General features: G+C 53.8%; 4 protein-coding genes across 4 annotated transcripts; 1 reads left to right on the top strand and 3 right to left on the bottom strand.

Moving 5' to 3' along the window:
- Positions 1–1,768: 1,768 nt before the first annotated feature.
- SMIM35 (small integral membrane protein 35) lies at positions 1,769–5,306 on the bottom strand (the record flags this gene model as incomplete). Its single annotated transcript, XM_081153652.1, has 4 exons — positions 1,769–1,868; positions 2,556–2,589; positions 3,582–3,698; positions 5,252–5,306. 4 exons carry the CDS (start codon positions 5,304–5,306, stop codon positions 1,769–1,771), a joined length of 306 nt encoding a protein of 101 aa, XP_081009778.1.
- Positions 5,307–49,040: 43,734 nt separating this feature from the next.
- On the top strand, positions 49,041–83,912 carry TMPRSS4 (transmembrane serine protease 4). Its single transcript, XM_081153214.1, has 13 exons — positions 49,041–49,259; positions 63,881–63,914; positions 67,179–67,292; positions 70,058–70,210; positions 71,983–72,112; positions 74,513–74,614; positions 75,480–75,520; positions 77,680–77,839; positions 78,906–79,072; positions 79,798–79,896; positions 80,081–80,223; positions 81,547–81,696; positions 82,102–83,912. The coding sequence occupies exons 1-13, from the start codon at positions 49,257–49,259 to the stop codon at positions 82,111–82,113; spliced, it is 1,308 nt and encodes a 435-aa protein (XP_081009340.1). The 5' UTR covers positions 49,041–49,256; the 3' UTR covers positions 82,114–83,912.
- An 8,568-nt stretch (positions 83,913–92,480) lies between these two features.
- On the bottom strand, positions 92,481–108,870 carry SCN4B (sodium voltage-gated channel beta subunit 4). Its single transcript, XM_081153831.1, has 5 exons — positions 108,450–108,870; positions 101,419–101,591; positions 100,280–100,508; positions 99,354–99,483; positions 92,481–95,763 (listed from the first exon to the last, which is right to left on the bottom strand). Exons 1-5 carry the CDS (start codon positions 108,508–108,510, stop codon positions 95,670–95,672), a joined length of 687 nt encoding a protein of 228 aa, XP_081009957.1. The 5' UTR covers positions 108,511–108,870; the 3' UTR covers positions 92,481–95,669.
- An 8,116-nt stretch (positions 108,871–116,986) lies between these two features.
- SCN2B (sodium voltage-gated channel beta subunit 2) lies at positions 116,987–130,396 on the bottom strand. The gene is made up of 4 exons (XM_081154234.1): positions 130,186–130,396; positions 122,895–123,061; positions 122,415–122,625; positions 116,987–120,589 (listed from the first exon to the last, which is right to left on the bottom strand). Exons 1-4 carry the CDS (start codon positions 130,232–130,234, stop codon positions 120,390–120,392), a joined length of 627 nt encoding a protein of 208 aa, XP_081010360.1. The 5' UTR covers positions 130,235–130,396; the 3' UTR covers positions 116,987–120,389.
- Between the last annotated feature and the right edge of the window lie 9,881 nt (positions 130,397–140,277).

Here is a 140,277-nt window from a genome sequence, read left to right as displayed (position 1 = left end):
CCAGTGGACTGACAAGGCCCACAAGAAGTTGACTCACAGGGCAAGTGCTCTGTTGCCCACCAAGCTGCACTTGGTCCTTGATTTCCCTTGTGCATCATCTGGATTTTATGTCTAGCCTGGGTTCCTCTCCCCGCTTCCACCATTTCTGGTCTAACTTCCCCATCTCAGGGCAGGCCGTGCACAGGAAATGCAGACACAGGAGACAGAGCTCTCCCCACCCCCATGCCCACCCTTGCAGGAGTCTAAAAACAGGAACATGTTTGGGATTGTTCTCAGCATGACCCTCAAGATTTGGGGGGAGGCACTGAGGCTGGTCAACAGCAGGGACAACAGAGCCAGGTGGTGGACAATGTCTGGAATCACCTCCACTCCCATATGACTTTGCCTATTGAAAGTAGGACTGGTTTTCCAGCCCCTGGTGTCAGCCCTGCAAAGGGAAGTGATCAGGGACACCCAGGTAGAGCTCCCCTCTGGAGTCTCCAGGCCCTGCCCACACTGGGCTGAGCTCAGAGGGCTTTGCTTTCCAGGACACTTAGAGCTCTTCCCACAGGCTCCCAGGCCTCCCGGGAACCAGTCCTTCCTCCGTAGGGAGTGGCTGCCTCTTTTACTTCTGTAAGAAAGCCTCTGCTACTCTGTCAGACTGTCCCCAGACTCTGCTGGATCTCTCATCCCACAGGTGGGTGGTGTGCCCAGAGACGACGTCGTTGTCCACAATAAGGGGCCAGGCCAGGCCTTGAAGACCAAGGGAGATGAAGGCAGTCCAGGGGAGCCCGGGAGGGGCAGGTGCTGAGCCAGGAGCCTCCCTCTGCAGAGAAGAAAAGGGAATGACAAAGAGAAGCTTGGCAAGGATTCCTCTGTCTGTACCATCATATTTGGCTCAGTTTCTCCTGAGCAAGAGACAGTGACAGAGGGAGGGGCACCTGCAGAAGGTGAGTGTGGTGTTCTTTGGGGAGAAGATGAGAGCGAAACTGAGGGTTCTTGAGGGACTGCTGGAGAGAGAGAAGGTGTTTGGACTGGGAAGGAGCAACTGGGATGTGGAGAAGGGATGGGCTTGAAGGCACGGCGAGGGAAGGTGCCACCAAAGGATCAGCTGGCCGTAAAGCTGGCCCGTGGCCCCTGAGCTTAGAAAGTTCAGAAATGAAGTTCTAGAATGATGCTCCTTGGAGCGGGTCGCCATCTGGAACCCTAATCTTAGAACAAAAGGTTGAGACTTAAAGCTCTATTCTAGAAGCTTCCATCTGATTAGAAACAGTCTGGCTCAGTTGGCTGAGCATCGTCCCAGGCACCAGGAGGTCACTGGCTTGATTCCCCGTCAGGGCACACGCCCAGGTTGGGGCTCGATCCCCAGCAGGGGACGCGTGCAGGAGGCAGCCGGTCAATGTTTCTCTCTCATTTATATTTCTATCTCTTTCTCCCTCTCCCTTCCTCTCTCTGGAATCAATAAAAACATACTAAAAAAAAAGTAGAACCTCCCCAGGAAAGAAAGGCAGGACATGAATTAGGTGGATGAGTGCAAAAGAAACAGCCAGTGCTGGCAGGAGGTGGGGGCGGCATGACCCCGAGCCGTGTCTGAGATCATCTCCTGCAGCACCCACGCCCCAGAAGGCGAGCATGAATGAAACGATCTCTTTGGGTTCTAAGCAGTCCTCGGTGCTAGGCTTGGGTGCCTGGGCTGTCTGGGAGCCTTACTGGGATATCAGACTCACCCAGGAGCTCACCAACCTTCCACTCACCTCCCGTGGGCTCCAGAAGGCTGATGCTTCCCCCATCAGACTAGCCTATTGGAGAACTTCATGTAGCCACCATGTGGACAGCTGATGTGGCCACTGATGGTAAAGGGCGGACCCATCTCCAGCTCCCTCAAGTTCCTGAGAAAGAAGACCCAATTATGCTATCGGGGTTGAGAACCCAGCTTGTCTCTGGACCAGAACATGGGAAGAACTTCCTGGCAGTGACTCACGGACTCACTTCCAGAATAGGAGCTACCCCATCTCTCAGAATAAGAGGAGGAGCAGCGGCCCTGTGGCAGAGATGTCCAGGTGACCTACCCCAGGAGGATTTCCTGACTCCTGCTCCCTGAATCCCGATTGTCTTCATTCGCTCCTCTCTTTCAACACCATATTATGCCTGAGATTATATTATTTGCAATCAGGCCTAGACAGTGAAATGCCTGAAGATAGAGACTGTGCTTAATTATCTTAGTACCCATAGAAACTAATACCACACTACCTGCCACAATAGATCCTTCCTGAATAAGTGATGAGTAGATGAATGAGTGAGTGAATGAGTGAATGAATGGCCCCTGCCTGGGGGTGAATGTTAAGAGGATCACTGTCATCAGGGTCTTACTCGATCTTGTGATCTTGTCCATGCTCAAGCTTTTATTCACGGACCTTTCTCAATGGGCCCTGGCGCCTTCCTGTTCTCTTGTTTGTCTGGGGGTAGGGAGGAGACAGGGAAAGGAAGCAGCAAGTTTTGGCTCCACATTTGATTCTTTCTCAAGCATACTAACCTCCCACTCCCACCTCACCCAGATCTGCCCTGAATCTACTCACCGGATTTGGTACAAGTTGAAGACAAAATTAGGCCCTAGGAAGACAATCCAAAAAGAGAGTGTTAGTATGCCCAGGGAAAGCTGCCCTTCAGCCCTCTAGGAGCATCTGGTGCTCCCTCACCCCTGTCTGGGAGGAGCGGAGTGGCTGGTCTGGGCCTTGGGATGCTGCCGGAGGATCCCAAGTTCCTGCAGTTTCTGCTTCCTGCCCCCTCCCCCATCTTCCAGACTAAATCACCAACTTTTGGGGGGCAGACCCTGCCACTGGGAATCCCTCTACTAAGGGTACTGATTACCCTGGGAAGGAAGCAGCCCTAGCTTGGAGCCTAAAGAAACAGACCTTTGCTGAGTCCAGACCCCACCACTTTCCAACGCTGACTTTAGCCTCAAATGGAGACTAAGAATTTCACCCTTGCATGGAATTTTAAAGAAGATCATATTAGGAAAATGTGCATTGGCACATAGTAGGTGTTCAACAAACATTCATGGAAGCTGTTGAAGTTAACTGCCAATCTGGGAAGTGTTCACTGCCGCTCGGCATCCAGCATGCCCTCCAGCCCTCCTGGTCCCTGGGAAGTGCAGGTGTGTGTCCGAGCTGGGAGACCACACCAAATTCTCTGAGACTCCCAGGGAAGCTGAAGCTGAAGCAAGCCTAGGAGGCCCACGAGCAGGGGAAGAGGTGTGCAAGGAGCCACATGGGGGCACCTGGAACTTGGCCTGTCTAGCCTGTTGCCTATGGCCTCAGGCCCACGCAGGCCTCGGGGATGGACTGCTGTGGGCTCTGAGAGACAGGGGAAACTGGCTGCTTGCTGGGGTGAGAGGAGCCCCCACTCCCTTGATAAAGGCCCCAGCACCCCACCCCCACCACCTCAAGTGAGCAGCCACCCACTCAAGTCTTCAACCACGGCAACCACCACAGGAAACAGGTTTGCATGACTCCATGCTGAAAAGTCTGCAGCCCCACCCAGTCCCAGCTGCTGCAGGAGAGGAGGGTGGTAGAGGGGAGCTGCCCAGTCCAGTGCTCACTCACCCTCCCAGCAGTACCCATGCTGGTACCACTTGGCTAGGCTGTAGCCCAGGATGGACACAAGCAGCAGCGAGAGCCCCACACCGAGGATCAGGCCCAGGGTGCCGATGGAGTCCTCCCCTGCAAAGAGACACGGCACCCTTCACCCGGCTGCCCGAGCAGTCTCACGGCCCTGCACCAACTGGCCCATGCCATTTCCACTGTCAGATCCTCTCTCCATACTGCCAGCAAATGACTCTCTCCTACGAATCGTGACCTGAGCTCGCTAATTTGGCTAAGCCATTCTAAGATGTGAATGCCAGGTACCTGATTTTTTAGAGTTAGCTTGTTTATCCAAAGCTCTCGTCCTCAGACAGTAGAAATAGCTGGGAGCTGAGGGGCCTTCCCAAAGCCGCAGGCCTTCCACTCGCTGGAAAAGGCGCTGCTGGGGGAGGGTCCAGGAGGTCTCCCCTCAGCACCCAGCCCGCTGGTCAGGAAGGGCAGCCTGGAGGCCCGAGGGCAGCAACCTGGGCATCCTGGGTGCCCTCCCCACAGAGCCACAGAGCCCAGCGGCTCTGCTTGCTGCTCACACTCACCTTCTTCCCTTTTTGTGGTAAGAGCTTCTAGCTAAATTTGTATTTTATTTGTAAAGCCAAACCAAAGAGACAGAGAGGAGGACGGGCGGGAGGGTGTTCGGCGAAATGCAGTGGGCTTGAAGCAGCAGCAGGGCGGGAAGCCAGTTTTAAAGGAAAGGCTGGCATGGGTGTGCCATGGAGACCAAGCACCCCCTCAGGCAGGGGAGGGCGAGAGTGCCAGCCCGCTCCAGCAGGCCATGGTCCTGGGGGGCTCCCGGGCTTGCCGAGAGCCCAGGAGGCGCAGAAGGCTTGCATCCGAACTCAGGTCCACCATTTGCAAAATGTGGGACCCGAGCAAGTCCCTTTCCCTCGCCAGACTTCAATGAGCTCTCACGGAAAATAAGCACAGCAATAAATAAACAGAGTCGGCATGGCGGGCGGTGGAGACGCCATACACGGAGCTCCTAGGAGGGGACTGGCACCACTGAACGCTTGATAGGCGTTAATGACATCGCTGCTGTTAATATATTATCAGATGGTGCAGCTGCAGTTTTAAAATATTTTACAACCCCCTGCAAAGCCTTTCTCTCTCCCTCGCCCCTCCCCCGCTTCCCATTAACGAGCCAGATTAGTCTACACAGCAAAGAAAAGGTGACATCAAAATGCAGCGGGAAGAGGTCTCTCCTTGGTTTAGATTTCAAAAGCCCGACCCTGGAGAAAGGGGGAAGGTTCTCGGCACAGACAAGTAAGCAAAGCAAGCCCCCCTCCTGGCCGCCCTGGGAAACAGCCCCAGCCTGGGGAGGGGAGGGAGAAAGATCGAGGAAGAAACAGCTCTTGGAGAACATGGAAAAGATGCCAATGGGTCGCAGAGAGAAAGCCCTCATCCCCCAATCCAAAGCCGATCCCCGGGAAGCAGCAGGATTCCCAGAGAGAGCTGTGGGGTCCGAGAGCTGGCCTGAGCCCAGAAAGACAAGAGCCGGCAGGAAAAGCTGCGTGGAGCCCCGTGGAGACAGCCTCAGACAGCTCTGAAGAGTGGCTGTGCCCCGTCACGCACGAGAGCAACCGAATGGTTTTTGTGTCCCCAAAGAAGCAGGGAAGTAACAGAGAGGCCCTCCAGACCTGGAGGGGTCACACAGCTGGGGTCCAGGCACACGGCCGCCCAGGTGATGGCCATCGCCGGGGCTGCACCATGGGCACCAGTGTGAGAAGATGGCATCAGGGATCAGGCACCACTCCCCCACTCCTTAAGTCCCCAAGAAGAGTGGGGGAGCAGGGATCCCCAAAGTCACTAATGGTATCTTCTCTGTGCTCAACATGGTTCTAGACACTTGTATTACGGCAACAAATAAACTACAAAAACCCCTTCCCCGTGGAGATATATTCCAGTGGAGGGAGACAGACAAAAGCAAAATAAATTAAATAGTATATTGGAAGGTGACACATGCTAGGGAGAAAGAAATAAAGCAGAGAGAGAGAGACAGGAAGCCTGGTGGGGATGAGGGTACAGTTTTAAATAAAGCAGTCAGGGGAGGCCTCGTGAAGAGTGTGACCGAGGAGGGAAAGGCCCTGAAGGAGGGGAGAGAAAGAGCACACCACGGGGACAGCTACAGCAAGATGTTCCAGGCGGGGAGCAGCAGGTACAGCTGAGGCAGGAGCGTGCCAAAGGTTCCGAAAGCACCCAGAGCCCTGAGTGCTGAGAAGGGCAGGGTGAGGCCAGCAGCCAGCGAGGGGGCAGGTGCCAGCGAGGGGGCAGGTGCCAGCGAGGGGGGCAGGTGCCAGCGAGGGGGCAGGTGCCAGCGAGGGGGGCAGGTGCCAGCAAATGTGGTGCTTGAAGGCAATGAGGGGAGTTTCGTTTTTCCTCTGAGCAAGGCGCAGAGTCAGGAGAGGAACTTGAACAGAGGAGTAACATGAGCCGATGTCTTAAGAGAATGCTCTGCCTGGCCACTGGGGTGAGAACGGACTCGGCAGGAGACGAGGATGAAGCAGGGAGACCGCTCAGGAGGCTACTGCAAAAATCCAAGCAAGAGATGATCATTGGAGGAAAGTAGTACAAAAAACTTAGAGGCCAGAGTCAGAGGGAGGTGATGCGAGTGGGTAAGACAGAGTGTGAGGGTGAGCCAAGGCTCATGTCCTCCAGAGCTTGGGGCAGTGGCCCAGCAGTGGGGGGCAGGTGACCCAGCCTTGCCGTTGGTGGAAGCTGGGCTTTCGAAGGGTTTCGTCAAAAAAAAGTCTCTTTGGGAGGGAGTAGGAAGCACAGCAAGGAAGCACCAGCTGGGAATCGGGCCTCGGGTGGGTGGCGAGGGGAGGCGCCATCCAGGGAGGCACGCATCCACACCACCCAAATGCAGCTTCAGATCACTAAGACACCGTGTGAAATGAGGCTCTTCAGAACGGAAGTTGTTTTGTGCCGCTCGTAGCTGTTACTTGACCTGGGAGGAGTCATTTATCTCAGCCTCGACTGTGGCCTTTTATTAGTCCTGATCCCATGAGGAACCGTGGGGCTCTGGGGGAGAGACGCAGAAAGGCCGCCTTTCCCTCCTTGCTTTCCTACCTCCCCTGAGTCATGCGGATCGGCCCAGCTTTGCTAACAGGCAGAGTCAGTGTGTGTTAAGAGGCCATAGCCGTGGTCCTCTGGTCTGCTTCCAACTTGCAGGTGTCTAGAGCAGGAAGGACCCCGTCCAGCCATCGTCCCCTCCTCACCCATGCTCACGCACTCTCATTAGGGCAGTTCCCCGCCCTTGCAGGCCAGAGTGTGATGCGATTCAGGATGTAGACTTGGGCTAAGAGGAGAAAAAAAATGCCGAGAGTCTTCAACCCTGGTCACTGCAGTAGCCAACATTACAAGACAGGTCCGAGGGGACTTGAGACACAGACCTATGAAATAATGTTACTTATCTTTCGGTAGCATTTGTCTGTTGTGGCTTTATGTATAAATTCCCCGGGGATGTTGTGTAGTCTAAGGGAAGATTTCAGTGTTCTTGAGTCTGGCCAAAGTACCATCTTCATTCCATTAAACATTCCATTTCACAAATAAGCTTACTTGTCCTCATAAAAAAAATTAACCTAAGAGACCCATATTTTTAGTTTGTAAAGTAGAAAATTGGCATAAATTTTACATAGAATGGTACAGAAGAAAGAGGAGAAGGTGACACAGGAAAGAAGAGTCTGAGAACAAAGTGGGGTCAAGAGGTGAGTCAGGAGAGTGGGGACCGAGAAGGAAAAGAGAGAACTGAGAGAAGGAGAAAAAATTTGTAGAGAGGTAGTTCAGGTGAAAATAGTAGTTTCCCTTTTTGAAAATAAAGTCAAGATGCAAGAGAATAGAGTCAAACAGTCAATGTGTCAGAAAAACAGAGTGTCTGGGCTTAGCTGCCCCAATGAGTGGCGCAGCAACCACACAGAGCACAGCGTAAGTGAGTAAACAGAACCAATGGAAAACAGGGACAAGAGCCTGGCGGCGTGGCTCGGTTGGCTGGGCATTGTCCCGTGCTCTAAAAGGCTGCCACTTCCAGGGGTTTGGGCTCGGTCTCTGTGGGGGGCGTGCAGGAGGCAGACAAGTGATGTTCCTCTCTCATCAATGTGTCTGTCTCTCCCTCTCCCTTCCTCTCTCTCTCAAATCAATGAAAAAATATTTTTTTTAAGAAAGGGACAAAGATCCCAGCCTAAAACAAAACACTACTTAAGAAATAGAAGGAGGGAGATTCCAGTCAATGTGGCAGTGTAGGTAAGCGCAGTGCTTGCCTCCTCCCACAACCACATCAGAATTACAGCTAAACCTGAGAACAACCATGGATGAGAACTGCCTGAAACTTAGGTGAACAGAAGTCCTACAACTAAGGATATGAAGAAGAAGGCACATCAAGGCTGGTAGGAGGGGTGGAGACACAAAATGGCGGGTCTGTTGGGAGCTGGTGAAGTGTCTGGACATGGTCCATGCTACCTGAGGGTCTGGAGTCAGGGACTCGACCCTCCCCACAATGACCCTTGATATTGAGAGCCCGCTACGTGTCTGGACATGGTCCACGTAGCCTGAGGCTCTGGAGCCAAGGACTCAACCCTCCCCAAAAGTTCCTATTAGAAGCCGAGATAAAGATAGTTACCAAGGTCTGAGCTCATGCAGGTGGCAGAGTGTTTACTCTGAAAGAGCATTCAAACGGCCTTGTAGGAATGTGGGGAGGGGTGCTATTCAGCAAAATCAACAGTGCCTGTATATATTGAGCTGGAAAAATAAACTCGGGGCTGGCAGCTGGCAGCAGTCACGAGCTGCAGCCCTCCCGATCCCATCTTTTTTGTGTCTGTCTTTTCTTCATCCTCACCCCTTCCTCAGGACCATTCGACTCTGCCAGCGGGCTCTGGCACAGGTCCCACACCCAAGAGTGGCAGATAAAAATCGGGAGGAATATCCCAGCTGTGGAGGTCCCCCTGAGGAGCAAGGGGCCCCAGCCCCAAACCAGGCCCCCCATCTCAGGGTTCCAGTGCTGGGAAGAGAAGTCCTCATAACTTCTGGCTGTAAAAACCAGCAGGGACTGAGGCTGAAGGAGACAGAGGCTGCTGGATTCCCAGGCGTTCCTCTTACAGGGCCTGAACACAGACTTGTCAGATTCACTCTCTCTGAGCTCCAGCACTGGGACAGCAGCTCAAAAGGCACCAGGGACATAGGGGGAGGAACAGAAGTGTCTGGCATCAGGGCAGGAGCTGGAGGGGCAGCTTTCTCGCAGACAGAGTGCTGGCAGAGGCCATATCTGAGTCTCCATGAATCTGGCTCACACTGTTTGCCCCACCCTGGTGATTCCCTGAGACCCTCCCCCACCAACTTGCAGGCTGATCCAGGCCATTTCTAGCGGCTCTTCCATACAAGCTATCTTGGCTCATGCTTCGTACTTTCCTAAAATCTCTCAAACAAGCAGCATCTGGCCTTGGTGTGTCCCATACCTCTCACTATATGGACCCAGGCCTAGTAATAGCTGAAGCCAGCCTTGGTTCACAGCTTGGCCTCTCTTCTGAGCCCAACACAAGTAGTACCCATCTGCATATCACTTTACAGCTCATGCCCAGTGGCCCAGAGCATGGCACATGTGGTAGCCGACCTTGGCCAGCACCTCCCTAGGAATCCCAGGGTCAGTGAATCCAGTGGACAGATTCAGACCACATTGAAGCACTACCCAACCACCTCCACAAGCAACACACTCAAGGGGTGGACTCAGTGGGCACCAGAGCCCTGCTGAAGTAAGTCCTGCTCTGTGGGGTCAGCTCCTGCACAGCTGATCCTTCAAAATGGTCACAGTCAGTCCTCAAAGTATCAGCCTAGGAGTATATCTCTCCCATTAATGTGCCAACAGCAATCAAAGCTCAACTACAACAGGAGGGTGTACACAGTCCACATGGGGGGGCACTTGGAGTGCCCAGCTTGGGTGACAGGAGAGACTGTGCCACTGGACCTTATAAAACACCTACCACGTTAGGCCACTCTACCAAGCCCAGGAGACATAGCAGCTCTACCTAACACATAGAAACAAACACAGGGAGGCAGCCAAAATGAGGAGACAAAGAAACATGTCCCAAATGGAAAAACAGAACAAAACTCCAGAAAAAGAGCTAAACAAAATGGAAACAGCTGTTGGCCAGATGCAGAGTTCAAAGCACTGCTTTTAAAAATGCTCAGTGAACTTAGGGAAAGAGTAGGTGAACTTGGTGAGAATTTCAGCAAAGAGGAAACATAAAAACAGAGATAAAAAACATAAAGACCCAGTAAGAAATGAAGAATACATTAACTGAAATGAAAACTACATTACAGGGAATCAACCGTGCAGTGGAAGAAGCAGAGGATCAGATCAGCTTTGGAAGATAAGGAATCAGAAAACACCCAACCAGAAGAGCAAAAAGAAAAAGAATCCAGAAAACATGAGGATAATGTAAGGAGCCTCTGGGACAGCTTCAAACAGACAAACATTCACATCGTGGGGGTGCCAGAGGAGAAAAGAGAGAGCAAGTAATTGAAACCCTGTGTAAAAAAATAATAATAATAATGACAGAAAATGTCCCTAACCTGGTGAAGGAAATAGACATACAAATCCAGAAAGCACAGGGTCCCAAACAAGAGGAACCCAAAGAAGCCCACACCAAGACACAACATAATTAAAATGCCAAAAGTTAAAGACAAAGAGAGAATCTTAAGAGCAGGAGAGTTTTCATAAGACTGTCTGCTGATTACTCAACAGAAACTTTGCAGGATAGAAGGAATTGGCAAGAAATATTCAAAGTGATGAAAAGCAAAGACCTACAGCCAAGATTACTCTACTCAGAAGAGCTATCACTTAGAATCAAAGGACATGTAAAGAGTTTCCCAGACAAGTAAAAGCTAACTGAGTTCACCACCACCAAACCAGTATCACGAGAAATGTTAAAGGGTCTTCTTTAAGAAGAAAAAAAGATAAAAAATATGAACAACAAAATGGCAATAAATATATATCTATCACAATTACTTTAAATGCAAATGGATTAAATGCTCTAATCAAAAGACATATGGCGGCTGAATGGATTAGAAAACAAGACCCTTACCTATGCTGCCTACAAGAGACTCACTTCGGATGGAAAGACACACACACTGAAAGTTAAAGGATGAAAAAAGATATTTCATGAAAATGGAAACAAACAAACAAAAGAGCTGGGGTAGCAATACTTACACCAGACAAAACAGACTTTAAAACAAAGGATGCCCGGCCAGGTGTGGCTCAGCGGTTGAGCGTCGACCTAGGATCCAGGCGATTGGGGTTCGATTCCTGGTCAGGGCACATGCCCAGGTTGCGGGCTCAATCAATGACTCTCTCATCATTGATGTTTCTATCTCTCTCTTCCCCTCTCCCTTCCTCTCTCTGAAAACAATAAAGATACATTTAAAAATAATAATAAAATGAATTCACTTTAAAAAAAATAAAAAATAAAACAAAGGCTATAGAACAAGAGACAAAGAAGGACTCACTTCTTTGTATATTCACTTCTGGTTATTTATCCAAAGAAATAAAAAGCACAAAATTGAAAAAAACATACATCCATATGTTTATCGCAGCATTATTTCCAATAGACAAGATATGAAAGTGCCCATCAATAGATGAGTGGATAAAGAAGTAGTATATATATGCAACGGGATATGACTCACCCATAAAAAAGGAAAGAAATCTTGCCATCTGCAACAACATGGGTGCACTTAGAGGGAAGTGTGCTGAGTGAAATAAGTCAAAGAGAGGAAGACAAATGCGGTATGATTTCACTTATATGAAGAATCTAAAAAACAAAATAAGCAGACTGTCAGAACAGAAACAGACTCATGGATACAGAGAACATTTTGAGGGTCACAAGATGGGAGGAGGGTTGAAGGGATCGGTGGAAACGGTGGAGGGAATAAGAAGCAGAAAGTGGCAGTTACAGAATAGTCACAGGGATGTAGAGTAGAGCACAGGGAACATAGCCAATAATATTGTAATAACTGTGTGATGTCATATGGGTACTAAACTTATGAGGGTAATTACTTAGTAAGTTATATAATGTGTAATCACTGGGCTGCACACCTGAAACTAATATAATATTGTATGTCAACTGTAATTTAAAACTAAAAAAATTATTTTTAAATATATCCGTAAATAAATAACACGACACATCACATAAACAAAATGAAGGATAAAAATCATATGATTATATCAATAAATGTAGAAAAAGCATTTTATAAAACCCAGCACCCATTTATGATAAAAACTCCCAGCAAAGTGAAGCTAGAGATAATATATCTCAACATAATAAAGGCCATATATGACAAATCCAGAGCTAACGTCATACTCAATGGGGAAAAATCTAAAAGTGTTTCTTTTAAGATCAGGAACAATACAGAGGTGTCCACTTTCACCACTTTTATTCAACATAGTACTGGAAGTCTTACCAATAGCAATCAGACAAGAAGAAGAAATGAAAGGCATCCAAATTGGAAAGAAAGAAGTAAAACTGTCATTATTTGCAGATGACATGATACTGTATATAGAGAACCCTAAAGATTCCGCCAAAAAACTACTAGAACTAATAAATGAATTCAGAAAAGTAGCAGGAAACAAAATAAATGTCCAGAAATAGTTTACATTTTTATACACCAATAATGAATTATCAGAAAGGAAAACTAAGAAAATAATCCCATTTACAATTGCATCAAAGATAATAAAATACCTAGGAATAAAAGACATGTATTTGGAAAATTATAAGACACTGAATAAAAAAATGGAAGATATAAATAAGTAGAACCATATACTGTGTTCATGGACCGGAAGAATTAACATCATTAAAATGTCCATAAGACCCAAAGCAATTGATAGATTCAATGCAATTCCTATCAAGTTACCAATGCGTATTTCACAGAACTAGAACAAATATTTTAAAAATTTATACGGAACCAAAACTGACCCCCAAATAGCCACAGCAATCTTGAGAAAGAAGAATAAAGTGGGAGAAATCATGCTATCTGATATTAAAATGTACTGCAAGGCCATAGTAATCGAAACAGCATGGTACTGGCATAAAAATAGACATAGATCAATGAGACAGAATAGAGAATCCAGAAATAAAACCATGCCTATATGGTCAATTAAGATTTGACAAAGGAAGCAAGAATATGGGGTGAAGACAGTCTATTCAATAAATAGTGTTGGGAAAATTAAACAGATACACACAAAAATATGGAACTAGACCACCTCCTTACATCACACACAAGAATAAACTCAAAATGGATTAAAGACTTAAATGTTAGACTCAAAACCATAAAACTCTTAGAAGAAAATAGGTAGTAAAATCTCGAACATTTCCCGTAGCAATATTTTTTGTGATATATCTCCTCAGGCAAGGGAAACAAAAAAAATAAAAAGGGACTACATCAAACTAAAAAGATTTTGCACAGCAAAGAAAACCATCAACAAAATGAAAAGACAACCAACCAAATGGGAGAACATATTCGCCAATGATACATCTGGTAAAGAGTTAATATCCAACATTTATAAAGAACTCATAGAACTCAACAGCCAAACACAAACTATCCAATTAAAAAGCTGGGCAAAGGACCTAAATAGACACTTCTCCAAAGAGGACATACAGATGGCCAATAGACATCATGAAAAAATGCTCAGCATCACTAAAGATTAGACAAATGCAAATCGAAACCACAGTAAGCTACCACCTCCCTCCTGTCAGAATGGCTTCTTACCATCAATAAGTCAAAAAACGACACGAGTTGGTGAGGCTGTGGAGAAAAGGGAGCACTTGTGCATTGTTGGTGGGAAGGCAGATTGGTGCAGCCACTATAGAAAATATGGAGGCTCCTAAAACATTTAAGTGGAACTTCCTTTTATGACCCAGCTATTCCAGTGCTGGGTATATATCCAAAGGAACCAAAAACACTAATTCAAAAGAGTATATGCACCCCTATGTTCATTGCACCATATTTATAATAGCAAGATATGGAAGCAACCCAAGTGCCCATCAATAGGTGAGTGGATTAGAAAGTTTGGGTACAGCCCCAGCCAGTTTGCTCAGTGGTTAGGGCATCCACTGGCAGACTGAAGGGTCCCGGGTTTGATTCTGGCCAAGGGTAAGCACCTCGGTTGCAAGCTCAATCCCCAGCCTGTGACCCAAGAGAGAGGCAACCAAGCGATGTCTCTCTCTCACATGGATGTTTCTCTCTCTCTCTCTCTCCCCCTTCCACTCTCTCTGAAAAGCGATGGAAAAAATATCCTCGGGTGAGGCTTAAAAAACGTCGTGGTACATATGGAACACTATTTACATACTGGGACACTGCTGGGCCATAAAAAGAATTAATCTTACCCTTCGTGACAGCATGGATGGACCTGGACAGCATCATACTAAGTGAAAATCGAGAAAAACAAGTGCCATATGATTTTTACTTATATATGGAAACTAAAGAACAATATAAATGAACAAACAAAACAGAAACAGATTCATAGATACAGAGAGCAGACCAATGGCTGCCCCTCAGGGGGCTGGATGAAAAGGTGAGGGGTTGAGAAGTGCTGATTGTCAGTTACAGAATAGTCACGGGGATGTAAAGTACAGCACAGGGAACATAGTCAATAATATTGTAGTAACTATGTGTGGTGCCAGGTGGGTGCTGGAAATACCAGAGGGAATACTTTAAAGTATATGATTGTCTAACCACTATGCTGTACACCTGAAACTAATACAAAATAACATGGAATGTACACTGTAATTGAAAAACTTTTTTAAATATTAAAAAAGGAAAATCTCTGAAAATTTGGTAAGAAAAGCAAAAATCTGTTGGTTTTGAACCAAGACCACTGCTTCTCTCTCAGCTCAGCAAGGGGGAGACTCAACTCCAGACTCCTACACCCAAGAACACAGGGCTCCCTCTCCCCACAGCAGCCAGTTGGGGATATTCTTCCCAGGAGAGACAGAGCTCTAGCGTCTCTCCCTCTGTTTCCAGCTACTTTCGCTGAAGCTGATTTCCACAGGAGGGAAGTCAAGAAGTGAAGACTTTCTCTTCTGCCCAGGTCCCTTCCATGGAACGGAGTCTCTACCTTGGGCATGGTGTGCTGAGAATATGGGGCCCAATTGCCCTTTACTTGCCTCATGAGGCAGTGGTCCTACACCAGAAGCAGCAAGCCAAGAGCAACTCAGGCTGCTCCCCTTGACACACACACACACACACACACACACACACCCCTACTGGTTACTCAGTGTCACTCTGAGAGAAATTTTCCATTGTCCCCATCCTTAGCACCAGAGCTCTTGCCCAGAGATTTTTTTTCCTGGGGGGAAAGCAGGATATAAAACAAATAGTTCATAATGTCTTCCCAAAGGAACTGACTTCCTTTGCAACAGAGCGTGGAAAAATTCAAACCTAATGCTTCCTGTCAGGACAGTGGAGGTTGTAGAGAAAAGCAAGTGGAGGGAGATTCATGGACTTAAGGGAGACACAGCCTAGACTGTAGGCTGCTAGAGAACCAGGGGATAACACAGCTGAGAGAAATCCACATGCGGTCAGAACAAAGAGTAAGCACAGACCATAGAAAATAGTCCTTCAACTGAGACAAAATTTGAATGACTTCATTTGTAGAGCAATGTATGCCCCAGAGCATTGTTGAAAATGATAGAGCAATCAGCCAGAAATTAGTGAAATTTAACAGCTGGGTGTGGTCAAGGAAAGCAAGAAGGAGAGTCTTAAGAATGCCACTGTCATCTTAAGGTCGCTGTGGGATACTCAAAGCTGCATCTCTCTGAGGAGCATCAGAGGCTGAACACTGGTGGGGAGGAAGAGACTTCACTAAAGCAACCCAGCCAATCACTAAAAAAAATAACAATAACAAGCCTGGAAGGGAAGAAACCAGGACCCAAAATTGCTAAATTGTCCGACAAAAATAAATATATGAGGCATGCAAAAAAATAGAAACATATAAACCATATACCAGCGGGGGGGGGGGGGGGGGGAAAGCAGGCAACATAAACTGTCTGTGAGAGCAACTAGATGTTATGTTTAACAGAACAGGACTTCAAAATTGCCATCGTGTGCTCAGAGAACTAAAGGAAAGCATGTTAAATAAGTAAAGAAAAAATATAATAACAAAGTTGCATTAAATAGAAACTATCAATAAAGCAATAGAAATTATTTTAAGGAAAGAATCAAATTGAAATCCTGGAGTTGAAAACTATAACTGAAATTAAAAGTTCTTTAGAAGGTCTCAACAATAGATTTGAACTTGCAGAAGAAAGAATTAAAGTACTTGAATCACTAGATCAATGGGGATTATGCAAACAAAACATATAGAGTAAAAAACATAATGAAGAAAAGTGAATTAAGCCCAGAGAATTGTGAGACATCATAACATGCACCAAAACAGGTGCCATTAGAGCACCAAAATTAAAGGAGAGAGAGAAAGGAGCAGAGAAAAAAATTTAATGGCAGAAATCTTCCCAAATTTATAGAAAAATAACCTACAAACCCAGGAAGCTTAATGAACTCCAGATTTTATAAACACAAAGAGATCAAAAAACAGACAAATCATAGTAAAAAATGCCAAAAATCAAATACAAGGAGGTAAGAGATCAAAGGTGGCAGTGGACTGAGTGGAAGCTACACTGACACTCTCCTGGGACCAAACTGGAATTACAACTAAAATATAGAAAAACCATCCTGTATAATCAACTGCAACTGAAGACGAGCTGGAGAGCACCCTCATGACCAAGGAGGAAAAGCAGAGACCACAGAGACGAGTAGGAAGAGCGGAGGCGAGAGGGCTGGCTGGGCTCCCACAGGCAGCAGCTGAAGGTCTGGAGGGAGATCTCAGCTGTGGGGGTTCCCACTGAGGACTCTGAGGCCTAAACCCCAGCTGGGCTTCCCAGCCCAGAGACCAGAACTGAGAAAGGTGCCCACATAACATCTGGCTGTCTGTCTCCCAGGGAGAAATAGCTGGAAATGCAGGCACCCTCTTAAAGAGCCAAAGCACAAAGTTTCATGTGCAGCCACTCACCTTGGGCTCTGGTAGAAGGAGGGAAGACTGGACTGGAGCTGTGTGAGGAGAATCTAGGGTTGTGGGCTCTGGAGAGAGAGCTCAGAGGGCACCCCTCTGGATTCCAGTGCTGAGTCATTCCCCCAGACTGCAGAGGCAGACATTTACTTTCCAAACAGCTTCTGCCTGAGGGAGAAGCAATTGCCCCACCCTGCTGGAAAACCTCTCACCCTACCCCATGGAGTTTCTACAGCCTGAGGCTCATTAAGAGAATCAGATTAATCAGCCTGCAGGCAGAGGCAGACCTCAGAGTGCCTACCGTCTTTGCCTGACCTGCTTCTGGACCCAGGCCTTGGAAAAGCAGACTTTGGTGTACATCTTGGTCCTCTTCAAATGCACCCAGACCCAACAGAAGGGACCTCAAGCTGTAGGTTGTTGATAGCTCCAAACAAGGTACTCAAGGCCGGTCACAAACAGCATCTGGCATTGCCTGCACCAGAGACCTTCCAAAAAGACTGAGAGTCCTAGCACATCTACCTAATACACAGAAACAAACCCAAATAGGCAGCAAAAATGGGGAGACAAAAAAACAAGCCCCAAATGAAAGAACAAGAGAGGTCTCAAAAAAAAAGAGCTAAATGAAATGGCAATAAGCAATCTATCAGATACAGAGTTAAGAATACTGATTGTAAGGATGCTCAACGGCAAGAAAAAACTATATGGGAATTAAGACGGAAATTAAGAATGACATAGCAGAATAAAGAATACATTGGAAGGAATAAACAACAGAGTAGAGGAAGCTGAGGATCAGATCAGCGAATTAGAAGACAGGGTAGAAAAAAATCACTCAATACATAGAAACTAACACAAAGAGGCAGCAAAAATGGGGAGACAAAAACAGGCTCCAAATGAAAGAAGAGGAAGAATCTCCAGAAAATAGAGCTAAATGAAATGGGGGCAAGCAATCTATCAGACACACAGTTCAAAGTAATGGTTATGAGGATGCTCGAGAAACTTCGTGAGAACAACAGCATGAAAAAAGTAACAGAAACCATGAAAAAGAACCAGTTGGGAATGAAGAACACCAAATGTGACATCAAGGATAAACTGGAAGGAATAAAAAGTAGGTAGGATAAAGCAGAGCATCAATCAGAGATTTGGAAGACAAGGCAGGAAAAACAATCCAATCAGAGCAGCAAAAAGAAAAAATAATTAAAAAGAGATGAGTGGGTAAAACAGCAGTGGTACACTTACACAGTGGAATACTACATGACCATGAAAATGAACAAAATCTTACCTTTTGCAACAGCATGGCTGACCTGGAAATTATTATGCTAAGTGAAATAAGCCAGTCAGAGAAAGACAAAAACCATATGATCTCACTTATATGTGGAATCTAATAAACAAAATAAACTGATGAACAAAATAAAGAGGTATGGAACAGACTGACAGCTATCAGAGGGGAGGGGAGAGGGGGGACTGGATGAAAGAGGGTGAAGGGATTGGCCAAAGGTCCTACATGCATGACCCATGGACACAAACAACAGTGTGGTAAAGGCCAGGGGAGGGGGCAGGGGCTGGGGGGAGGGGGCAAGAGGGTAGGTGCAGGGGAATGGGGACATCTGTAATAGTACCAATGATAAAAATAAAGAAAAAATTACAGACAAATATCTCTTATGGATATGGACACAAATATCCTCTGCAAAATACTGGCAAATATAAACCAGCAGCATATATAAGCAGTTATATACCAGGTCCAAGTAAGATTTATTTCAGGAATGCAAAACTGTTTCAGCATCCAAAAATCAATTAAGATAATATACCATATCAACAGAATAAAAAATAAAAATCACACCTTTATCTCAATAGATGCAGAAAAAGCATTTGACAAAATTTAACACCTCATGATTAAAAAAATTAAAAAACCTCAACAAACTAGGAATAGAAGAGAACTTTTTCAAATTTGGTAAAGGAGCGCTGAGAGAAACCCACCACTAACACCAGACTTAATGGTAAAAAGACTGATTTCCTTCCTCCTAAGATCAGAAACAAAACAAAGGTGTCCATTCTTACCAGTTCTATGCAACACTGTACAGAGGTTTTAGCCAAGGCAATTGGGCAACAAAAAATAAATAAAAGGTATCCACATTAGAAAAAAAGAAATGAAACTATCTTTATTCATAGATGACATCGTCTTATACAGGGTGTCCCTAAAAAATGTATGTACACTTTAACAGCTAATATCTCAATTTTGAAAATTTAATGTATTTTAATAAAGACTGCCTTTATAATTATTCAAAGTGTGTATATACATTTTGAGGGACAACCTATAAATTAAAAAATCCTAAGAAATCTACTAAAAAACTATTAGAACTGATAAACAAGCTCAGCAAGTTTGCAGAATGCAAGCTTTATAACAAAACTGTTGTATTTTTATACACTTGCAATGAACAATCCAAAAATGAAATTAAGAAAACATTCTAAGTTAAATTAAGTCAGAGAAAGACAAATACCATATGATTTCACTTATGTAGAATCAAAAGAAAAAAAAAAAATAGAAAGAGGCTCATAGATACACAGAACAGATGGTTGCCAGAGGCGAGGGAAGTTGGGGAGCTGTGTAAAAAGGTGAAGAGATTAAGAAGTTCAAATTGGTAGTTACAGAATAGTTACAGGAATGTAAATTACAGCAGAGGGAATATAGTCAATTATATTGTAATAATTATGTATGAGGCCAGGCAACTACTTGAGATATCGGGGGGACCACTTTCTAAAGTATATAATTGTCTAACCACTATGCTGTACACCTGAAACTAATATAGAATAATATTGAATGCAAACTGTTACTGAAAAAATTTTTAAAAACAAAATATTCATTCACAGTAGCATTAAAAAGAATAAAATACTGCCGTGCCAGCGTGGCTCAGATGGGCATCCTCCCATGCACCAGGACGTTGCCGGTTCGATTCCGGGTCAAGGGCACGTGCCTGGGTGGTGGGCTTGATCCCCTGTAGGGGGCAGCCACTTGATATTGCACTCTCACATGGATGTTTCTCTCTCTCTCCCTCTCCCTTCCTCTCTCTCTAAAAATCAATATGCTATTTAAAAAAAAAAAAAGAATAAAATACTTAGGAATAAATTTAACAAAGTAAGTATAAAACTTATACTCTAAATATTACAAGTCATTGTTGAGAAAAATAAAGAAGATGTAAATAGATGGGGAAACATTCCATGTTTATGGATCAGAAAACTTAACTGTTAAGATGGCAATACTCCCCAAAACTGATCTACAGATTTCAAAATCCCAGATGACCTCCTTGTAGAAACTGACAAGCTGATTCTAAAATTCACATGAAACTGTAAGTGTCCAAAATAGTTAAAACAGTCCTGAAAAAGAAAAAGAAAAGTAGGAGAACCCACACTTCCCAATTTCAAAACTTACTACAACACAACTGTAATTAAGACAGTGTGGTCCTGCATATGTTACCTATAAACATATAGGTGACTGAAATAGAATTGAGACTCCAAAAGTAAACCCATACACCTATAGTCAACTTTTACAAGATGTCAAGACTATTTGATGGGGAAAGAATGGTCTTTTAAATAAATGATACTAACCCAGCCGGGCGTGGCTCAGCGGTTGAGCGTCCACCTAGGATCTGGGCGATCGGGGCTCGATTCCTGGTCAGGGCACATGCCCGGGTTGCAGGCTCGATCTCTAGTCTACGGGCGTGCAGGAGGCAGCCGATCAATGATTCTCTCATCACTGATGTTTCTATCTCTCTCTCTCCCTCTCCCTTCCTCTCTCTGAAATCGATAAAGATATATTTTAAAAAATAAATGATACTGAAACAACTGGATAGCCACATGCAAAAGAATTCAGTTGAACACTTACCTCACACTATATACAAAAATTAACTCAAAATGAGGCAAAGACCTAAATGTAAGAGGTACAAGTCTAAAAGTCTTCGAACAAAATATAGGAGTAAATCTTCATGACCTTGGATTTGGCAAAGAATTCTTAAGTGAGATGCCCAAAGGATGAGCGATGAAAGAATAGACAAACTGAAATTCATCAAAATTCAAAACTTTCGTGCTTCAAAAGATACCATCAATAAAGTGAGATTTTTCCACAGAATGGGAGAAAATAATTGCAAATCATGTATCTGATAAGGGACTTGTATCCAAAACATATAAAGAATTCTTACAACTCAATAATAAAAAGACAAATAAACCAACGTTTAAATGAGCAAAGGATCTGAATAGATATTTCTATCAGGAAGTTATACATATGGCCAATAAGCACATGAAAAGATATTCTCAACATCCTTAGTCATCAGCAAGATGCAAGTCAAAACTCCAGTGAGCCACCGCTGACAGCCCCTGGGACTGGGGGCTAAGGCAGACGGGGCGCGTGGCGAGGCCCCCGCGCTGCTGCTGAGAACGAAAGGGACGCAGCTGCTTTGGAAGAGAATCTGGCAGGTCCTCGGACATAGTTATCATATAGCTCAGCAGTTCCACTCCTAAGTACACAAGCAAAAGGAACAAAAACGCTTGCCCACACAAAGCCTGGTACACAAATGTTTATAGCAGGTTTGTGCATAGAAGCCGAAAGGTAGGGACAGACCAAACACCCATCAACAGACAGGTGGGTAGAAAAATGCGGGGCAGCCGACGGTGGAATGTTATTTGGCCGTAAAAAGGAGCGGAGTGCTGATCCACGCTGCAGCTTGGACGAACCTGGGAAACGTGCTGCGGGAAAGAGGTCGATCACCAAGGCCACGCGTTATGCGGGCCCATTCATAAGAAAATCTTGAGCAGGAGAATATCCAGAAATAGAAAGTAGATTATTGGCCCGGCCGGGCGTGGCTCAGCGGTTGAGCGTCGACCTAGGATCCAGGCGATCAGGGTTCGATTCCCGGTCAGGGCACATGCCCGGGTTGCGGGCTCGATCAATGACTCTCTCATCATTGATGTTTCTATCTCTGTCTCTCCCTCTCCCTTCCTCTCTCTGAAATCAATAAAGATATATTTAAAAAAAAAAAGAAAGAAAGTAGATTATTGGTTGCTTAGCGGTGGGAAGTGGGAGGGAGGGAGGGGGTGTTAGAGCAAAGGCCATGGGCTGGTGTTGGTGTTCCTGTTGCTGTCTGAGGTGGTGAAAATGTTCTAAAATTGACTGTGTCCCAAGTTGTGTGAGAGTGAAGCAGGCACAGAAATAAAGATTTTTTGGTTTTGTCTTAGTATTAGATTGAATCATATAAAATTGCCATTTCTGTAAGTCAACAACAGATATCAGAATTTCATACCATTCTAATTTTTTGCAACAGAAATAGTTGTGTAATAAAAAATATCACTGAAGAAAACTTCCCCATCGTGTACTAGCAATAAAAGAACCGGGATCTCCTTCCTCAAAAGCAGACCCAGGGCTTGGGAGGGAGGGACTAGGAGGAGCCCGGGTTTTAGGGTACTGAAAACACTCTGTACGGTGTGATATTGGGTACATGTCTTTACACATTTGAATGTGCAACTCCGGAGTGAACCCCAAGGTAAACTGGACTTTGGGTGACGATGCTGAGTCACCGTAGGCTGGTCACCTGTATGCACCGCTCTGGGGGGACGCTGACAGTGAGGGAGGCACCCGTGTGCGGGCCAGGGGGATACGCGACATCTCTTCCCCTCAACTGTGCTGTGAAAGTAAAACTGCTCTAAAGAAATAAGTTCTCAATTTAAAAAGTTAGAAACGTTGGCTTGCCAACCGCCTCCCCAGGTTTTATCTTGCCTTCAACTATCTTCCAATTCAGTGCCGAGGCGGCGGGTTGCTGGCCGCCCTCCCCGAGTCCCAGCCGCCCGGAGACTCCTGCCAGCGGTGCGCAGCCAGGGAACGGGGCTCGGAGTCAGGCCACCCGGAGGCGACACTGTCACTTCAGGCAAGATCAGGTTTCAATCCTCACCTTCGTCAAATGGAGAGAAAAATATTAACTTCGTATGGTTATTGCGAAGCCCAAGTGAGGCGCCGGCGCGGGGGGGGGGGGTTCTGACAACAGCAGTGCTCAGTAAGGTACTTGCTGTCACTGGAGGTGGAATTTTCTGGACGATATGAGAGCGTGGGCAGCTTTGCACCGATCCATCGGCAGCCTCCGACCCCCAGGGCAGAATCAGCGAGGCGCGGAGCCGGGAGCCACCCGGAGCTCCACCTGCCCGTGCTGTCCAAAAGCCAGCCTTTGCCCGTAATGCCAGCGCGAGAGCGGGCAGGAGCCCCGGAAGGTCACGGTCTCCCCCTGGAGCGAGGCCGAGTGTGCCTGGCCCCTTCTCTTGATCTGGTGCGCACCTAGATCAGACGGGCTGTGATGTGGTCCCCTTCCAAGCACACAGGAGACAAGCGTCACCCTTTACGCTGGGGGGTTCGTGCAGAACCAGGGGGAAGCCTCGAGAAACCTGTGTCCCGGCACTTGTTTATGCAGAAACGCTATCTTAACATCGGGTCGCTCTCTGCCACTCGGCCTTGGGCCCCGAACACGCGAGTGCTTCACAGACCCCAGCTTGAGTCTGAACCAAGTTCTCCCCACAATTTAGACCAGTTGGGCAACTGTGCAGCAGTTTTCCCCAAATACTTCACAGTGCCCTAAGCATCTTTCCAAAAAAGGGAGCTACCTGGGACCCACTCCAGGCCTATCCACTCCAACCCTGCCAAGGAGGAGCTCGGGAATCTGTAGCTTACCGTGAGCCCCCCAGGGGGGCTCCACGCCAGGGTCCCACACGGGGGCCTGAAGGAAAGAGCATGGTCTGCTGAAGTCTGTCGTGAGAGAGCACAGGGAGTTTCCCGCAGAAGAGGGTTCCGGTTATCTCACAGTGAGGAGGGAGAAGGTGAGAGTCATACCGAACACACGTAGGGTTAGACTCAAAGGTGTTTGGGTCTGGTAACATATTGCTTTGAGTAAGAGTTTAAGATAAATAAACATTTCAGATTTCTTGGTAGAGGCCAGGCCCAAGAATACTTGGCTTTAGTACTTCTCTGAGCAAGATAAAGTTAATGAGAAAATTAGGAGTGAGCCTCACTGCTACTAAGTGAGCCTCAGGAGTAAATTAACTGCAGGGAGTTACCCCTACTTCTACTGTGGTGGCTAACAAGGGAGGCAGGGCAGAGGCAGAAAGAACCTACAGAGACAGAGCCCTGGCCCCAGCTCAGGCTGCTGTGGTTGGCATCCTGGGCCTTCGTGACAAAGGACACCCCAAAGCTCAGCGCTCGTGCCGACTCTTCCTGAACAGCCTCTTGGCGCCCAGTGGAGCCAAGATATCCAGGGGGAATGGGGAGGTGCGCATAGTACATGTGCCGCCAGCCCCAGCCTGGACCTTAGGCTCCTGCCCGGAAACCACGGGTGGACAGACAGAGATGGAGAAGATGCTGGCAGAGCCGGGCCCCACGAGCAGGAGAAGCAAATGCACTGTCTCAGCCGCCACCAGTGGGGAGCAGAAGCTGTGGTTACTCACCTCGGGACAGTGGAGAAGCTCCTTTACATCAGCTTGAGGGCATGACTTGTGGGCTGGGGGTCACTGCCCCCCCCCCGGCCTGGGTATCAGTTTTGACTAAGGTTTGCTGGAGAGACTGTGTCTTAGGAAGTATGGGGTGAGGGGTCCCCCTGCCTTACAGCCTCCTTTTCACCCAGGCTTCCCCCAGCGCCCACCTTGTGCTTCCTGGCCACAGGCACAGGCTGACCCGTGCGTGTTGCAGAAAATAGGATAAGCCAGGTTTAAAGTTCAGAGGCTTTGGGCTTTTCTGGACCTGGACCTGAAGCCTGAGAAACACCCGAGAACCCGAACTTCCCCATCTCTCTCCCTCTTGTCCCCGCAGTCACTCTGATGCATATTGAGTCCCAGACCAGGGGCTCCCTGACCTTTGCAGGAGCCGGCCTCACTGGCCTCCCCCACCTCATTCCTGCCCTGTACTTCCTCTAACAACTTCTCTGGAAGTGGGGCATTGACTCAACCACTTGGCCACCTCTGACTCTTATCTGGGGAAGCAGGAGAGGAAGGCTCTTCTGCACACCTTTGTGGGGTGCATGGGGAAGGCAGAAGCTGGCTCATCTCTGCCTGTGCCAGAGCCAAGAAAGAATCAGGGGAGATCAGAGGCGTTGCCTTTCACTCCAGCTGGTGGCGCAAGAAGCAGAGAAAGTGTCCTTCCCGATTTTGTACAGACTGTTAGGACTTTCACTGCTCTCTGCTGACATCCTGAAATAGATGAGCTTCGCAAGCACAGGCACAGGGTTGCCCATCCATCCCCAGGACCCCTGCCCCATGGGAGGCCATGCGGAGATGGTGGGGCGAGCGTGAGGACAGGGCCATGCTGGCTCAGCTCTTTCCTTATGTGGTTAACACAGAGTCTAACACGGCGGCTGCCCAGTACTGCTTATTTGATTAAAGCTGCTGGAACTAGGGACCACCTCTCTCCTCCCTCTGCCCTGGCTGAGGCCTCCAAATTAAACACCAGTCGACCTTGCAGATCAGAGCTGTCTCAGAGGTCCACTGCACCGGTGACGGCCTGCGACGGAGATTTTACCCAGGTGTGAGAGCTCCCTACAGCCAGGAAGGGGGCAGAGGTGAGAGCTCTCTCACCACAACAGTCATAAAGGCTGTCGGCTCCAAGCTACCTGTGGCGCCCTTACCGTTGAAACACTCTGCAGGACTGGAGGACACCGAAGCCAGCCCCGTCATCGCTGGTTTCACTTTGGAGGTGAATGACATCCCTGGGCAGGTGCCCACGTAGGACAATGTCAGCCGTGAGAGCTGAGAGCGAGCAGAGGCAACAGGGTACCGCAGGGAGAGGTAGGGCTGAGTCCCACCTGCGAGGCTCATCGTGCCAGGTACCCATGGGCCAGCCAGCAGCCTTGCGCACAGCGAGCGGTGCACCTGCCACTAGCACGTGGTGAGAATGGCAGCAGGGTAGGAAAGCACCTGGCAAACGGGGAATCCTCCCCCCGGCCTTACTTAGCAAGAGTGACTGGGCGGACTCCAGGGCACCCCTGGAACAACTGTAGGGCCCTGTTTGCATGGACTCAATTGCAAAGTTATCTACCCACCGCCTCCCCTCCCCCAGAAGAGCCCCACAGCTGGTGCCTGGAATCCAGGCTCACAGCCTCACAGCCTCACAGCCTCACAGCCTCGTCACACCCAGAGGGGAGAGAAAGGAGGCGGGGAGAGCGGGAGCCTTGCAGGGGGCGCTGCTGAGGCAGGAGACCCGAGAAGGCCAGGGAAGCGGGGGAAGGTGTCTCACACAGAGGGCTTGTCCCTGCAGCACCCTCTCTGCACACATCCTTCCCAGCCTCTCTACTTAATTTCGTATTTATGATTTTGTGTTCTTTTTCTAAGAAAGCCTTGAAAACCATATAAACTTCCGGCCTCACAGTACCTGGGTCTGCCCGGCTCTCAAGCAGTACTCCTTCCTCTCTCCTCAGAAATGAGCGGCCATCTCTACCTCAACCCAGTAGCCAACACCCCCACAGCCACCTCCTCCCACTGGACCTTCGCCTATCTGGCCAGCTCAGGAGGCCAGCGGGTTCCTGCCTCCAGGCCTGGGCTCGTGACACATCCCTACCTCTGGGACTGCATCTCCTCTAACTCTTCAGCCTGTTGCACTCCTACTCGCTCTTCAAAACCCAGAGCAAATACTGCCAACAGTAGGAAGGCTTCCCCAAGTCCCAGGCAGAATCAACCCTTCCTCCTGGGCCCCCACCGCACACACAGGGCAAATGCTCCCCTGGAAAGTCCTGTGTTGAAGGTCTGCCTCCCTTCTGAGGCTGCGTGCTCCCCCAGGTTCCAGGTGGGCTTATCTGATGCTGCATCCCCAGAGCCTGCCAGCCCAGAGCCGGCCTCGCCCAGGTGCTGAGCAAATGCTTCTTGAACAAATGAATTAATGGATGGCCCCAGTGCTGGGGACAATGGCAGAGTGGTTTTGAGAGGTCAGAGTTCACTCTTGGTGGCTCTGCCCATGCTCTGGCCACCCATCCTGGATGCCTCATTCTGTGCCCCCTGGAAGCCGGACCCTGAGGAGCTGTTCCTGGAGCCTGGGCGCCCCCTGGTGGCTGAAGTGGCCCCAACACCTTCCCCTGTGAACGGGAGGCAGGGCTCCACCCTTAGAGATCCTGCTGGTCCCCCCAGCGATGTGTTTGCAGGGTGTTTTCCACATGGAGGCTCAAGTCCTACAATTTCTGTAATTCCCTGGCCTGGAAGGAGCTATGAGGACTCAACTTACCCACGATCACAAAGGCCCACCTCAGGCCCGTTCCCTGGCAGGGCAGTGGTCTCCGTACCTGTCCAGGATGTCTCACGGGGGAAGGGAAGGCCCCTGCTTCCTGGGTCCCTGGTCTGACGTTCTTCCTGTGGAGTCGAAGGCTGGCCTGGCAGCCTCTGCGTGAGCATCTCAAATCCTAGGGTCTCCAAGACCCCTGCGATTGGGACCATAGCCAGGACAGGCTGTGGGGAGCCCGGCTCAGGGAGCCAGCACAGCGGCCACTTTCTTAAGGAGCCTGCCAACCACTCTATTCCAAGGACTTCCTCGCCGCACCGCACCCTAGGCCCTGCCACCTGGAATCGGGGAGAATGATCCCGTGTGCTCTGTTTGGCCTGAGCAGTGTTGTCATCATAGTTGAAATGCGATGGCTTTCGGTGCGGTGTGACTTCTGCTCACATCCCCTGGGCCACACTAAACAAATCTAGTCACTTTCTCTTTCCCCTGGCTCCTGAAGGAACCTGAGCCAGAGACTCCCCCTCCACCCAGTTCGCTCATATTCTCCTTTCCACACCGTTCATGTCTGCCTACAAAATGCCACTTAATGACTGCCTCTTCTAGGAAGTCCTCCTTGATTATTTATTCAGTAATCATATTCCATAGTTTTGAATAACCAGCTAGGCATAAGGAAATAAGAAGTACAGCCCCTGACATCTAGTGAGGGAGACAGAGGAGCTGAGATATTACTACAGTGATTATTATAGGGCAATAGGTGGGACTCTGAGAGCACTGGAGCCAGCACAGAACCAGATTTGAGGGTGGTGTCAAGGAAGCATTCCTGATTGAGGTGACCGTTTCATTGGGGTGTAAAGGGTGACTCAGTAGTCAGTTGCCAGGGGGTGGTGAGGGAAGGAGCTCCGAGCTGCAGGAAGAAGCAGGAGAGACCATTGGGCACTGAGGTTCGGTGTGGCTAATGGGAGGCTTTGAGTGTCAAGTGGTGGTGAGGGCAGGTCATCAGGCCTTGCTGCTCTGTCAAGTAGAGGTGTGACTATATTGGCTCCTTAGAAGGGTCCCTCCAGCCCCAGTGTGGGGTCATACTGGTGAGGAGCAAGACTGGGCAAGGGAGACCTTTTAGACAGCCTTAAGGGTCATCCTGGAGAGAGGTAATGGGAGCCCGGTCTAGGGCAGGGACCCTTGGGAGAGGTGGATGTGACATTGAGGAGAGGGAATTTTGTGATCTACTACGCTTTGCATTAGGGGAATCTGTTGACCCCTAAAATGTTGGTGTAGGCAACAGGGTGGTTGGCAGTGCCACTGATCAGCAAGGACATAGGAGCAAACAGTTCGTTTTGCCCTGTTGGAGTTGAGGTACCTTGGACCCTCAAGAGATGCCCACTGGGCAATGGAGATACAGATTTATTGCTTAGGAGAGCTCTCTGCACTAGAAAACTTAGTTTGGGAACTATCAGCACCCAGACGATAGGTGCAACCTTGGGAGTGGATGCAGTCCCGGGGGAAAGAACATGTGCCAGAAAAATAGGCCACCGAGGGAGCCCTGAGGAGCGCTGAGGCACAGGTGGAGGAGACAGAGAGGGTCCAGCCAGAGGAAGGGAGCGGCGCAGTGGGCAGGGTCCCAGGAAGACAGGCCAACTCTGCAGAACATCACATACCCTTGGCAGGTCACACGCACAGGTCACGGGACCCCAGCAAACGCAGTCCCCGCGGCAGACAGGGCAGGGTGGCAGAGCGAATGCAGATGAAGAGGCCGCGGAGAAAGGAGCAGAGCAGAAGGTCCACACAGTCCCATGAGCAGTTGGGGGCAGGGCTGACCACTGAGCAGTGAGGGGAAGGAGCCACTGGCAGGGGCTGGAGCAGTCAGGGTAGACTCAGGGGAGCCGTGTTTGAGAGAAGGTGCGCGAAGACCGGAAGGAGCTGCTAACTGACGCTCACTTTCCTAAGGAGGAGGGTAGAATGGGGTTCGGAAGGATGCGAGCTGATAAAGAACAAATCTCCCATTAACACCAAAGGCGCCCAGGGAGGGTTTGGATAAAGGCGCGTCTATGGTTGTGGGAGGGGTAAGGAGGGTCTCTACTTTTCCTGTGCTCTACAAGGAGGGGCACTGTGACAGGGACCTTGAGGGGGCCCTGAAAATCTGAGAACCACAGTGGGGAGAGCTCAGTGGGGAGCGGGAGAGGATGGAGATGCTGTGGCTGCATCTGTGGCTGGGATTTTTGCAGCACCCCCGGGGCAGGATGGGGCAGGCAGATGGCTGGCTCGTCCCAGGGCAGAGCGTCGCTGGCCAGGGGAGGCGGAAGACCGAAGATGAGGGTATCGGCCGGTGAGTGTGTGTGGAGGGGGTAGCCTTGGGTGGGCAGGAGCAGGCCGACGGCAAAGCCCAGAGGGGCTGGTGGGCTGAGAGAAGCTGAGTGTTCGGGAGGTGGGAGGCTGTGTGAGGCTGAAGGGTGGATGCTATGGAAGTCGGGGAGTAGACGGGTGGAAGGTGGGGAGCACAACTAGAGGATGGACAGCTGGAAATTGAGCTCTTTCATGCCAAGAAAACGCAGAGCACAGGAAGCCAGGGAGGGGCTGGAGTGGGGCCTAGAATAAGGCTTGATGCTGGTCAGAGAACTGAGGTTAAGGTGTTGGTCAAGGGCTGGCCCATTCGAGTCACCGAGGGAGGGGAGCTGCATCCGGAGAGGAGGGGAAGGCCAGGGCCGGCGTCGGGCTGCTCACTGAAGGGGGCGTGGTCCGGTCGGTGGCCGGGAGCTCTGTGCGTGGGCCAGTGGTCCCGTAGAAGGGACCACCCTCCTCAACAGGAGTCTAAGCTAATGGAGCCCAGTCACTCCTACTATCTTTTCCCAGTAATCCTCCCACAAGGACTGCATCACTGAACATTTTTTGTGTGGAATTAAACATGAACAGCCCAGATGCAAATCGTTACATTCATCTTCAGTTGATATGAGCCTACAATTTGATGCCTTGCCACAAGAACAGGTTAACCGCAGCCAGGGGTTAAACTCTATTGCCCCTATAACCCAGCTGGGAGTTGGTCCTCTCTAATTAGGACAAGTCTCATAATTGTTTTAAAAATATCTCAGGCACTCATGCCTGGGCCGGCCCGTTACGGAGCCTACACTAGAGGCCAGGTGGACAGGGGCCTTGGAGCAGGGGGGTACACTCTGGGGCTCACTAAGTTCCTCTTGGCCACCCCTGCAGTCTTCCCAGGTGGTCCACTGCCCCCCTTTCCTGGGGCTGCCCCTCCTTCAATGGAGGTTTCTCTTCTCCAAGCCCAACCTCAGGTCCAGTGTTCACCCCATAGTCAAGCTTGTGGAGAAGGGAGCAGAGCTGAAAATGAACCTGAGGAGGGGACAGTGCGAGCGCAGCTGGGCAGCTGTGGGCAAGGGCTCGCAGGCAGCATGGCACGGGCACAGGAGAAATGATGGGCCTGGGGACGGTGTGCAGACAGCTGGGTGAGAGGCAAGGGCCAGGGGTCAGGGGGCCCGAGTGCAGAGTCATGGGCAAGGGCTGGAGGAAAGACCAAACCAGAACCTGAGGACTTGAGCACACTCAGGGGTGGGTGCAAGTGGGAAAGCTGAGAGCTGGCAGAGCCCCTGGCTGCCTCTGCCCCCGCCTCCGGGGCCGGGGTACTATGGACATCCTGTAGGCCAGGCCGCTCTGAATTTGACCAGGAGTTCAGCTTTGGGGGCCTGGGGAAGAAATGGGGGGGAAAAGTCCTTCTGCAGAAGAGGCGGCAGGTTCCAAGCAAGTCACCCCTCCTGTTCCTAAGCAGAGCACTGTGCTTCTGAGATCTGGCTGGTAGCTGAGGGAGCAGGAGACTCAAACAGGGCAGCGGGCAAGTGGCAGGTGCAGCAGCGCCCCTGCTCAGCCGGGCGAGGCCGGCGCTCCCGGCTCCCACACGGTGCCCGCCCAGGCCGGCAGCCTCAGTCCAGTTCACCAGGCACCTATGAGCACCAGCTGGGTGCAGGGCTGGGACCTGCAGGAGCAGCGCAGGGCACTCAGAGCTGTGGGGAGCCCCCAGCAGGCCTGTGAGCTGCTCTGCCCGAGGGCCTGGGGCTTCCTCGCCTGAGTGCCCTCCCATGAGGAGCGAGGGGTGCGGTCAGAAGGCAAACAGCCCTGTCACCTGGGAAGCTAGGTTGTGTGTGCAGTGGCCTGGGTCTGGGAGGGGAGTGGTTTCCTGACAAGCGTCTAACAGGAAGAGGAAAGTGCCCGAGTGGGGCCCTCAGAGCTGTTTGTGCCCTGGCTCTGGCATTACTGATGGTTCCCCCCTCATTTGGAAGGATGAGCAGCCTCGTAAGGCCCACCTCACAGACCGGGTCATGGGAGCTTCATTGCCAAGGTAAGCAAATAGTGGGCCTTTGGGTGTCCTGGGCCTATCAGAATCCCTCAGTCTCGCCAGCCCTCTGGAAGAGGCTCTCCCCGCATCTCTTTGCTGCATCGCCTGGAAAAGCAGGCGGATTCCTGTAGCCCTGCCTCACTCTGGGCCCACAAGAAACCCTGGAGCACTCAGGGTTAGGAGCTCCCAGATCTGGGGCACAGGGGAGGGCCCCAAGCCCTGCTGGATAAACTCAGCAGGGCCCTGTGGGGCCCAGCGACCTCCGTCCTCTGCGGTAGGGAATGGTAGGGAAAGTGGGGGAAGAGGGCTTGCTGAGCCACAGCCAGCTAGGAGCCCACAGGCCTGAAGGCCTGGAAGAATCTCATTAGCACCGTATCTCCCGCCCCGGGCTTGGGAGCCGGCTGGAAGGGTGGAGGTTGCACTGCCTGGCAGACAAACCTGCACACCCACCCGTGGGGGACAAGGAGGGGCTGGCTGGGGCGCCCGCACTCAGGGCCTCTCTCAAACCACACCCACTCCCCTGCCTCGCCCCCAGGTGGGGGTGGGGGCTGCGTGGAGACCCACCCAGAGCCCAGACAAGTTCTCCTTCCCAGCCACCCTGGAGAGCAAGGAGGAGGAGGGAGGCTGAGGTCTTCCTCCACCCACGGAGTACCAGCCCCTTCCTTCCTGCAATCGTGAACCCCTCCCCGTCCCCCAGCCCCCATGCAATTAACTCTGTGCTGATGACAGAGCTGGGATGCACTAAAATAAGATCTGCTGGCTTTGGGAGGCATGAGCCAGGGTTTTGCTGCAGCTGCATTTTGCTGTGGCCAATGCCATCACCAACTGGCTTTCCTGCACTGGCCGTGGAGGGGGCACAGGGGCAGGCCACTCTAGGAAGCAGCTGGCTGAACCGAGAAGTGGCTCCCTGGCTTCCAGAGAGACTGCCCTGAGCCTCCTTTCCCTCCCAGGTTTAGCATCCTGTGAGCCTCTTGGTCCCAAGTGGGGATAAAGCCACTGCCATTAGTGGCTGGAGTCTTCCTCCACGGGGCTGGGCTCTAGAGGGGTCCCTCTCCTTCCCTCTCTCCTTCTAGCTCCCTGCCAGCTCCAGGTCCCTGGGATGCTGGCTCCAATCTGGCGTCCACATCTCTCTTCAGCCAACCCTGAGCACAGGCACGAGCCCTCACATCACCCCCTCTCCTGCTCAGTTGCCCTCTCCTTTGGATTTCTGGGCAGGCACCCACATTGCCCAGACTTTCCTTGATCAACCCAAGAGTAAGGGGCAGAGGAAGCACCTCGGTGCTGCTCCTCCAGCCTGCGTCCCATCACAGTGGCCCTGGGTTCGGGTTGGGGATTCCAATGGGGAGGCCCCGGCCAGCTGCTGCTGGTCACTGGCTCTGGCACCTGGTCCCAGCCCTGCTTGTCCAGAGATGGGAGTCTTTGCATCACCACCTCAGGGACAGACTCCTGCCCACCTTTAGTGGGGGTGACCGGGGGCTGTAGGTGGGCCTGGGCTCTGGTCCTTGCTGAGCCCCATCCCTGCCCTTCCAGGAGGGGAGGGGCTAAGAGACCAGAATTAAGCCTCAGGGAGCTGGCTGCAAAACCCAGCCTGGGCCTGCTTGTCCATCTGGGGGTGCAGGGAATGACGCCCCCGCCGGAGACTGCGGGCAGCACTGCCCACACGCACATTCACGCACAGCACTCAGTGGAGCCTGACACGTGCCCACTTACTCAGTGGCATTCTTGCCGCCATTATGCCAATGTACTGCTTTTTATAACAGTCAATTATTCCAGGGACTAGTACAGCGAGTCCCCGCCTTAGGTCATCCCAGGGAAGCTGCTATATCAGTGACTAGGTACCAGTCAACATAGTCAGGCAAGGGATGTGGGGGGCGGGAGTTTTACCTGCGCCCCACACATAGCACGGTTTCCACAGAGCTGCCTCCCACGCCCAGCCCTGGCTTCCAGCGGAGCCCATTTCCTCCCCACCTGGGATCCCCCTTTTGATGACACTCTGTTTATCTAGATGTGTGAGTGTCGCTGACTAAGCCAGAGTCAGAGCTCTGTGCCCTGGGCCTCCGAGGCGTCTCTCTTCCCATCATGAGTTGACTTCACAAACCAACCCTCACGACTCAGGGGCTTCCCACTTTGTCAGCCTGGCTGTTGGTGTGCAAGTAACAATGCCACCTATCGTGCACACGCAACGGGACAGGGCGCTGCCCTCCAGGCCCTGCACCCCACGCACTACCGCGGTCCCAGCTGGTTGCCACTCAGCTTCCCCTCGAACTAGAAGGTCCTCGACCACCTGCCACACAGGCTGACCATCTGGTCCACCCCAAAGAGCAGCAGGTCAAGACAAGCACCCAGAGCTCCTACATCAAGTCCAGCCCCTTCAGTTCACAGGGACCAGGACCAGCAGAGGCAACGGTGACAACTGCCTCTGACCCCTCCCGGCAGCCCAGAGGCTGCTGGAAATGGAGGCGGGGACTTCACCGGGGCTCCAGCTCCTTCCAGTCTGTGACTGGGAACCAGGCAAATGGGTGGGGAAGGAAGATGGAGGGCAGGGAGCAGGCCTCTCTCCAGCCCTCCCTCCACCTGCCTGGCCCTTCTCTCTGTCTCCTCCACATCTCCGAGTTCCTGCCTCTTCCTTGGCCTCCACCTGCTTTCCTGCCCATCTCCCCACTTTCTGTCTTCTCTCTGGCCTCATCCTCTTCCTCCTGGTCACCGGGCCAACCGTCTATGGGCCTGTCTGCTCTCTTTCTGACTTCTGGCCCTCCTTCTGGGTCCTCTCATTGCCATTTTTCTGTCTTTATTTCTAAATCTACTTTACTCTCTTAATTACTCAATCCTTTTGCCTATCCATACCTCTCCTCTTTCCCTTCCAAAGACAAATACTAAAATGGGAGATAAGATAGCCACCAACCTTCCATTAGGTCCACACACCCCACCCCACCCCCATACACCAGACCCCAAGAGGCTGCCAGATGTTCAAGCTGGTGGTTCCAAGTGTCATCCTCAGAGTCAACACTGATAAAACTGCTGGCCTTCCCCAGGGGAACTCAGTCAAGTACACCCTTGGGAGCCCAAATAAATATCCCAACTCAGAAATGACAGGATCAGGAAAGAAGGAAACATTTCTGTTCTAAAGCATGACCCCCAGTGGAGCCCTTCCAAGTGGCCCAACACCTGTCCCTGCCTTGGCAACTGCAGGCACCCAAACCCCATCCTGCTCCACCAGCTCCTTTCTTGCACTTCACTTTGCTTAGCTTAGCACGAGAGGTGACAGCAGGGACACACCCAGCCTAGCTGGGCTTTTCCAATAGCTTTAGCCTAAAGGACCACGGGCAAGTAGCCTGGTCACACCCAAGGAGGCTCACAGGAGGAAGAAAGTAAGGGGTCCTGTACTTTGGGTGGTTCCCAGAAGTGCATATGGGAAGTGGTCTGGGTCCTACATCCAGAACATGATGCCCAGTGGCCTGGCTAGAATCTGGAAGCCTGGACAGAAGACACCACTACTGCCCAGTGGATTCCTTCCTTTCCTTCTGTACCCACCATCGCCGTCACTCAGCAGAGCCCTGGGGGGGGGCTGCAGCCCGAAGGCCTGCAGAAGCCTGACTGACGGGGACAGCTCCGCTCCACCATCTCACTGGCATCTCTGACTCAGCCTGCTCAACCTCCCAAACCCTCCCTTCACCTCTGTTTGCCACCTTAGGAATGGTACCACTATTTTCCCAGTCACTCGGAAAACCGGGACGCCCCCGGACCCTCCTCCTGCCTCATTTTCCAAATCGAATTAGTCACCAAGTCCAATTCACGTGTACAATGTCCCTGTGCCCTCCTGGTGCCCCTGTCCTGGGTCCAAGACCTCATCTTCTCCTACTTGGACTTCTGCAAGAGTCCCAGGCTATTCTCTCTACCCCAGACTCACGCCACCCTGCTGCCAGTGGCTGCAGCAAAATAATTATTAACAAAATAAAAAACAGGCAAGTCATCCTCCTGCTTGGACAATCTCTCCTGGCTCCTTATGGCCTAGAGCTGTGGTCTCCAAACCTCCTTGATCCCTTGACAACAAAACATCCAGCCCCGACCTCCAACATAGGTATATGTATTTATGTGTAAATTATGTTTGCTTGTACAACTATCATCGGCCAACATCTGAAGGACAATAAACCTTTAGAGGAAATTACTAACATGAGGAGATTTGAATCTATGTTTCAAATTATCTTGACAATTTTGAATTTTTCTGGCCAGCTTCCATCAATTATGATAGTCCATCAATGCATGAGTATTTAACGTGGGGTGGAAAGACAATGAACTGCTCATCTTTAGTTTAAAAATACACATAAACAGAAGTTGCAGTATTTTTTTCTGCCTTGCCTAATCCTTGGGTTCTGGAACCCGTTTGGAAGCTCCTAGCTTATACATAAGGCCTGCATGCAAATCCCTCGTTTTGTAGGAGGTGGTTTCTCATAGCTGGGGCCATGTGGTCTCTGCCTTCCCAGCCCCAGCCCCAGCCCCAGCCCCAGGCTGGTGCACAGAAGGTGCTCCGTAAACATCTGTGGGATGGGTAGCCGGTCCCCAAACAGCGCAGCCTCTGCGAATGCCCTCCCCACCGGCCCCACTTCGCCTCATGAGCTCAGTTCCAACGCGGCTCTTCCGGGGAAGCTGCCAGACCTCCGGCTCTTTGGCTTTCACCACAGTGTCGCCAGCATGTCGGTGCCACATCTGGGCCGGGTAACACTCCAGCTTATTAAAGAGCGTCAGAGGCAAGGAAGGCGCCTTCTCCATCTGTGCATCCCAGCGCCCTGCACACTGTGGGTGCTCAGTCAGTGTCTGGTGAGTGACTCTCACGGTGGGGGGGGGGGGGGTCAAAGGACAGTCTGGCCCAGAGGCTCTCAAGTTCAAGAACTTTGGTTCTGGGTGGTGGGCAGGGAGTGGACAAGGGACAAGGGATATCACATGAGCGCCGTCCAGGACCACATCTGCTTGCTGACCCTCAGCTTTCAGGCTGGAGGAAAAGTGACACCGGCTGAGGGTGGGAGCCTTTACCACGCGGCGGCACTGTGGTGCCATCCCACAACTCCATGGAGGGAGGCTTAGCAGCCTCCAGGAGCCAAATGCAATCAGTCCAGCCAGAGGCACCAGCACTATCAATAAATGATGGTCTGTGGGATTTGGCAAAGCCTGGCCAGACGATCTAAAAGCATCCCTCTTCCAGGAGGGTCGACCCAAAGAACTCATTTGTTAATGGCCCACCATCAACTCCGTCACCCACATGGAAACCTGAGTCATCCCCAGGCCCTCCCAGGCCAGGCTCTTGGATTCTGCGTCAGCAGTGTTCCTAAACCAGCGGCCCAGCGTCTGCACCAAGCACGCACCGTGGGTCGGCCTGCCAAGCACAGGTTGTGTCGGGTCGGGCCAGTTACCTCAGTTCCCTCATCTGTAAAATGGAAACATTAAGACTTCATTTGCAAGCTTTTGGGAAGAAAATTAGGTATTACATATAGCACATAGGACGGCACTATACAGCATGTCTTTCCTTTTCTGCATTGTCTTCCCCCTACAGACCAGGCCTTCACCCAGGCCTCGTCCATCTTTCACCTGAACTACTGCTCTGCCTCCTACTGGCCTCCTACCTCCCCTTACTCTGCTGGCAGAATTGTCTTTCTGTGGCAGGGGCTGTGTTTTCCACTAAATTTACTTAAGCCACATTTAAGCACCTTCTGTGAGCCAGGCATTGCACTGGGGCTGCAGATATAGATAAATGAGGTCTTGTCCTGGGAGCCCAGCCTGGGATCTATAAGTACCTCAGACTGTTTTATTGAGGCTATGGTGACGTTTTATTGAGTTATACACTTGAACTCTAGATGGTTTTGCAAACAAATGTCATCCCAATAAATGCAATTAAAAAAAGAAATCTTACACACACTCACACAAAAAAAGACTGTTTCAGCTAGAAGGTCACTGAGGCAGGATTCAAACTGAGCTGGTGCCCTTTCCAGTTTCCCACCTCATCTCCATCCCCCCATCTGCCTTCTTCTACACCCCCCAGACTACCTGCAGCGCAAGGACAGGTGACAGGAAGTCCCAGGATGGTGACAAAAACAGTAAACAAGCAAAGCTTATGACGCAAACATCCACAGGCACCTGGCTCAGTGGCTCTGGGGGAGGAAGTACCTTCCTTGTGTGCAAGAAATGCAAAGGGGTCACCTTCCTCTTTGAAATTACCCTTTACGTGGCAGCCTGAGCAGGAAGATCCTCCCTCAGGAAGATTCCTCTCACGGAAGCAGAAACCCAACACCTCTGCCTCATGAGAAGCGGGCCCAGGGCCCCTGGCCTACATCCAGCTTCCTCGGGCAGCATTGGTCCTGCCTGCACTTAAAGGTCAAGGCTGGACATCAAACTGTACTACAAAGCCACTGTAATCAAAACGGCCTGGTATTGGTACAACAACAGGCTTATAGATCAATGGAACAGAACAGAGAGCCCAGAAATAGCCCCACGCCATTATGGTCAGTTAATATTTGACAAAGGAGGCAAGAGCATCCAATGGAGTAAGGACAGTCTTTTCAATAAGTGGTGCTGGGAAAATTGGGCAGATACATGCAAAAGAATGAAAGTAGACCACCAACTTTCACCATACAAAAAATAAACTCAAAATGGATAGAAGACTTAAATGTAAGTAGTGAAACCATAAAAATCCTGGAAGAAAACAGAGGCAGTAAAGTCACAGACATCCCACGTAGTGGACTTTTCACTGATACATCTCCTGGGTCAAGAGAAACAAAGGAAAAAATAAACATATGGGACTACATCAAACTAAAAAGCTTCTGCACAGCCAAAGAAATCATCTTCAAACTACGAAGAAACCCCACGGTCTGGGAAAACATATTTGCCAAGGATGCATCTGATAAGGGGCTAATTTCCAAAGTGTACAAAGAATTCATAGCACTCAGCAAGAGGAAGACAAACAACCCAATTAAGAAATGGGCAAAGGACCTGAATAGACACTTCTCCAAAGAGGACATACAGATGGCCCAGAGACACATGAGAAAATGCTCAGCGTCGCTAATCATCAGAGATGCAAATTAAAACCACAATGAGGTGTCACCTCACACCTGTCAGAATGGCTGCGCCAACAAGTCAACAAACGACATGTGTGTCGAGGGTGTGGAGAAGGGAAACCTAGTGCACTGCTGGTGGGAATGCAGACTGGGGCAGCCACTATGGAAAACAGTGTGGAGGTTCCTCAAAAAATTAGAAATGGAGCTATCTTTTGACTCAGTGATTCTTCTAGGAATATAATCCAAGAATCCTGAAACACTAATCAGAACGAATATATGCACCCCGATGTTCATAGCAACACAATTTACAATAGCCAAGATCTGGAAACAGCCCAAGTGCCCATCAGTAGATGAGTGGATAAAAGCTATGGGACATTTACACCATGGAATACTATGCAGCCGTAAAGAAGAAGAATCTCATACCCTTTGGGACAATATGGAAGGACCTGGAGAATATTATGCTAAACGAAATAAGCCAGGCAGAGAAAGACAAACATGACATGATCTCGCTTATACGTGGAATCTAAAGAACTTAATAAACTGATGAACAGAATAGATTCAATGACAGGGAAGCATAGATGAGACTGATGAATGTCAGAGGGATGGAGGGGGGCGGGGGGGTGGAGGGGGAGAGAGTAACAAAGGATTTATATGCATATATGCACAACCCAAGGACACGGACAATGGTGGGGAGAGGGACTGGGGGGGATGGGACCAGGTGGAATGGGTCATTGGGGAGAAAAAGGGACATCTGTAAAATTTTAAACAAAAATAAACAAATAAATAAATAATAATAAAATGAAGGTCAAAGCCAAGACCCAGCATGACCCATCGGCCCCAAACAGAGACCACCAGCCCCAGGCAGATGGATGCAAGGGATTCTCTCAGGGGCTGCAAGACAAAAGCCTATTCTTAGGGGGGCTGCATCACCTCCCCCTCCCCTCCAGACACACTCACACCACAGCACAGAGCAAACTCCTGGTATAGCTGAAGTGGTAGGAGCTACACTGAATAAAAGCCAGAGCCAAAGAGGGTTAGACAGGTGATTTCTGCGTAAATAGAATCTAGGTGAGGGACCGAAACCCTCGGCAGCCGAGGGCACAGCGACCAGGCTTTAGCTGCTCTGTGTGTAGCTGAGGAGGGGGAAGGACATGGGGGGGGGGGGCTCTAGAGGAAACACAAAGAAGAGGGAGACACAGCTCCGCCACCAGAACGCCATCGTTTCCCGGGCTACAGTCGCAAAGTGCCATGAGCTGGTGGTGGACACAAGTGTGAGCTCAAGGTGCTGGCAGGGCCCTGCCCCTGGGGCTCGGGCAGGATTCCCCGGCCTCCCCGGCCTCCCCGGCCTCTGCTAGCACAGCGCCTCCTTGGCTTGTGGCGGCACCACCACAACCTCTGCCTCCGCCTTCACACGGTCCTCCCTCCGCGTCTCCACACCCTCTCTGCGCAAGTTTGTCTCTGTGTCTCTTCTCACATTGGATTAAGAGCCCATGGGCCCCAGCATGACCTAATCTTAACGAATTACATCTCAAGGACCCTATTTCCAAATTAGCCCACACGCTGAGGATTCAGGTGGCCATGAATTCTTGGGGGACCTATTCAGCCCAATACAGGCATCTACGATCCAGCAGAAGGGGGTACTGCCAAGCTGTCGAGAGGAGGCAGATCGAAGGAGCAGGTGAACGGGCTGGGACTGCTCAACTCCAGGTGGACATCTCAGTAGCCTGCACAAGTCGCTCAGCTGCTCTGGCCTCAGTGTTCTGGCTGATGGCACAGGGTTCTTCTGAAGGAAATGAGAAAATGTGCATTGTTACTGTAAAGCTCTGTACAGAGACTCCTGTGATGTTCCTTCACCAGCCAGTGCCCTTTCTCCCACGACAATGGCAGGTAAGACACTGGCACTTCTGCCATTTTCAGGATGCGCTGTTTCTGCTAGAATGGCCCTCTGTACCTGTGAGAACTGTTTCATGCTAGTGACGCTTGGTTTCCTGGACAATCTGGGGCTGCCCTGATCTCAGCAGAAAGCCTTTGCCAAGGTTCCTCTGCAAAAAGTCAAAGCTGGGTCATTTCATGCTCCGGACTTCCAGGCGGCGTCCTGAAGTAGCCGGGCCAGGGGGAATCGGGTGTATGCTGCTAAGCCCCTGCCTGGCTTGCCCTCTCCTCTGGTTCAGGCCCTGCTTGTACCTGGTACCTTGCTTTCACCTCTTCAGGGATCAGTGTGCAATTCATCCCTGGAAAGGTGCAAAGGCAGAGTGCCGGGGAGCATGGCAGCGAGCCCCTGCCCGGGCCAGGAGGCACGGAATGAGCCGAGCTCAGGGCAGACGGAGCGCAGGGCAGCTCTGAGAACCCAGAGGGGCTGCGGTTGCAGGATGGGCCAGCCCTCGCCGGCGCAGGCGGAAGACCTACAGCAGGCCCTGCTAAATTCCCACAAGCCCAGATCTGTAAGAAACTCGCCCCACGCTGCCGGTGCTCTGCACAACCGGCAAAGTCCTCACCCAGCACTCCCTCCTCCCATCCTCAAGACCGCATGGGGCAGGCTGTGCCACCATTTAAACCCACGTGGAACTGAGGCCAGAGGGTAAGGGTAAGGGTCCTGCCTTCACCCACACAGCTGGCATTAGATGGGACTGGAACCTGAATTAAAAAAACACAAAAACACTGAAGAGATTTCCAGTCAAGACCTCAAAGGAGGTAGATGCTGTGCTCAGCTCCTCCCATGACCACATCAAAACTACAACTAAGTTACAGAGCAACCACCATTGAGAACCAGCTGAAGACTAGCTGACCAGAATATAGGATATATAAGAATATATAGAAGAAGCCCTGTTGAGACTGGTAGGAGGGGCAAAGACCCAAAATGGGCTGGTCCCACAGGGGGGACATCTCAGCTGCAGAGGTCCCTCCTAAGGAGCAAGGGGTCCCGGCCCCACACCAGGCTCCCAGCCTAGGGCGCCAGTAACTTCTGGCTGTGAAAACCAGGAGGACTGTGGCTGAGTAAGACAGAGGCTTCTGGAGTCCCAGGCATTCCTCTTAAAGGGCCCATGCAAGGGCCTCTTGCTCACAGACTTCCTCACTGGGAGCTCCAGCCCTGGGGCAGCAGTTTGGAAGTGCCAGGGACATGCAGGGAGAAACTGGCTTCAAGGCTAAGGGGCAGCTTTCTCTCAGACAGAAGTGTTGGCAGAAGCCGTTTTCCCTTCCTTGAGCCTTCCCCACACCCAGCTGGCACTCACAGGCGAGCTCCATATCTGAGTCTCCATCAACCTGGCTCACAGTGATCACCCCACCCTGGTGATTCCCTGAGACCCTGCCCCACCCAACCAACTAAAAGGCCTGGCCCAGATCCCTTCCAGCAGCCCTTCCACACAGACGGCCTGTCTCAGCTCATGCTGTGGACATTCCTAAAATCTCTCAAAAGTCACAAGCCCCAACCAAGCGGCATCCAAACTCAGCATGCCCTGTACCTCTTTCTAAGTGGCCCAAAGCCCGGCTCTGTTATCAGTGGCCCCCATTCACAACTTAGCCTGTCCCAGGTGCCTCCAAGCCCAGCACAAGTGGCAACCATCTGCAGATCACTTTGCAGCTCTTACCAGGTGGCTCTGGGCAGGGCACAGGCAGTGGCTGACCTTGACCTGCACCAGGGCCCCTCCCAAGAGACTCCAGAACCAACACACGGGTGGCTGACTTGAGCCCACACTGGAGCACCACCCAATTAGCACCACAGTGACACATCCAAAGGGTGGACTCAGGGTGCATCAGAGTCTTGCTAAAGCAAACCCCACTCCCTGGAGTCAGTGCTGGCACAACAGATTGTCCATTATAGACATGGCCAGTCTTCACTGCCAGTCAGCCTGAAGGTCAGCCCCTACCACTGACATGCCAACAGCAATCAAGGCTCAACTACAACAGGGGAGGGCACACACAACCCACACAAGGGGCACCCTGGAGTGCCCAGTTCAGGTGAACAGGGAGACAGTGTCACTGGACCCCACAGGACACCTACTACACAGGGCCACCCTGCCAAGACTAGGAGTCAAAGCAGCTCTACCTAATATATAGAAACAAACACAGGGAGGCAGCCAAAGTGAGGAGACAAAGAAACATGTCCCAAATGAAAGAACAGAACAAAACTCCAGAAAAAGAAAAAACATAATGGAGACAAGCAACCTACCAGGTGCAGGGTTCAAAATACTGGTTATAAGGATGTTCAATGAACTGCGAGGAACAATAGATTACCTCAGTGAGAACTTCAACAAAGAAATTGAAAACAGCCTTGGCCAGTGTGACTCAGTTGATTGGGCATCATCCTGTGCACCGAAGGGTTGCCAGTTTGATTCCTGGTCAGGGGACATGCCCGGTTGCAGGATCGATCCCCAGGAGGAGATGTGCAGGAGGCAGCCAATAGATGTTTCACTCTCACATTGATGTTTTTCTGTCTCTCTCCCTCTCCCTTCTTCTGTCTCTAAAAGTCAATAAAAAACCTTTTTTAAAAAAAGAAATAGAAAACATAAAAATGGAGATTTTAAAAGAAAGAAAACATAAAGAACCAGTCAGAAATGAAGAATACAATAACTGAAATGAAGACTACATTAGAGGGAATCAACAGCCTATTAGATGAGGCAGAGAATCAAATCAGTAATTTGGAAGAGAAGGAAGCAGAGAACACCCGGTCAGAAGAGCAAAAAGAAAAAAGAATCCGGAAAAATGAGGACAGGGTAAGGGACCTCTGGGAGATCATCAAGCATCACAACATCTGGATCATAGGGAACCGGAGAGAAGAGAGAGAGCAAGGGGTTAAAAATGTATTTGAAAAAATGACTGAAAACTTCCTAACCTGGCAAAGAAAATAGACATACAGGCTCAGGAGAGTCCCAAACAAGATGAACCCAAAGAGGACCCCACCAAGACACATCATAATTAAAATTCCAAATGTTAAGAAAGACAAAGAGAGGATTTAATTTTTAATTTTTTCAATTACAGTTTGCATTCAATATTATTTTGTGTTAGTTTCAGATGTACAACAAAATGATTAGACAATCATATGCTTTGCAGAATGTTTCCCCTGATATTTTCAGTACCCACCTGGCACCATGCCTAGTTATTATAGTTGACTATATTCCCTGTGCTTACTTTACATCCTGTGACTATTTTGTAACTGCCCATCGGTACTTCTCAATCCCTTCACCTTTTTCAGACTCCCTCCACACCCCTCCCTCTGGTAACCTTCAGTCTGTCCTCTGTACTTATGAGTCTGTTTCTGTTTTGTTTGTTCATTTATATTATTCTTTAGATTCCACATATAAGTGGAATCACATAGCATTTGTCTTTCTCTGAGTGACTTTTTTCATTTAGTACAATACCCTTTAGGTCCATGCATGCTGTTGCAAATGGTAAGATTTCATTCTTTTTTATGGCCAAGTAATATTCTATTGTATAAATGTACCACAGCTTTTTAATCCACTCACCTATTGATGGGCACTTGGGTTGCTTCCATATCTTAGCTATTGTAAATAATGCTGCAATGAGCATAGGGGTGGAATATTCTTTTGAATTAGTGTTTTGGGTTTCTTTGGATATATACCCAGAAGTGGAATTGCTGGATCATTAGGCAGTTCCATTTTTAATTTTTTGAGGAACCTCCATACTGTTTCCCATAGTAGCTGCACCAATCTGCATTCTCACCAATGGTGCTCAAGGTTTCCCTTTTCTCCACACCCTCAACAACTCTTGTTTGTTGATTTGTTGATGGCAGCCATTCTGACAGCTGTGAGGTGATATCTCGTTGTGGTTTTAATTCACATTTCTCTTATGATTACTGACATTGAACATCTTTTCATATGTCTCTTGGCCATCTGTATGTCCTCTTTGGAGAAATGCCTATTCAGATTCTTTGCCCACTTTTTAATTGGATTTTTTTTTGGGGGGGGGGGAGTTCTTTTTAAATTTTGGGTATTAACCCCTTACCAGATGTATCATGGGTGAATATTTTCTCCCATTTCAGTGGGTTACTTTTAGTTTTGTTGATGGTTTCCTTAGCTGTGCTAAAACTTTTTAGTTTGATGCAGTTCTATTTGTTTATTTTTCTTTTGTTTCCCTTGCTCAAGGAGATATATTATATAAAATGCTGCTAAGAGAAATGTCCATGATTTTACTGCTTATGTTTTCTTCTAGGAGTTTTATGGTTTTGAGTCTTACCTTTCATTTATTTTGAGTTTATTCATATATATAATGTAAAAGGTGGTCTAGTTTCATATTTTTGCATGTTTCTGTCCAATTTTCCCAACACTATTTATTGAATAGACTGTCTTTACCCCATTGTATGTTCCTGCCTCCTCTGTCAAATATTAATTGACCATTCAGGTGTGGGTTTATTTCTGGGCTCTCTATTCTCTTCCACTGATCTATGTCTGTTTTAATGCCAATGCCATGCTGTTTTGTTTACTATGGCCTTGTAGTATAGTTTGATATCAGGTAGTGTGATACCTCCAACTTTATTCTTCTTTCTCAAGTCTCTTTGGCTATTTGGGGTCTTTTGTAGTTCCATGTAAATTTTTGGATTATTAATTCTAATTCTGTGAAATATGCTATTGGTGTTTTGATAGGAATTGCATTGAATCTGTAGATTGCTCTGGGTGGTATGAACATTTTAATGATGTTAATTCTTCCTGTCCATGAACACGGCATATGCTTCCACTTACTTGTATTTTCTTCAGTTTCTTTCTTCAACACCATAATGTTCTGAGAACAGGACTTTTACCTTCTTAGTTAAATTTATTCATAGGTGTGTGCTTTTTTGATACAATTATAAATGGGATAGTTTTCTTAGTTTCCCTTTCTGATAGTTCATTATTGGTATATAAAAATGCCATCTATTTCTGGATATTTTATTTTTGTTTCCTGCTACTTTACTGAATTCATTTATCTGGAACAGTAATTCTCAAGCTTGAAGGTGCATACACATCACCCAGGGATCTTACAGTGCAGATTCTGACTCAGTAGGTATGGGGGGGCACCTGAGATTCTGCATTTCTAACAAGCTCCCAGGTGATGCCAGTGCTGCTGGTTCCACAGACAGGCCTTGAGCAGAAAGGATGTAGAGGGCTGGCTGCCCCCAGAAGCTCCTGCTTTAATGGGGAACTGCAGTCCGTGGCAGACTAGCTCTCCAAGGCAAGGGTTATTTTCTCTAACCACAGTGTCTAACCACAAGGCCTGATGACACCATAGAAACTATGTGTTGGATGGATGGATGGATGGATGGATGGATGGATGGATGGATGGATGGACGGATGGACAGGTGGATGGACAGGTGGGTGGATCGATGGGCGGGCACATGTGGATGGCTGCTGATATTAAGATCAAATGTTTAGCCTGGCTGGCATGGTTCAGTGGTTGAGCATGGACCTATGATCCAGAAGATCAAGGTTTGATTCTCGGTCAAGAAGGGCACATGCCCGGGTTGTGGGCTGGATCCCCAGTAGGGGGCGTGCAGGAGGGAGCCGATCAATGACTCTCATGATTGATGTTTCTATCTCTCTCTCCCTCTCCCTTCCTCTCTCTGAAATCAATAAAGACATATTTAAAAATAAAATAAAATAAAATAAAATAATAAAATAAAATAAAATATAAAATAAAATAAAATAAAAATAAAAAAAGATCAAATGTTTAATCAGAAACAACTGACAGTTAATGTACTGCCCTATAAATTATATATTTCCGTAAAAATGTTCTCCAGGAAAATGAAGGAAAGGAGAAGGAAGGAAGAAGAGAAAGAGGGGGAAAGAGGGCATCGGAAGGTGAAAAAGGGCCTCTGAACTCCCTGAGAGTGTTCTTTTTGCCTCTCCCAGACATCTCTCTAATTTAGCCCAATTTGTGGCCATGTCACGTCCCTCCAGCAGACTGTGTGTGCAAGGCCTGTGTCTTTTGTTTTTAAGCCTCACCTGGGGATATTTTTTCCATTGCTTTTCAGAGAGAGTGGAAGGGAGGGAGAGAGAGACAAAAAAACAAAAACATCGACGTGAGAAAGACACATCGATTGGTTGCCTCCTGCACACGCCCGGACCAGGGCCAGGGATCCAGCCTGCAACCAAGGTCCGTGCCCTTGGCCGGAATTGAGCCCGGGACCCTTCAGTCTGCAGGCCGACGCTCTAACCACTGAGCCAAACCAGCCAGGGCAAGGCCTGTGTCCTTTATTTCCTAATCCCCAGTGCCTGGCGCAACAGCCAGCTCTAGCAGGAGCTCCACAAGCACACGTTCCGCGAAATGAACAGGTAACAGCTCCATTCACAGAGGCCCTTCTAGGCGCCAGGCGCTTCACAGAGATTACGGAACTTAATCCTCACAGCCGTGTGAGGTCAGTGCTGCTGTGGCCCCCATTTTACAGCTGAGGAAGGTGCGGCTCAGGAGGATTACATAAAATGCCCACAGTCACACAAACATCGGGGGGTGGGATTAGGACACTGGACTCCAGGCTTCCACACCCCGCGCTCCTGGCCAAGAGACAGCCAGGTTTTTGAGGCCCGAAGCTTTACATTTTGAGGAGCCCTTTTTAAGAAGAAAGCATACCCCGAAAATATGCTACAAGATTTGCAAAAATATACGTGAACATTTTGAGGGGCCTTCCCGGCCTTGGAGGGCCATGCAAGGGAGGGGCTCTGCTTTGGGTTTTGTTCATTACGTGGCAAAGCTGTCTCTGATCTCGACCCCCAAGCTGGAAACGAGCACAAGGAAGAGATAAAATGCGAGCAGATGGAAAGAGTCAGGAGAATAAAACTGGAAGGGAATCTAAAGAGACGGGAGGAAAAGAGGAAGAGCGCTCAGGGCAGGACAGGAGGTGGCCGAGGGGGAGCTGAGGCATGGGGGTCCAGCCCCACCTGGCCCAGGGAAGAGGGAGGCTTCTGCCCTTGCCAGGCCTCTTGCCTCTGCCTATAGACCTTGCAGCTCCTTCTCCACCACAGTGGCCCCGTCCGCGTCCTACCCAGGCCTCTTATCAGGCTCCCAGACCCCCGGGCGCTGGGCCTGGCCTGGAGCCAGGCAGCTGAGTAATCTTCCTTCAACCAGCCACGCCCAGCAGCCTTCTTGCCCAGGCAGCTACCTCTTTCCTGGTTCATCACCTGAGTGCCAAGCAAGTGGATGCAAACTCGGGGCCAGACGTTTAGCCTGGCACATAAGGAACCAAGGCTAGGGAAGGCCTGTTCCAGGGTGGCCCCCTAGCCCCTCACTGTCCCACCGCTGGGTTCTCCTTAAAAGGGAGGTGCTTGCCTGGGTCTTTGAAGCCTGTCCCTTGAAGTCACCTGTTCTGAGGTCATAGGCACTTGACTCTGCCTGGGACTCTCAATTCTAAAGGCTGCCGCCCAGAGTGGGGATGTTGGGGCCATGGTGGCTTAAGAGAGCCTCCAGACCAACCTCAGTCTCTGTGCTAAGTGGCAAGTCCAAGGCCGCCCCACACTGAGCAGCTGGGATCTGGCTGACAGTCACATAAATCGACCTGATATTTCTTCTGCTCAGATGTCACCAGGGTCTTCCATGGGCAATGTCTCCCAGACCATGCGGGCCTTTCAGACACTTGTGCTATGCTCAGCCTCTTCACATGGCTGGTAGTTGTCAGAGAGCCAGGTACAAACCTCAAGTCTGCCAAAAATCAGTGTGCTATGGGGGCAGTCACTTCATGAGCCCCAAGCTATGATCTCCTCAGCTGTCAAGTGGGAACAAAATATTCCTCATAGGGGTATAAAAATTAAAGAGATGGCACATAGAAGCGCATTTTTAAAAAATATATATCTTTATTGATTTCAGAGAGAGGAAAGGAGAGGGATAGAGAGATAGAAACACCAATGATGAGCCACTGATCGGCCGCCCCTTGCACGCCCCCGACTGGGGATCGAGCCCGCAACCCAGGCGTGTGCCCTGACCAGGAATCGAACCCGGATCGCCTGGATCCTAGGTCGATGCTCAACCACTGAGCCACGCCCGGCCCGGCAAGAAGTGCATTTTTAATGGAAGAGCCAACACTCAAGTCTAACCTGGCTGACCTCCAGGGAGGGTCAAGGTCGAGAAATGGGGAAAATCTGGATTTGTTCCGAATCTGACACTAATTTTCTGTGTGATCTTGGAGACTTGGCTTTGCTCTCTAGAATTTGGTGTCCTCACCACAAAAGGAACAGGTGCCTCCAGCTGCACAGTTCTGCGGCTCACGGTCTTGCCTGTGCATTCCCTGACAGGGCCGCTCAGGGCCCAGGAGGCAGCGGGATGCGGATCAGAAGGGACCCTGCGCGGAGGGAGACCTGGGTGCGAGCCTGGCAGCGGCGGAGATACTGACGATGTTAAGTAGCTGGTGAGGCGGGGAGACGTCTCGGTGGGACCCTGGGGCGCACCCTGTGAAGCCCTGAGCAGGACAGCTTCGCACCCGGGGCCAGGTTTTCCTCATTTTAGGAGATGGGAACAACCCAGTTCCACTGAGCAGTAAGTTTTGTCATCCTACCCCCCAAACTCCTCCAACTTATGACAACCCCAAACAAGAGCACCCACCCGCGTGAGAACCCACGCAACCAGCAGAGAGAGCGCCTCTAGCACGCGGCAGCCAGCACCCGGCTGGGTGGAAGTCGCTCAGGCGGGAAGGCTTTTGCGCCATCTAGGTGTGTCACCTGTTCTGAGGCAAAGGGCCCTGAATGACTCCAGGTGTTGTTCCAGCCCCTAAGACAGGTGTCAGGTTACAAGGCACACAATCTTTCCAGTTTGGCAACTTCACCCCAAGGACTGTTTTCGTCGACCTGCCCCACAGTCCCCAAATCACTCCCGCAGAACAGCGGTGAGAGGCGGCAGCGCCCTGCAGAGAAAGGGATGCTGGGCCCCAGGGCCCCGGGCCCGCTCCGCACCTAGGCCTCCTCCAGCCAAGGCCGCTGGGGGCCTCTGACCTGCGGGCCGGCCGGGCCCAGCCGGGAGGCCCTCCGCCTATTCGGGATTCAGCCCCAGGCCATAAAGCAATCAAGATCTCAGAGCCAGCATGGTGAGTGTGGGGGCCCCAGCTCGGAAGACTGGCAGTAGGGGTGGGGGGTGTCTCTATAAAGAGTCTTTCAGGCAGCCGGGAGGTCATCAGCTGAGAATTTTGTAACACCCTTCAGGTTAAAGAGCGGTCACACCTGCATTGTTCCCACACTCCAGCTGTCTCCTGCCCACCTACCCTGCTCTCTCCCTCCCTGTCCACACCCTTGCACCAGCACCTCGACTGAGGCTACCTTTCTGACTGTCTCCTCCTAAACCCTGTCCCCTCTCTTGCCCGGTGCCTCCTGGTCTGTTGGCTGGAGGCTGGCACTTTTCCAAGAGCGAGGGGCTGTTTTGGCACCACAGGGGCCTTTGCCACCTCCCTGGAGAAACTGACTCCTTTCCTGATTAAAGAAAACAGTGGAGAGCTGCCTCAAATCTAGGGTGTCTGTGGAGATCTCCTCTTTGGTCTGCTTTGGCCCTGCCCTCTCTCCTCCTCCGAATACTTGAGCAGCTTCGCTGCCTTGAAGCAAAGAGAAAGAGTCCCAGACAGCTGAGGACACGAAGGGGAGAGGCTAAATGGTGGGTCTCAGGGGGACCCAGGGATCTGCCTTCTCCAATCGCTGGCCAAGATGGGCCAGTTGCCCAAGAACCAACATGAAAATGGGCGGGGGGGGGGGGGGGCAGAGGGACAGGAAGGGAAGCATTCTGTCCAAGGGGAAAGAGGTGACTTACTGGGGCCCCTCAAATGACTCTTGGCCCCAGCCCTGCCCACAGGGCTACCCTGGAAAGTCTGGCGATGCTCTAGTCCCAGTGCTGGGTGGCAGAGGGTCAGAGAGGGGAGGCCTTGCCTGCTCCACCCTGCGGTCCACCAAGGAGCACCAGCTGCCCATGCCCTCATCCAAGGAAGCTCCCAGAAGCCCAGCCATGCCCCCACTGGGGCTCCCAGGAGAGAAGAGGAAGCAGCCCAGCCCACCGGCTGTGAGCTGTGCTGAGGAAAGCTGGGGTGCCTCTTAGGGGGGCAATATAGGAGGGGTCGTTCCTGGGGCAAATAACTAGAGCACTAACTATAGAATCAAAAGGTCAAATGGCCGGCTCCCTTGTAAGCTTACTGGTCTTGAGACTTGACTCTTTCTGAGACTCATTTTCTCCCTGTAAAAATAGAAATATTACCCACCCCATGTGCACACGGGTTAACGGAAGGACCGAGTGGGCTAACAGTGCGTGTGACTAGGCTCTGTGAACCACGGAGGCCTGTGCAAGGGTATGGACTGTGGTTGAAGAGAAACTCTTCAGGAAATGGATGAGGGGCGGGTGGCATGGCTAACCCTGGCCTTCGCCATCCAGGGAAGCAGCGGCTCAGCTCTATGAGGGAGGGCAGCAGGCGGCACACTGTGGCAGAGGGGTCAGGCCTGGGCCCAAAGGCAAGGCGGCCCCTAGGCCTGAAACCACCTGTGCCTAATTACCTGTCATTTTGCTCTAATGAGGCCCGGACGAGCATAGCTCCCAGCACTGGGAAAAGATGGGACAGCTCATGCCCAGGCCCAGACATTATACCCCCTCCTCCCTGCCTCCCACACCCACGGGCCCCTCCCAGGACAGAGTCAGTCCTGCAAGGTTGCTGTTTCTTAACAACAGCTCTCCCTTGAGTCTACTCTGGGTGTGCCCAGTGAGAGCAGGAACTGCAAAGGCCCTGCGCAGAGGCCTGAGCACAGTCTCTGTCCCCAAGGGAAATGAGACCTAGGCTTCAGCTGAGCCCAGGCAGGAAAGCAAGACCCTATGACTAGCCATCCTGGTGTGTGTGTGTGTGTGTGTGTGTGTGTGTGTGTGTGTGTGTGTGTGATGCTGAGCCATCCTGGTCTGGACTCAGCATTGCCGGGAGGCCTCGGCTCAAGCCACCAGAGTAGAGAGCTGGATGCCTGAGGCCACGTCCAACCCTTCGGCTGCACTGCAGGGAGCAGGGACCCCCCTCTCCTCCCTGCCTCGCCAGCTGGTACAGGCCAAGGGGCCTGCTGGGCTGAGCTGGGACTTAGGGACATGGCGGGTAAGTAGGCTAGCCCGCTGCAGCGGGGGGCCTGGGAGCGTGGGCAGTGCCCACCTCAGAAGAAGGCAGGGTCCTGGAGCCCACTCCGGCCTAGTGGTGCCATCTGGGCTCTTAGGCAGCAGACCAAGGGCTGGGCAGTAAAAAGGCCCAAGAGGGCAACATAAGCAAAGGAAGGGTAGGCCCCACCTGTCCCCCAGGACCTCTCACCCCCTGGGTGGGGATGGGGCAGGGTGGGGGCTTGATGCCGCTATGACCCCCAAAGTAACTTCATCCTTCCAATCCCGTTAATCACTCCCTGCTAGTGACTACCTCCAGAGGGCTGGGGACGGGGGAGGGCGGAAGAATAGGTTTTGCCCTGGAGGTGCTCGGAATCCAGAGGCAGGACAACTCCTTACCAAAGGATGCTAGGAGAGTGTGGCAGGTCTAGACCCACAGGTGGCACAAGGAAGGTACCTGGACAGGGAAGTCAGTAAGTTCCCTCTAGGGTGGTCAGGGAGCCATCCCAGAAGAGAAATTACTTTCTCTGGACCTTGGAAAGTGCACAGGCTCTCTCCAGGAGAGAGGGTGCGACAGGCACTCCAGGAGAGGGAACTGCATGTGGACAGCAAGGAAGGGTGGCGGTGGGAACAAGCAGGCGGTGCTCTGTCTAGAGCACCTGGCCCGGGAGTAGGGAGGGCCCTGCCGAGGTCCGGGCCATGCAGGCCCCACATCGAGCTCAGGTTCGGGGTCTTGGCCAGGCCCTGGGTTCGGCAGGGCCGGGCCAAGGAAAGGCCCCAGCAGTTGCCAGGGCCTGGTGTTTGGGTCTCCTCCAGAACTTGGCGCAGGCCACCCTTCCCGCCGGGCAGGGCAGCAGGTGTCCAGCTCTGCTCATTCATTCCACCAAACAGCACTGTCCCTTGGTGCTGCGCACCTTGCTGGTGAGAGAAGCAGACATGGTCCTGCTCCCGCAGCGCTCCCTGAGTCTAGAGGGGTGGGAGTGTTCCCCACTCCCAGCTAGCTGCTATCAAACAATCACATAAACTCATGTTTCACTAACAACAGACAAGCTCGGGGCACTGGGAGAATTGCCGGAGGGCAGAGGAGGCCAGGGCTGCCTAGGCGCTGGGAGGGTGGGAGAAGGGCCATTTCAGGTGGCAGCACTACCCCCAGGCCTCTTCCATCTCTAACGGCTCCCCTCTCCTGCCTTTGGGGTCAGCTCTGTGTCTGGCTACTGCCATGGAGAAGTGGTTTAGCAGCCAGGCTCCCCACGCCCAGGCCTCTCTCCCCCTTGTGCCTTCCCCTGTGCCGCTGAGAAAGCCAGAGGTCACCTGCGCCAGATGGCTCTCACTCCCTAGCCTGTCCCATGACAAAGCCTAAGGGAATCTGGGCATCTGAGTGTGGGAAATGAAGAGAAACTAGTCCAGGGCAGAGGGGCAAAATAGGAAAAAGAGGCCAAAAACAAGGCTCAGGAGCTCTGGACAAACTTCCCAAAGCCCAGAGCCAGCCCAGGACAGCAGGAGGCAGACACAGGCCCCTCAGGTTTGCCAGACGGCTGTGCCCCTTCAGCCTTCCCCCTTCTCGCATGAAACCCTCTGCTTCCGTAAAACACCTCAAATTCCCAAGCAATGACTGTCCAAAACAGCAGATTCCCCAAAACCTAAAATGTCTTCCACTGCCACCAGACTATGACTTTCTTGGGGACAGGGTCTATGTCTTTTCTATCTTTTAGCCCCAAATCTAGCACAGAATAGGCAACTGATAAATTTTTGTGAGTGAATGACAAACAAGTGACTAAGACACTATAATCAGTGTCTGATTTATCTGACACTGAAAAGATTAGCCAAGTCTGACAGGAAAGAGTGCCAGGTTCTACCAGAAGTATTACCTAGGTGTTTTCATCCCAAAGAGGACTGGGGTGAGGAAGGGACAGGCCTGAGCCCGCCCAGAAACCCCAGTGACAGGGAAGAGAGAGAATGTGAGCAGAGCCCAAGTGGCAATGCCCCTGAGCCTGCCCAATGCACCTCAGAGCCTGCAACTCCAACTACCATGATTGCAGCGAAGTGTGTAAACAAGACTCAATCCCCAACCGTTCTCCCCAGCCGGTCCCCCAGAGCAGCTTCTCACTTCCTGGCATAACCCACACGCAACCAGAGACAGCGACGTCCTAGGGTGGGCACTGACTGCGTGGCAGCAAAGTCTTTTGTCAGGAAATGTCCTGCACGTAGGTAGGGCTGGGTTCTGCTGCTGGGGTGGCCGAGCCCACATGCTTTAGGCATTTCCCCTGATTCAGTTTCTTCCATTATAATGTGCATTCATTCATTCACTCATTCATTCAGCGCGTGTTCCCTGAGCATATACTATGTGCTACATGCTGACAAGACACTAGGAGATTCAGAGAACACACAAAATCGAAGCCATCAGTTCCATATAATCCACAGACGGACAGAGGCAGGTGCCCGCCCCAGGCACAGCAGGGACTAGTTCACCCAGACCCCAGAAGGGAGCGGCAATGTAGCTGAGGTCACCCCACGCCACCTGCACGCCATTCCCACCCTGACACTGGGGACTGAGATGAATGATCTCATCTCCCATCCCCAGAGATGGGTAAGTAGAAGTCGCTGTGTCCTAAAGAGCCGATGAGGACAGCCGCAGCAGCTCAGCCCCGCCCCGAGCAGCAAGGGCAACATTTTGGGCTTGGGAAGTACGTTCACATCTGGAATCACCCAGAATCACACCAACTCTGAGACCTTGTGGTCCTCGGTGCTCAGATGAGGAAAGGGGGCTCGCAGAGCTTACGTGACTTGGAAAGGGTCACTCAGCCAAGAGCCGGGGCTGGACTGCGAGCTCGGGGACCTGCTTCTTCGTTAGCCACCCTTCTCCGAGGTGTGCAGCTGAGGCCTGAGCTTGAGGCTAGAACCGGAACTTGAGATAGAGACAGAAACTACAACAGCAGGGGCCCCACTTCCTCCCCAGAGGCTGCTGGATTGGTGCTGAAGCACGCCTTGAGTCAAGACTGCGTCAGCGGACGGGCCGTGGAGGGAAGACAATGTTGCTCTGCAAGGAGACTGCGTCCCTTCCTGACCTGCCAAAGGCCACTAAGCAGGAAGAAACTCATGGACAAAGAAGCCATAGTTGACTTAGAGTGTCAAGAAGAGAGATTAAAAAAAGTTTCACACCCATGCTTCTTAGGAAAATAAATCATCAAGGTACCGAGAGCTCGTTAAGGGTAGAAAACTGATTTCCAGAGAGAAACTCGTAAGTAAACCAGGCCTAAACCTAGTATCTCTCTGGGCAGGTGCCGCAGAGGTTCCAGCGAGGCCCTCCGAGTCACAGGCCCCAAGGAGGGACCTTCGAGGCCTTCTGGACAAGCGGTTTCCCCAAACCTGTTTCAGCCTCAGAGCCCTTTGCCCACAGGCCTTGATTGCAGAGCCAATATATGGAAAATGGAAAAAAACAGAGCTACAGCATTTCAAAGGACTGTGATCCCCACCTACGACCGCCCGCCTCCCTCCCACTGCAGTGGGAGGCCCCACCCCACCCCGGGGTGCTGTGGAGCCCGTATCTGGCCTTGCTTTTGTCTGTGGACATCCCCTTCGCCATCCTCCTACTCACACACCTTCTGTTGCTTAAAATAATCTCCCCATGCCACGGGAAAGCAGCCCTCGATACTCCCCCTAACCCCAGCATCGTCTTGGCCTCCTTGAGATGGCCCTTCTCACTCTAAGGGACCACACTTGTGCCGATGCAGGTCTTCACTCCTCTGGCTGCATCATCCACCCTTTGTCCACAAAGAGGTCACACGTGACATTATTTCAGGTCGCTCTCCCCAGAGCACCCCAGTCCCTCGCTCCCCTGCCTGAAATCTTGCCCCGTGGCCCAGCGCAACCATGAAAATAGCTACCACTCCTTCAGCCCCATTATGTACAATGAGGCGCCCATTAGGCTCTTTGCCATTCATAATTCATGAGTTTTTGAGTATCTACTATGTCAAGCACTTGCTAGATTCTGTACTAATGTTGCTATTAATTATTAATAAAAATAATAGGATATATGCTCCAAGGGCACAAAGCTTTTGCCGCCTTTGTTCACTGCTTTATACTCAGCCCCAGAGCAGTGCCTGGTGGAATAAAGTATTTTATTATTATTATTATTTTAATCCTCACCCGAGGATATTGTTTTAATTGACTTTTTGAGAGGGAGAGAGAGAGAGAGAGGGAGGGAGAGAAAGAAACATCGATGTGAAAGAAAAACACGGATCGGTTGCCTCCAACCAATATGCCTGACCGGGAATTGAACTCACAACCTTTTGGTGCACAGAACAAAGCTCCAACCAACTGAGCCACCAGCCAGGGCAAGTGTCACTACTTTTCATTTCATTATGATCACTGACAGTTACCAGACTCTTACTGTGCACCCGGGAATGTGCTGCGATCTCAGTGAGCACACTGGTGTCACCACGAGGAAGACGTCTTGAATCTGTCTCTCTCATGAAATTGGAGCTTCCAGTGGTTAAATCATTTGCCTGAGGCCCGTGCTCCCTCCTCTGTGAAACAGCCTCCCCTGGCAAACAGCAGCCCCGCGAGGAAACCTTCACAAAGCGCTCCTGGAGCATGCGAGTGGAAAGAGAGCTGAAGGAGCTTTAATGCAACTGCCAAGAGGCCAGGGCAGCCACCGGAGCCAGGCAGCGCTGCCGGAGGATGTGGGCTCGGCGCACAGATGGGCCCGGCAGGCCTTCGCCAGGAGAGGGCAGCTCTGCTGCAGCCGCCACCCCCACCCCAGGCTGGCACTCTGGGCATAGGGGGCTCAGTCCTGCCCTGCACACCACCCAGCACACCCTCCGGCGCGGTGTGGAGTTCTGCTCCCCAAGCCTCCAGGGAAATTGCAGCTGAGGGGACTGCTTTTCACGTACTAACCCTCCACATGTCAAGCACCGAGCCAGGCGCACCACGTGCATCATCTCAGCTAACCTTCGCCAACCACCCTCTGAAGCAGGTCATTTTACAGATGAGGAAACACATGGCTTGCAAGGGACACAGCTGATTCAGGCCAGTGCTCCTGACTCAGAGCTCGGGCACAGCCAAGACCCCTCAAACCCCAAAGGCCAACGGAGAGGGAACAGGAGCCCATCTGTAAAAACAGGAAAAGACCAAACAAGTTCCTGTGGGCTTGCAAAGGCCTCTGGTAATCAGCAGGTGCAGCACCCAGGGGACCTCCCCCCTCTCCAGCAAGGTCAGGCAGTTCTACCGTACCCACTTACGAAGGCAGAAACGGGCCCAGGAGGGGTTAGGGACTTGCCCAAGGTGGCTCAGCAGGTAAAGAGTAGTCAGTCTTCATAACACCCAAGTCCCTCTTCCCTCCCACCAATCCCCTCCTCCTCAGAGTTCAGAGGACAATTACGGACAAGTAAAAGGGAGTGGGGTTTTTCAAGGGCTGTGTAAATGTGTGGGATTCTTCCACAAATATCAAACTATGTCAGGGATGGCAGCTCGGGTCAGCTGCAGTGCAGAGAACCTCCAGGCTTTAGGACCCATCCACCCTTCCTAAACGCAGCCCCTAGGAGTCCCTTCATCTCAGTGCCTCACTCCTGCCCTCCCTGCTGTCTTGGCATGTGACTTGGTAACAGCATAATGGCCCCATGCCTCAGTTTCTCCGTTTGTGTATCAGCGTAGTTACCCCTTCACCCTCTCTCTTGGCCCTCCCCGGAGTCGAGCGCTGGGCTGGCACACAAAGGCCGGTTCTAGAACGAAGGCAGCTGGCAGCAGGCTGGCAGCAGGGTAATAGCAGGATGCCTAGCACCCCGTCTGCCCCAGGCCCTGCCCCAGAGCCATTATGTGCTGGGATGGGGGCCAAGGTACTCAGCTCAAATTGCCCACAGGTCAGCACCAGTGTGGTTAGAGCCAGGCAAAATGGTTTCTAATGTAGCGGCCGAGGCTGAGGTTAGTCCCTCAGGAAAGTGTGCACTGGGACACCTGAGCACCAGGCAGAGCAGCGAGACGTTGCCCGAATCCTTCGAGAGGGCTCGGATGCCCACCTGCGCACGGCAGAGGCGGACAGGGGAGCTGTCTAGAGACAGGGAAACCGTTCGGAAGATCCTTGCAATCCGGGTGCCGCTGCATCAGAGCCGGGCTCCTCTCCGGAAACCCTCCTCTCCCAACTCATGATCACCCAGCGCCCACGTCCCCTCTCCTCACCTTACCTGTCATGGCCGAGGCACTCAAGAGAGAGGTTCTTGCTCCAGCCTGCCAAAGGTATCGAACGGCCCTATCCAAGCTGCAGGTGGAGAGGACACAGCACCTGCGGTCAGGCTGGGGGTAGGGTGCAGGTACAGGGGTCAGAGAGCAGTGTGAGGCCCCCTCAGGACAGCCCCCTGAACACCTGAGCCAGAGGTGGCCAGCGGAGGTCTACTCTGTGAGCCGACTGTGAGCAGCCTCTGGGTCTCCTGGCTTACCCAGCACTCTCCCCTGGGTTTCCCCCCGGCTGTGTCACTGGCCTCAGCAACCTAGATGCCACCTGCCAGGGCCACAGAGGACCTGTTTATTTCATCACCTAGCAACATCAGCATCCCTGGCTCTAGGTTTTCCCTGGGAGACAAGGGAGCCTGGATCCGCCACAGACGAACCAGGGCCAGAGAGCCCCTTATATGTGCCCCTGCTTCTCTGCCTTCTCAGCTCTACCCCTACCACCTTCATTCCAGAACAAGGAACGCAGAGTCAGCATTACAGAGAGGAACAGAGAACCCTGGCCCCAGGGACCGGCTGCTGGCAAGAGCAGCAGAGGAAGGAGCTGGCCTGGCTTACTGTTCCTTCGGCCCCATGAGCCGCCTCTTCTCCATCTTGTCATTAACCCAGCGGTGCACACTCACTTCATTGTGTGGTTTTAAACCCTTTTACCTGCCCCACCAACTCTGAAAGGAGTTCCCAATTACCCTAAGGGAACTTGAAGTTCAGAGAGGTTGAGGGCCGTGCCCAAGGCCACATAGCAAGTCAGAAGACAGGCAAGATGAGAAATCACACTCCCCAGGCTGGGTCTTTGTGGCTTCTCTGCAGCACACTTAATCCTCACGCCCCTTTTTAAAATCAGAACCCCACCCCCATTTCTGTGCCTGGATTCATCATCTCTGAACTGGAAGATAGGAGCCGAGCTAAGCCCAGCAGGAGTTTCTTTGGAAACTAAAACACCAGAGGCTGAGGGTAATTGGTAAGAAAAGGCAGAAGAAGCGGGTGAGAAAGCTGCGAACCTAACGGAAGAGGGAAAGGAGGGGCTGGCATCAGTGAAGACCCTCCCTGGTGCCAAGCACTGCAGTAGGCCCTTTCCCAATATGCTCTGCTCGGGGAGAGCCGTCCTCTGGCCCGGTCCTCAAATGACTCAGCAGAGCAGAAACCAGGCAGAGGTGGGCTTGCCCTCAGGCTGAGGAAGGGCCGGGGAGAACCTGGTGTAATCACTGCGTGTTGGTGGCATGCCAATTATATGCAACTAGACTTCATTGCAGGGGAGTAAAGGATCAAAAGACCCAGCACTGGCTAGTGACACTTACCCAAGAGGGTCCTGAGACTGTGGGGAGGTAAAAACAACAGTCCACTGGGTCCAAAGCCTGGCCAGGAGCTGGCTCCATTACCTGCTCTGAGGCCATAGGAGCCACTTAATCTACATGAGCCTTGGTTTTCTGGTCTGCGAATTGGGGATAATTTCTCAGGTTGTCCTGAGAATTACCTGTGATAGCATTTGCGAATGATACTGCAAACTATCTAATAATACCCAGCTGCAGTAACTGACTGTTCCGCCTCCACATTCGGGTCTTGGATTTATGTCCTTCTGCCACCAGTAAACCAGCTGAGAAGTAGGGAAAGCTGATCCTCTGAGCTGATCAGGCAATCGGCAGGTGTTCTCCAGGCATCCTAACCCCTGTGGGCCCTCCTGGGCTCTGGGGGCCGGGGCATTCCAGACCGAAAGAGCTTCCTTCCCAGATGAGCCCTATGTCAAACACTGTTTGCACTGGATCCGTGAGTCAGGGCTTCACGGCAGGCTGAGTTGACAGAGCAAACAGGCCTGACCCAGCCAGCAGCCCAGCACAAAACAAAAGGCTGGTGCCTTCCTGTGGTCCGGGCTGGGCCTGGCCATGGCAGGTGTGGCCAGGGGCTGAGTCAAGTTGGGGATAAACAGATGCCTGCAGCAAAGCAGAAGGCAACACAGTTGGTCTCTGGTGGTCTCTCAGCCCCCGTCTCTCTATCACCTCCAGGGCAAGGCATTTCCTGGGATGGTGCCCAGAGACCCTTTCAGCTTTGCATCCTGTGACTTGGGCAGGGACTCACCACAGAGCTGGGGTCCGGCCAGGTCCCTAGGTCTTGCCCCCTTTTCTCCTCCCCCCAGCTCAGGGTTGATTCTGGGCCGAGAGGCCATGCAGGTGCTCTGCGTCTCCATCTGTGTCCTGCTCAGGAAAGTCACAAACACTGATGTTCCCCGGCTGTGCTCAGAGGCCTAAAGTGTACCCACATTTCCCTGCCCACATCCCCGACACCCATGACCCTTCGGCAGCTCCTCTTCCCAGAAACAGACCAACCCATCCTCTCTGACCTCGGGTCAGAAATGTTTGCCAGAAGCTTCAGGAAAAGCCAAAGAGCGGCCACAAAACAGAGGCCCTGGGCGGGCAGAGGGAGGCAGGAGGGTGGCTCCTCCGACCCTCAGCATGCTGGCCGGGCTGCTCTGTCTTCTCTTTGACCCTCAGGTGCGCAGCCCTGAGTAAGTCACAATCCTTGGTTTTTCCACTATTGGTTCATGCAGGGCCCTCCTGAGCTCACCAGCTAGTTAGATGGTTTTAACCATGTAATAAGCCTCCATAAACCCACCGCCCAAAACAAAAGCTTTGACTTAATAACTACATCTAATCATCAGATCCTTCTGCTGAGGTAGGTGGGCAAGTCCCTTTTGTCTAATAATTCGACAGGCTTTGATTGCTTGTCTTTGGTAGGCCAGGGGCTGTGCTAGAAAGTCCTGCCAAACTCGGCATCATTTCCTGCTTCTTTACGAAAAAGAGACTGTGTTTTATGGGATCTTTTGGAACTCACCTTCTCCTCTGATGTTGCATTACTAGCGCAGTCTGTATTACTTGGTGGCTTCATACTCTATTTGTTTTGACTACAGCGAAATATTCCGTTGGTTGAATATACCACAGTCAGTGTCTTCAAGGCTGGCCTGGGACTGAGTCCTGAAACTGAGATGTTTTCCTTAATTCTTTCATTCAACAAACATTTGTTAAGTACCCACTATGTGCCGGGCACCGTGGCAGACCCCCAGACGCAGTCACTACCACGATAGCCACGGTCCCTTTAATTCTAGCCTGCAGGTTTTATTTAGCTTATTATTTCCTCTCTCTCTCTCTTGTTCTCAAAAAGGTGTGACATTTTTCTACATAACCACTATTCAGTGGAGAGCAACTGAAATGTAAGTCACGGGAGAGTGAGGTCCTTCAGTTCAAAGATCAGGAACATGCGGAGTGTAAGCATCACTTGTTCTCTCTGCATCTGAGCTCCTAGCGCTTTCCGGGTCCATCAGAGGCATAAAGTCAGTGTTCGTTGAATTAATAATAAGCGAGAGGGACTTGCCCTGCCTGCTTCAGCGAATGCAGGCGCACATTCGCAGGGAGAGCGAAAGAACCAATTGACAGGGGAAGGGCCACTAAATGGTGCCCCTCCAGCCTGCCCCTCCTGTCCTTCAGCATCTCTTTCCTGCTCACGAAGGCCCACGAGCGTCCGATCCACTGGCGAGGCCTGTTGCCCTTATCTGTCCACATGCTGGATCTTTCCACCACCGCCCCTTTCTCCCTCCTCTTATCCTCACCTCACTCCAGCCCGCAGGTCTCAGTTCTGCCAGCCTGGCTACGCCGTGTCATTCAGGCCCAGCCAGGGGCCCCCAGCCACCCCGGTCCCGCCCCAGACCTCCCCCTCTAGCTCTCTGTGCAGCCCTGTCTCCCGAGGCCTGCTTGGCTCCTGGGGTTGGGCGCCCGGGGCCTCTGATTTTCCTGCTTGTCTGCTCGTGGCCTGGCCTCCCCTGCTTCCCCCCGCCACCCCCAGTCCCTGCCTCGCCTGAGGGGGAGCGGGGCCTCACCGGTCTTGTTTGGGCACCTCTCCCATCCTGCTGCAATTATTTCTCATTTGTCTTTGAATCCACAGCTCCTAGCACAGTGCCCGATACAACACAGACACTCAACAAATATTTGCTTAACTTAATAATTAATTAGTGCTACACAAACCGGTTATGAGACAATTGGTGTCAATCCTCTTCGCCCTTAACTTGGACTCAGACGAAGGACTTTGTAGACTGTTATGAGCCACTCGTGTGTAGATTACCGCTGGCATTATCACCACCTGGCTCTGTGGCCATAGCAAGGCAGAGTGGCCCGATTCCTTCTCGTCTTCATTGTGGAAGCACCCCCGCCCAGGACCTGGTGACGGTTGGGGGAAATGGCCAGGGTTCAGTTCCACCCAGCAGTCATTCATCGGGCCTTTACTCAGGACAAGCCAGTGCAAAACACTGAGGGCACAGGCAATAAGAAACAGGGAGCCCTGGGGGAGGGATGTCATGGGGTCCTGCAGGGATGCCGTGGGAGCACAGGCTAATGGGCGCAGAGCGAGGCCTGGTGCTGAGCCAGGCACTGTCCCCGGTGTCCCATTTCATCCTCACAGCAGCACTCGGAAGTAGGTGTATTTTCCCCACTTTACGGAGGGTAAACCTAGGGCTCAGAGAGGTTAAATATCTTCCCTGAAGGCTCACAGTTAATAGGAGGCAGAGCCTGTGTTACAGCTCAGCCCCTGCAGACTCGAGAGCCTGGCTGTCTCTGCTGCATACCCAGCCGCCCATGGCCTGGTATCTCCAGAGGGCAAAGCCAGGCATGTCCCTCCAGCAGGCTGCAGAGTTTTGAAAGAAAGAGCTCCTTCTTCCAATGACTGTGTCTGCCATGCTCAGCCAAGGGAGCAGGCACCATCCAGGGACCCTCCTATCTAATCCAGGGCAACCACCCAGGGCTGGAAGACACACTCTCCTTCCCAAATGGGACTGGAGAAATTCCCAGCCAGAAATGTCTAGAGTCCTGCAGTTTCTCCACCCACCACTAGAGCAGTCAGAGCCTCAGCACAACAGCAGACAGGTCCCTGGGTAGAGACTGAGAGCTTGGGCAGACCTGCTGTCCCCAGCCTGGGAGTCCAGGTCCTGGGCCAGATCGGGAAGGGAAGGAAGAGAAGAGGGATTTCTGGAAGGCACAAGAGCAAGGAAGGGCTTCAGAGAGCATGAGCATTGGCACACCCTCTGCCCTCACTTTTGCCTTGCAGAAAGGGGGTGCATGTACTCTGCGCGGCTCCTTCCTGTGTGCAACCCTGTGTGACTACGTAGAAGCACAGAGCCTTGCATGTGTTTGTGTGTGCGTGTGCCGAGGGTAACCTAGGACCACCCTCACAGACACGCACTGTGCTTTGGGGGTTCTATGCTCCTGTTTGTCTGCTTGTTTTATGAGTAACATACATCCAGTAAAGGATTCAGATCTGAAGCCTACCACTCAGTGGAATTTACATATATAACCCTATGCAGCCAACACTGAGATCAAGATCTGGAGGGTTTCCGACTTTATAGAAGGCTCCATCACGCTCCTTCCAGTAACCTTCCTACCTCCCCAGTGGTGACCACTATTCTGAATTCGATCACCTTATATTAACTTTGCCTTTTAAACTGTATAAAAGTGAAATCACACAGGGAATGCTCTTTCGTGTCTAGTTTCTTTCCTTCATTATTAAGTCTGAGACTCATCCAGGTGTCATTGCATTTAGCATTAGTTTGGTCTTGTCCATTGCTCAGTTATTTCGTTATGTGAATATACCACAATTACTTATCTGCTCCGCCAGGGACTGATGTTTGAGTTTTTCCAACTTTTAGCTGTTTTGAATGAAGCTACCACAAGCATTCATGTACAGATCTTTTGCTAGATATATGCACTTGTTTCTCTTGGCGCTAAGTCCTGAGTCATGGAATCATAGAATAGTCACATGTTTAGCTTTAGTAGTTTCAGCCAAACTATTTTCCAAAGTATTTGTACCAATTTACACTCCCACCAACAATGCATGAGAATTCCAGCTGCTCCACACCCTCACCAACACTTGGTGTTGTCAGCCTTTTTACTTTTAGCCATCCTGGCGTCTACGTAGGGATATTTTATTGCGGTTTGAATTTGCATTTGTTTGATGAGTAATGATGTTGAGCACCTTTTGGCACTTACTGGCCACGGGAGTGCCCTTTGTGGAGTACTGTTCAAGTGTTTGTAGAACTATCTCTGTGAAAATGGACAGATGACTGACAAAGCAGACAGCAGAGCAGAATCATCTCGAGAAACTCAGCAACACACACAACAAGCCAGCGACCAGTCCTTTCTACGACGGCCAACTATTCGATACAATGAGTAAACTAGTTGTACCAGGTCACATACATGTACAGCTGAATTTTATATTTTGAACCAATTATTTGGATATCACAGAGACCCTCCACCTTAGGTTCAGCAGGGAGAAGGGAACACAGACAAGAACCAAGAGCCTCCCCTGGCTGGTGAGCCTTCAACTCACTGAGTGTTTTTCCTTCAATTACAGGATCCCGACAGTGATCAACCCCTGAACCGCCTTGGTAAGCTCAGGTCCAGCTGTCCTTTGTCTACCTCAGAGTCTGAGTTTCGATCGGTTACCGGGTAGATCGTAGTCCTCACTACCACCACCAAGTGCTCAATGCTGTGGGAGAATCCACCCACCCACCCACCCATCATTCAACAAACCAGGATCCATTCTAGAAGTAGGAGGCATGGTCTCTGGGGGGAAAGGACCAACAAACCTAAAAGTCCAAGAGCAGTGATCCTTCAGTTCATTCATTCAGTTACTCACCCTCTCATTCGTTCAGCAACCGCGTGAGAGCCCGTGGGCATAAATAAGACAGCCCAAGTCCCTGTCCTTGTGGAGTTTACATTCTGACCACGCTGCCAAGGGACACGCTGGACAAGTGTTTTCACTGGTGGAATAGAAAATGGTAGTGTTTGCCTGACTTACAGGAGAAAAATAGGTTAATGGGCAAAGTGGTCCCAAATTTAAGGCTTTTTTCCCTCCCATTCCATTTTCTTAAACCAATAATAGCCACTCCTGATAGCCTGCTGGATCAGCAAACAAGCAAGCGGAACAAACTCATATGATCCGTAAGGAAATGACCAATCTTGCTTCTTTCAACAGCTTATTTATTTAAGGGTTGCAAATTAATAATGTCATAGATAATGTAATCCTCAGCAAGTTGTATACTTTGGAATTCCATATATCCATAGACCGTGGTGTCCCTAAAGCACATCAGCCGTCCATGTGCTCCCTCACCCGAGTGAGCCTGAGAGCCGCTGACCAGAAAACAAGTTCACTTTGCCACCAGTGCCCGAGGTGGAGGGTGCTCGGGAGGGGACATCAGTGCTGAGCCATCGAGGACATGTCATGGGTCAGGCCGACTTTGACAGAAGCCCTACAGGAGTAAACTGTCAGAAAACAGAAGGAAGCGATGAATGTCTCGGTGGAAGGAGGAGCAGGAGCAGACTGAGAGCCATACAAGAACCAGGGGTGAGACTGTCTGTGTAGAGCTGGGGCTTGCCCAGGACTAGCAGTGGGAAGCCCACTTAGCTAGTTACACTGGCTCTGAAAGCCTGAGGAGAGTTGGTCCAGACTTGGAAGTCATGGGGAGCCCGTGAAGGTTCTTGAGCAGGGGAATGACCAGATGAAAGCTCTGTCCAGCAGCAGTGGGCAGGCGTGGCTGGAGGAAGGATCCGTGGCAGGCAGGGACGCTGTTCATAGCTCAGTGGGTTCATTCACTTAAACCAATAAGAGACAATAAACTAAGGAAACCCCTCCCTTCACAGTGCTGTTCTCCCTGAGAGCACCAGAGGGAGGGGACATCGCAGGCCCTGGACACGGGAGGCTCAGCGAGGGGCTCCCAATAAGCCCTTCACCTCTGAGAAAACAAGCCAGCCTCTTGTCCCCAGAGGCAGGTGCTCAATAAATAATCATGCATGAGTGAATGCAGGCATGTCACCATGTCCACGGCGACAGGAAAAAGGACAGTTCTGAATGCTGATGGCTGGAACTTAAAAGCACTATCTGCTAACATGTTGAAAACCTACTTTATGCCAGGTCCTGACAGCAGCCACGCCAGCCCGGGTCGTAGGGCCTGAGCTCTGTGTCCGAGGTTTAAATCTTGCCTCTGGAGGAACACAGGTCCCTGTGCCTCCCTATCAGCGATCCTGTGATACCAGCACTGCTGGGCAGCAGGTGCCAGGCAGGTGCCAGACTGTCCGGGCAGGTGCCAGACTCTGGTTTTGAAGAGCTGAGGAAAGAGATGGAGTCGGACATAACCAGCCGTCAGGATTCGAGCAGTGAAATGCGACCTGTAAGAAAGGCGGGCGGGCTCAGGAGAGCAAGCGAAGGGCAGCTCACCTATCCAGCCAGCAAATATTCGCTGGGGGCCTGCTGCAGACCAGGCGCTGTTCTGGGCACCAGGGTCTCAGCAGCGAGCAAAGCAGACAAAAATCCCGTCTTCACAAGTCTTCCTGTCAGGCAGGGATGGGAGGGTACAGAAAAGACACAAAGGAGGTGAAATACAGGGTACGTTAGAGGTGGTAAGGGCTTTGGGGGGGAAACAGGACAGGGGATAGGAAATGTCGGAAGATTGCCTCTTAAATAGGGAGGGAGGCCAAGGAAGGCCTCACAAAGAAGGTGACATTTGAAGAACAACCTGAAAGAAGTGAGGAGCGAGCCATGCGGAGGTGAAGAGGAGGAGACCCACCTACTGCGCGCTAGGGAGGCTCACGGTTCCACACTCCGGCCCTAGTCTCCCTGGAAGAGTCCCCACTGCCTCTCCAGCTCACTCTCCACCGGGGGGGGGGGGGGGGGGCTGGCACAGAAGAGCCTGTTTCTGGTCCTTCCTGGGAATTTAACTTTGCAAAACCTTACCCATGTGTCATCTCCTTGGATAACGACCTCTCCTTTAAGCACCGATAGGCTCCTGCCTGGTCTCCCGAGCCCCAGACTCAAAATTTTGTTTCCGTTCATCTCCTCACTGCTGAAGGATGCATCTTGCTCAATACTAACCTGATCATGAATCTCTGAGGCTCAATGCTCTCCATGGCTCCTCACCACCTTCAGGATAAAATCCAAACCCCTAGCATTGCCTTCAAGACACTCCACCGACTGCCAGTCCTGCCTCCACAACACGCTTTCACCCCCCCACATCCCGGCCCACCAGGAGCTCAGCGTCCCCACCCCAGGCCTCCGTCAGCTGGCCCAGTGCCTGCCTGTCCCATCTCCACCTACAGAGGCCCATTTAAGTGCTTTGATGGTGTCCAGGGCGGCACTGGCAATGGTCTTTCTGTTTGCCTCTCCCCCAAATTGTAATCTCCTTAAAGACCAGGACCATTCTAGAGAAGTGCTGCTTGTTTAATCAGAGAGCCATTTGTTCTCGGGTATTTATTAAGCCTCAATGGGGCACAAACCGCAACGGAGGCCCCTTCCCTCCTCGAACTTCTAGTTAAACTGAAAGATAAGTGAGGAACAGAGTGGATGATAGTGAAATGCATGCGCCGTGCCCCCAGTTGAGCCAGGTCACACTGGACAGGGCGAAACATCCTAGAACATCCTAAGGTGAGCGGAGGGCCACGGTCTGTGAAAGGATAAGTCTGGGAAGCGAAAAGAGGCAGGATGACCAGGTGCTGAGGAAGCTGAGCTTATTCTGAAGGAGTAACCCCCCTCCCCATGCTAACAAAATTCTCCCCAAAGCACTTCTGCAGCTCAGCACCACGGCCAGGGTGGGAGACCGTGGGCCTTGGCAGGTGGTCTTCATGTCTGACCGCAGGCCCTACCTTCCACTTCACAGATGCCACCCCCCCGCGCAAACCCCGAACTCCCAGGGACACCTTCAAAAAAGTGGGGATCCCCATCATCGCAGCATTGCTGAGCCTGGCAACCATTGTCATCGTGGCTGTCCTCAGTAAGTGGCAGCCCCCACCCCAGCCCTCACCCTCATGACTGCCCCACCTACACCTGCACCCCCACAGTAAGTGGCAGCCTCCACCCTCATCCTCACCCTCATAACTGCCCCACCTCCACCCTCACCTCCTCAGTAAGTGGCAGCTCCCACTCACCCCTCCCCCGCCCTCACCTCCTGGCAACACCCTCACCTTCCACCCTTCCACCCCATCAGGGTCATGGGCAGGTGTCCTGCTAATGCTTTGTAGCACATGTGCCCACCCCTGCTTTGAAGGGAGCCCTCTAAGCGAGAAAGGAGATGAGCTCAGCGCCATCTAACCCAGACGGCCTCTCTGCCACGTGATTTCTTCTGCTGGGAGAGCACATTACAAAGCCACGCAGGCCACCGGCCTGGGCAGGCATGCCCCCTGCCTCCTCTGCCCCGTGTCTGCAGATGGAGCTGAGCGATCAGAGCAGCCTGCTGGCTGGAAGAGCAGGGAGCATCTGCTCAGGAGGAGGGACACAGAGAGGAGGCATCAGGGAGGACCACCCAGGCAGATAGCACCCTCCTTTAGCTCCATCTTCATCATGGCCAGTGTCTGAAACCCAGTGTGATCTCGGGCAGGCCGCTCTGGGACAGAAAAGAGAAAAGTGAATGAGCAGGGATCCCCACAGTCCCTCCCTTCCAGCGCCCGTGTCCTGTGATTAAGCCCTTGCCTTCCTCTCCCCCATAGTCAGAGCAGGCTCCTGACCTCAGCTTCAGCTCAGGAGTACGGCAGAAGGGGCGGACGAGGAAGCACTGGGACAGGGATCCTGGCACTGCCCCCTGCTCCCGTGTAACCTTGAGCGAGTCCTCAACCTCTCAGCCTTTCTTCCCATCTCTCAAATGCCCTGCCTCCTTCAGAGGGACATCAGAGACCCCGTGGGATGATGTGTGTGTAAAGTGCTGGGATGAAACCAGCTTGTGCGAAAGTGGGGGCCATCGGGCAGCGTGCAGAGAAGTAACGAAGGCCGTGCATCTGCTAACTGGCCCGGACTGGCCCTTCAGGAGCCTGCACTTGTCACTAACCGTGGTGGTAGTCCCATCAGCAGCAGCCACCACCCCACTGAGGTCACTCAGAGATGGTCTGGTCAAACCCTCATGCTCCACTTGAGCACCAAGGTCAGAAAGGAGGCTTGGCAGCAGGGCAACTGAGGCAGGTCCCAGGCCCCAGCTGAGCAGGTCCAGTTCCACCAGTGGCCGTGGAAACGCAGACCCACAGCACAGACACCAGCAGACCCCCAGAGCTCTGCAGAGGCGCAAGGCGCAGACAGTCCCACATCCTTTCTTCTTGATTCAGCTGGTGCGTTCGGCTGAAATGGTGGGGCCTTTGCAGCAGCCGCAGAGTTGCCATCCTAAGCCTGTTTGGTTTAGACTAATATTAAAATGAACGTTCTTTCTCTGAGTGGATGCCCCACTACAGTGGAGAGCAAAGAAGGTCCAAATTCACCTAGGGGAAGCCAGGGCAGGTCTCGTGCATAATTTAGAGGTGGGCTCCCCCTGTGTGGCTTCCATGCCTTGGGACCCCTGGGTTTGGCAACCAGAGGGGGGAGCCTGAACTTCCAGCCTGGGTTAGGCTCCCTCAAACTTTTGCTTCTAGGGTCTCAACTGGTGACACTATGTCCTAGCTTTGTCCCAGGAGGCTAGAGTGGCCTTACCTTACCCTGACTCCTGACTGTGAGCCAAACTCCGAAGATCTAGGAAACATCTGACCTACTCCTACTACCTTGCTTCACTCAAACCAGGAGAATCAGAGCCGGCAGGGGCATCTTGAGCCCCTGAAGGAAGGCGTGGAGAGAGGCAGCAAAGAGCTCGGAGCTAGACAGACCCTCACTGAAATCCTGACTCTACCAATAAATGCTGTGTGGTGCTGGGAAATGACCCTAACTCTCTAACCTCCGTTCCCTGATCCTGCGAGTTAATAACGGTTCCTGCCCCCTGAAGTCATGGTCAGGATTCATGGGAGGGTCACAGGAAGCTCTACTCTGGAACAAGTGGGGCCTCATTGGACTTACTGCCACCACTTCAGGGCCAGCCAGCGGCAGTCTTGCTGCCTGCAGAAGAAAGCTGCAGGCCAAGGGGGAGCGCCTCCTGCTGGGAGAGTTTGGGAAAGCGTTGAAATCTGTGCTCCCTGAGGAGCTAAAAACACCGGACTCACTCCCATCACCCAAGACAGCAGAGGAGCAACAGAATTTGGAGGCAGCAGGCAAAAGACAAAACAAAACAAAACATCAACCTCTCTATGGGTATTTCAACCCCAGATAAAAGGGCCCAATTCTAGAACCGCACTTGAGAGTCACCAGCTCACCAAATGTTCCCAGTTACCCTGGGGAGTCAGGGTTACCAGCTCGCTGTACAGATGAGGAGACTGGGCCCAGGAAGGGCAAGCAATTGACCTAAAGCCACATACTCGGGGGCAGAGCCCGCACTCGGGTCTCCATACTCCAGACCCAGTGTGTCTCTTCCATTGTCACAGGCACTGTGCCAGCCCCTGGGGGTCAGAGGCTAGGGGCAGTTCTAAATTTTCCCACACACTATCTCGTAATTCCTCGGCCGTCTTTAGGTGTGGCACTGGTTTTATTATCTCAGTTTTACAGATGAGACCACGGAGGCTTAGGACTAAGAACTAGGCCCAGAACCACATCTGCCTGTCTCCAAGTCCAGTACATTTTCAGGAAAACCCAGCCCCAGGCTGCTGGCTGCGTGGTCCTCAGCCCTCTCTGCCCTTCCCTGCCCTTGCCTTCCAGTCAAGGTGATCCTGGGCAAATACTACTTCCTCTGCGGGCAGCCCCTCCACTTCATCCCCAGGAGGCAGGTGTGCGACGGCCAGGAGGACTGTGCCTCGGGGGAGGACGAGCATCTCTGCGTCAAGAACTTCCCCAGTGGACCTCCAGTGCCAGGTGAGTCCGGGGCTGCTGGACCAGGTAAGGGGGCTCACCAGGAAGTCAGCCGGGGTTCCAGGACCAGGTAAGGGGGCTCACCAGGAAGTCAGCCGGGGTTCCAGGACCAGGTAAAGGGGCTCACCAGGAAGTCAGCCGGGGTTCCAGGACCAGGTAAGGGGGCTCACCAGGAAGTCAGCCGGGGTTCCAGGACCAGGTAAGGGGGCTCACCAGGAAGTCAGCCGGGGTTCCAGGACCAGGTAAGGGGGCTCACCAGGAAGTCAGCCGGGGTTCCAGGACCAGGTAAGGGGGCTCACCAGGAAGTCAGCCGGGGTTCCAGGACCAGGTAAAGGGGCTCACCAGGAAGTCAGCCGGGGTTCCAGGACCAGGTAAGGGGGCTCACCAGGAAGTCAGCCGGGGTTCCAGGACCAGGTAAGGGGGCTCACCAGGAAGTCAGCCGGGGTTCCAGGACCAGGTAAGGGGCTCACCAGGAAGTCAGCCGGGGTTCCAGGACCAGGTAAGGGGGCTCACCAGGAAGTCAGCCGGGGTTCCAGGACCAGGTAAGGGGGCTCACCAGGAAGTCAGCCGGGGTTCCACTGGCCCAGAGGCAGCACCCGCCACCTGTCAGTGTCCACCCCTCTTGGAAGGTTCTTGACAATAGGACCACATCTTGTCTACTAGATCCCAGGACTTAATATGTAGCAAACACTCCGTAATATGCAGACCAAAGGGAACAGGAAGCTGTACCTGAGCCTCCCTGCCCGTTTCTGCTGTGCTTGGGTGGAACGGAGGCAGGGCGTCGGATTAGAAGACCGTGGGAGCCCCCTCCTTTCTGTTATTTCAGGAGAACTAGAGAAGGCTGTGGGCCACTAGTCCTTCTATTCATTGTAACGTGCTATGTAATAAGACTGAGCTGGGTCCTTCAAAGGAATAGGAGACGTTTTGAATATAAAAGCCCATGTTCTTTCTTGGACTAGACTAGCCCCACCTGGCCCACCTCATACCTGGGCTCTGAGGAGAAAAGGTAGCCAGGATATGCTGACAGGGGCTCTTGAGGAGCAGGGTTGAGTGACTTTCCATATATTTGGGTTGGTTTTTTTTATCAGAAGTCAAATGCTATGGGCACCTGCCACTCTGCTGCCAACAGTACTCCTCACTCGAGCTCCCCTGTAACTTCACGTGGAGGAGTGAGGCCCTCGCCGAGAAGTTTCCCAAGCTGTGCAGGCTGTGGGAGCCACGGCTGGGGCCATGCCACGTGCCATCACAGCCGATACCAATGACAGCAAAAGGAGGGGCTATTTTTTTTTTAAATATATCTTTATTGATTTCAGAAAGAGGAAGGGAGAGGGAGAGAGAGAGAGAAACATCAATGATGAGAGAGTCACTGATCGGCTGCCTCCTGCATGCCCCCGGCTGGGGATTGAGCCCGCAGCCCGGGCATGTGCCCTGACCGGGAATTGAACCGTGATCTCCTGGATCCTAGGTCGATGCTCAGCTGCTGAGCCACACCCAGCAGGGCAAAAGGAGGTGCTATTAATAATCATGCCAGGGCAACGGTCAAAATGGAGTTGGCCCCAGGACATTTGATCACTCTAGCTTCTGTCCTCTCAAGGCTCAATCAAGCAAAGCCAAGTGGAGGAGCTTCCTTGAGGTGGAAGGGCTGCTGTGTTCTGAGAGGCTCCCGTTCTGGGCGGGTGGGGGGGTGCGGGCTTGGCTGGTCTCATGCCGCGATGGGAGGGAACCAGGCCAGATGGCCGGCCCCTTGCCGCTGACCCAGCTTCCTTCCCTCCCAGTCCGCCTCTCCAGAGACCGGTCCACCCTCCAGGTGCTGAACCCGGCCACAGGGAGCTGGGCCTCTGCCTGTTCTGACGGCTTCACAGACGCTCTGGCCCAGACAGCCTGCGGGCAGATGGGCTTTAACAGGTACCCAGCCCCCTCCAGGCTGTCACCTCACCCTGGGGTCTTCCTCCTTCACTGTAGCCCTTCCTCCTCCCCCTTCCCACTGCCTCTTCCTTGTCTCCTGCTTTCCTAAAACCCCAGGGGTGGGGGTCAGAACTGCCGTGGTCCCAGCACTTTCGCTGACAAGTAGCCGGAAGCTCAGCCTGGGAAGCCTGGGCTGGCTTGGAGGCTGGCAGGGAAGAGGCGCCAGCCTCTGGGGTTAGTGTGAGAGGCCAGCAGGAGCCCGCCCACACCGCCCCAGCTCCTTGGCAGCCCTCTCGGTTCCTTTACTCCCCATCTTCACGCCTCATCTTTACACCGTGTGTCCTGCCCCAGAAAACAGTCTTGTTGGTTAAAATTTGGTTTGAACAAGCCTGATTTTCTTGGGCAAACCATCAGCAATCCCAACCCTCTCAGCAAATTCCAAAGCAGTCCCGGGTTTTCAGTGGTGCAGAAGTATATAATTATAACAAGGGTGATCAGCATCATATATTTATATTCATCTGATCTCGGCAAAAACCAAAAAAGGAGTTCTATCTGTTTTAGAAATCAGTTTGGAGAAAGTAACTTCCTTGGGTAGTAGCTGGGAGGGAGAGGCTGGGATTCGTGCCCAGGCCCCCTAATTCCTGGGCATAGGAGTTCCTGGATTGTTCTGTTTCTCAGCTGGGTCATTTTCTCTTCCCCCGGGTTTCATCTGTAAAGGAAGGGGGAGAGTTGATCGCTCAGGTTGCCTACCTGCAGAGGATGGGAATTCCCTGTACTCAGTTGCAGAGTGGGGTAGCCTCTCCCAGGCAGGCCCCAATCTTCATGCGTCTAAGAACTTGCACCAGAGACGAGGCAGACATGATCCATGCTGGGCAGACACCACCAGTCAACCACGGAGCTCTCTCGAGCAGCCTCAGGTTCTTCAATCCATGCTCCAGGCAGCCATGACTAATCCATCAGGCCTGTCTGCCCCCTGCTCTCTGGTTGCCAGGCTTCTGCTGGTCTCTGCTCCAGGGGTGCAACTCCCAGCACCCACTGGGAAGGGTAGCCCACCACCTTCATTTCCCAGGACAGCTGGGAAGGCTCGCCCGGCCCCAGGAATTCTCCCTCCTCCAGCAGCCACTCTCGTCCCCTCCCCTCCACAGTGCAGCCAACTGCAGAGTCAGCTGCGCCCAGCACAGCAGGCTGTGCTTGGTTATGAAAAGAGGGTGTCCCAAAGGGCTCTTACAGTAACTGCTCCTGGAACTTCTTCCTCCTGGAGTCCCAACCACCTGCTCCTGAGCTCTACAAAATCAAAGCTGGTCAGAATTAGTCATCAGCATGTAATCGATAAACGGAGGTTAATTTCCTGGGACTGTCCATTTCTACGATTGTCCCTCCTTCTGGGTCTCAGATTTCCCTACTTTTCTTCTTCCACCTAGACAGGAGGTCCTTCTTGTCCCAACACCACAAAACCCTAGATAGTTAGAAGTGAGAGGAACTCTAGAGATCATCTGTCCACCCATCACTTTACAAAGGGGAAAGGGAGACCAGAGACGGAGTGTGACCTGCCCAGGTTATACATCAAGCTAGTGTCAGAGCCAGGACAAGCACTTTGGCCTGAGGGCTCTTAACACAAAACCAAGCACTGCTGGACCCCAGTCACCCCAGATATGGCATCTGAGTCCACCAGGTAGTGGCAGACTCCCGGCGGGAAACGCGAGGATGCACTGGTCAGCCAGGGCCGTGGGCCAGCGCGCAGTGCGTCCACTAACATGACCAGATGGGGAAGAATGCAGGAGATGAGAAAGAGTAAAGAAACAATTGGAAATACGGGATTAATCAGGGAAGTTTGAAAGAAGACAAACATGGATTAGCAGAAAGAAAGGAGAGTGGCCCGAGAAAGAGAAATGTTCATCTGGACTCATGTGAAGACTGATCTTGTTCTGTCCGATCTCTGTACCTCCGCTCCCGAATTCAGACGAGATGCCTTAGTGAACCAAATAGCCACGCTCCAGTGCCCTCCCAGGTGGGGCAGCTAACCCGGGTTCCTGTGCCTCCTTGGTCCCTTCCTGTGAAAGAGAAGAAACTGCTGGGACATTTGAAATAGGGACAGGGCTGGGAATTAGGAAAGTGTGGCCTTAACATTCTCCAGCTCCCTGGGTCCTGGACTAAGCCTCCCTGCCCAAGAAGGCAAGACCACGACAACATCGTGCCTAGAGTTGAGCCCTGGGATGCCAAGGGAAGGTCCCTTATCATAGGGCAAAGCAGGCACCGCCCGCGCTGACCAAGACCACCTCCTCTCCCCTGCCATGTCCCACCGAGCATTCTCTGCCACCCTCTCTGGAGTGGGGCTATCCCCACTACCTTGTTCTAAACTCCTGCCCTAGTTCACACCTCTCTCCCTCCTGGCATGAGCAGCAAGCCCACCTTCCAAGCTGTGAAGATTGGTCCAGGACAAGATCTAGATGTTGTTGACATCTCAGCAAATGGCCAGGAGCTTCAGGTGCAAAACTCAAATGGGTAAGTGAGAGGGACATCCTCTGGCCCACAGGGGGCCAGGGGCCCTGAGCGGGGCAGCAAGGGGCGAGCACACCAGGCCGAAGGAGAACCCCGCAGGTCAGACGGCCAGACAGTGGGAGCGGGAGGGTCCCAGTTCTGAGGACCACAGTTCCAGTGGACAGCTGGACAAAGTGTGTGTCCACATCTTGGTGGCCTTCCCGTCAGCTGACTAGTGAAACCATTTCTCTCCCTACAGCCTAAGCTCCCTATTGAGCCCAACAGGCAATAATCCAAAAACCACTCTGTCCTTCCCAGCACCCACCACGCCAGAGCAAGGCCTGTCCCCAGCTCTCCAGAGCAGGCTCGGCCTCCGTGGGCGGCCTGGTCCTGTGCCTGACCCCGGCAGCTAACAAAACCGTCACCAGCAGCACAGCGGCTGTGAGGGGACGCAGGCCTCTCGGCATTCAGGGATGTTGTTATTCATCACAGGGCAAACCTTGAGAAGAACCGGGGTAGGAGAAGGATGATCGTTTGCTGGAGCGCCACCGAAACTCCTTTGCTCTTCTCTCTGGAAGGCCACAGAGCAGCGGGCCCTGTCCCAGGCTCTGCCTTCTTCCATCTCAGGCTGCCAGGAGCCCGGCTTGGGCTCTGACTCAGGCAGGGCCCAGCGCATCATAGGTGCTTGTATCTGGGAGTGTCGAATCCAATCAGATTAAATGGAACCGAACTGAGCGGCAGTGCGGCTTCTGTGCAGCCCCCACTGCCGTGCGGATTCCACATTTCCCAGTTGGGAGGGGACTTGAGTCAGTGTGTCCAGAAGACCTGAGTTCCTGCCTCCCAGGGAGGGAGAAGCAGGAAACACAGGGCCCCTGTGTCTCCCTTCCAGGCCCTGCCTCTCGGGCTCCCTGGTCTCCCTGCACTGCCTGGGTGAGTACGCCCCATCTCTGAGGGTTTGGGTCCTAGGCCAGCAATGAGCTAAATGTCTCAGACTCCAAGTTTCACTCTGCTTTTGTCCCAGCCTTACTTCTTTGTCCGTCTTGTTAGTCAATGCTCCTTCAAGTGGCTGGCATTGAGAACTTCTGCCTACCAGTCCCACAGTCTGAGAGGGGCCTGGGAGAGAAAGGGGGTCCTGGAAGCAGGACTGGGCCCCTACCCTCTTGGGTAGGGCCCACATAACTTTTTTTGTCGCAGCTCAGTTATTGGAGAATGGGTTGTCCACATTCAGTTTAGCAGAGCCACTGAATAGTTGAGTGTGTCTAGTGCTGTCAGGTGCTGGCTGGAAGTAGAAAAGTACGAAAAGAATTGGCCCCTATCCTCAGGAGCTCATAGCTGAGCAAAGAGAGAGTTGCAAGGCCACACATGGGAAGCACAAACTGAGTAGTGGTCACAGTTGACCTGCTGCAGAGAGAGCGGCTCGGTGGGTCTGGGGACCTGAGCACTAGTCCTGCTGGCTTCCAGGGTGACCTTGAGTAATCCAGCTGACCTCTCTGAGATTCATCTTCACAAGAACCCTTTAGTCCAACTGCCCAAGAGGATCTCAAGAGACCCCCCTAGCCCTAATGGAGGAGATCAGAAAGGAACAGGCACTGCGGCCCAGGTCGCCCTACCAGCTTCAGGGAGCAGAACTGAGCAGAGCCCAGCAGGATGGTGGGAGGCTGAACAGCCTGAGAGGAAGGTCATCATCCCTGCCCTTGAAGTTAGCAGCGTATGTGCCTTCCTGCTGGACATTAAGACTTTCAGTCACTATCATGTGACCCCCCACAATACCTAGCGTGGGGGTGACCAGCGAGCGAATGAAGGAGTGGGTGAACGGTCACATCGTCTGATGTGCTGAGCTGAATAGCACTGAAGTCACAAACGCTTAAGTCACAGGCACTCCCTGGAGGAGCCTCAGGCCTCACTGAGAAGACAAGACAGAAGCAAGACAACAATGGAAGGCTGGCCAGCACCCAGGGCAGGCTGTGCACGCTCCCAGAGGGGGAACCGCCCCCCCGGGGAGTGAGTGGCCAGGGGGGGTGCCCAGGACACTGATGAGTAACTGCAGGCTCCGGGAGGATGTCTGCCTTCCTGCCTTGTCCGTCGCTCTCTCATTGGCATCCCTGAGTGATACAGCAGGCACTCGGTACAAGTTTGCCGAATGAGTCAATGACTTGGATAAATGGGAGAGGAGATTCTATCTCACAGACAGGGGCTTCCTTTAACAAAACCAGAATGACCGTTTAGGGAGCTACAAGCAGACTGACTTGACTAAATGGACACTTTATGTAAGGACAGCAGGAAGCTGCCTGGAAGAGTTTAAACTCTACCTTACAAACAAAGCGGGTGCTAAGGGGCTTTGGTGGGTGGCTGGGTGGGTGGGTGGGTGAGTGAGTGAGTGAGTTGACATGGAGAAAGCTCTGTTTGGAATTCAGTGGTTTGAAAAGTCCCCAGCTGGCATAGGCCCAGGAAGGGTGGCAGCCTTTCCCACCAGAACCCGCGTGGGAGTGACTGCCAGGGCGGAAGAGGCTGAGAACAAGGCAGGGAGGTGGAACTGAGAGGTTTATAAGAGTTCAAGGGTCAGATACAAAAGCAGGGACAGGGGTGTGAAAGAGAGACTAAGATGTGAAATTGGGAGCCTCACACAGTGGGGGAAAGGACTTGAAGAAAGGTGATTTCAGGATGGCAAGAACCAGTTTTTGAAACTCTTCCACTTATGACTCGCAAAGCAGCCCGTGGGCGCCAGTTTGCTGTTACTCAGTGGGAGCGGCTTGGGGAATTCCACCTGGGCAGGACTTCTCTGGTTCTGTATCGCTGTTTATTTTGAAGGCCACAGCTGTCAACACAGTGGACACACCTGTGTTCACAATATGCACTCCTAAGCACATCCAAAGCTGACAATAAAGGAGAGGAAGACTAGGATAAAGCCTGTGGTCTAGGACACTCAATATCTTGCCATGAATCATTCAAAATTGCCCTGGTTCTGTTCACACCAGCCCCCAGGTCCCAGGCATAGCCACCTGCTCAGGACAGACTGACCTCTTAGGAGAGGCAGCCCCATCTCTCAAAAGCCTGACTCCTGCCTTCTCCCTCCCTGTTCCTGAGCCCAGCCTGTGGGGAGAGCCTGAAGGCCCCTCGGGTGGTAGGCGGGGAGAAGGCCTCTGTGGATTCTTGGCCTTGGCAGGTCAGCATCCAGTACAGCCAGCAACACATCTGTGGAGGGAGCATCCTGGACGCCCACTGGATCCTCACGGCGGCCCACTGCTTCAGGTGAGGCTCACGCTGCAAGGAGGCCTGTGGGAGCCAGAGCCGCGGAGGGCCTGAGTTCCCGGGTCGCCTATCTCCTGACTGTGTTCTGAGTCCCTCCCTCCTCTTTATCTGCCCTTGAAGACTATGCCCTAGGGGGTGGCCACCCCAATGAGATGCTGAACACAATGTCCTCTGTTAAACACTGGGGGTCTGAGCAGAGGGTGGTGGTCACCAAGCTTGACCTCTTCCAGGTTAGAAGCCATCAGAAGCCCAGTGTCCTCAGTCTACTCCCTGTCATTCACTCCATGAAAGCTCTTCCGGTCTGCCAGGAGTCCCGAGAACTCCCTCCCTCTTTGCTAGTCTTCTAGGACATGGTTCTAGTGTCTAGAGTCATTGATGCTCCCTCACTATGTCCAGAAACTTCAAAACAAACCAAAACAGGATAGATTTCCTCGCAGGCCAGCAGAGAGAGGCCTGCCCACCCCTCTGGGGAAGGACCACTCCAGGCCTCTGCTTTCATTCATTCATTCGCTCATTCAGCATCTGATGAGTGCTTGCTGGGTACTGAGCCTTATATTATGTGTTCATGTGCATTAGGCCCTGTTACTGCCTTAGAGGAACCACAGTCTAGACCAGTGATTCTTAACCTTGTTTGAGAATCTGACAAAAGCTATAAACCTCTCTTGGAAAACCATCCCTAGGCTGTATCTGGTGTCAAGAGGAAGAAAGATATGCACATAAGGCAACTAACCACATGCAAGTACCCCATGAGTAACATCATAAAAAGCATTGGAGGGGACAGTGCCAGGGCCCCAGCGCTCAGGCTTGGAGACAGCCCCTGCACAGCCCTCCAGTTAGAAGTCTTCTTGGGCAGGTTTCACTGGGGGAAAGGACAAACCCCCTTTTAGAACATGGCCCATGGTAGGTGATTCCTCAGACTGTCCCTTCTCTACCACCCCTGCCTTCACTGTCATTACCTCGGAAGGCAGGGACGCCAAGCACCCCCACTCCCAGGGCCCTGGGGACCCAGCCTTTGGTAACCCTCTTCATGCTTAGCTCAGGCCCAAACCCCACGGTCTCTGCCCAGGAAGCATCTCGATGTGTCCAACTGGAAGGTGAGGGCTGGCTCAGACAAACTGAGCAACTTCCCGTCCCTGCCTGTGGCCAAGATCTTCGTCACTGAGCACAACGCCACGTACCCCAAAGAGAAGGACATTGCTCTCGTGAAGCTGCAGCACCCACTCACGTTCTCAGGTGAGAGCTGGCACCTGGGAGCAGAGCCCATAGGCTGGTCGTAGTCCCACTCTGCCACTAGCTCACTAAGTGGCCTTGGGTTCATCACTTCTCTCAAGACCGCAGCTGCCCATTTGTTTCCAGGAAATCTATCAGCCTAACATCACAGGTGCCAGCTGACACCCCACCCCATCCCCTGCCAGAGCTGCTGAGGCTGTTTTCTCCAGGTGGAGCACCTCCAGTGAGGGCCATAGATTCATCCAGTCTTGGAACTGTGAGCTCATCTAGTCCATCTTCCACCCCTAGCCGACGCCAAGAGCCTGCACAGTATCCCTGCCAAGGGCAAGGAGCTGTGGCGTTAAGGCTGCCCACAGCATCTAGGAACGCTTCTGTTAGATGACTCGTGCTTGTAGGAGGTAGAATTTAGATCAGCACTCCCAACTGCTGGTGCCACAGGACCCTGGTCCCTTAGGAAAAAGAAAGTTTTTCTTCCCAAATAAGTTTGGGAAACATTTTTATACTCTGGCTCTCTTCTTGGGCACATTAGTATATTAAAAATATGAGAACATTTTAAATTTTTAAAAACAATTCCTTTTATTGTGTTTAACTCACGTTTTCTAAACTTATTGGACCATAGAACCCTGTTCTCCTGCCACTTCTATTAACATCCTATGGGATGGTGATAGAGGCTTAACCACCGGGGTCTCCGGAACATTGGGTCCCCTCTTCCTCTCTGCTCCTGGCAGGCACGGTCAGGCCCATCTGCCTGCCCTTCCCTGACGAGGAGCTCACTCCAGCCACCCCACTGTGGGTCATCGGATGGGGCTTTACAGAGCCGGGTGGAGGTGAGTCCTGGGTTCAGACCACAGGCAGATGGAGCAGCATTCAGAGGTGATGGGAAGGGGGACCATCCTTCAGAAAAACCCATCCTGGAGGCCCCAGCGCCAAGGTGCCCGGTAACCCGGACAGTCGTCCTGGGCTGGGCCTGAGAGGCAAGGGCGAGCATAGGAGGGTGTCTTCGCCTCCCAGGGAAGATGTCCGACGTGCTGCTGCAGGCGTCGGTCCAGCTCATTGACAGGGCTCGGTGCAACGCGGAGGACGCGTACCAGGGGGAGGTCACCGAGGAGATGCTGTGCGCAGGCAGCCTGGAGGGCGGCGTGGACACCTGCCAGGTGAGGCTCCGAGCGTCAGGAGGGAATTCTACGGGTGAGGGTGTAGGTCCAGAGAGACAAGAAGGTCCCAAAGCTGAACGCCTCACATGAAGTCTTGCATATGGTGGGCACTCGGTGTGCGAAACAGGGAGGAAGGCAGGGAAACCGCGAGAGGGGGCGAGGCAGAGAAAGCCAGGGGTGGGATGGAGAGGTGGGTGGAGACAGGCTGAAAGATTTCAGAGCATCCGTATGTCACCCACAGTGATGTCACCCACAGTGATGTCACCCCCCCCCCCCCCCGGCCTTCCTTCCCATTACCTGCAGGGGTGTGAGTGCCTTGAGGGCAAGGTTCCAGGCCAGTTTTCTCTGTCACTGCCCTCAAGCCACTGAACTACACTAGAGAGAGCCCCCTCATGCTGGACAAATCCCGGAGCCATGTCCTCTCACCTCGTCCCCACGGCCAGCCCCTGGGCCGTTCTCACTGCCCCACCCCAGAGCATCTTCCCAGGCAGTCTCCCTAAACCCCACCCGGCTCCCACCTCCACCCCAGGCACCGAACCCTTTCCCTCGAGAGGCAGCTCTTAGTGGCCTCCTGAATGCCAGGTAAGAGCTGGGCTTCGGGGGCAGTGTCCGCCCTCGGGGAGCTCACAGGGGATGGGGGAGCATCGGCAGTTTGGCCGCCAAGCTATTGGGTTTTGAGGAAGAAGCCTCAAGGGTTATAGGAGCTGGAAAGACAGACACCAAGAAAGTGCATTTCTCACTACCTGACATTTTTTGTCTGTCTGTGCACTTCTCTCTCCGCCTCTCTCTCTCCCTCTCCCCCTCTCTGTCTCTCTCCCTCGTCTCTCCCTCTCTCTCCCTCTCTGTCTCTCCCCCTCTCTCTCCGTCTTTCTCTCCGTCTCTCTCCCTCCTTGTCTCTCCCTCTCTGTCTCTCCCTGTCTGTCCCTCTCTCTCCTCCATTTGATTCTAAGCTTCCTGAAGACACAGGATCTGTGTTCTTTTCTAACCATCTAGGACAGTGCCCAACATGACACAGGCTCGCCAGCAGTGGTTACATAAATTTGAGAAATACTATATTAAACAAAGATAACCAGGCTCAGGACCCCTGAGAGCCTTCGGTCTGCTAGTGTGGGTTGTGGATGTCCGAGAGGGGGCTATGGGCACACCCATGACTGACTTGAGCTCCAAAGAACCCTTTGTCCCAAAAGGGGAGGACTTTCCAGGCTGCGGGAGCATGAGCGGAGGGAGTGGGGCACAGGAGAGCAGAGGGGCCAGTGCAGGGAGGGGGGACCCCCGCCCCGCCCCACCTGCCCACCCAGCAGCCCCTGCTCTGCCCTCTCACAGGGTGACAGCGGTGGACCCCTGATGTATCACTCTCACCTGTGGCAAGTTGTGGGCATCGTGAGCTGGGGCCATGGCTGTGGGGGCCCAAGTACCCCGGGAGTATACACCAAAGTCACCGATTATCTCAACTGGATCTTCAGTGTCCGGAAGGTGAGCATGGGTGCCCCACCTTGTGTGCCGTCCCTCCCTCCCTCTATTCTTAGGGTACCCAATCATCCTTAGGGTTCATCTAAATGGCTCTGAGACAACCTTTTACATCCCAAATAACTTTCCCCACCATTAAGGGCTGGACTTCCTGAGGCCAGCCTCCGGCTGACTGCATATACCTCAGGGTTCCGGCCACACCCCGCTTATCATGGTCTGTTTTCCAGCCGTGAGACTCTCTGATCCTTGCAGGGGACAGATGCTGACGAGGAGGAGGGTGGAGAGGCGATGAGACTCCCCTGCAGGGGAGAGAGGGGCAAAGAGCTTCCGAAAGGGGGATTAGCTGTGCCCACGTCACTGCTTTGTCCACTTGCAAACCATCTCGCCCTCTGTATTGGTCTATTTCTCTAGTCTGAGCCATGATGCTGCTGGCCCTCTGCAGCCCTGGAAGCTGCTGCCACCCTGGCCTGCTCCCTGGGGATCCCCAGAAGCCAGACACAGAGCAAGAGCCCCCTTGGCACACCTCTCTGCCCACAGCCTCAGCGTTTCTCAGTGCAGCAGAGGGCCTCCATCCCTGTAAGAGACCCCATGGCCCACAGGCGCCCAGGAGGCAGTGAGCGGCCCCAGCTCAGCCACCCCCCTGGCGCTCCCGGCACCCCAAGGAGGGAGACGGAGCCCCCGAGCAGGCCAGCCTCTGGGCCAAGGTCTCAGAGGCACGGCTCAGCCCAGAGGAGCGTTCCCACTCCACTCGCTGCTGACAGCCCAGATCGTCAAGGGCTGGAACGGAGGGAGGAACGGGTCTGAGCCAGCCCTCTCCTCCACCCCACCCAAGTCCACCCAGGCAAGAAGCCAGTTGTAACATAAAATGCACTGTCCTGCCGTGGGCGCAGCTACTGTGCTTACCGTTGTTGTTACCTACTCAGCCACTTGTATTAAACAGGTCTGTGAAGTCTGGACACAGTCTGACTGGGCTGCTTAATAAGAACTGAGCTACGACAACTGAACCACAATCTTTATTCTTTGGCCTGGGCAGGGACAGGTCTTGGGGAGACAATTAATTCTCAGAGTAAAGGAGTGGGGAAAAGGAGACACAGAGACTAGAGCTGCTGAGTGGGAGCAGCGGGGGGCTGCAGACTCGGGGAGCCAGGGAGGCAAGTCTCCTTCCCACCCAGGCCGCCTCCCGCTGCCCTCCTCCCCCCCCTTGCCTGATATCAGCCATGCGCCAGAGATGACCCACGGCTTGGGAGGGCGATGGTTTAGGCCCTCAGGATGACATTAAATCACGGCTCCCAGGTGGCTAGAAAGAGATAGTGCACCTCTGAGTCCTAACTTCAACCTAGAGAGCCCAGGGGGTATGGTGTTTATCACTCATTTAATATATATATATAATTTATCACCTGCCACGTACGAGTGGCCCCCAAGCTGGTTCTGGGAATACAAGTTCCTACACTCAGAGAAGCAAGCTCCAGCGGACTTCCCTGGACGCTGCATGGAAGAGCCTTACTAGGTTCCTAGGAAATAATCGAATCCTCAAAGACAAATAAATAAATAAACCATCAGAATCATGAGCTGAGACTACAGTGATCTGGGGGCAACAGCTAATTAAAATCCTAGGGACAAAGACCTATATGAAGACTGAGAGCAGAACTGAACCCAGGCCCCCTGCAGGGCGGGAGCTGGCCTAGGACTCCCACGTGGAGCAGAGACAGCTGAGGACGGCAAATGTGGTCCGGGGGCAAACCTAATGAAGAAGGAAGACACCCCAAATTCAGAGCCTTAGGAGTCCCAAAGGCCCTCCAAATATGAGTTCACGATCAAAGATCAGCCCAGTGTTTTAAAAAAGGAAAAAACTGCCATGCATAGGAATCACCAGAAACAGCAAATTTAGAATCTTGAGGACTTCCGGCGTTAGAATTATCAAGTGATTGTAACAATTACTAATCCCATGGAGCATTTCTCTGAACCAGGCACTAGCTCAAGTGCTTCACTGTGTGCTGATCCATTTAACACCCACAGAGACCTATGAGGTAAGTACCATCGTGTCCCCATTCTGCACCTAAGAAAACTAAGACAGTGCGGTCACACACCTCCCTGGGGCCGCACGCCCTAAACCGAACGTGGCATTCTGACTGAGATCACGCCGTAAACTCGCCACTGCGGGACACCAGCATGATAATAATTTGTGAAATCTATAAATAAATTAAAAGTGGACATGTTCCCACATTTTTAAATTATTAATTGTTTAATAATTATAAATTATTCAATTATTTATGTTGTAAAATACGCACAACATAAAATGTACCATCTTAAGCCTTTGTTAGCATATGGTTTACTGGTATTAAGCACGTTCACAGTTTTGTGCACCCATCACCACCATTCATCCCCAGAACTGTGTTCACCTTGCAAACTGCCAGTCTATAACCACTGAGCAATACCCCCACTCCCCCCTCCCTCCAGCCTCTGCTGCCAGTTTTACTTGCTGTCTCTGTGCATATGGCTACTCTAGGTACCTCAGAAGTGGAATTATGCAGAATTTGCCTTTTCGTTCCTGGCTTATTTCACCGAGCACAGTGGCTCCAAGGTTCATTCATTTTGTAGCATGTGCCAGAACTTCTTTCTCTTTAAGGCTGAATTATTTATATACACTTTGTTTATCCAGTCTTCCATCATTGAACATCTGAGTCGCTTCCACCTTTTGGCTACTGTAAATAATGCTGCTATGAACATGAGTGTGCAGATATCTCTTCAAGACTTTACTTTCAATTTATTTTTATATACACCCAGGAGTGGAATTGCTGTATCATGTGGTAATTCCGTTTTTAATTTTTTATTGTTTTTCATAATGGCCTCACCATTTTACATTCTAGACAACAGTGCACAAGGGTTCCAACTTCTCCACATCCTCACCAACATTGGTTAGTTTCTGTTAAAATAAATATTTTAATAATCAAGCAAAAATGAAAGGCAGATTTGAAGAACCAAATAAAGCTCTTAGAAATAAAAACTGTAATTTTTCAAATGGGAAACTGAATGTTTGGGCTAAATAGCACTTAGGAGATGTATTAAGAGAGAACTGACGAAGGTAGGTTGAATAAGTTACTAACTTTGCAGCAGAAAGAGATAATGAGATTTTTTAAAAAATATATCTTTATTGATTTCAGAGAGAGGGAAGGAGAGGAAGAGAGAGAGAGAGATAAACATCAATGATGAGAGAGTCATTGATTGATTGCAGCCCGCAACCCGGGCATGTGCCCTGACCGGGAACCGAACCCCGATCGCCTGAATCCTAGGTCGATGCTCAACCGCTGAGCCACGCCTGGCCGGGCGATAATGAGATTTTTTTAATGTGAAAACAAGGCTAGAGACAATGGAAGCTAAAATGGTGAGGTCTAACATATCCAGTTAGAGCCACAGAGGGAGAGAACAGAAGGACTGAAAGGGAGACAATATCCAAAGAGATAACAGCTGAAAATTCCAGAACCACCTCAAGGCATGAATGTGCAGACACAGCACCTGCCACCATAGTGTATACCCATACCAACAAGGTGGAGACTTTAAAACAAATCCTCACCTAGGCACACTGTAGCACAACTTCAAAACATCACGATTAGGGGGGGCAAAAAAACTCTTTAAAGCAGCCAGAGAGATAAACCAGATCACCTACAGTACCACAAAGGAACCACAATCAGAAGAACGGGGGACTTCCCCCCAGCAAGAGGGAGCTAGAAGACACTGAAATGGTATCCTCAGGGCACCAAGAGATAATGTCAGTCAAGAGCTGTGAACCCTACGAAACTATCTTTCAAGAAAAAAGGCATTTTCAGGAAAGAAAACATTGAGAGTTTAATACCAACAGCTCTTCTCTAAAGGAACATATAAAGTGTGTACTTTAGGAGACAGGAAAATGACCCTAAAAGGAAGAACTGAGATGCAAGAAGGAATAGTGGAGCCACTGCAGACATGTAGTAAATCTAAACAAACGTCATCCACACAAAATAATAATAGCATCCATTTGTGGGTTAATTTTTAAAAGACTGAAACACAGGATAATAGCATATAAGCCGGCTGAGGGGGAAGGGCAGCTGGAGTTAAAATATTCTGAAGTTCTTCAGTTGCTCAGTAAGGAAGTTCCAGTGCTGATTAAAGTTTTGTTATATAAAGTGTACGTACAGTATTCTAAGGGTTGAAGGAAGGAAAACTGCGTTTAGCTTCCAAGATAAAAAAACAACCAAGAAATAGGTTAAGAAAAAACAAAAAAACAAGCAAACTCAGAAGAATAAGGAGGCGTAAGAGGAAGATGGAGCAAGTCAAGTGTACAAAGGGGGGCAGAAAAAACAACAGCACCGAAGCTCAGCAGTCAGTAGCCACAATCAGGGGCACCCTCACTACCTGTAGCCTAAGCGCACACACATGTAAAATGCAGTTACCTGTTATTTATAAGAGATGCACGCACAGCATCGGGTTACGGACCATTAACACTAGAAAGACTGAAGGAGCCGGGCCGGCTGGGCGTGGCTCAGCAGTTGAGCATAGACCTAGGATCCAGGCGATCGGGGTTTGGTCCCGGTCAGGGCACATGCCCGGGTTGTGGGCTGCAGCCGATCAATGACTCTCTCATCATTGATGTTTCTATCTATCTATCTATTTATCTATCTATCATCTATCATCTACCTATCTATCTCCCTCTCCTTTCCTCTCTCTGAAATCAATAAAGATATATTTAAAAGAAATAAATAAAGTTTAAAAAAGAAAGACTGAAGGAGACACAGAGGCAACCATTCTACCGACTGTCAGCGGGGACGCTTGATACATTGTTTCAAAGCAGAGAACTAGGACAGACGGCAAGACTGCCTTCAGGGTAAAGAGAGTCACTGAATAATCATAAAACATTCAGTTCACCAGGAAGATAAAGTTAAAACTTGTAAACAGAGAAGGAAAGAGCACACAGTCCCTTGGTCACCTCCGGAGCTGGCTTCCCCACCAAGTTCTTACTCAGAAATGGTGTTTTAGGAGAAAAAAATTCTGTCTCGCCATAGAAATCTACTCCAAGTAACAAATGGCTCACGGGGTGAGGGAGCCAGCTCCTCTCTGCAGGAAAATGTAGCGAATCAACATGAACTGCTCACTAGATCACAGTCAGTCACAGAAACGGGACGGGCGCCCACCCGACCGTTCGCTGCCCCCTCAGCTCCACGCCCTCGGCCTGCGCCCCAGCCTCCCGCCTCTGGCTCGGGCCCTGAGCCCACCCAGCCCGGCCCCTTTCGTTCCCCTGGTTCTCAAGCTCTGGTAACCGCCGTCACCCCTTGTCCTAGCACCACCTTCCCTGGAGAAGGGCTGGGTTGGCGTGGGGGTCTCCACGGTACCCACCGGGTGGGAGCCCCAGCAGCTCCCGGGCGCAGGGCCGGCGCTGTCCTCGCGGGGATCGGCCCCCAGGGCTGCCTGGGGAGGCTGAGTAACGCGGGCGCTGGCTGCCATGGGACGAATGCCGAGTAGCCAGACGCGGGCAGGAAGAAGCCAGCGGGTCAGTTACTGGTCGTCCTCCCCAGGACGGCCCCCCCCCCCGCAGCCCTCGGAGTCGGGCCTGAGACCCGCGCCCAGCTGCCTTGCTCCAGGAGCGAGGTCGGCGGCTCTCCTGGCCTCACGCTCGCTTTCTCCCCCTGCTCACAGCCCTCTCCCCTCACCCCGCCTGGCTCGCTGAACCCCGCGATGAAGTGCTGCGATGGGAGTGGGTGGGAGGAGAAAGCGCGCAGGCTTGCGCGCCGCCCGCGTCCTCGCGCTCTGGCACCGAGGCGAGCGCCACCAAGCCGGGCAGCCTCACGCTGCTGCCGCGTCCGGACCTCAGGCTTCGGGGCCGAGGGAGCGGGACAGCCATGGTACCTTTGCCCCTCTGCCCATAAACCGCTGGAGGGCTTTCCAGAACAGAGCCCAGCCCAACCAGCGTGGCTCCGCAGGGGAGCATCCACCTAGGAGCCAGGCGATCGATCCGGGGTTCAGTTCCTGGTCAGGGCACATGCCCGGTTGTGGGCTCGATCCCCAGCAGGGGGTGTGCAGGAGGCAACCAATCGGTGACTCATCATTCATGTTTCTTTCTCTCCCTCTCTCCCTTCCTCTCTCTAAAATCAATAAAAACATTTTTAAAAAAAAGGAGCCCAGCAGCCATTTCTGCACAGGCCCCTTCCCTCAGAAGCCAGCACTGACCTGTCCGCCTGCACTGAGCCCCTGCCATCTTTATAAAGGAATTCTTGGAATCCTATTTCAACCAATAGGGCTGAGGCTTTCCCCACCCAATCACAGCTATGCAGCTCTGGCCAATCAGAGCTGCTCTATTCTGGCCAATCAAGATGGTGCCTTCTGGAGCAATCAAACTGCAAGGATTTGGAGTCCTCATTTGCATGAGGACGGACCAATCAGGACCAGGGGTGGGGACTCCCGTCCATATAAGTCAGCTCCCCTCGGGCTCTGAACGCCCGCTTTCCCTTTTGAGGGAAGGCTTAGGGCTGGGTCTCCCTGGCTGAGCTCAGTCACTGGAAGTGTTTCCCTGGAGAGGAGCAGAGCAGACCGTTGAGGAGTACAGCTGTCTAGCTGGAGAGGGGCCTGGCCCGGGCGGCCTCATGGCCCTGCTGTATCACAGTTCAGTTGTTTTGCCCTGTATAAAGTTTTCTTTTCCACCACATCCCAAATTCGGGATTCCTGTTGGTGTTGAATCAGAGCCAGTGACCATCTGCCATCAGTTGACACCTTGGAGTTTACATTCTAGTTAAAGAAGGTGTACAATAAACAAGTAAATAAATGTATGTCTGCTAGAGATAAGTGCTTTGAAAAAAAATAAAGCAAGATAAAGAGAAAGTGAGCTTGTGGAAGGTGTTATCATAGATAGGATGGCAGGGAAATCTTTTCTGAGGGGGCGCATTGGAGCAGAAACCTGATGGAAGTCGAAGAATGAACGCTGAATATCTGGAGGAAGAGAGTTTTAGTAGAGGACCAGCATATGCAAAAGTCCTGAGACAGGAGGAGGCAGATATTTGGAGGAACTGCGAGGAGTGAGCGGGAGGAGCGTGCTAGAAAAAGAGGGTGTCAAAGAGGTGACGGGCCTGAACAGCAGGCCTTCTGGGCAGCTGTGAGACATGAGTAAGATAAACTGGGAAGTTATGAGCAAAAGGATGACAAAATCTTTTTATACTATTTTAAGATGTCATTTACATACTGTAAAATTCACCATTTTTTTAGTGTAGAGCTCCTCTAATTTTGACAAATGTGTACAAGCATGCTGCATAAGGCAAACACTTCCCAAAAGTCCCCTGCCCTTTGTAGCCTCCTCACCCCCACCTGTAGCCCCTGGCAGCTGCTGATCTATTTTCTGTCCCTATAGCTTTGCTTTTCCCAGGATGTCCTATAAATGGCGCTGTGTGGTAGGCACCTTTTGAGCCTAATTCTGTCACTTCGTGTAACGCAGCTGAGACTCATCCACGCTGGCACGTGGAGCCTTCATTACTGAGGCCTCTGCGGTCCTGCTGCCCAGCAGCATGCTCCTTCCTTCACCAAGTGAAGGGAGTTTCCATAGTTTCTTGGTTTTGGTATCACGAAATAAAGCCTCGGTAAACATCTGTGTACAGGTTTTTATGTGAACGTAAGTTTTTTAAATTATTTCTAACAGGACGTGAATTTACTCCCCCATCCGAAACAGCTAAAAAGCTGGGGGAATATTCTCAATGGTTTTCGGAGAGAGAGCGCCCAGGGAGCTACCAAGGGTCCCTCAGGTCTTTGGCTTCTGCTCCACGCAGGGAGGTGGCGACACCACCCAAGGCTAAGCAAGAGCATCCAGGCAGGACTGGCCGGAGCAGCCACTGGAGCTCACAGGGCCAGGGAGAGGAGCGCTGCGGCCAACTGGAACCGGACACCGTTCCACGCCATGGGGTATAAGGAGGAAGATTCCAAAGGAACTGCATCAGCGGCCGGTGAGACGGGCCCTGGATGAAAGCTGCCCTGTGCCAGCTCCCTACTGTCTTCTGTTGGTTTCCCCGTCAGCTGAGCAGGAGTGGGAGGGAGTGTGCTCAGTGATGCCACACCTAGGCCTGCGTCCGTCCCCCAGGCTGCCACACCTGGGCCTGCCTCTGTCCCATGGGCCACACCTCTGTGGGCCTTTGCCTTGGGTACTAAAATACTCGTGGAAGCTGTTACTTGGCTTAGAAACTCCTTGCATTTATGGCCAGCACTTTGGAGTGTTAAGTACTTTATTCCTGCTATCTCATGTAATCCTCACCAGAGCACCAGTGGTTGGCACAACCATCCCCATTTGAGGTTAGGGAACTGAGGCTCAGAAAGGTGGGGTGGCACGCCCAAGGCCATTCCACTTGGAAATAAGAGAACTTGAAGCTAGACCCCTGGATTCCAAGTCCAGGATTGTTCTTTTCCGGACCTGCACTCAGGCAGTGGAGGAGACCTTACGCCTGGGCTGCTAGCACAGTCGATGGCTTTGTGTCGTGATGAGCTGTGACAGACGCCTTCCTCCTGCTGTGGGCGCTGTTCCTGCCACAGTGTGAGCTGGTACAGTTAGAATGCTGGAAAGGAACTGGCTGTCCACCTGAGCAGGTGGGAGCACCGGGGGCCCTGAATTGGGAGGGTCTTGAGCTGTCTCTGGCTTCAGTCTTAAGTCTGCTCTACAAATAGTCTGATGACAGAGTAGGAACCAGAGACCATGAGGCAAAATCTCTCAATCTCTTACCTTACCCTCAGCCCCCAAAAACTTAACATTCATTTTCCCTTGACTCCCTTTCCCTGTTGCAGTGGCAGAGGTGTGACCCTGCCCCCTAAAGCCGATCACTCCACCTGGCCTCTGAGTCTCATCCTCTCAGGCGTCTCTCTCTCTCAGCTCCCACAGCCTTTCCCACCCCAGCGTCTCCTCCCCACCTGCACTTGACCCTGCTTTTGTCTTCGGTCGTCAGAAGAAAACCACCCACCTTCTTCCTCCTTGGGCCAAAGCCCTTTCCCTCCTTCACAGCCAAGTTGCCCGAAGGTGTGACCTCCTGCGCGGGCGCTACTCCCCCTCCCCTGACTCTCCGTACCCTGGGACCAAGCTTTTGCCACCTCCCCCACCTGGCCATCCACAAGGCTGCACACGCTGGCGTCACCGATGACCTTCACCGATGACCTTCGTTAGGACTGATCCTTAACGTTGGCCATTCCGTTCTTAACACTTCTTGCTACCCTGACCTCACAGACATCACTCTGCCTTTGCCCTGGACCCCCATCAGCCCCTATGGCCTCCCCTCCTCCAACCATCCTGAATGTCAGAGCCTGAGGTTCCCTAGATGAGCCCATCTCCCCCGTGGTCTGAACAGACCACTTACTCCTACATTCTACACTCTTGTCTTCAACTGTCTTCAACGCTTTACTATTCTGGTATCCTGTGGGCAAACTCAATATTTTCATAAGTGAGCTTACCCTCTCCACCCCCACCCCAATAGGCTGCTCTCGGCAGTCACCTTTCTGGGCACACTTACCTCTAAGCACCAGTCATCTGAGGAGGGACTTAGAAGTCACCCTGACCACCTTGAAATTGAGCTCTGGGGGTTCTACTTTCTAAATTACCCCACCCCTCGCACTTCCCCCACCCCCTTCTGCCTGTCTCTTGCCGGGGCAGCCACACTGGGCCAGCACTTCACTGTCTCCTGGTCTGCCAGTCCTGTCTCTCCCCTGCTAAATTCTTCCAGGGGCTCCCCGTTGCCCCTGGATAAACCGTGAACCTCCTGGCACTGCCTGCAAGCCCTGCGTGACCTGGGCCCTGCCCACCTGCCTGCTGCGCAGCCTGCTGCCTCCCCACGCCAGCCGTGCTTCAGCCACAGTTGGACCTCTTGCAGCTCCCCGAAATCCTGTCCGTCTCTCCCACTCGCTCTGTGTTCAACCAAGACACACTTCCCTTTTCTGCCGGGCACCCAGGAAGCACACGTCCCAGCCTCTGTAGGAGCACAGAGGCCGTGATGGGATCCTCCCTGAGGCGAGGCGAGGCCGGCCCGGGAGGCTGTCGGCACTGTGGCTCCCTCGCTCCTCCCCAGCCACAGCTGCCTCTGTGAACCCTCTGGAGAGGGCGCCGGGGTGCTGAGGATGGTGGTTGATCAGTCCCAGAGCAGAAGCAGACCCACGCACGCATGTCTCCCGACTCCTCCTCAGCCCAGCCCGTGCCCAGCAGCGGGAAGGCTTCCGAAGGCAGGAGTGCGTGGGTATCCGCGCGAAAACAATCCAGGCGGGCGCTATGCAATGTGCCCGGGCAGAGTCGTTCCTGAGGTGTAGCCTGCGGCCCCCCCCCCCCCGCGCCAGGTAGCTTGTCCCTAGAACGGCCCGTGGAGAGGCCGGTGGTGCCCAGCCCACAGCACCCACACGCGTGGGCAGCAGCGAGCTGTCTGCCCTGCTCCCCTCAAGGCTGCCTTGCTCATTCGAAGTGGATTCCACCTGGATCCAAGCGTTAGCCTCGGGTTGGGAGTCCAATGGCATTTGATTGGGACCCGAATTACTACCCAGGGGCAGCGAGGGCCCTGGCAATGGTCTCGGTGTTGAATTCCCACCTTCCAGCCTCTCCAGGAAGGTGGCAGCACTGACGTGACTTGCACACCTGTGAATGTGCCAGACGCCCTGAAGGCATTACGAGTGATATCTCCCCGAGCAGGTCACGGTTTAGACACAAAGTGATGGAGGTGATGCTCGCAGAAGTGAAGAAACTCATCCAGTCACAGCCAGCAAGTAACAAAACCGGACCCGATCCCCAATTAGCCAAAAACGAAGACCACAAACCACGTCTAGTCAACGCCACGTTTATTTCATCCAAGGCAAAGCTAAGTAGAATCCTGCAACGGAAACCTGCTGTAAAGCAAACGGCGGGCCACAGCCACTCCGTGCTGGAACCAGCCAGCGCCGTGCCTCCCGCGGGCCCTGCACGGAGGCCTCCCGGGGCCCCGCTGACCGTTTTGGTCGACGGTTAGGCAGGAAGTGGACTGCGGGCGTTGCTGTCACCCACGCCAGGGGAATAAACCATGCATAGGAGAGTCAAAAGCACTGCAGATCCCGAGGGGGTGAAAGGGTGGGGAAGCAAGCTATCGACGTTGCCCGAGAGGTGCCAGCTTCCACCCGCCCAGCCACCTGGCAGCAGCCACGGCTGTGAGTGACCGTGGATGGAGTCAATGGAGTATGGAACCCAGGAGCACAGCTGCTCTGCCCGTTTCTTATCCTTTCTCAGCCTCCGGGGCCCCAACAGGTAACCCTGCGGCCAGGAAAGTAGCTCCTGAAAGGCAGCCTGCCCGTCTCAGGCACGCTCGGCCTGGACACACACCTCCAACATCCCTCCTCTGTGCGAAGCCCAGCCACTCCAGTCATGAATTTCCACGTGCACCTTCCCTGCCCCCCACAGGCACCCCCACCTGCCGCCTGCTCAGGAGCACCCCTCACCCCTTCACCCCACCCCCAGCTCTGGTCAGCCAGCCAGGTGTGAACAGTCTGAGCCCCATCAGCTCCTCCCGGGGCCTCTCACAGCACAGGTTCATGCTGGCTGCCTCCTGCTCAGTCCCTACACGAGGAGAAACCCAGGGCCTGGGATGCTAGGTCTTATTTTGAGGTCAAGGACGGGGAGCTGAGAAAGGCCTTGTGTTTGATCTCACTTCACTGCCAGCACAGCTGCATGTGTCCTGGGCTCCCAGGACCCACTTTGTAACTGGCTCTGTCTTGCCCACCGGTCCTGCAGCCCCCTCCCAGGCCCTGGAGGCCACCTCGAGAGGAGACAGCACACGGAGGGGCTCTGAGGGTCTTCGTAGGAAGACGGCTTTGGTTCTGCTGCAAACCCAGGTCGACGTTTCTCCCGGGTATAATCCCAGCATCTGGGCGGCACAGTTCTTTGTTGTGGGCACTAAATTTAGCTTTCTTAGTCCCTACTTACAAAATGCCAGTAGATAATCCCAGGCATTGGGGCAACCAGACATGTCCCCTACAGTCAGTCCCAAGAGCCTCTCATGAAAATCACCAACCAAAAGCCATGGTCAAGAAGCTTTAAGCATCAGAGCCAAGATTTCTAACAACAGGGACTGAAATAATTCCAGGGGGAGGAGTGGGGAGGGGGGAGGGAGGGGGGAGGGAGGGGGGAGGGAGGGAGGGGAGACTGTGTGTGAGTTATAGGGATGGGACAGAGAGAGGACAGGACAAACTTGGAACAGTCCCACCAGTTATGATACCTGGCCTCCTAGATCCCTTCCCAAGCCCAAAACACCTTTTAAACAAAAACTCGCCAAGCCTCACAACAGTCCTGTGAGGTAGGTAAGCACTATGACACCCATCTTATAGATGGGGAAGCTGAGCCGGGAGAGATGCAGCCAGCCTATTAGCAGCTCCGCGGCGTGGAGGGTCGTGCTTCCCCCCACCCACCCCCACCCGCCTGGACCACCTCGCTGATTCCTCTCCTCAGGAAGACAACCCAGGACCCTGCCCAACCCAGTGTTGCAGCTGGGAGGGGAGGCCCTGAGGCAGTCCCCATACACTCCCAGCCCTCCCAGGGCCCAGAGAACAAGTCTCAGAAATTCTGTGAGAGAGCCAGGGCCTGGGCGCAGATGGTGACCTCCATTCTCTCTCTCTCTCACACACACGCCCACACACGCGCCCCTCTCACTTCTCCCACCCCGAGTAGACAGCACAATCGGACCTCTGGCAGGAGGGCCACTCCCAGCACCACTGCCTCCTTTGTCAGGGACCCCATGGGAGTGCCCCCTGCACCACCCCGGGTGAGGGCCCCTGGGGAGCCCTCAGCAGTGTCACAGCAGAACTGGCTGCAATGTTGGGCTGGGACCTGGGAGCTAAGGCACAGTCTAGCCCCAAACACAGGATGCAAACCAGTTCTTGGAAAAGAGGAGGACAGCTGTGGGCACAGTCTCCCTGCTCCCCCCTACCCGGGACTGGAGAGGGGGTGGTGCAGCTGAGCAGGAGCCCCCAGGAGCCTAAGCGCAGGCTCATCCAGAGGAGGATGGCGGAGGAAAAGGCGAGCCCGTGACCCGGGCGCTGACAGACAGCCTTGGTCAGGAGGGAAGGTGTGGTGGAGGGACAGGAGGGGCAGCCAACAGGAGGGCAGGGCCTAACACCCAAGCTAGATGATGCCACCTGTCCTTCAGGGAAAGAGCAGGGCGGAGCCAGCCCAGGAGTCCCTGAGTGCCAAGAAGCAGCATGGCCAGCACTGGCAGGGCTGGGGTGGGCATTCCAGTGGCCCAAAGGCCCAGGACATTGGCTCTCCCACCTCTGCAGCCCTTAAATGCTAGGGGAGTGGGAGGCAGTGCCCAGTGCTCCGGGAAGGCCCGAGGGGCCCCTTCACGAGCCCCCCCAGGAACCTAGAGATCGGAGGAGCAGGCCAGGTGGGCCGGGACCCCAGCACCAAGACGGGCATCCCTAGTTGGGAGGTTTCAGTGTCTCGGTGCAGCAGGAGTTGGGAGCAGGAGCTGTGGGCCCCGGGCAAGCAGGCATCTGCACTGGGGGTGAGAAGAGGCTCATGGGGGACACAAGACCAGTAACCCACCAAAACCTCTCACTGCAGCCCCCCAGCAGCCTCCCACCCCAGGATCCTATACGGAGTCTGTCAGGCCACTCCACTAGCCACACACACGGCCCAGCTACTGAGGCAGCCCTCACTAAGCCCCAAGTCTCTCTCGAAGAGAAACCTGGACAGCAACCAAGGCATTGCTCTTACGGGGTGGGGAGAGTTAAGAACCACCTACCCAGGTGATGGGGGCCTGACCCCCACACTGCCTAAGCTTTCCACCGCCCCCCAACCAGCCCTTATCCTGGGGAGCCTCGGCTGGGGAGGGGTGGGGCAGGCTGGACAGGACCCGGTCCTCCCCACCCCAAAAGACTACAGTTGGAGCCAAGCAGCAATGTCTCAGGCATGTGGATTCACAGGCAGGCTCAGGCCTGTTTCCTCGCTGAGAGTGAGGCTCCCGGGGCTGCTGGCCCCGCAGAGCTCACACTTTGGCTGGCGGTTTCTCTTCGGCCTTGGAGCCTGGCAGCCCATTCTCCGTGTTGTCGTTCCCTGAGGAGCTTACGAGGCACTCCTTCCTGGAGGGGGGAGAAGGGCACTGGTGAGTGGAGGAACGGGAGTAATGGGTCAGGTATGGGGGGGCGTGGGCCCTGCACCAGTCCCTCCCTGGCCTTCCAGAAAGCTAAGGTAGCCGGACGCCAGGACGCCTGCCTGACCACTGCACCTGTTTCCCCGTCTCTGTAACGGACGGACTGACACCACCTCTTTGTGGGGCTGCAGGGTGAGCAGATGAGCTCACAGCAGTGCCTGGCCCATGGAGGCCCTCAGGAGGACAGCCATCCCCTAGTCGCCTCATGTGGCAGGAGGTGACTGTGAGTCAGGCACTGTTGGCGGGCATCGGTGCTGAGGGGAAGCCCTGCCCACCCAGGGAAGGGTCTGGGCCAGCGGGCACTATGAGAGGGCGAAGAGCTCCGCTGCAGGGCCGTGGACGCCCCAGGCCCAGCAGGCCCTCCCCCCCATGGCCCTGCAAGAGAAGGGGCAGGGAAGGGGCAGCGCCCACGTTCTGGCCTAGAGGATGGCAGGGTGGGCAGGGTGGGGACGGGGCAGGAGGCGGCAGGAAAGGTTAGGTGGGACAGCCTCCAGGGGCACCGCCAGCCCCTGCCCTGGCAGAGCACGCTCCAGTGCACCTTCATCCCACCTCAGTGCTGCGCCAGGCCTCCGGGGAGGCCGGCCACCACCTCACACCCAGCCTTCTGCTCATGAAAATCCAACGGCTTTTTCATAGCTGCTGTTGCTAAACTGCATTTCAGCCTCGCGCTGGGTTCGTGGAGCCAGAGGCCATCACAAAGGATTTGACACGCCCTCATCAATTTGTCCTACAGACCGTCCAGCCTATGAGGGTCCTTCGAGATCCTGAGTTTGTGCTCCACAATGCTCACCAGGCTCCTGGAAATCTGTAAGTGTATCATCCTACCGTCCTCCAGATCTTAACAGCAATGACCGGCAGAGCCCCTGGCACACCGCTGAAGACCTCTGCTGAGCTGGGCCTATCTACCTACCGTCGGTCTCTCCCTAGGCCTGAGGTGCAGGCCATGCCTATTTCCTGACCATAGTCTGTTCTTCACTGAGAACTGCCGGGTACCAGGCTGTCAGGCCAGCAGAGGGTAGTTTCCCACGGTCCCGCTCTCAGAAAACCTGGGTGGTTCAGGGAATTTTGTTTTGAACAGTGACTGTGCTACGATGTGGTAAATAATAGGATGGGAGTGACTAAATGTAGGGAGGCTCCTCCTAGGGGTCAGGGACGGCTCGTTGGAGGTGTCATGGAAGCTGAGACCAAGACGGATGAGCAGGGAAGTAGGGAGGAGATGGTCCAGGCAGAGGGAGCCAGCCACCTGTGAAAGCCCAGGACTGCGCCCAGGAGGTGACCAGCCCTCCCTCCCTCTCCGCGCACACACGGGACCTCCTCGGGCTCCCTGGGGCCGCTCCGCACACTGTCCCTCCGCCCACCATGGCCAGGCCCTTTCTTCTGAAGGTCTCTGTGCCAGGCCCTGCAAGCCCTTGCCATCTCCCTGCAGTCAGAAGAAGCCAATCTTGGCCTGGACTCCCAGGTCCCCAAGCACCTGGCCCCACCCCCTCAGCAGGGTTTTATCCCTGCCACCCGCCCTAACAAACAAAATGCCTTGTCTCCAGGCACCACCACTGCCCAGGCTTTCTGCCTTTTCTCTCACTGGGTCCCCCATCAGGAGCACCCTTCTTTCCACCCTCCTCAGGGATTGAATTATATCCGTTTTGCAAGGCCTACCACGAACATCTCTGTGGCCAGGGCCCCTTCCAGCGCACTGCTCCCTCTGAGTGCCCCCTCCTGCGTCCTGCCACACCTCCCTGCTGCCCTGACCCCTCTCCCCTGTCCCATTGCTCTGTGTGCACATCTTCCACTCAAGGGCAGAAGGTCATTCCTTCCATAAGTTCCTACAGCATCTGGCACAGTGCCTTGCACACAGTACCTCAAAAATAGCCACTGAAGGGCCCTGGCCAGTGGGGCTCAGTGGTTAAAGCATCGGCCTGCACACTGAAGGGTCGAGGGTTTGAATCCCTGTCAATGGCACGTACCGGGGCTGAAGGTTTGATCTCCGGTCAGGGAGGCACCCAAGTGATGCGTCCCTCTCACACTGCTATTTCTCTCTCTGTAATTCTCTCTCCCCCCATCCATCTCTCCCTTACACTCTCTCTAAAAATCAATGGGGAAAATGTCCTCAGGTGAGAATTAACAACAACAAAAAATAGCTACTGAACAAAGGAATGAATGCATGAGCTCTAGACTACCCCGTGAATCAGTAGGGTATGGTGGCAATGGTTTAAGCTTTGAAGACAAACAATCCAGGGTTCAAACCCCAGCTCTGTCACTTACTAGCTGTGTGGCATTGGGCAAGTCACTTAACCACCCTGAGCTTCACTTAGCCAACAGTAAAATAAAAATTGTGGATATTATACGAAAATGTCTGGAGACACACTGGAGACATCTGATGAGTGAAGGAAGTGTTAGTATTGGTGGCAGCCTCCTGACCCACCAGTGTCCCGGCGAGAGAATGGCTAGCCCGCCTGGGGGCACCCAAGGATCACCGTTTTCTTTTCTGAAAAGAAAAGTGCTTTTGAACCATATGTTGAATGCTTTCCTCTCCAATTTTGCTCACCATTAATAGTAATATTCATTATTCATTATTAAAAACAGAATTTGGTCCTGCTCCATGCTCCTGGCCCCTCTGAATTTTTCCGGACCCTTCACAGCCTGTGCCCACACGCAGGGAGACCACCCAGGAGTTCTTCATCTCAGCCAGAGCCAGGACGAAGTGCCATGGCTCCCGCCCCTCACCCAGCACCCCAACATCCTCACGGCCTTTCCCAGCCCAGCTCCCTCTGCCCAGCAGGGACTGAGCCAAGAGAAACAGAGCCGCCCGCCCTCCTCTGCGGCCTCCCTGCTGTCACCTCTCTGCTCCAGCGGCAGCCTGCCTCCCCTCACCTGCCTCCCTACGAGCACAGCTTCCAGCGCCCCTCCCTGGTCAGGCTGTGCCCAGTCCCCACTGCCGCTCGGCAGCCCGCCCCGGCCGTCCTGCGCCTGCGCCTGCGCCCGCACCCTCTGGGTCCCCCCTTCAGGTGTCTGGGAGGCAGCGCCGGCCCTTTTAGATTTCATCTCCCCCATTTGAATTTTCAGAATTTCCCAGTAAGAGACTCCCATCTCCCTAGAAGGCCTTTCCCATCTTAGAGTTTCTGTGCATGGAATTTACTGTCTCTGATTTAAAAAGGGGGGGCTTCCTAGCTCCTTCAGTAGGACTTTAGGTTGGGGTGGTGCAGGCGGAAAGCGAGGTCACCAGACGGGCAGGGAGACAGCGGGCGAGGGGGAGCAAACAGGTCGCATCTCCGCAGCGGTGAACCCACATACTCAGTAACCGCCCCCCCCCCCCCCGTGGGCAGAGGGGGTGAGGCTGGGGGAGGGAGGGGGGCCGCGGGGATGGAGGGGGCTGCAGGGCTAGGAGTCGGGATGGGCGAGGGGCCGGAGGGGAGGGGGAAGCCGAGGGGCAGGCGGCACGTGGCCGAGGGTGCTGGGAGCCCGAGCTGCGGGCGGGCGGCAGGGCGGGCACAGCGGTGGGCGCGGCCGCCGGCGCCAGCTTACTTCTCTTCCTGAGTCTTCTTGAGGATGAAGGTGATGAGCTTCTTGAGCAGCAGGATGAAGACCAGGAGCCCGACGACCCCGCCCACGACGGCCAGGATGATGACTGTCAGCGTGTTGTCCACTTCCTCCACTGCGCGGGACGGGGCGGGCAGGGGAGCAGGAGTCGCCTGGCGCCCAGCAGTGGCAGCCCAAGGGCCCCCAAGCCCGCCCTCCGGGACACGCCCGCCCAGGCCCTGGCCCTCCCCAGGCCCCGGCAGGAAGCGGGGCAGCTGGAACCGGCGCCACCAGGCCGACACCTGGCAGAGGGGCCTCTTCCCGGGCCCTCCCCACGCAGCCTCCCACAGGCACACCCGCAAGGGCTCTAATAATTCACTCAGGGCCCAGGCCGCCGCGTGGGAACAGCACTGCCCCGTTCTAGCTCTTTTCTGCCTGTGCAGAAAAAATTAAGACTCCCTATATCTCTCCTACGGCGGGAAGACTTTGGGGTCAGTCTGGATTTTAACTAGGCTTTCAGCGGTCACCAACGAGCTGGTGACCGCGCATCTGCAGAAATGGAGAGGGGACCAGCTTGGAGAAGCACGTGGGGAGCAAAGGAGCGGAGATCAGTGAGAGCTGAGCTCAGTGCCCTGCTGTCAGCAGCACCGCACAGGTCACCCCCTTCCCCGCCCCTATGGCTAAGCACAGAGCGGTGACCCCCAGAGGGGAGGAGGCGACACCCCATACAGACTGCCTCAGGTGACTGGCTCCAGGTCAGAGCAGCTGCCCATTGGCCTCTGGCGCTGTCCCTGGCACAGCCAACAGTGGACTCAAGTGAAAGAAGACACCCCTGTGGCCCATGTTGCCATTTCAGGGGAACACCGAGTCAGGCACCCCCAGTCCTGCCCCCTCCACTGCCCCATCTCAGTCTCCCCCCCCCCCCCGCGTACGTTTATCGACCACTTGGAGGAAGATGGTGGCCTGGTGCTGGAGGTCCTTCTCCTTGGGGTTCTTCACGTGGCAGGTGTACCTGCCCGTGTCGCTGAACTCCAGGTCCTTCAGCAGGATGGAAAGGTTGTTCATCTTCTCCTTCGTGGAGCCCTCCAGAGTGATGCGGTCGTCATTTTTCAGATGCACCCTGGGGTCAGATTTCTCGGTCTTCACGGTCCCACGAATGAGCTGGGAGGTGGATGGGGAAGGGAAGGTGGACAAGACAGAATCAGGGTCCTCAGGGTCGTGACATCACTCCCGCCCTTCGTGGGTCCCAGCCCCGCCTCCTGCAGGGGAGCCTGTGGTCAGCGGGCTCCGTCCCGCCTGCTCTCCTCCCAGTGCCGAGAGCTCTGCTAGTCTGACCTGGACATGGGGTGCTTCACCCTAAACCCAGCTCTCCTGCTGAGGTGTCACTGGAACGCAGCGCGCCTCCTGAAAACACCAGCTCCTTCCCCTCTGCCACTCCCCCAGGTTTGCTGCCACGGTCCTTGGCCCTCCGTGAAGGCCCGGGTCAATCCTACAGCAGCCCATCGGCACCCTCCAAGCTCTGCATTCAACTATGTCAAGTTGGTCACTCGTGGCTTCCCTGTGTTCGTCTTCATGGCCCCTTCTAGACTGCAGAGTGCATCCTCAGTAAACCCTGCTGATGGACCTGTCCCCACCCACAGCCCTGTGGATGCTCCGGTAGGTCTCTCCTCTCAGCTTCCTCTCCTTTCATTCTCCAGTTCCCTTGTCAGTCTTCTCATTCCCTCTCTCCAAACCTTTCAAAGGCCCTTCTCACTCCTGTTTTATAAATTAAATTATTAATTTTTACACAAGCAATTCAAGTTTCACGCATTTCTTCAGACCAAATAGAGGACCCCGGCCAAGAATTCCAACAGACCCCCAAATTCTGGCAACAGGATCTACGCACCCCTCCCACTTAGATCTTTCTGGGTAGGCTCTACAAAGAACACTGGGAGAAGGGTGACAAAGGGTGAGCTTGGGGACCATCACAGTGGGGTCAGTCTCCAGGGACCAGAGTCTGGGATGGAGGCAGGGCTACCCAATGGGGGGGGGCATTTGGTCTGTCCAGTCCTGTCCTCCCCACACTACTTACAATCTTGAATGTGTCACTGCTGTTGTAAGACCACCAAAAGCCCAGGTCATGGAAGCCAAAGCAGCTGGAGAAGGTGCAGGGCAGCAGGATCTCCGTGCCATTGACAGCGTAGATGGTGGTGGCCTTCCCCACAGACACCTCCAGGGACAGGCACGCAGGGAGCAGGAAGAGACCTGTGCAGGGCACCACCTCCCTTAATACAACCCCTCTGGAACCTGCAGGCTGGAGCTGGGGAAGGGGTCTCGGGAAGGGCAGGTGGCTTAGCCAAGCAGGGGGGTCCAGTCACCCTCAGTGTGAACTTCAGAAGATGGTTCTCTTTGCTTCAATTGGCACTACCTGGGCCACCCGCCTTAGTTCATTTCTCGCACCCTGCCTGGGCGGGATTGAATTCTGGGCCACTAAGCAGCCCTTGTGGCATTCTGAGTGACCACTAGGGGTCACCCCAACCCAAGAAAAGTAGGCCCTTGCCTTGGTGCTGTCAGTCCCAACCTCCTACCAGGCGGGCACATCCCTGTCCCACCCCAAGTGCACGAGGGGTTCTTGGATTTGCCCCAGGAACTTCCCCAAGAACAGTGTGCAGGCCTCTGCGCTCTCAGGACCTCGGGGAGGGCACGGAGCAAGATTCCCTGCAGTGAAGAAAACTGCAGCCCCGTCCCAGACACTGTTCCCAGAGCCCTGGAGGCTCGCACCAGCCCCACTAGTCTGGAGGAGTGGAGGGCCAGAGGGACACTCCAATGGACCTTGCTTGGCCTTCTGAGTCCAACACCCTTGGCCACCGAACAGGACGCCCAGGACAGAACTGACGGCCAGGTAGGATGGGGGTAGGGGGTAGGGAATAGGGGTGTTGGTGGGATGGGCCTAGTCTCAGCACTGGGCAGCAGCCACCTGGTGACTAAAGCAATGAGGAGAGAAAGTAAGAGGGCTGAAGATGGGGGGAGGAGGGGGCAGGTTTCAGGCAGCTGGATGCTTGCAAGTGGGAGGGGTGCCAAAAGGGCACTGGACCCTCTGTCCCTTCCCAATCCTGAGTAGCCTGTCCTGCCCCCACACTCCACAGCCACACTGTCCCCTCTTCCTGGGACAGTCCCCAGAGGCTCCTCCACCCCCTCCAAGCCCATACCTCTTACCAGCATATCAATACCATCTCAGTCTTTTGGGCCAGTGGGGCCACCTCATGAGGGGACCTGGCCCTCCTCCTATCCTACAAAGTCCTGGAGAAAACCCCACTGTACATCAAGGCTGTGGGAGGAGGGGTCGGAATTGGATGCCATGAATTCTTGCCCCTAGATGAAACGGTACTTGGAGTCACCTAGGTGAGGACTCAGAAGGGCCCTGCTCAGGTTCCCAGTGACCTCCGAGAATGCGCCTCTTTCCTGGGCCCAGATCCTTGGTAAGGGCTGTGTGTGAGTAACCTCGTTTCGCTCTCACTTTGTACCTGTAAGGTGGCTGCTGTTATTGCCTTGCCCAGAGCTCACTACTTCTAGGGGTCGGTGAAATTTGAACTGGGGTCTGACTCAGGGTCTCGAGGGCCGGTGAGAGCAGCCACCTGGGGCACCTCCTCCCAGAAGCTGCTTTCCCCAACTGCTTGAACCTCCAGCCTGGGTTCCCACGAATGTCAGAGCTCAAGGACCCAGGCTGATCCATTAATCCCGCTGCTTCATTTCAGAGTCAGAACGACCAACCTAAGCCCCAGACGGAAGGAGACTTGGCTGAGCTGCTGGGTTTAGTGGCCGGGCCGATTGAGAACCTCCTAGCCCAGGTCAGCTCCCAGCCCTGCTGGCACATCCCAGAACCTGTCTTGTTCCCCAGAGGGCCAGGGTCAGTCTGTGCTTTAAAGGTCGTTGACCTTGCTTTCTCCCAGTCCTCACTCTCAAGGAAGGGCCTCTCCAGTCTCACGTGTTTCCATCCTGGTGCAGCCTAAAGCAGTTTCCTCTTGAGTGGCCCACAGGAGGCAGTGATGCTTGGTGCCTGGGCGGGCTTCTGAAATGAGTCACTCCCAGGAGAGGATTTCTACGTATTAACTCCAACTTTTATTAGAATGCCAAAAAGAAGGTATAATTTTTCTCATTTTACAGATGATGAAACTGAGGCTTAGGTTAGGTTGCCAGGGCCACATAATAAATGATGAATCTGAGTATTTATTATAAGGTAGGACAGGCATTTTATATACTAAGTATCATTTAATCCTCACACTAATCCCATGAGGTAGTTACTATTTTTACCCCCAATACACAAAATGAAGCAATAGGCTCCGAGGTCGCTCAAGGCTGCAGGCCCAGTGAGTACACTAAGCCTTGTCCAGACGTGGGCCACTCTCTGAAGCACCTCTCCAAGGGCAGGCTGCTGTGGGGCCCGCACTCCTCCTTTTCTGTTAACCTCTGCCCCTGCACCCCAACCCCAACCCCCACCCCTACACACACACACACCCAAGGTCTGGGAACAGGAGCCAGAAACAAAATCCAACCCCCCAGCCCAGAAGATGGCCCTCTGGTCAGAAACCCCAGCTCGGCTTCTCACCCCCTATTGCCCCCACAGACCAAGGAACAGAGTATGGAGCTGTGGCAGGGATGCTGGCAGGAGGAGAGCTTCCTGGCAGCCACAGGCCTCCCAGGAGCACACAGCACCAGCCCAGCCGCCAGTGCTCTCGGGCACCCCTGCCTAGGAACTGCGATCTGGGGAAGATGCGGGAACTCAGGTAGGGGCCAGATCCCCTCCCTGGCCCAGCCAGAGTGGTGTATCAAAGAACACATCAAAAGTGAAATATTTCTGATGGCCAGAAAAAGAAGAGTCCAGAACAGCGGAGAAAACTATTTCCTTAAGGTCCAGCTAAGCACGGTGCACATCCAGCTGGTCAACTCACACCCAGAACTCCCACCGTAGCCCAGACGGGACTAAGGCAGAGACTTTCCTTGAAGTGCAGAGCCCGCCCAAGTTAAGTGCAGAGCCCGCCCAGAGGGTGGGCAAGCCTGGCCTTCCCACTGCTGCCCTCCTGCATCCGGGCAGTCCTGCCCCAGTGTCTGAGGGGCTGGCCCACAGCAAAGCCCAGGGGCCTGTCTCCTGCGGCCTCACCTGTGAGGCTGTGCTGGGGGAAGGAGGGAGCATGGGCAGGTTGGATCCACGAGAGGCCCCTGGAGCAGTGCCGGACCAGGGGCCAGGAGAGGACTGGCCAGGCACAAGGCAGGACCCACTCTGCCTGCCGACCTTGATAAAGTCCAAGCTACCACGTCTGGTGTGCACATCCCCAGACCAGAGACGGCTGTCTTTCCTCCCTCCCCACCTTGGTATAAAGCCAAACATGAGATTACAAAACACAGGAAAGGCTCCAGTGAGTCGATCCCTCTGAGCTTGGGCTGCAGGTGGAGAAGGGCAGTGGCTGAAAGGAAGGAGAGAGGGCTGGCCTCCCCCACAGGTCTGGAATCAGGGCACCCAAGCTTCATGACCAAGGTGAGCCAAGGATGTCTCTAGGCCATCGCACTGTTGTGTACGTCCACCCTGTACCCCTCGGCCGGAAGTATCTCCATGTGGCTGCTGTTTCCCCTAAGTTTTGCTTGTCCAAAACCTAAGTCTTTACAGTTTCAAGGAGTGCATGTGTGTTTGGGATTGGAGGCCTGTTTCTCCTGTTCCTCAGCCTGTGGGATTCAGTCCTGAGCCCGGAGTTGTGCCTTTGCTCACTGCGCGGCCCTCACCTATGACCACTCCGGGAGCCGCCCTTCTGCTGACCATTCTCAGAAGCCTTCAGCCCAGCCCCACCCTCATCCGGGTTTTGTCTGAGGATTGACTCAGGACTCCCACATTTTCTTACAGTAAAAGAGTGTTTGGTACATGCAAGTGCTATTATCAAATATTCATACCAGCAGGAATCTAATGGCCATCATATATCCAAGGCAAATGCCACTCCCAAGCCTGTCACACCCACCTGGTATGGAGAGAGGAAGGAGGGACAGGGTGGGACCTACTCCAAGTTCAGCTCTGAGGCAGAAACTGGCCCCCTAACAGGGAAGCTGACACACTCTGGCCCCAGAGTGTGTCAGATGGGCTGGAAGTTAGAGCCGGGAGGCAGAAAGTGGACAGAGGCTAGCAGGACAAGACCCCTCCTGGGGTGCAGGCCCTGGGGCCTATGGGAGGCAGGGCTGGGCCAGGCAAGGCCCCTGGGCCTGGAGACAAAGGAAAAAGTTGAGCTCTCTCTCCCTAGGCAACCTGCCTGCTTCCTGCCCACCCCCAGGAGCGTTGCTGGGATAGAAGTATGCCCCTGAGACATACCAGGATGCTCGACAAAACCAGCTTTGCAAACAAGTCCAAGCAGTGTGCTTGGCCCTTCCCTTGCAGGCCCCAGAATAGGTGTGTTGGCAGGGCCAGCTCATGGCTTACAGAGATCCTTATACCCTCAGCAGCAGGGCAGAGTGGTAGAATCTGTGTCCAGACTCTGCCTGTCATTCTGATCCCACCAGGAGGTGGACAGTCATAAGGGTTTGGGGATGCCCCACAGGCTTGCATCTCTAGAAAAAGAACTACCCTGGTTCCAGATTCACACCTGGGGTCTCCCTCCACTTCTCCCCCTTCCTTTCCTTCCATGAACTCCTTACTCACCCTTTCCTTTCCCTCCTGAGTGGGATGGAGCACCCTCTCTTTAATTGCTTTCTCATTAAACAAGCCCTAATAAGCACATAGCAAGGGAGAGAGGGTGTACAGCATAGCACCCTCACACATGGAAATTAAACACAGATCACAGCAATTAAGCAAATCAGGAAACAAGGAAGGGGGCAGGACAGATATGTCACCAGCTACATGTATAAGGAGGACTGGGACCCACAAGCCTCAGTCGCAATCCTACAGCCTTAGAAACCACTTCTCAATTAAGAAAGGGTGTCTTGCCAGGTTATCATAATCATTTGAGTCTCAGTCTGTGAGGCTGAGTTTGATGTGGGGAGACGGGCTGGGGGGCAGAGGACTCCTGGAAGTTTACTGCTCCATTCCCAGTCCCATAGTGAGAACAACAGCTCTGCACCCCCACCCAGCCTCTATCCCTCCATGCCCAGGCCCCAGAGCTTCTCGTCTTCTTTAGCCCATTAGTACAACCCCTGCTGACCACCCCCTCATCAGACTAGGATTAACTGCGAGGCAAGTTAGTATACCAGAGCCCAAAAGACCTGGAGTCTGTCCCACCTGACCACCCACTGGCCATGCACGGTTAGAGTCACCTTCCCTCTCTGGAGCACGGTGTCCTCAACCTTAGGGGAGCTCTGTGATATGGATTTAGTTGTCTCCACATCTCCCCGCTGGACTGAGAGCAAGGATGGCATCTGTGTCCCAAACTCAGGGCAGTGTCACTGTGAGGGCTCAGCAGTAGCTGCCTGGGCAAGGTCCAAGGAGGGTCCAGCAGGGCCAGGGGCAGAGCAGGTGGGGCCAGTTCTGGAGCCTGCTGGTTGGCCGCCTACAAATCACTCTGCTTTCTCCTGGACCCCCAGAGAGAAGCTCAGGGCTTAATCCAATCCTGCACCAGTGGGCCTGCCCCAGCTGGATCCACCAGCCGCCCAGTCCTCAGAGGAGGGAGGGGCTTCCACCTGGAGAAAAGTACCAAGACTCTGCTCACAATGCCCCAACACACACACACACAGTGTGCAGTGCAATTTCCCATAGAAGACTGGCTCTATGAATATTCGAACAGCGCGGGCACTGGTATCCACCACTGACCACGCAGCAAGAGGTGTTAAGAGGGCTAGTTCAATGGCTGTGGGTATGGATTCCCCAGTAACCCCTCAACCCCGCCATGGTCACAGTGGAACCTGGCTGATCAGAAATGAGATGAGGGGGAGCTAGTGTGGAGTGGCCCTGTGCCCACCCTGTGAGGAGGAGCCATCCCACAGGGGCCACTGTGAAACCAGCATGCAGCTGTACCAAAGGTACAGGAGAAAACACCAGCATTAACCTAGCGTCAGGGGTGCAGCTAAATTGTGAGTCCTGAGTAAGGAAATACTCTCCACCACCAGGGTCACTGTGGCAGCTCTGGAGCAACTCAAATCTGCAGAAACGCCAAGACCTCCCTTAAAGGTTTGTGTCTCCTGCTTTCAGCACAGTCGCCTCCATCATGAGCCTAGGCCAGTGGGGGCAGCTGCCAAAAGCCAAATCTGACCAATATAAACAAGAAGAGGTACAGGTGCCAGGGACGGAGTCGCCTTACACTGAAATCCATCTACGATTTATGAAATTACATCCTGGCTAATAAATGCCGTTCCCTAATCGCTTGCTGTTTGACACTCAGAACTTTCAAGTGCAGATTCACGGATACTAACGCTCTTCCTTCTGTGTCCTCTGGATGTGTCTTCTCAGTCTTCACGTTCATCGCAAAACTGAAGAGCCAGGCACGGGTTAGAAAGGCCCTCCCTAGGGAACCTCTGTGAGAAGAGACACAGCACCAATCCCTCCAGCCCCCTCCAGGCCCGAGTGCGGAGCTGCAGGGAAGGCAGGAGGCAGAAGGAGGTAGAGGGCAGAGGAGCCAAACAGAAAAAGGGCCAGGAGGAGGGGGAGACCCCCCCCCCCAATTGGTGTAAGTCTGATGCCTGGGTAACAAGCATCCTAAGTTGCACACAGCTCTGGGCAGGGGTAGAAACCATCCCAACAGCCGCACGGGCAAACCACCAGGCGTTCCCTACACCCAAGGTACAGACCCCGTCCCCGGGCACACAGCAACCCCTGAACTCGGGAGACCCGCACTGCAGCCCCAAGATCCAGCTCCGAAAGTCTGGAGCCGAAGGCGCCAAAGACAGCTAAAGACAGCTAAAGACAGCTAAAGACAGCTAAAGACAGCTCGGGAGTGGCCGCGAGGCCGGCGGGCCGCGGGGAGGGGGCGCGCGAGGTCCCGCGGCGCGGGGGAGGGGCGGCGCCGGCCGGGCTCGGGCAGGACGCCGGCGGCGCGCTCGCTCCGCGCCGCAGCGCGAAGGCCGCCCCCTCCCAGGCGCTGCTTCCCCAAGTGCCCCCTCCTCTGGGGGAAGGAGGGGGAAGGAGCCGGAGAAGAGACTAGGCTGGGGCCGCCTTACCCAAAATCCCAGTGCCCAGCCATCTCGCCCGGACCGCGCCGCGGCCCCCAGCGCCGGGCATCGTTCCTTCCTCTCGGGAGCGCTCCAGGGGCGCGGACGCGGGATTCAGCGCCCAGCCGAGCGGGCGGCCGGCGTCTGCAGTGGCCCCCAGCTGCGGGAGCTCTGTGCGGCCCGCAGGGGCTCGGGAAAGTTAGCGGGGAGAGGGGGAGGGAGCGAGAGGCGGGGGCGGCTGGGGAGCGGAGGGCAGGGGGAGGCGAGGAGGGGTCCGGGGAGCGGGAGCGGGCGCGGGAGGACCGCTCCGCGAGCGCAGGGCAGCGTGGCTGCGCCTCTGCCCTGGAAGCGCTCCAGCCGCAGGAGGGGAGGCGGCCGCCGCGGAGCCAGGCGCCCGCCCGCTGCGCACGGGGCCCCGCGCGCCCGCCGCGGCCCGGGGCCGAGGGTCGCGGGCCCGGCTCCCACGCCCCGCCCCGCTCGGCCTGGGTGCTGCGGCGCGCACTGCGGGGTCCCCGGCGGCCGCCGCAGCTTCCCACGCGCCGAGCGCCAATTAGGAGGATAGTTTTGGGGGGAGTAGAGGTGGAGCTTCTGCGGTGTTGGACGGCGGTGTTGTGGTGCTTCGGGAACACGGGTAGGACAGCGGCTCCCCTCCCGGGACCGCGAAGGGACACTCGGGTGTCCGCAGCGGGCACTGCCGCAGCCGCTGGGCGTGTGCGGTCTTGCCCTGTGCGGCCGGGCGGAACCACGCGTGCCCGGCTCCCGGAGTGGGGCCTCCCATTGCACACCGCCCCGATCGCTCCCATTTGTTCACCGAGGCCGCGGAAATCCTGGGGCTCCGGGTTAGGGAATCGGGCCAGTAGCGCCCCGTCGCGCCCTGCTCCGCCCTCCGGCACCCCCACGGCCGGCTTTCCCACCCGCGAGGCCTCCCTCCGACTCTGCTGGCTCACGCGCCTCCAGGAGCGTCCCTCGCCTCCAGGGCCCGGGAAGACTCCCTCGGCCTCTCTGTGGGCTCCCGGTTTGGAGGTCAGCCAGGTGGGGGGGCTGAGGTGCGACTGCCAACAGGCGAGCCTTTCCCAGACAGTCTGGAGTTAAGAGGGAGGAATACCCTTTGGGGTAGTTTGGTAGCTAGTGTCTGAGACCCTCCCTCTCCCAACCGTACGAGCTTCCTCCCTCTACGCAGATCCTGGCTGCCTCCTGACTGTGGTCCTTCTCATGTCTGAAAACTGGTTCAGACTTGGAAACCGGCTCCCACTTCATGACCTGACCCCTGCTACAGCTCCCCCACCCCAGGCGCCCCCCACCACCACCTTCTGCGGTTGTATGGGAAATGCTGAGCGCCTGTTTGTTTTCCACGGGAGAGAGACTGCCTTTCTTTCGGTACAGCTGGAACCAAATAGTGGCTCAGGAGCCAGGCACTGGGGAGTCAAATCCCAGCTCCAGCATTTATTGTGCTATGACCTTGAGCAAGTTATGCAACGTCTGCAGAAGCCTCATCTGTAGATGGTGAAAGAAAGATATTTACCTCCTGGGATTGTTAAGAGCACCCTTAAATGTGAGCAACAGGGGTCTCTGCCCAGGGCTCCTGAGTTTAGAGGGCCTCATTCTAGCCCTCCTCTGGCCATACTCCTCCCCACTGGAAAAAAGGCTCCTGGAACAGGAAGGAAAGTGGTCCATGCCCCTCCTATTCTAGGCCGCACTCCAGTATCGTCTCAGGAGCTGACCATGCGGATGTGGACACACGGGCGGAGGACAGCTGTTTGCAGAGAGTGGGAACTGGATGGAATTGACATGCGGGTACAGCATTCCCAGGCATGCAGGAGAGCCCCTGCCCCTCGGGACCAGAGAAGAGTGGACCAAGTCATGGTTTTTGGACCTACTCTTAAAATTAAGACCAAGGAAACTTAATCAAAGGGGGAGGGGGTGGGTAATGGGTACATTTTAACACTTTGATACCTTAATTTATAACTTATATTTAGACATATATGTCATTTCCATCTGTATACTTGCCCCAGGTCATGCAAACATCAGAAATGGACTTGGCTATTGAGCCTGACTGAGATATTCTTGCATTAAAAGCGCTAGCAGAGTGCTAGGCATGGCAAGTCCACAGTCCATTCCAGCCCTTAGGGTTCTCAGAGGTCTGTGGCCCAAGAAGCCTCCGCCCCCAGGTTTGCAAATCTGGGTTTGCACATGCACCCTCTCCTTCCCTGGGCAGTCTCCACACTAGATCAAAAGGCCCAGGCATCCACACTGCCCACTTTATTTTTATAGCAGGAGTCATATTTCTCAGAGCAAGAGGCTGAAGTGAGAGAGGAGGTGAGCCTAAAGGGAAGGAAAGTGACCCCTGCCCTGAGAGGGAGCCGGGGAGGAGACAAAGCTCCCTGGATATCTTTAGATCCTGGGGACAGGAAATGGTGCCAGTTTCCTCCGTGCCCTCCTTCTCCTGAAAGTCCCTTGTGGATGGGGATGGTGACTTGGATACAGCCTCAGCTGCACCCCAACTAGCTTAATTCTTGGTGATGGGATAACGCACCCCCAGGTTTTAGGGGAACTGGCTCAGAAGCAGCCTGAAAAGCACGTTTTCAAGGATGCAGAGGGAGCGATCCCATGGCAAGGAGCTGTCGGGGCGCAGGCTGGAGGAGACAGGCCTAGATTTAAGGGAAGGAGATTGTTTTCTGGGTGTGAGAGGGGGTCATGTAGGTTCTTTGCAGCAATTAGCCGAACAGTCCTGAGATCAAGTGATCCCCTGGGTTCCTGCCCTCCAGGGAGCTGGAAACTAGGAAGGAGGGCGAGCGAGAGGGGTCAGTGTGGTGGGGAAGTGGGACCAGCAGTAATGGGAGCAGAGCTGCAGCGCCTGGCCTCTGGGAGATGCCCTCACACGGAAAGGCACTCACCCATGGGACAGTCCCACATTCTCTCATGGTGGGGAGATGGAAGGTTCCAGCCTTCCGGCCCCTGGCAGTTCCCAGAAAGCCAGCCAAGCCCCCAGCAAGGGAGGAAAGGAAAGGGAGAGCTCTGATGAGGTTTCTGGAGCTATTTTAAGAGGCGTTCCTCCTAAGTAACCAGAGCCTGGCAGGGAGCCTCTTCCCCTCTGGCTCCCCTCTTGCCCTTGCCCTTGCCCGCTGCTCCCCTCCTCCCCCATAAGCCTTCGCGGGCTCCCGTTGGGGCATTGCAGGTAACGGCGCTGACTTGGCTTTTACAGAGAACACAGGCTCTGCAGGGAGTCCCTGCTCCCCGCCCCACAGCTCCGCTTCCACCAGCCGGCCTCGGATAAACACCTGGAGCTGCTTCCCCTCTCCACCTTTCCTGAGCTACCCCCTGGTTATAAGCAGGGCCCCAACCTCAGGACGATGGGACTGCAGGAGCTGAGATTCTCTGCATGCATTAACTTAAAGTTAAATGGCCCCAAGTCTCTCTGCCCTTCAGGTCGGGGCTGGTGCACGCTATCCGGACTAACTTTTGGGAGTCTCCTTCTAGGGCACCCTGCCCATCCCTACTACTACTTTTCCCTTCAGCTCAGAGCGCCTGCTCGCCCCCAGCCACGATCTCTGCAGCTACTGAAGTTTCACGGGTGCCGAGGGCGTTAACCGGACAGCACGCACCAAGCCAACCAGCAGGCTTGTGGCTTAGTCCAGCGAGGGACTAGGGCTGGCCTCCTGCCCACTGCTCCCCGGCCCCCCTCAAATCAGTAAGTCGGAGTAAAGATAAACTCCTCCTGAGCCCCCCTCGCCTGCCTCCACTTTCTAAAGGCTCTGGGCGCAGGCAGGTAGGCAGCTGCCTCCTCCACCCCTCCATTCTCTTTCTGTTTTCTGTCTAAACATCCTTTCAGGCAAAGGGGGGGTGGAGAGCCCCAGACAGATGAGCTCATTGGGAGGAGGAGGGCAGAGGGAGGAAGGAGCTGAAATATCCTGACCAGAGAGATGCTCACTGGACAGTCCCGAGCTGGAGGGGGGGGGTGCCAACTCCCGGGAGCAGGCGTCTGCTTCCCTCACCGCTGCTCAGCTGAGACGGGGTGAGTCATGGGATCTCTTCGTTCTGGGCCATTCGGGGCGGGATATGAAATCCCAGGGCAGGGTCTCAGCCGTCTTACCCAGCACCCAGCGCTGTTTCCTGCTCTGCTTCAGCCTTACCACGCCCCCTGCCCTCCCATCAAGGGAGAGGGGCGCTCAGGAGGGCTGAGGACTGGAGGCCTGGGTAAGGCTTTCTCAGCCTGGCTGCCTTGTCGGCTGAATGGCCAGGTGTCCCCCTGCAGCCCAAGACCTAGTCCAGACCAGAAGTGTACAGTGGCACGCAGTGCCGGGGAGACTCCAGGGGCTTTGGTCCCATCCCCCATGAGCCTGTTAGTGCCGGAGCAGTGTGTCTTGCAAAGTGAGGGGAGAGGGAGGAGAGACGTGGCAGGGGCAGAGGTGGGGGAGGCTGAGAGAAAGGAAGCGGGGAGCAGGGGAGTCTCCCTGGAGTGCAGGTGACTTGGAGAAGTTGGATTGTGACACCGGCCGAGGAGGAGGGGGAGGGACAGGGAAACAACTGGCTGGCAGGTGAAGAAGAGCTTTTTACAGATTTCAGAAGCCAAGAGAGGAGAAGGGGCCCCGCAGAGGGCAGAGCTATCTGCCTGCGTGGAGCTGTGGGGTCAAGGGTGGGATATTAGTGCCTCCGCTTTCAAACATCGTCACCCTTGCCATGTTGTCTGCTGTGATTTTGAGGTTGGCTCTGGTCACCCTTCCCCCCACCCACCTGAGTATGATTTCTCTGCTGTTTCCTAGCCAGATCCCACTGCACATTCTAGTATGTGTCCCGTTGCAAACACACTCAGTACAGCAGGACCTCGGTCTCCTCGTGGGTCAGAGGGAGGGAGGAATGCACGCGTGGGAAGCTGTCCTGAGCGCTCAGTCAGCTGAGAGACATAGAATACCTAGCTCAGCGCCAGGCACTCAGTGACAGCTCTTCTTATTACCAGCCCACTCTCTCATCCCACTCCCCCCACACTCCGTCAAGCCCTTTCAGGCTGGATAGAAACCCAGCCCCAGCCCTTCCCAACAGCATCGCAACAGCCCCCGTGGTGCGTGCTCTGAGCAGGCGGGCAGGGCGCCGGGAGGAGGGGAGGAGAGGCCAAGAGGCCCGGCCCTTCTCTGCAGCGCCCACTGCTCGGCAGGGGACGCGTGGTCCCGGCGGGAGGGCCAAGGATGAAAGTTAGACTTGGCCCGTCTCTGGGAAGATGTTCCGAGGGGCCTAGCTCCTAATTTCCACTCACCCCAGCCTGTTTCTCACCGTGAATGGGGCTCGCCATGTCCGCACCCCGCCACTGATAGACTGGGAGAGGTGAAGAGGGTAAAGGGTACGGGTGCAGAAGCCGCCCGGGACGAGCATGGCCGAGGAAGAAGGCAGAGGCCAGGAGCTTGCCCATGCGTGTGTCGTAGTCACCTCAGGCGAGCAAGAGTTAATCCCACCTCTATCATGTGAATCCTAAAATGAGAGCTGCAGGGCCGTTGTCAACAAATTTAGGAGGCATCTAAAAGTGGATGAGTATGAATCTTCTCATCAACACCCCTAAGCGATGCTTGAACACCTTCCGGAATGGGGATCTCATTACTGCAGAGGAACTCAACCCTCTGCACAGCTCTGACTTCCATTCGATCAATAGGTCTCTGCCTGCCAGCCCCAATATTTCGCCTGGGGGCAAAACGGGACGAGTCTAATCCCTCTCCCTGCAGCCGCTGCAGTGCCAACAGCTGACGCACACTTCCCCTCCTGGCAGAAGTCACCCTCGGGATCTGCCCATTTGCCCACAGGAATGACTCTTAATCTGTTAGGCAAACAGTCCTAGTCCCTGTGCCACCTGTTTATAGGGAATCTGTCACAGCTGAGAAGCAAGGGCAGCTGTGGCTGGGATAAAGGTGATTTTGCCATTGTTACAAAGGAAAGCCGTCCCATGGAATCCCAAGTAGTCAAGCTGAGTGTCCAGTGTCCACTTGTCCCTCTCCCCTAGCACCTCTTGGACTCTCAAGGTCATTATTGCCATCAAAAAGGAAGAGCTGCTTTTCCAAGCTACCCACTCCCAAACTACTCTCCCACGCCCACCTCATCTGTTCCCACCACTTCCATCCCGTCTTTCTCCCTTTCCTAGCAAAGTTCTCCACAGCTCTGCAGGGCAGTGAGGCCCTAGGCTAGGCTAGGCTAGGCTAATCTATTTTAGGACCAAATCTACATGCCATGTCAGGATGCCAGGATGTGGTTCTCAGCTAGGCTCCCTTCCCCAAGGCCCTCTGGCGCTTTTATCCACTGGGTAGCCAAGCCTGTCCAAAAGGTGGTAGGGCCCTGACATCAGCGTGGTAGCAGACAGCCACACATGACTAGAATCTGGTGGGCTTCAGGGTGAGAGGTATGTGGGGGCAATGCCACAGGGCCATCTGAGAAGACTTCCTGCAGAGCCCTGCCAGCGTGGACCTTCTGTGCCCCCAAAATGCCAGCAGAGGAGGGCAGGAGACCTAGGGAGACTCCTGTTTCTGAGCATCCAGCTGCCAAGCTCACATCCCAGCAGGCACTGCCCCAGCCTCCTCTCACCTGAAGGTTTTTAGACACTATCTCCGCTCCCGCTGGCCTAAGAGGGGCCCATGCACAAAGCAGTTACTGTTGGTGTGGGCATGGGACTTGGAACTGGAGCTAACAGGCATGTGTCTTCCTGCCCATGGCCATCAGGTCAGCCTGGGGTGGCCTTTACCTGGGGAAGAGACTTGGGTTCCAACCCACGCTCTGTCACTAGCCAACTGTGTGGCTTTGGGAGAATCACTTTCTCTCTCTGAACCTCAGCTTGAAAAACAGCCCTTGCAGGAAGCGTGGGGCCCTTCTAGTTAAACTCGGGCTCTGCTGGGAGGGTAGCAGGAGCCAGGCTGGTGCTGCTGAGCTATGCACTGGGCCCAGACTGGGGTGGGCTGTGGAAAAACAGCTGATCTGGAACCTGGTGGGAGATCCTGTCTGTCCTTGACTCATTGTATGGCCTTAAGCAAGTCACTTCCTGGTCTAGTCCTCAGTTTCCTCTTCTGGAAAATCAGGAGGCTTGGACACGTTGTCCCTGGGACCCCTCTTCTCTCTGATGTTATAAGGATCTTTCCCACCCCACTGAGTTTGGGCCTCAAGACCTGTGGTAGGAACACTGAGAGCCTAGGAGTGCAGACTCTTGGCTCTGCTGAGCCCTGCAGTGGGCTCCAGTGGGAAGTGAAGGCGTCCTGGGAACTGGGAGGCTCTTGTACAGGCACCTCCACCTCAGTGGGGGACACAGAAAACCGAATGCTGAGCCCCAGAGTGGGAGGTAGCCCTTCCCCCACAAGGCAGCCCACTCTGCAACCAGAACTCCTCCTCCAAGCCCCAAAAAGGCTGGAACACAGAACATTAATTTAGGGGAGATGCCTGAGCCAATCCAACCCTCCCAGGAGCCAGGCCCAGCTCCAAAGTGCTCTCCCAAGTGTTCTGGGAGAAAAGCCCAAGAATGAGAAAGATGTTGTCTCTACCCAGATGAGACTAGCAAGAATCCCCAGTGCCTTCTGCTGCACAGTCCACATCCCCTGCCTCAGTTTCCCTATCTGTTCAGCAGAAAAGCACCCTCTCTGACATCCCATTTGGGGCAGGCTCTGGAGGGCAGACACCTTTTTAAACCAAGGTAACTTTGGTCCTGTCAGATGCAAGCCACCACTGCTGCATGCTGCCACTTGCTTTCTGGCTTCTCTCCTGGTTGCAGCAGTAATCCTGGCAGGCATTGGGACCATCAGTGTCAGGATCCTCCTGGAATAGTCTAAAATGCATCTGCCACCAACCACTGGCCAAGGTCTCTAAGTCACCAGGATGCAAACAGAAATGACAAACCAGGAGAAATGTAGGAACCAACCACTTCAGCATTACCTTGCCGTTCAGAAAGTTGAGAGTTTTCTCATCTGGCAAGTGTGTGAGTGTGTGTGTGTAAGAGAGAAAACACAGAGATATGAGAACAGGGACCAAGAGAGAAAAGACACGTGTGTCTGCAATGGTGGGGCCTGTGGGCCAGGGGTTGCCTTGGGGCTGAACTTGGGCTGATTCAGTGGTACCAAATGGGGTGCAGCAGTATGCAGATGGGACATGAACAGCCTGACTCCCCCCAGCCACCCTCCCGAGGGCAGACTCTGACCGGTGCAGAGGCACTGCCTAGTTACACGCTGCTTGGAGATAGGCCGGAAGGAAGGCCCTCCGTTCACAGAAGGGATAGAGAGCATCCGTGTAACAGTCAGCCTTGGGGGGCTTCAAAGATTGTCATCACCTCAGAAATAGCCAAGAGCCCTCCAAGAAGTGGCTTTTTAGCCGCCCTGTCCCCAGAGTGCTCCTGGGAGTCTCCCAGGATTCTGGGAAGGCAAAGGCGAGGCGCTGCGACATCTGTCAACAAGGGTGGACTAGAACCTCATCCTTGGGGACTGGGCGTTGTCAGTGGTGTTGCCAGGAAAGGAGCGTCGAGGGTCCCAACAGGATCCTGGCAAAAGCCTAAGCTTACCCCCGTCTGCGCTCTGAAAAAGCCACACTCAAGGAAGTTCAGGGAAGACAATCTGTTTATTATAGCAATAGATCCAATCGAGAAGACAAACTGCAAAGGAAACTCAGTCACAGCAGCCGGGCCACAGGGGACCGGTTCAGCTTCTCTCCCACCACCTCTTGCAGCCACCACAGCACAGCAACCTTGAGGGTGCAAATGTCATTGAATTTTCCCCGCCAAGTGCTCAACGAGCAGTAAAAGCATTCAATAATTTGACTTTCGTGAATCAACTCAAAACATTAGGAGATGATTGTTTCCCTCCCTGGTGTATCGTTTGGGGTGGACATAGTGAGATGTTTTATATTTGTATATATAATATAGCTATACCTATATAGAGACTGTACAAATGCATCAGCAAGCTTTAATAAAGGGAGACGTCAGCAAGAGGCACGGCGAGACATAAGTAGGAAGGAGAATCTCGTGATTCGCCACCCGTTCCAACCCACCAAGCCGTTCCTATGGCCTGGGACTATCCTTTGGACCTGGCCAGTATTTTCCATTACCCATCTGCTTAACCTGGCCTTGTAAATATTTACCAGCCCAGTGCCCCAAGGAGACTCACAGGGAGAAGTATGGATCCAGTCACCATTTCCTTTTCTTAACTGGGGTAAGTGTGATGAGTCCATATCTAGGGGCAGATATTTCCAAAGCCAGTTCCAAGGCACCTCAAGGCATTTCAGTCCTGAATAATTGTGCTTTGTTCTTATGAGCTAAGTTCCGTGAGTTGGCCAGCCCATCTCTCTTTACGATGGCCTTTAATTAGAAGGAGGGGACAGACGGGGGTTCTGAGAGCAGGAGAGGTAGGGCAGCTGAGAAAGCCCGAGGACTGAACCCAGCAGAGCGCAGTGGTGGGTACATGCGGCCAGGTGGGGCTTGAGCCCACAGCGCAGAAGAAACAGCTTGCTGCTCTAAACTAGAAAGCAGGGTAGAGAGCTCGCGGCTGTGGAAGCATCTCACCGCTTTCCCACCTCTATTCACAGAAGCCCTCGCTTGTTCCCAACCTCATGGCCCTGGGGGAGGCAGCTCTCTGAGACTTCTGGAGGAGACCCTAAGAGGCTTGAGAAAAAGATGCATATGAGGGTGGGCACCTGGGGCAAAGGTGGATCCTGGCCCATCTCCATCTGCTTGGGCCCATGAGGTCCTCGGAGAGGACTTACCCTCCCTGGGCCCCGCTGGGTCAGGACAGAGAAGGGAAGGAACCCAGAAGCCTTGGGCTACTTTATGGAGAGTTAGGATTTCTTAGACTAAACCTAGGGATCTTACAAATAATTCTGAATGTTATGAGTTCTGGAAAAAGAAAGGTCCTCACCATCAGCCCAGATCCTCACTCATCCTGGGAGAGGAGGGCACTTGAGAGGTTGCCAAAAAATGATACCTGCAAACTACAGAATGTATTACACCCTTGGTTTCAGCTGGCATGAGGTGCCCACCACCCACCTCTCCCCTCTCAGCTGGTTGGCTTGAAAGATGGGCAATGTCCCCTGCCCCCAGGCATTCTGGTGGCTTAGCCTACCCCATTGGCAGTGTGTTGATTGGCAGTTAGGTACCCAGCGGAAGAGTTAGAAAGTCCAGGTGGGCTGGACCCACCCCACCCAGGAGGTATCTGGCTGGTTGCCCATCCGCCACTGTGCCCGGCCTCACCCTCTTCCCGGCTGCATCTTCTTCCTTTCCGCTCCTCCCTTCCCAGAGCTCAGATTCTGGAATCTCTTCCTTCTTCCCCAACTCCAGCCCTGGAAGTGGCTGTGCAAATGGAATTAGATGCACCAAAAAATTAATCCCGGTCCCACAGTGCTGACCTGGCAGTTCCCGACTCCGTATGGCTTTGTGCGCATCACCGGCGCCTGACACAGGGCCTGGCACACAGCAGATGCTCAATAAATGGACGTTAAATGAAAGCAAATTAAACCGACTCTCCCATATGCTATTGCTCACTCCCCAGATTGACCATCTAACGGACAGAGGCAGAGAATGGTCCCTGAGACTGTCGCTGTCCTGTCTCCACCCTTTCCCCCAGACTCATTCCTGCCCTGAGCGCTGACTCCCTGAGTCTGTGCAGGACCTGAGCTCCTGGAAGCCCCAGGGGAAGCCCAGCCTGGGCCGGGGGTGGGGCATTGCCCGCAGCTCTGTCCTCACTCCCACCCTTCCACCCCTGCCTCTGGGGAGAGGAGCAGGGCTAGGTAGGCACCCCTCCCTCCCTCCCCACCCCTCCCCTCCCAGCCCACAGAGGCTCTGTTCATTCAAACAGGAGACTGAGGAGCCAGAGGAGGTGGCAGGACCCTCCATTTCTGTCCGTTTGAGCCTCAGTGTCCCCATCTGTAGAATGAGTGACTGGGCTAGTTGATCTCTCAGGGTTCCAAGGTAGGGTTCGCCTCAGAGTTTCCCTCTGCCTCCCTCTCGGGTTCCCTCGCAATGAGTAAAATGGCAGTGAAAGTTGGCTCCCTAGGAGGGAGTGGGGGGGGAGGGAGGGTGTAACCTGGGTCCAGATGGGACAAGGCTGCAGTGCCGCCCTTGGCCCCCTCAGGGAAGCCCTTCCCTGGCCTCTGGTCAAGTCAGATGGAAGCTGCTGAGGGCACCTGGAAAGTCTGCGGAAGCCCCCCAGGAAGCCGCCTGCACGCTCCTCTGCGGTGGCCTGCACGCCCGGCGCTCCCTCAGCCCTCGCCTCCTCCCTCGCCTCACCTCCCGCCTGGCCATTCCGACCCGGCCCAGGCAGCACCCTGTTAGAGGCCGTCCCAGCAAACCTCGCTTTACAGTGGCGCTCTCCCCGCACCCCCCAGCCCTCGGCTGACTGGCATGTGCTTCCTGGCGGTGGGCACCTATGGTGGACATGACCACTGCCTCGATCAACACGACCCACCCATGACCCAGCTCAGGAGCTCGTCAGTACGATTCTCACCAAAGACCCCAAGGGGTTAACAGTCACCAGAAAACCACAAGCTCCTGGCAGCGCCATCAGAGCAGGAGAGGGTGAGGCAGAGCTCCCAGGACCCGCTCAGCTCCACTGCCTCCCGGCTCAGCTGCCCTTCAGTGCCCAGACATGCAGGTGTCCCTTTAACACGCCCCCCCAAGTTAAAGGAGCCCACCGCCACCCCCAGCCTGGCAGCGCTGCCCAGCCCAGCCTTCCCCAGGCAGCACAGGGAAGCCCCCCCACGGGTGCCCGCCAAGGCCGCCACCCGGCGAGCCCACGCAGGAGCAGGCTGGGCGCGGAGCCCCCCTCCCTGGGACCCTCCCCAGGCCTCCCGCTCCTCTCGGGCCTGGCAGTGAGCCCACCTCTCCCTGTCCGGGCCGCACGTGCGCACGCGGTGGCGGGCTTCCCAGAGGAAAGAGGTGGGCGCGGCGGGGATGGAGTGAGGGGCGGGAGGGCAGCGCGCCCGGCAGCGGGCACACTGCACAGGGCGGGGCTGCTACTTGGCGCCGTCCTCCGGGTGGCCCTCGCCCTCTGTCTTGCCCTCGTCCTCCGTCTTCAGGTCGTCGGAGCTCAGCCTCTGCTCCTTTCTCCTCCTCACGCACTTCACCACCACGAGCACCAGGATGACCACCGCCAGCAGACCGCCCACGGAGGCGCCCACGATCACCGCCACCGTGGAGTCCCGCTCAGGGGGCTCTGGGGAGGGACAGACACGCAGCGCTAGGGCTGAGAGAGGCAGCCCCCGCTGCTCCTGCCCTGCCCCTGCCCCTGGCCCTGCCCTGCCCCTGCCCCTGCCCCCTGCCCTTGCCCCTGCCCCTGCCCCTGCCCTCTGCCCCCTGCCCCTTCCCCTGCCCCCTGCCCCATGCCCCTGCCCCCTGCCCCATGCCCCCTGCCCCTGCCCCTGCCCTCTGCCCCCTGCCCCCAGCCCCTTCCCCTGCCCCCTGCCCCCTGCCCCCTGCCCCATGCCCCCTGCCCCTGCCCTCTGCCCCCTGCCCCCAGCCCCTTTCCCTGCCCCCTGCCCCCTGCCCCTGCCCTCTGCCCCCTGCCCCCAGCCCCTTCCCGTGCCCCCTGCCCCCTGCCCCCTGCCCCTGCCCTCTGCCCCCTGCCTCCTGCCCCTGCCCCCTGCCCCCTGCCCCTGCCCTCTGCCCCCTGCCCCCTTCCCCTGCCCCCTGCCCCCTGCCCCTGCCCTCTGCCCCCTGCCCCCAGCCCCTTCCCCTGCCCCCTGCCCCCTGCCCCCTGCCCCTGCCCTCTGCCCCCTGCCTCCTGCCCCTGCCCCCTGCCCCCTGCCCCTGCCCTCTGCCCCCTGCCCCCTTCCCCTGCCCCTGCCCTCTGCCCCCTGCCCCCAGCCCCTTCCCCTGCCCCCTGCCCCCTGCCCCCTGCCCCTGCCCTCTGCCCCCTGCCCCCAGCCCCTTCCCCTGCCCCCTGCCCCCTGCCCCCTGCCCCTGCCCTCTGCCCCCTGCCTCCTGCCCCTGCCCCCTGCCCCCTGCCCCTGCCCTCTGCCCCCTGCCCCCTTCCCCTGCCCCCTGCCCCCTGCCCCTGCCCTCTGCCCCCTGCCCCCAGCCCCTTCCCCTGCCCCCTGCCCCCTGCCCCCTGCCCCTGCCCTCTGCCCCCTGCCTCCTGCCCCTGCCCCCTGCCCCCTGCCCCCTGCCCCTGCCCCCTGCCCCCTGCCCCTGCCCTCTGCCCCCTGCCCCCAGCCCCTTCCCCTGCCCCCTGCCCCCTGCCCCCTGCCCCTGCCCCCTGCCCCCTGCCCCTGCCCTCTGCCCCCTGCCTCCTGCCCCTGCCCCCTGCCCCCTGCCCCTGCCCTCTGCCCCCTTCCCCTGCCCCCTGCCCCCTGCCCCTGCCCTCTGCCCCCTGCCCCCAGCCCCTTCCCCTGCCCCCTGCCCCCTGCCCCCTGCCCCTGCCCTCTGCCCCCTGCCTCCTGCCCCTGCCTCCTGCCCCCTGCCCCTGCCCCGGGCGCATGTGGTCCCAGCCTTACTCTGCTCTGTGGAAAGAACTTTAGTCAAAGCCAGAAACCAACCAGGGCCATTTACCTCTGAGTCCCCACCTCAAAGCCCCGGGAGGGCAGCACGGCACAGTATTTAAGGCACCACCTTTGAGGTGCTGGCCGTGTTACTTATTAACTGTGTGATCTTAGGTAACTCACTGAGCCTCCCTAGGCCTGCTTCCTCACTTGTAAAATAACAGTACCTCCCTCGGAGGGCTTCGCAGGAGGAAATACGGTAACCCCCAGGGGGAGCTTAGCGCTATAACCGAGACACAGCAAGCGCCAGTAACCGGAAGCTGCTGCAGTGACTCTGAAGGTCATGGCCAGACTGAGAGCGTCCTAAGGACGCTCAGGCGTGCTCCCAGGTCCTAAGGGACCGGAGGGGAGAGAACGGGTGCCTGTGCCCCGTACAGCTCAGCCCTGCCCCCACAGTAGGCCAGCCGCTCCGAGGGAGCCCGAGCGAGCTCTGGGTGGCGGTGGGGAGGGCGACGGGAGGAGGTCAGGGGCGCCCACGGCCCGCCCGCTCCGCGCCCTCACCCTCCAGGAGGACGTTCAGGTAGATCCTGCCGTGGCCGCGGTGGCGGTCGGGCGGGTTCATGACGTAGCAGTTATAGAAGCCCTCGTCCTCCAGCTGCACGTGCTTCAGCGTCACCGACACGTCGTACTTGCTGGGGTTCCCCGAGAACTCCACGCGGTCCCGGAACCGCTCCAGCTTCAGGTTAATGATCTTCATGCGGAACTGGAGGAACTGGAGGTGGGCAGGGCCGGGCAGGGGCTGAGCAAGGAGCCACAAGGACAGTGGAGCCCTCCCCCATGCCTTCTTTTCCCTCCAGATCTCCACCTCCCTCCCGGCCGCCCAGGCGTGACCACACACCTTCTGCCAAACCCTCTGGAGCAGACAGCCCACCAGGGTACCCAGGCAGGGTGCTGGTCCAGTGCAGGGGCAGGTGGCGGGAGAGGCGGGCCTCGTGCCGCAGGGCATCCTGCAGCCCCACCCCACCCCACCCCGGGACTCACCATCTCCTCAGAGCAGTTGCCACACTCCTGGTAAGTCCAGTTCAGGGAGAACTGCTTGTGGTTCACCGTGTAGCAGGAGTTGAAGGTGCAGGCCAGGCGGGCATCGGAGCCATTGAGCGCATTGAGGGTAGTGGGCACTGTGACTTCCATGCTCCGCCCTGGTGGCACTGCAGACAAAGTCATAGCTGGTGAGTGTTCTGGCTGAGGGAGGAGAGACAAGCCTGGGTACCTGGTGAGAAGTGGAGCAGAGCCATGGCAGAGGGCTGAGTCCCTTATGGCTGAAATTAGTCAGGGGAGGGGTGGAGTTCACGAAGCTCATAAGGGGTAACTGATGTGGCCCTGGGGGTAAAATCGGGGGCAGACCAAGGTAGAGAGAGACCAGATCACCTGTCAACCCAGGGACAGACAAATGGCCCCACGCCTTTTCCAGGCATCGCAGGGCAACCCTGTGGCCCGGCCATCCTGCTCCAGTCCTGCCAGTGCTACCAGCTAGCTGAAGACTTTGGGGAAGAGCCTCAGTTTCCCCATCTTCTCCAGCACTTCCAGCCACCTCTGCTGAGCCAGAGCCCTTCCAGCTGAAGCTGCAGCGTCCCTGGTGGGACAGACAGCATTGAGGAAAACAGACATTCAGAAGGCCTCCCAGTCCACGGCCAGAGTGAACAGTGTGCCCAGCCCAGCTTCTGTGCCAGCCCCGGGCTTCAGGCAGGCAGGAGAGAGGGCGAACAAGCAGGGGGAGGGAGAGGTGCCCAGAAGAAAGTCACAGTCCCAGGCGCCAGCTGTGGGGATGTCAGGCTGGAAACACTGCGGTGGGAAAGGCGCAGGTGGAGAGGGCGGCAGGGTGGGAACAGCGGTGTCCGTGGGACTCTGTGAGGAGCGCCAGACTCGGTCCGGGAGGCCTGGGGGTGAGACTGACATTCTTGGCTGGGCGGAGTCTAGGTGAGGCCAGTAAGCCCAAGCCCTGCCAGCTGAAGCTATAGTGCCCGCCAGGGGACAGAAAGCGGGGGCACAAAATTCAAGGACACCCACTCTCGGGTCACACAATACCTCCTTAAATGTTGCACCCCAGGGCCCTGGCCAGTGTAGCAATGGTTAGAGTGTCAGCCTGCACACCAAAGGGTCGCCGGTTCGATTCCGGTCAAGGGCACATACCTGGGTTGCAGGTTCAGTCCTCAGCCCTGGTAGGGACGTGTGGGTGGCAGCCAACTGATGTGTTTCTCTCACATCACTGTTTCTCTCTCTCTCTCCCTCTCCCCCTTCCGCCCTCCCTTCCACTCTCTCTAAAAATCAATGGAAAAAATATCCTTGGATGAAGATTAACAAAACAAAAAAATTTGCACCCCAGGCACTTCACTTGCCTCACCTTAATCTTGGCCTTAATTCTAAGATTCTCTGCCAATACCGTCAAAACCTCATCCCAAGAGATTAATTTATTCATAGAGGACACAGTAATGTTCAGCATCAATCACTCATTCACTCGTTTACCGAATGTTTATAAACTTCCTGCCATGCCCTTAGTCCAGGCCTGGGGGAAACTGCTGTGAGCAAGACAGGCCGAGGGGCTACAGCGAGGAGCTAGTATTCCAGGGAGGGGACAGACACTAGCGAGGAAAGGAAGTGACACTGTGACGTTAGGTAGTGAGGTTTGGCAAGAGTTTTAAGAGATGAAGCAGTGTTCAGGGAATGCTGCTCTGAGGCTGACATGCAGGCGGCCCCAGGCTGAAGTGAGGGAGTGAGCTGTGTGAAATCTTGAAGGAATCAAGTTCCAAGGCAGCAGAACATCGAGAGGAAAGTCCCAATGGCTGAAATGAGCCTCGTAGGTCTGAGGAAGCAGGGCGATCAACAGGGCAAATGGTGAGACCTGAGGTCCCAGAGTCAGGCAGGGACCAAGTCACAGGCTCTGTGGGACAGAGCACAGACTTAGGATCTGCTTCCTTGGAGTGAGGCAGGAAGCCACTAGGGACTGGAGCAGGGAGTCACGAGGCAGCTGTCCCCAGAGCTGCGGCTGCCTCTGTGGGAATGGCATAGACCGGAGGCCTGATCAGAGGTGGGCTCGTTCCCCCTCTGCCTTCCATCAGCTGAGATGGAGACTCCGGGCAAGGTCCTTTCCCCTAAGCCTCAGACCCCCTCTGAAGAATGCTGACTGGTGACGCCCTCTCCCTCTGCAGGGGTTTTTATGGTGATTAAACAAGATGAAATATCTAAAGCACAGTGCACAGTCTGCCTGGGAGTAAGTGCTCAGCAAATAGGAGCTCTCGTCCTAACTTCTCAAGTCCTGCTCACCTAGACAGAAGGGCTTCTGGGACAGTCCCCTGGCAGAGGGCACCTTGGAGCACGACCCCTGCAGGGCTCATTCGTCAAGCTGTTCAGCTGTGCAAATCTGCAGACCCCACCCCCTAAGCAGCCGCACTGAAGAGGGAAAGAGGATTCCAAACCCTCTGCTCGGCCCATCCCCTTAGGACGAGTGGCCCATACACAGGACTTAGGCCAGGAGATGCTCTGAACTGCCGGCCCTGGCAGTTACAGCGAAGCCCACGGAGGGCTGGTCATGCAGACCCGTCTGCAAGGCGAGGCCTCCCGCGTGCAGCGAAATGCTCATCAGGGGAGTGTGAACTGGGGAGGCTGAGTGGACCCACCAGGAAGAACAAAGCCCAGCTCCCCTCCCCACGCTCAGTCATTCTGAAGGCAGCTAGCACAGCTCCAGGCAGGGAGGAGTGCGCAGAAAACGCCTCACCGCCCCCACCCTGCAGCGCAGAGAAATCCGCAGAGGAGCTTGGCAGGGCCTTGTCCTGAGCTGACCTCATCTCCCAGGAGCTCCCTGCTTCTCCAGCACCGTCCCTAGAAAGGGTCTGCTACTTCCCAGGGCCCCCAGCCAAGCGACACCAGGAAGAAGGGGCTGTAAATCTGGCAGCCCATCCCTGGCCTCTGTTGGGGCCCCAGCCCACGACATCACCCCACGAGGCAGCACCCTTCATACTGAAGAAGCCAGGACCCTGCTGTGTAGGACGGCAGAGCCACAGGGGCAAGGGGCCTCTTGTGGCTGTCAGGAGGGGCAGACAGAGAGGTGCAATGCAGGGTCCCACCCCCTAACCCCAGCAGCGGTCCGGCAGGCAGCACCCGGCTGGATGTACGCGCGCCCTCTACTGCCCAGCCAGGCCACCCGCCAAGTCCCGGCAGCAGCTGAAGGACCTGGGAGTCAAAGCAGAGGGGGAGCCAGAGCGGGTCCCTCAGGAACCGCCGATCTAGCCAGTTGTCTCACCAACGCGGGAAGTGAGGCCCTCGGAGACACACAGAAGCTGGGGCAAGCTGGGGCCAGAGCCATGGTGCTGGCTCCTAGTCCAGGACACAGTGTCCGCAAGTCCTCACCAGGCAGGGGCCTCAGGCCTTTCACCAGTCCAGGCCCTCAGGAAAAACGAAGCCACCCCTGCGAGGCCAGAGCTGCAGGCAGAATCCTGGTCTGCTGATGAACTCTGCCCTCAGGGAGTGCCCAGTCCACAGGCAGGGCCACAGGTGAGGCAATGGCATGGAAAGGGGCTGCTGTGTCACGGGCACGGCTTGAGCTCTGTGGGCATTTCCTCGATTAACACCCGCAACAACACTCCTCCACCTTCCCGAGGACGAACTTAGGCACAGCAGCTCAATGAAAGGCCCAAGGTAGCAAGTGGGAAAGTTAGATTTAAACCCAGGTTGCCAGGCTCCAGAAAGCGGGTTGATGGGTTAAGGCTGGGTGGGGGTGTGATTGCTTTTCAAGGTGTCCCAGGGGCCAGACCTCCTGCTGTCTACACCGTAGATCCAGTCAGGGGGGAATGGTTCTGTTCAAAGGAACTCCCTGCAAGGAGAGCCCAGAGTCTTCCTGGTTGTCTGTTTGGGACCAGGTCTGGGGCCTGGGTGTCCTGATTTCCAACTCGCAGAAAGGAAATGATCAACAGGGGTGCAGTCAGGATGTGGCTTTTGAGCTTAGTCCAAATCATCACTGGTGCAGGGCCTCCCCATTTTCTCCAAGGCACATCTGGCCCCTCAGGCCCGTGTCACCCACTGCTCTCACTGGCCCGTCCTGCAGAGATCACAAAATGTGCTCATCTCCTGCCAAACACTATCTCCTGCAGAGACCAGAAGTGACTTCTTGTCACTCCTCCCTCCAACCCTGTAGCAAGTTTATTTTCTTCTGGGTTAAAACAGAGAGAGTCTAAGCAGAGAAACTGTCTCCCGACCTTCCAGACCACACTGTCTCCTGGGGCAGCCCTGGCCTCTCAGGAGAGTGGGAAACCCAGGCCCTGTCTCCTACCCTGCCTTGCCATTCAGACCTGCCCCTGCCCGGGCTCTGCCCTCTCCCAGTCCACCCCATGCGGCCATGAGAGCAATCTGCCCCCCAAACCTCCCTGGGCTCCCTGTGCTCTTGGGATCAAGTCCAGGTCCTGCGCGCGGCTTCCGGGCCCTTTGCGACCTGGGACCAACCTCCATGCTTGTCTCGTGTCCTGCCAGCTTCCAGCCCTCCATGCTCCCCCACTCCATGACCGGAGGTCCTGCTTTTCCTGGAAACACCACCTTCTTTCACTCTTCCTTCTTTCTCACCTTCACACATGCTTTTGCTTCAAGTTGGGAAGCTAGTTCACCCTCCTGCACCTGGGGTCCTCCCACTTATGCTGCAGAGGACAGCGAATAAGGTGTGGCCTCAGTGACACCCGGCCAGGGCCTGTGCCCGCCCCCCAGCCCCACCCTCCGCCTCCACAGGACAGGAGTCAGCATGGCACCGTGGCCAAGGCCAGGGCTCTAGTGCCCCGACCTGACCTTAGGCACCTCGCTTTCCTCACCTGTAAAATGGGGACAGTAATAGGACTGCTGTGAGGATTAAACACCTGACTAGTATGAAGCCACAGCAGTGCCTGGCGGTCAGTCCTGCATAAGGGTAGCTGTCATTATTATTGTCATCGTCACAGCATTTCAGTGCTCAGTTGCTATTGTCTCTGCCTGAGTCCCTCCAGAGGCCCCAAGGAGCTGATTCGTATTTGCCCCGGTACCCTGACCTAGACAGCATGTGACCCACGGTGGATACTCAACAGAAGCCTGTAGAAGGAAGAAAAGGCACCGTCCCCACCCACTGTGCCTGGGTCCCTGCCCTGGCAGCAGATATGTGCAGTGGCTTGGGTGAGGACCAGACCCCACTTTTGGCCTCGCCTAACATAGCCCAGGCTTTGGTCACCAGGCCAGTGACCGCAGAGCCAGCGGTCAGGAGGAAACCCCAGGGGAGCCCAACCGTTTGGATGGTTTCTAGCTCAAAACTAGTCTCTCAGGCTTTTGCCGCGTGTGCAGCAGGTTGCCCAGCTTGTCCCCTTGGCCAGCTCTGTAGTCATCCTCACAAACTCAGTCCCTGACAGACTCCTCCCTTGTCACTTGTAGCGCCCCTCCATCTGGAGGACTGAGGCTACCACGACCCCCAAAGCTCCGCTGCCCACCTCAGCCCTCAGCCGTGGAGTGCCAGGGTGCGCCTGGTCACAGCACCAACACGTTCAGCCAGCCTCCCTTCACGCACCCTCTCCCACCCAGGTACACGTTCAGCCAGCCTCCCTTCACGCACCCTCTCCCACCCAGGTTTGCAGAGCCTGTGGCTTCCTCCCATCACGTCGCAGTCCCCAGGCCCTAACCTCTTCACCCAGGAATCCATCTTCCCCTGTGCCACACCCCAGTCCTGGCCACCGAGCCTCCTTCCTTTCCTCACTTAGATGAGACTCTCACAAGGCTGCGCCCCCGCAGGAAGCTCCCCTAACTCCAAGCGGAGGTCACCTGTCCTCCACCCCAGCTCCTTACACCTGGCTTTCTGCCTGCAATCGAGATCCTTGGATCATTAGGTTAATATGACAGTAACGCGTCTTGAACACTGGGGGCAGTAGAGTTCAAAGGTTAAGAACAGGCTGAAGTCAAACGGTGTTCAAATCTCAGCTCGCCCTGACCTCGTCATGTGACCTTACTGAGCAAGTTGCTTAACTTCTCTGTACCTGTCTCCTCACCTATAGCATGAGGATAGCAACAGTATCTACCTCATACGAAAACCAACTACCGTGAGGTCCACACAGGATGCACAGCGCCTGGGCGCCTGAAATGCTTCGTCAAGGTGGCCTACTATTGAGCACCTGACTCGCTTATACACCAAACGCACAAAAAACCCAAGCAGTAGGTACTCTCCAGGTTACCCATGAAAGAACTGGAGCTCAGAGCGGTCGAGCAACTTGCTATGGATATGAAGCAAATGACAAAGGTGGCCTTAACCCCAGATCGGATTCCAGATCCACGCGCTTTGCACCGCCACACATTCCTGCTCTGCTGTTAACGTGTCCGATAGCTCGGCAACACTGACAGGTCTTACCACGCAGGCTCCGGGGCTCTGCGCGGCCTCTGTTCAGCTCTCCTGCCAAATGACCCAGCACAGCACACCTGAGACAGACCGTGGGGGGGGCCATTCCTGCTGACAGTCCTCGGACTGGACCGTCAGCTGCTACGCCTGCAATGAATGCGTTTAGGAGCAAGAATGAAACTGCCTATAGAGCAATCTTGCAAATGACTCTGCCCACCTACCCACCAGAAAGCCCACGAATGGTGAAATATGAAATTAACTTTGGATCACTTATCAGGGCAGACTGCAAGGCTGGGCGGGCGGTTCTGAGACTGCTCTCAAAGGGCCACAAATTCACTGGCCCCTGGCTTCCTACCTTTTTTAATTTTTAAAATTTTTTTCCTGATCCCTTCACCTGACCCCTCCTCCACCCCATCTGGACCAGTGCCTGGGGCAGCAAGTGTCCGTGAGGTCCAGGTCCAGGACCATCCCCCAAGCCCGCTTCCCACCCACTCCCCAGCACATCTCAAAACACCAGTGCTCAGGGCCCCCTGGAAGCCAGACCCAGAATCAACTTTCTGCCCCCAACTACCCCGAAGTCTCTCCTGATACCCCACGTCCACCAGATTCCAAGGACCAAGGTCCACAGAAGAAGCCCCTTGGGGGAGCATTAAGTCTCAGGACCGCACCGGTACCGCAGCTTTAAAAAACCAAGGAAGGGGCGCTGCAAATGGGTCACCCCACCCCACCCCACCCCACACACAGGTGCACTTCAAGGCAGCCGAACAAAAATCACGTCCCCTGACAATTGTCATCCCCGAGCAACACTCAGCATTTCTGTGCCCCGGCATCGCCCGGCCCCGGCGGCATCTCCCGGTCCTCACCTCCCCGCCCAAGGACACCGCAGAGGAGCGGGCCCAGCCCTCCCCCGGCGCCCTGGGGACCCTCGGCCGCGGGCCAACTTACCCAAAGAGAACACGAGGCTGAGCCCCGCCAGCCGGGCGGCCGGGCGCATTTTCAGACCGGGCGCGGCCGGGAGGTGGGAGAGGGCGGCTGGAGGGCCGGGGGCTGCGGGGGGGAATTGTTGGGTGCCACACAAAAAATAAAAATGCACGACGTACTTCAGAGACACAACGTTAAGGAAGCTTTATTTCCATCTCTCTAACATGGCCGGCCTGGCCCCGCCGCGAGAGAAAGAGGGAGTGCGAAGGGAGAGAGAGAAAAGGGGGGATGGAGTAAATTTTGTGGTTGTTGGATTTTGAAAAGCAGGTGGGAGGGCATAAAAAGTCTTTCTGAAAAGAAGAAAGTTCCCTGGGAATGTCGACCTCCAGCAGGAACTGAAGCAAGCCCTGCCTTCCCCTCAGCTGGGCCGGTCGCTGGGCTTTGAAAGCTGTTAGAGGAACCCGTTTGCTTCAAAGCTGCTGCTGAAGGGTGAGGGGGCTCCTTTTGTCATTGAAAAACACCCAAAAAAGGAGCTCTGTGTTCCTCCGTTACTAGGAAAGAGCTGGGGAAGTGAGCCGGGGCTTTCGGGAAGTGAGGCCTCCCCATCACAGCACTTTCGCTGAGAGCAAGACCCAAGGCCGGCTGGTGCGAAAGCGCCTGGGAGACCTTACGGCCGGTCCCAGCGACCGCCAGGAGGACGAGGGTCGCGCCAGCCTCACGAGCTCGGGCCTGCTGGCGGCCTGCAAGCTCGGGGACCTGAAGGAACCCCAAAGGACGGCTGAAATTAAAACTTAGCAGTTTATGACAGATAGTCTTGTCCTAGGCTAGGATCTTCCCTGACAAAGGTCATCTTTTCATTGTTGAGAGCATTACAGATGCCCCCCATTTTTACCCATTTGCCCCCCTCTGCCAGCTCTCCCCCCCCCCCCAGACCTTCACCACGCGATTGTCTGTGTCCCTGGGATATGCATATAAATTCCTTGGTTAATCTTTTCCTGCTCGCCTCCCCCTTCCCTCTGAGAATCGTCAGTCTGTTCCATGTTTCCATGTCTCTGGACTTATTTGTTTGTCGGTTTATTTTGTTCATTAGATTCCACATGAGTGAGGTCATGTGATACTTGTCTTTCTCTGACTGCTTATTTCACTCAGCATGATCCTCTCGTTTCCTCCATGTTGTCTCAAATGGTAAGTGCTCCTTCTTTACAGCTGCGTAGTATTCCACGGTGTAAATGCACCACAGCTTTTTATCCACTCACCTACTGATGGGCACTTGGGCTGCTTCCAGATCTTAGCTATTGTAAACTGTGCTGCTATGAACATCGGGGTGCATAAGTTCTTTCTGATTAGTGTTGCAGGTTTCTTAGCATATATTCCTAGAAGTGAGATCGCTGGGTCAAATGGCAGTTCCATATTTACTTTTTTGAGGTAACTACATACTGCTTTCCATAGTGGCTGCACCAATTTGCAATCCCACCAACAATTCGGGAGGGCTCCCCTTTCTCCGAATCCTGGCCAGCACTTGTTGTTTGTGGGTTTGTTGATGGAGCCATTCTGACAGGTGTGAGGTGATACCTCATTGTGGTTTTAATTTGCATCTCTCTGATGATTTTTGACCTTGAGCATTTTTTGGTATGTCTCTTGGCCATCCGTATGCCCTCTTTGGAGAAGTGTCTATTCAGGTCCTTTGCCCATTTTTTTTTTTACTGGATTATTTGACTTTCTTTTGTTGAGCTGTATGAGTTCTTTATATATTTTGGATATTAACCCTTTATCAGATGTATCCTTGGCAAATATGTTCTCCCATTCCATGGGTTCCCTTTTCATCTTGTGGATGGTTTCCTTTGCTGTGCAGAAACTTTTTAGTTTGATGTAGTCCCATATGTTTATTTTTTTCCTTTGTTTCTCTTGCCCAAGGAGATGTATTGGCAAACATTTTTTAAAGATAGAGGAAAGGGTTAATAAGCCAAGGACTATGGCAGCATTTGGGATGGAAAAGGCAAAGACAAGGATTCTCCCTACAACCTCCAGAAAGGAGTGCAACCCTGCCTGTGCCTTGATTTTAGGCAAGTGAGACCAGTGTTAGACTCCTAACCTACAGACCTATAAGACAATAAATTTGTGTTGTACAAAAACAAACAACCCTCCAACTGTTTCCATCCTAATTAAAAAAAAAAAAATCAATGTTTACCTTAACTGAGCCTGTACATTGTCTTTTGCATCTAGGATAACATACCTTTGGAAAGCCAGGGTACCTACCCTTTTTCCAGACCCCTCAGTGCAGGACCAATGCACTAGAGCAGAGACTACAAACCCTCTCACTGTTATTTTTATCATGTTAATTGTTGACTATTAACTAACCTGTACCAACCTAAGTAAAAGAAGTGCGTCCATCATTTTAGTTTTTACCCAATCCCAGAGGTTTCCCTGATTTGTTTTCTCCCGCCTCCCTAATCTATCACGGGGGATTTCATGTAACCCGCTTGAGTCTCCTCTTTTGATTGTGATGTATAAAGCAAGGTGGAAACTGCCGTTCCCCGGAGCATTATCTCAATCTGCTGAGAGTCTGCTTCCCAGACATGGTCAACAGTTTGGCTCAAACACATTCACAAAAGTTCTTCACAGGTTTGAATATTTTTTTGACAGTAAAAAGACATTTTTGAGACAATTGGAAAAAAATTAATATGGATTGTGTACTAGATTATATTAATGAAAGTTTCTTAATTTTATTGGGTGTGATAAAAATATTGTAGCTCTGTGCTTTAACATCTTTATCTGTTATACTCACCCGAGTGTTTATAGGTAGTGATACTGATACAACGACTGGAATTTGCTTTAAAATATTGGGGGAGGGAGAGGTAGGTGTTTTCGATTGTTGAAACTGGTGATGGGTGCAGAGTTCATTACACAGTCCTCTCTTCTGTGGTAATGGTTGAAATTTTTTTTGAAAAATTAGGCTAATATCACGAGTAGGACAACTTGGGGTGAAGTACCAAGGGGACCCTAAGTAGAGAAGGTGACCCCCACTTTCTGGGAAGACAGGGAAGTAGAACACAGGTTCTCAGGCGGCAACCTGCAGATGCACCAAGAGGGAGCAGCTGCTGTTTCAGGCTCTGTCTCTGCGCCAGGCTCCTGAGCGTGGCACCTCGGCTGGGAGCCCTGGGCTGGTGATTTCCCTCTTCCTCCAATTCTTTCTTGCAAATGAGGACACGGGCCAGCAGGTCTTAGCCATGCGATTGTACATATGGGGAGTCAGGGCACAGTCGGAGCCAGAGTCACAGAGCGCCCCCCAGGGAGGCCCTGCCTCAGGTGGTCCAGCACTGCGGAGGAGCCTGGAATGGATGGAATGGATGGAACAGATGGAATGGATGGAACAGATGATGGAATAGATGGAATGGATGGAATAGATGGAATGGAGGGAATAGATGATAGAATAGATGGAATGGATGATGGAACAGATGGAATAGATGATGGAATAGATGGAATGGATGATGGAATAGATGATGGAATAGATGGAATGGATGGAATAGATGGAATGGATGATGGAATAGATGGAGTAGATGATGGAATGGATGGAATGGATGGAATGGATGGAATAGATGATGGAATGGATGGAATGGATGGAATGGATGATGGAATAGATGATGGAATGGATGGAATGGATGATGGAATAGATGATGGAATGGATGGAATGGATGGAGTAGATGATGGAATGGATGGAATGGATGGAGTAGATGGAATAGATGATGGAATGGATGGAATGGATGGAGTAGATGATGGAATGGATGGAATGGATGGAATAGATGGAATAGATGATGGAATGGATGGAATGGATGGAATAGATGATGGAATGGATGGAATGGATGGAGTAGATGATGGAATGGATGGAATGGATGAAGTAGATGGAATAGATGATGGAATGGATGGAATAGATGATGGAATGGATGGAATGGATGGAATAGATGATGGAATGGATGGAATGGATGGAGTAGATGATGGAATGGATGGAATGGATGGAGTAGATGGAATAGATGATGGAATGGATGGAATGGATGGAATGGATGGAATGGATGGAATAGATGATGGAATGGATGGAATGGATGGAATGGATGGAATAGATGATGGAATGGATGGAATGGATGGAGTAGATGATGGAATGGATGGAATAGATGATGGAATGGATGGAATGGATGGAGTAGATGATGGAATGGATGGAATGGATGGAGTAGATGATGGAATGGATGGAATGGATGGAATGGATGGAATAGATGATGGAATGGATGGAATGGATGGAATGGATGGAATAGATGATGGAATGGATGGAATGGATGGAGTAGATGAGTGCGGCCTCCGCCTGCGACACAGAAGGTGCCAGGGCCCGGCCTGGAGACGCGGCGGGATGCGGGCCCATGGGCTCGGAGCGGGCGGGTGCGCGATGGACGGGGGCTCTGCGCAGCCAGCGGGGGAGCAGACGGGCCGAGGTCAGTGAAGTCAGCCTCGGCCTGGGGGCCGGTGAAGGGGTCAGACTGTGAGGCGGGGCGCAGGCAGGGGCCCCCGAGGAAGCGCCGAGGCTCCCACCGCACGGAGGCGCTGCCCGCGCCTGCATCTCCACAGCCTCTGCCCGCTGCCCTTCAGCAAGGTGCCAGAGTGCGGCTGGCACGGACACGCGGCCCATGGGGTGAAAACCGGGGGTGGAGAAAAGGGGCAACCCGGGAGGAGAGTGTCCTTCAGTGGCCACGCCAGGCTCCCCGCGGGCGGCAGGGGCGGGCACACCAGGCGCCTGGAGGGGCAGACTGGCACCCTGGGGCTGGGCGCCTCCAGACCCTCCTCCAGGCCCCGGCTGCGGCTCGGCCGCCGGGCTGCCGCAGGCACATGTCAGCGGAGAGTTTTTGTTTGGCATAGCCGCCCTCCTCCTTTTTCCCAGTGCCGCTGAGGGTGCCTGCGAGGCCCAGGGAAGCCGCTTACCCAGCTCGCTTGGTCACATCGGGTCCAGAAGCTTCTGTTGGGGACATCTGAGATAAGAAATGGGTCCAGCCCCGGCCTGTGTGGTTCCGTTGGTTGAGCTTCGCCATTTGCACCTAAAGGTCGCAGGTTCCATTCTGGATCAGGGCACATGCCCAGGTTGGGTTGCAGGCTCCATCCCCAGTAGGGGGCGTGCCGATAGGTGTTTCTCTCTCACATCGATCTTTCTCTCTCCCTCTCCCTTCCTCTCTGTATAAAATTAATAAAACTTTTATATATATATAATTTAAAAAGAAAAAAAAAGAAATGGATCCAGAAGGTCCTCTGCTTCTATTCAGTATCTAAGAGAAACCAGGCATGTGACTTACAACAGAAGGGTCAGAAGGTGCCTCAAGGGAGGTGAGGTGCCCTCTCGGTGTGAAGCAGGAGCAGACCTACCCCAGAACCTCCCCATGGCTCACTTGGGCCTCCAGATGCCCATTTGCCCCAGCAGAGTAAGTCTAGGAACCACTTAAACACCGGGGAATCAGAAACTCAGAGAATTATTTTGCAGAATGAAGCACCGATATAAAAGATAAGCTATTTGGGGAGTGAAGCCCTATTTTTGACATTTCTGTCAAGTACCACTCATCCCTGCAGATTTTACTAGATAACGCTCAGTCACCCGCCCTGCTGGCAAATAATCCAACGGAAGCAGGTTGTCCTGGCCTTTGGAATGCCTAGCTGAGGCCATCTGCCTTCGAGCCTCACCCTTCAAAGTGTGGTCCCCAAACCAGCATCATCAGCATCACCTGGAAGCTCCTTACAAACACGGCCACAGGTCCCACTTCAGCCCCAGCAAATCAGAATATTCATTTTTAACAAGATCTCCAGGTGACTCTTGAGCATATTAAAGTTTGAGAAGTGTTGCCTTCAACTAATACTCAAAGGTTTGCATCCCATGGGCAAGGAGCCAGGTTTGGGGGGTGGAGAAAAGGGACTGGCATGCAGCAGCAAATGCTGGCCTCGGGTGACATGCAGAACACCCGCAGCCTGCTCAGGAGCACCAAGGTGGGGATCCACTCCCTCCTTCCCTCCCCCCCTCTTCCTGTCCCATGCTGTCTCAGGCCATTCCATTCCAGGCAAGGTTTCTCGCCCACATGGGCTTCACACCTGGTATCTCAGCCTAAGCAGCTCCCTCTCCTCTCCTAGGAATGCCCTCCCCTCCTGCCTGCTCAGCAAGCTCCTAGTCTTTCTACAAAGCCACCGGCTTCCTCTCTTCTGCTTCCTCCTCTCTCTCCTGTGACACTGGGTACATTCACTCATTTATCAATTCCCTCATTCAGCAAACTCAAATACCTGTTTCATGCCTGTATGTGCCAGGCACTAAGCTAGAAACTGGAGGCCCAGCAACGAATGAGACACAGCTCACCCTGCGAGAGCTCATGCTCTAGATGGGGAAGCAAATGTGCAAATTCTCAGTGCAGCACCAAGAGCAGGGCCCCACTTACTGCGCACAGGAGCCAAGGCACACCCGGCATTTCCTGGGTCTCCACGTCAACGAGAGTCCGACAGTTCTGTCATTATGGTTCACAACTCCCACCTCCCCAACCAGACTGCAGCTCTCCAAGGACAGGGATGTTTCATTCTCCCGCGTTTGCGCTGGGCCTCTACGGGTTCCTGAGCAGATGAGCATGAATGAAGGTGTTTTACATCCAGAGAAAGGGCAGGACTCCGTCAGCCTCGTCCGCGGCCTACACAGTCAGCGGTCAGACGGTGGGCGCCAGGGGCAGCAGCTCCCTGCGCACGCTGGGCCACGCCGTCCCCAGGGACGCTAGTCAACCACGGGTTGGCCCACGCGAGGTCCTGTGCTGCAAAGCCCAGAGAGCACCCAACACAGGATCTCTAAGATCTTAGAAGCTCTGGGAGAAATTAAAGGCTCACACCCATAAAAATAACTAGAGGGCATCAGAAGATAAAATCTGGTAAATTAGAAGCATGTAGGAAGAGATGAGAAGCAGGAGATCGTCATGCAGGACCCAAGCGCACCGTGACGGAGAACTGCCTTGGGCGGGCAAGAAGGGAAGGGAGTTCCAGGCAGGGAACACCAAGAGCAAGGGCTCCGAAGCAGGAAAGGCAAAGGTATTTGTACCGGAAGAGTCCCGTCAGGAAAAAAAGGTGTCTGGGAAGACAAGATGGCATCTGCAACCCTGGCCGGTGTGGCTCAGTGGATAGAGCATCGGCCTGCGGACTGAAGGGTCTCGGGTTCGATTCTGGTCAAAGGCACGCACCTCGGTTGCAGGCTTGATCCCAGGCCCTGGTTAGGGCATGTGGGGGAGGCAACTGCTGGATGTGTCTCTCTCACATCAGTGTTTCTCTCTCTCCCTTCCACTCTCTCTGAAAAGCAATGGAAAAAACATCCTCGGGTGAGGATTGGAAAAAAAAAAGATGGCACCTGTGTTCAGGAGGCCATGGACATTGATGTGGAGTTCAGACAGGTGCTTCAAAAGTTCTGGGACAGGCAAGCCACTGTTGCTCTCACAGAAAGGTCTTAGCTCTCTGGGAAAACGCCGAGTTCCCTCATTTTGTAAAGAAGAGATGTTTTGAGGCTTGGGTTTTACAGAAGTGGTAATGACTGCCTCATCTCTATTGCAGAAGACCAGACCACATTTACAAACCAACTGGCCAGGACAGGTCAGTAGTCCTGGGAAACTTGGTTTATTCTTGCTAAGAGGATAAGTGGTCTGCTTTGGGATAAAACTTGCAACCTTAGATTCTCTGGGTCTAAGTAACTGAGCTGATTCAGCAGCAGCATGACCCCTGCCACACATACACACACACAGTATTTTATTTTATCTTTGAAGGGCTAATGTAGACATGTAAGCATACTGACCAGGCAATAGGGAAAAGGGGGGTTGGCAGCAAGGAACAAAAGGCTGAGGGCTGGCAGAAGGCTGCAGCCTGTTAAAGAAGGCACACCTTCCACAGGCCCCCAGTGGACAGACTGAACTGTTTTCGGTTCCAGTCGCCAAACTCTGGAGCTACTATCTTCTTCATCACTCAGGGTGGCCCGCCCTCTCCCCCTTAGGCTGCTTCCAGTTGGCCAAAGCCTGTGTGCTTCTGGAAGCCTTCAAACGTGGGAGCATCTGGTGTTCTAGGTACTTAAACACGGTGAATTCATGTACAAAACACTTGCAGACAGGTCTACAAGGAGCCTAGCTCGCTCCATCTCCAGCAGCTCTCCTGCCCTTCAGATGTCACCCTTGAGTTATGCAAAACTTCCCTGGGCTCACTTCCTAACTCTCTGTCTGGATGGGGAGAGGGACTTGGGTATTTGGGGTTAAAGGGCTTTCTGCACAAAGAATAAACAATTGACGAGAGATGGGGACTGAATCACCAGAAGAAATATCCGACTGGGGAAAACACACAGAAGGGGGTGGAGGGCTCAGACCAGGTGCTAGTCCCTCATGACCTCATTTAGTCCTTCCAGAAATCCCTAGGAGTCTCCATGTCATGTGCAGGGGAAACAGCCTCAAAGAACTTAAGTAAAGCCTGGCCAGCATGGCTCAGCGATTGAGCATCAACCTATGAACCAGGAGGTAAAGTTTCGATTCCTGGTCAGGGCACATGCCCAGGTTGTGGGCTCGATCCCTAGCAGGGGGCGTGCAGGAGGCAGCCGATCAATGACTCTCTCATCACTGATGTTTCTCTCTCTCTCCTCCTCTCCCTTCCTCTCTCTGAAATCAATAAAGACATATTAAAAACAAAAAAAGAATTGAAGTACGTTGCGATATTGGAGAGAGAGAGCAGAGCCAGGATTTGAACCAGGCCTGTTTGACCACGAGGCCCATTCCCTCTGCCATAGGCCTCTATGTTCCTGGATGTAATAGGTGATCACCCCTAGGAGAAGGGCATGAGGGAGTGAGCAGGTCTTTCTCCTGGCCCCTGCAGGGCTGTTCTGGTTTTAGGCACAATTAGTATTTGACAGCTGTGGACTTCTACTCTCAACCTTGACTCCATCCTGTGTCCAAGAGGGAGGTTCGTGGGGATGTAGGACCATGGGGGTGGGGAGAAGTGGGTTTCCCCTTCCCTTCCCCTCAGTTACAACTGCTGAACCCAGGCTGGACGCCAAACTTCGAATGAATCAGTTTGGGCAAGTCAGACCCTGGAGGGGCGCCCACACTTGCGTGGCCCGGACGCCCCCTGCAGGAGGCTGTGGAAGCTGCAGGGCCCACCGCTCGGCTCTTATCCCAGTTACTCCCTTTGAGCCAGGTCAGCAGATGCGACACCACCGTCCACCCACCTAATCCTGTGCAGACAGTACTCGAGGAAGTTGAAGGGGTCACTCAGCCCAGGACAACACATTGCTTAACAGCCCAGAAACAAAACCACTTCCCCAGGCCATCATGTGTCCCCTCCCTGTATGTCTTGGACAGGATGCTGCTTTCATACATATACTGAAAATTGACATTCCTTATTTAGAGCTAAAAGGTAAGAGGAAAATAGTTAACGACCCTTAGCCATGGCTGAACAAGAACAAAAAGAGGCTTCAGGCCTCCAAGTGGAGATCCCAGAACAGTTGGCAAAGAGAAAGAGTAAATTACGGATCTGCTATGAGAGGGTCCCAATGTTTAGAGAGTTAGAGGAAACTTTTAAAAATGTAGCTCCACTTGAAATTGTTCCATAAGTCAGAGAACCGCGAAAGACCTCTTCACCATGCCCTGAGCAGCTCCATGGGAGGGGTGGGATGCAGAGAACAAGGAGGGGCCCACAGCAGTTGAGGGGGGACAGAGCTCAGTCCAGGCTAGAAATAGGAGCTCAGAGCCAAAGATTTTAAAACTAACCCTATTGAATCTTACAATAGTAACCGAAATGTATAGGAACCTTACATTTCAGACCAAGAGTTCAATTGACGGCTACCCGTCAGCAACCCATGAGTGTCACGTCTGAAAAAGAAAGGCCTAGCTCCACCTAGGAGTTTCAGGACGCCTCGGTGAGGCTCGGCAGAGCCCCAGCTACTCATACCCAGCCGGAATCAAGAAGTGCTGGGTTGAATCCTAGGACCAAAAGCAATTGCAATGTGCTAAGTCACAGGTGGCTTTCCTCCAGTCCCTCAGTTGTTTCAGGAGTGCTGACCATGAGTTCCTCACCAACACTCCACTCGCCCTCAGCCAGGCA

This window comes from Miniopterus schreibersii (genome assembly GCF_964146895.1).
Source record: "Miniopterus schreibersii genome assembly, chromosome: 12".
Taxonomy (NCBI): Eukaryota; Metazoa; Chordata; class Mammalia; order Chiroptera; family Miniopteridae; genus Miniopterus; species Miniopterus schreibersii.
Note: the sequence above shows the minus strand (reverse complement) of the source record. Positions and strands in the feature narration are given on the sequence as shown.

Excerpts from the sequence above, each read along its gene's own strand:
- SCN4B (XM_081153831.1), bottom strand. The coding sequence starts at position 108,510 with ATGCCCGGCGCTGGGGGCCGCGGCGCGGTCCGGGCGAGATGGCTGGGC. Across the intron at positions 101,592-108,449 it reads GCTGGGCACTGGGATTTTGG|GTCTCTTCCTGCTCCCTGCG; the intron begins GTAAGGCGGCCC and ends TGCCCTGCACAG. Across the intron at positions 95,764-99,353 it reads AAGAAGACTCAGGAAGAGAA|GAAGGAGTGCCTCGTAAGCT; the intron begins GTAAGCTGGCGC and ends TCCCCCCTCCAG.
- TMPRSS4 (XM_081153214.1), top strand. Across the intron at positions 70,211-71,982 it reads CAGTGGACCTCCAGTGCCAG|TCCGCCTCTCCAGAGACCGG; the intron begins GTGAGTCCGGGG and ends CTTCCCTCCCAG. Across the intron at positions 75,521-77,679 it reads GGTCTCCCTGCACTGCCTGG|CCTGTGGGGAGAGCCTGAAG; the intron begins GTGAGTACGCCC and ends TCCTGAGCCCAG.
- SCN2B (XM_081154234.1), bottom strand. The coding sequence starts at position 130,234 with ATGCGCCCGGCCGCCCGGCTGGCGGGGCTCAGCCTCGTGTTCTCTTTG. Across the intron at positions 123,062-130,185 it reads CAGCCTCGTGTTCTCTTTGG|TGCCACCAGGGCGGAGCATG; the intron begins GTAAGTTGGCCC and ends CTTTGTCTGCAG. Across the intron at positions 120,590-122,414 it reads CCTGAACGTCCTCCTGGAGG|AGCCCCCTGAGCGGGACTCC; the intron begins GTGAGGGCGCGG and ends GTCCCTCCCCAG.